Source organism: Leptosomus discolor, chromosome 15 (assembly GCF_034619465.1).
Source record: "Leptosomus discolor isolate bLepDis1 chromosome 15, bLepDis1.hap2, whole genome shotgun sequence".
NCBI lineage: Eukaryota > Metazoa > Chordata > Aves > Leptosomiformes > Leptosomidae > Leptosomus > Leptosomus discolor.
In genome coordinates this window covers 1,896,064-2,036,088 of record NC_141405.1, presented here as the reverse complement: position 1 = coordinate 2,036,088, position 140,025 = coordinate 1,896,064, and the positions used below count along the sequence as shown (strand labels likewise).

The window sequence follows — 140,025 nt, the reverse complement described above, 5'->3', positions numbered from 1 at the left end:
GGCTGCGGGCCGGGCTCTCCCCGGCAGGGCGGCAGCACGTCGAGGGTCGGGCGGGTTCGCCCCCACCCACCCCGGTACCCGGGCGGGTCCGCGGCCCCTCCCTCCGTCCCTCCCTCCCTCCCTCCGCCGGGGCGGTGCGGCGGGGCGCGGCTGGCGGCGGAGCCCGGCCCCGCGGCGGCGGCGAGCGGCTCCCACCCCCCCTACCACCACCACCACCCCCCCCCCCCCCCGCCCCGCCGCGCCCCCGCCGCCGCCGCCTCCGCCCCCCGCCCCGTGACTCGGCTGCCTCCCGCGGGCGGCGGCGGCGGCGGCTGCCGGGCGGTGTCGTGCGGCCCCCCGCGCCCGTGCGGGGACTATGAAGCACCATGGTGTGGTGTGACCGTGGCGTCCAGATGCTGCTGACCACGGTGGGCGCCTTCGCCGCCTTCAGCCTCATGGCCATCGCCATCGGCACCGACTACTGGCTCTACTCCAGCGCCCACATCTGCAACGGCACCAACATCACGACGGACGAGGCGCAGGGGCCGCCGCGGCGGGCGCGGGGCGACCTCACGCACTCGGGGCTCTGGAGGATTTGCTGCCTCGAAGGTACCGGGGGGGGCCGCGCCGGGGTGGGGAGGCGGGGGGGGAAGCAACTTCCCGGAGGGGACCGGCTGCGCGCCCGGGGCCGCCGGGCAGAGCCCAGCCGGAGCCGGAGCCGGAGCCGGAGCCGGAGCCGCGCCGCTGCCTCGGACACGGCCGAGGAGGAGGAGGAGGATGGCGTTACCGTGGCAACCGGCATCTCCGAGATTGCCATGGGAACCGGGCGGCGGGATGCGGAGCTTTGCCCGGGGGAGCCTCTGCCCAGGGGGGCGACCTCGCTCCGCGGCACCCCCACACCCCCGACCACCCCACGGGGGCTTCAGGGCTTTGTGGGGCTCCTGGTGGGTTCGGGGGTTTTGGGTGCTTTGGGGTGTATCTGAGCCCTGCAGGCTTCGGGGCGGGGGACCCCCGGGGCTTTGGCCTCAGGGGCTTTGGGGCTCGGGCAGGACAGCGGAAAGCCAAGTTCCTCCCCGTCTACCCTCAGATAGAGACACCGGGAACCCGGTGGAAGGTGTTGTTGCTACTGTTCAAGCGCTTCAGCGTGGACTCAGGGTTACTTAATACAGCCCGAGGGTCAGACTGAGTATATGAACAAATAAAAATGTGCGTGTTTTAGTGGCTGAGATGGGTAGCAGGACACCCCGTTCCCCGCAGAAGCCAAGCATGTGGCTCCCTCTCTGAAAATGGAGTTGTAGAGAAGGCGCGGCGGGTAACTACCGGGACAAAGAAACACATGGGTGTTTAAAGGATTTGGCGTAGCGGATCGGAAAGCCCAGCTGGGAAACAACATCTGTCAGGCGAGGGCATGGAGCTCCGGCCGTGGGAAACCAGCACATCCCCAGGAAAGGGACACGCGCCGTGCGCTGGCAGTGGGGGCCAGGGCCACGGTGGCTCTGAACCCCCTCACCTGCTGGGTCTGTTCCCTCCGCGCGATCAGCTAACAGAGCCTCGGCGCTGCTGGAGGAAAGGGAGAGCGTAGAGGAAAGCTGTTGACTTTTGCTGAGCTGCTTTGTGGCTCGTGGGGGCGGGGGTACGCTGGAGTCTTTCTTCCCACAGTAATGCACTTGGCATATCGGCTTCGGTGCACCTAATTCTATCAGCACAACTTAGCACACATGAACTTTGCAAACCTGGTTTCCTGGTTTATTCTAACTGACAGACAGCTCAGCCCAGATGAGCCCAGCTATAGTTCGGAGTGTAGGAGCTGTATTTGGAGGGTATTTTTCTCCCCAGACAAAGCTATGGCATGGTAGAAGCACCTCATCCTCATGTCTGTTCTCATCTTCTCCTTTTGCTAACCATTTAAGGCTAGGGTGTAACATAATTTTTCTCTTAAAATATCAGATTTGCTACACAGTAATAGCATACACAGAATAGCTGTAGGAGAAGAAAATATTCTTAGACAATGAAGAGAGAAAGAATTACTGAAATGTGAAGGTTCACGGGTAACAATAATGCTTGGCTTTATGACTCCTAAAGGAAATCTAACTCTCGGTATGGGCTTTTATGACACCTGGAAAAGTGAGGGCTTGCATCTGAGAGCTCCTGAGTTTGCTTGAGAGATGCTGAGCATCCTCCGCTTGAACTGAATCTTGTGATCTTCACCAAGCTTGCTCTAGTGTCTTCAGCTTCCGTTTTCCATGGAAAAGAAGTTTGTTTGCATCTTGAGGGAGTTGCAGCGCTTGCTCTGCTAGACTCGGCCTGTCGTCTCTGGGAGAAATCCCTGAGTTTCCTGAAGCTGGGATTTCTGTATGGTCCTCCAGGAGTCTCATTCACAGAAATGAAGGGCAGCTTAGGCTGAAACTGGTGGAATTTTTGCCTTGATTTCGACTGGGCTTGTGTCAGAACTTTATTATTAAAAAAAAAAAAAAAAAAAAAAAGTCAGTGAAGTCGTGAGAAATGGGCATCAGTGCAAACAGTGCCCAGTAATGCTGGCTGACCACCAGTCTCATGGCGTCACTGGGGCAGCACCTGTGCCTTCCTGAGCACATTCTGTTTGCAAGGGTATTTGCTGAAGAATTACACCCAGCCGTTGTGTACAAGTGAACCTTGAATCCTCATCAATTCAGGGGACCCATCTATCAACAGCAATTGAGCTGCTCTGCTTAAAATTCAAATGCTCATAATCAAATTACAAAGTTACAAATTTTAAAGTTGTCAAATATGTGCTAAGAATGGACAATTTGGGAAAGCTGTCATCTGTTCACAGATATGAGGAACAGAGGCTACATTCTCTCCTACATTTTCAGTATGTTCTGTCTTTGTAAGATAAAATCTATAGATACATTAACATATTCATGTTTTAAACCATATCACGGGACTTTGATTTTGACATGGAAAGGTTGCTTTGTTTCATAAAACAATAAAACGATTTCTAGAAGCTGATTTAAAACAACACCCCCTCGATTGCTTCAGAGCATCACTCCTTCAGAGTAGAGGGTCTTTTAGTAAAATCAGCATCTGAGTTGCAACACTGAGGAGATACACAGCAAGAAAATAATTTCAGTTGTAGATTTTTTTATATGTGATTAAGTGGTCTGGCTTCAAACCTATTTTTAGAACTCTTTTTGTGTTTTGCAGTAATAATTATAAAAACCTACTTAATTTATTTTAATGGTCTTAAGCAGCATTTCACTCTTATCTCAAAAAGACAAATCTCAGATGCAAACGTGCAAAAGCTGAAAATACCTTAAACAGCCTCTGAAATTGCTTTTCGACATGAATAAAGCGTTTTGCGGAGTAAATTTCAGGTCAATTGAAATTTTCCATTGAAATGCTTCTCAACTGTATCCATAAAGTGACCTGTATGCTGAATTTTGAACAATCACCCATTCAGTATCCCCGATTCCAAGATTTCAAACAAAATTGTTGAAACAGAATGGAAAAGAATAACCTTTTAATCAAATTATTAGGTGTTCCTCAATGTTTTCCTGGTTTTCTTCTTTGAGAAAACTAATTAGCATCATAATGATCACTGGAGTGATACAGTTTAGGGAACCAGCATATTATCTTTGTTGGGAGCTGCAGTTGTCTTGGGGATGAAATCATGTTTCAGTACTAGTAGTTGATACTACAATGGAGCTTAGTCACTCAAGAAGCAGCGTTAATGATACATCAGTCAAACTCTTGTCTGTATAATCTCAATTTTGTTCTTTTAGCATGTTTGTCAAAGGTGGAGGTAGGAGGCTCATTGAGTGGATTTTTAAATAATAGCAGTATTTCTGCATGGATTTTCAAAACTTATATCCAAGGTAGTTGCCTTAGGTAGGAAACTGTTTAAAATAGTTCTTGGTATGGATGTGCGTGTAGCAGAAGTGGATGCGATTCGACTGAGCCTCTGCAGCAAAATGGCCCAGGGGCTCCCTGGCAAAGCTGGGTTTTGGTTTTCTGGGGCCACAGCAGCTACGATAACTGCAGTTTTGACAGCTGAAGTTAAACTGTCACTGGAGAAAGAAGTTTCTGACGAAGCCCCTGTGCAGCCATCCACACCTGAAATCTGCACCCCAGCCCGCAGATTAGTAACAAGAGCAAATCGGCCCCATTTCAAGTGGCTGCTGTTATGTCCCATATCCACGCTCGAGCTGTGGCAGTTGTCACAAGCTGTGGGTCCCTGTCAAGATGGTGCAGAGCAGAGTCTTGCAAACACAGCAAATGCTGCGTCTTATGAATAATCATTTCGTGGTCAGGCTAACCTGAGAAAGAGAGATTAAACCACCATAATTTTCCAGCAGTCCCTATTCCTATGGTAAATGTGCAGCACAACTATGTAAGCCTTGCACAGTCTGACTCACAAGGAGGATCTGCTATTAAAATACTTGCCTAGAAAGAAAAAAAAAGATTTTTAAAAACACCACTTCATCCACTGAAACTGCTTATCTTGGTGAACAATCGTGCTGAAGTTAATAGGACAGCTCACAATAGAGAGCTCTGCAGGCTCTGTGACATCAAGATACGAAATCAAGTAATGTACTTGTAATTTAAATTTATTCAAATAGTATTTTATTAAACACTTCAGCATATGAATTTCTTTGAACCCATTGTGTCTACTGCTTTTAGTATTCCCTGTTTGCCATTTACTTTTCAAGTGGTGCAATTGGTTATTTAATTCACGTGGAACCATGTGTCTTTCCTGACTGGGTGGTTGGAACATGTGTAACTGGAAGGAAGGAACGAGTAAATCATTTAGGACTTGAAAACTTGCACAAACACGTATTTGCACAATTATTTGCGAGTCTTCCGGTCTGGATGAATGCGCACAAACATGGGGACTGCGGCACGCGCATGCGCTGCTTCCATGGATACTCTTGAAAACAAAATAAAAATGCTTATACAAATGTTTGAGGCAAGCAAATAAAGGAAGGCTGCCATCCATCAATACTGCAAATTCGTGGCTCATCCAGAAAGAATGGATATTCTTTAGTATTCTCAAAGCAGTGCTATGAAGGCCTAGCACCACCACGATTTATAATAAACTAAAAACAATGCAGACTTTATATTCAAATGCTCTTGCCAAAGTTTTATTTGTCAAAGAGCAAATGTTATTTCACTTTAATGTCAGACATGACCTGCCTTAGAGGTTCTGTCCACAGGCATGTTAAAAGAGGGTTGGTCTTCTCAGTCTTTACAAGCAAGAGAGCTCTCACACTATGAAAGAAGGTAGCTGCAAATGGAGAATACACAAATGGGAGTCTCTGCTATGAAAAACTTTTGCTGTGTATGCCATAGCCTGTTTCTAGGACAATATATATGTGTTTTGAACATGCATTATAGATCCTGAAGAGTGAACTTTCATCTGTGACCTCTTTCAGATCAAATGTAAACACATTTTCTGAGATTCAGCCCATTCTTTCTTTCCATACATTGTGCTCAGGCCATCTCTGTTGCCTTGGTAAGACATCTGTTGAGAAAGTACCTGTGCTACACTCTGTTTTTAAAAGCAATTCTTAGAGCTCCAACATCACCTTTGCAACAGTGTTTGAAGCAGTGCAGTTTTGCCAGCAATTGATGGAGTGATTTTTGACAGCCTTTTTAGGTTAATTTTTTTCAAGAGCATTCAATTTGCTAGAGAGAGTTTCTGAATTTGGAGCAATCTTTAGGGATGCAGAGTTCAATCTCTTCGAAATATTGTCCATCGTATAACATATTTTAAAATACTGGGATATTTTGTACTGGAGGGACTGTCAGCAGAAGATGGGTTAAGGCATTATCTATTGTCTTCTCAAATTAAAAAAAAAAAAAGCATGGATCTCCTAAATGCACCTCTTTGAACATCTGTAACAGAGGGACTCAAATGACTGTCTTGATGGAACAAAACATCCATTCTTCCTGAGACGCTCTGTGAAACAGGGATCTGAAGCTAATTGACTGAATATATGTCGCTTTAATGAATTAATTTGCTTTCTTGAACTCGATCTACTATATAGCCAGTAGGGAGCTATCAGGCTACATGAAGGTTTTGGTTTTTTTCTCCATAGCTCTCAGCATGTCAGATATCCCAACGCAAAACTTAGAACCCAAAGACTTTTCTGTGCATTAGCGATCCTCCCCAAAGGCTGTAAACCAATAAAAGCACATTTGTAATCCAGCTGTAAAGCTTCTTCATCTGTGTAAGATGTAATGGGGATAATACTAATCTTACCTAGGTTTTAGAAATGTTTTGTGAAGAGTCAAGGAAGCGTTGGCTTATACAAATGGGATACCCATGGCTGTGTTGTGCTGTAGTTACTTTTTTATTCTGTATATAGTTATACTGCGTATTGTAGGTGGTTGGCAGATGGCATTTGTGGTAGTATCTGTCAGAGCCATAGCAAGTAATCTGCGGGTTCGTGGAGACCTTTGCAATGCAATGTAATGTAGTCTTTGGGTGTCTTCCAGTAGCCATTACCTTTAACTGACCTTCAACATTCAAGGCCAGGTTGGACGGGGCTTTGAGCAACCTGGTCTAGTGGAAGGTGTCCCTGCCTGTGGCGGGGAGGTTGGAACTGGACGATCTTTAAGGTCCTTCCAACCCAAACCATTCTGTGGTTCTATGATTCTGCCAGGGGCTTTTATTACTCTTTTTAGATACCGGCAGGAGCTTGTAGCCGTTGCACCTGGTCAGGGCTCACCCCGCCTTCTGGAAGCTCTACTAAACCTCACCAGTGTAAACTGGTTAAACAGGCAAATACGACCAAGTATTTTTTTGTTCCTGTGAAATTTCAACACAGTAATTATTTCTCTGGTGGATCCTGTCCCATTTGTTGGGTCACTCTGTGTTACTTCTTCCCAGATTGTGCCGTCTAACTTGTAGATTTGGTCAGAGTCTTGCCAGGTGTGAAACACATGAACCTCCATAAAAAGCTGGGGGAGAAGGTGGGTGTATCTGATATCTCCATTCTCTAGCCTTGTGTATCTTTACAGAAACAGAAAAAAAAATAGGAGGGGAGGCCAGTGCTTTCATCTCATTTTTAATTCTTTTGAGGAGGTAGGAGTACTTAGTACTGAGTGTTATTTATACCTCTCAGCACCCAGGTATTTAGTTGGTGTCTGTGTGATTTGTGTGTCAAAAAGCTGAGCAGTAATTTCTGTATCCCCAAACTGGAAATGGAGAGGGAGGAGGAGGACAGATGGGCTTGTGGGTCTGGGCTTTCGCTGGGTTTCCTGCCTGATTTAGGTCCAGTTACTTTATCTTTCTGCCCCTGACTAGGAGGGGTAACTGTGCTTCCTTCCCACTCACTGTCCCCTCATACTAATAATAAAAGGGAAAAGAAGGTGTGGAGAAACTGAGACACGGCGATAGGGCTGCCCAGCTCAGGGAAGGTGCATGAACACTACTTTAACGGTTTGAAGCATTTTGCTTGCAACTTATGTTTTATACATGCAATATTTTGTGTTTAAGCATGTCTTCCTTGAGGGACAGGATTAAGCCTGATTCTCCACCTACGTAAATTTAACTGCTTTCTAGGAAGGCAGTGGAATTATGCCAATATGAAACCAATAGAAGAGAAGGGATAGTAGATCTGTCCCTTCAATTGGGCCTTTTCCTGCTGGTCCTTCTTTTCTGAGCCAAGACTCACCTCAGAAAATAAATCATACTATTGAACGGAAAACCTGGTCCTGCTTCCAAACATTACTTTGTGCTTATCTTCATTTTAAATTTCTGTTTACTGGTATTTCTTATGTCGCAGACTTATGGTTCAGCATCCAAATTCTTACCAACAGATGGCAAGGCAGGATGCACAGGAGTAGTAAAATAAACAGGATAAATGCACAACTGCCCATATGTCTGAGAGGCTGATACACATTTATGACTTCAGAACAAAAGGATGTTTTCAGTAGACAGCTCCAGTGCTGTGCAGGGCTTCTCACTGTTTTCTGCCTTGCCCTAAAGTCTCTCACTTCTTCAGCATATTTTGCTCAGCTAAATTACAATATATTTTGTCCTCTCCCTTCTTTCAACGGATAGTTGTTTCCTTTCTTTGTCTCCACTCCAAAAGTACATCAGTTCATTTTATCTTCAAAATTTTAGAGTGGAAGGTGGCTCTGTCCTGGGCTTCGACTCTCATTTTTTCTTTCAGAGTGGCTGTTCGGCTGTTTTGAGGGGCACACAGAGGTTCTGGGGACCACAGCAACATTTGAGATTGTGACTTTCTCTATATTGGGATTTATTATAATATTAATGATAAGCAGCCTCTCTAATATCTCAAAATAGCAAGCCTCAGGGCAAGCTGCCTGCAGGATGGATAGTTCAGCCTAGACAGACTTTACAGAATCACAGCTAGATTTCCCTTCAAATCTGGGGGCATTTTTGCCAGTTGTTGCATGCTGTGGGTCAAATGCAGGGAAAGTGTTGAAGCAGTTCCTCATTTAGCCTGGCAGATAGTCCAGCCCCTCTTTCTTCTCCTTCTTGTGGCATCCTGTCGTCTTAACATCTTTGTTCTCGTTGCTTTTTGCCTCTCCATTCTGGAATGTTATAACTTTCCTTCTCCTAAAAAGATACCTTCTAAATTAGCTTTTCAATGTCAGAACAAGAGTCTTTCTTTAAAAAACTGGTAGACACTGACCAAGGTAAAAATTTAGGATTGTAAATTTCTCTTCTTAACTCTCGAGCATCTCTGTACCCGCCTGTCAATGAAAAATGTATAATCATACACTTATCAAAAGGTATGAGGTTTGGGTTCACTTTTCCCTACCTGTTTTACTTTGTTTCCCTCGTATTTATCCAGGCTCCTGCTTACTTTACAAATAGCACTGTAAGATCTTCTTCAATAGAATTGAGTCATTTTTTGTCAAACCTTGTATGTGAAGGAATGCTAGATTATAAATATGCAGTAAGGATACGAAGACACGAACAAGGGAGAGTGCGTTATGGAATTACAGTATTTCCTGTGCAAATTGCCAGGTCCTGATATGAGTTAACCTCTTTTATTGTTCTTTTTCAAGCATTCCGCCTTTTAATTGCTGTTTTGGAATTGTGCCACTTAGTTATGCCCTTTGAATGCTTCTCACTGAGCCAGTCCCATTAGCTTGATAATGCCAAATATTTCAATGATATTCACAAGCAACAAGCGTCCCCTGTTCGAGTGGGAGAGGTACCCAGTTCAGTGAGGAATTACCACCCTTGTTTAGCTGCCAGGGTTTTTTTTCAGATTTAGTTAATAGCCATTTTTAAGTCACTGCCAATTCTGTACCAGAGGTTTCAGATCAGTTTTCTCCCATTTATACGTTTTTAAAAAAGCAATTTTGTCTAGAATGTGGATGACGGAATATTTTCTGCTGTCCAAATATATAGCATTCAATAATGTTAGGATTGTTATTGTGTCTTACTTGCATCCCAGAGGCACAGTTTATCTTTTGTTGCTGCAAGGCATTAAAAAAGAACCTTGACATGTCACAATTATGACTTGAAATAGGATCTTGCCAGAGGTACATTGCCTAAATATAATCAAATCTAAAATGTAACTTATTGCATATACCTATCTTAGAGCTATGCATACCTATGTCATGGCTCTGTGAACATCAATGATGGCTATTAGCAAGACACTGGATAATTCTGTTGTAAGAATTGCCATGCTGTTGGGGTTTTTTTAAAGCTCAGCCCCCAGCTTTCAGCTGCCCACAAGCAAATGAAATAGCAAACTCTTAACGCTGCAAGACCTTGTGACTATTTAGACTGAGTTTTCAAAGGTAGCCAGATACAAAAGTTAGTGTTATTCCTTTGTATATGACTCACTGATGGCAATAGTGGGTTTTAATCATCTTTGTCCAGTGGATCTTCTAAACACAGGTAAACCAGAGCAATGCTCCTTTACATACCTGCATACATTTTAATGCAAAATTGGTAGAGTTTGTTTCTTTATGTGTTAGTTTGTTTTTAGCAAGCTGATGAAACAGCAAGTTGCGTTGTGTTGCATCACATTTTGATCCACATGGACCATGACATATAGGGTCGAAGCCCTCAGACTCACTGGACAGAGCTCTCTAGCTTGAGCCAGTGGAGTAAATAGCCCAAAATAGATTGTTATTGTCCAGATGGGCCTCTGCTGATGTTGGTTAGGTGTTTGTTGGCAACTGTGAACTGCCAAAACTTCAGGAACTGGGTTTCCAGTGTGAGTTGCAGAGGAAGAGCCCCAGACTCCATCTGTTTCCTCCCAAATTTAATGTCCCCTGGTCCCACTCTGCCACCTGACATGCACCCAGCTGACAGTGGTTTATTCTGTACAATTAGAGCTCAGCAACATCGTTATACTATTTCCATTGGGTTTTGTTAGGGGAACTGTTGGAAGATGTCAGGATCAAGCAGAGCTATCCTAGACACAATGAAATGTTAATTAATAAATCAGGGAGCTAAATAACAGTTTGGAAATGGCTTCTTAAAGCTAGAGTTGCTAGCCCTAACCAGTTGGATGCTTATCCTCATCCTCCTGCTGGCAGGCAGCAGAGCGTCAGTTATTTGCATATTTGCATATTTGTATATTGCAGCAATTCTGGGTTCACCAGCGTGCTCTTTGCAGACAGACCAGCCTCTTCCAGACGGACCGGTAGGACACAGACGGCCCCAGTCCAAAAGCCCCTTTACGTTTATGCATGCGCTGAACCCAAGCCAATAGACCTGGCAAGAGGCTGAGTTTCTTGGCTCAGGCTTCACACTGCTTGGATCTGCCCACCCTGCGTTTGGATCAGAGCTGGTCCACATCCCCCCAGCTCAGCCCGCTGTGAAAACACATTTTTGTCTGTCGACAAAAGATGCTCCGAGATGATGAGTAGTCTTTTCAAAGACTCTGGTTTATGAACCCTAACCGTATTTCCAGTGAAGGTTTGTCTTTGAAGCTTACATTGCGTTGGAAGTCAACAGGATTTAATTTTTTAAGTTGCTTAGGTGTTTCCAAAAATATTTATCCAAGACTATGCCACTCTCTGCTAACCACGAGATTAAACATCCTGTGGTTCTTCTCCATAGACTGCAGGTTTGCTTCAGAGGTCGGTAAGCGTTTCTCCTTTGCTCTGCACGTTTTGCTGTACTCTTACTCTTGCCTTGAGCACTGTCAAATACAGATGGTTTTGGAGATGCTTTGGGATCCTTAAAGATGCAAGACTTGAAATAAAACCTGTAGTATTTAGAAGTAATGCTAGGGCTGTATTCACAGTATCACTTCTAATTATAGCCATTCAAACAATTCATTTGCAATGTCCCGCTACAGTAGTGCTTATTAAAATAGAATCCTCTTTATAGTTTGGTAGCAAATTAAGAGGGGAAAAACATAGCTATCCCATTCCATCCAATGTCTTTGAAAGAGGTTTACCCTCCTAACTTGCTTTCTAGGGATATTCCCTGGTTTTTACTTGTACTCCTGGTCTGATTTTTAATGACTCGCTTTGTGTCTCTCGGTAGCCAATTCCCAGTGACCTTTTTCCTCATTTTATTTTAATTTTGTTATATAAATGGCAGCGTTCTAACTGGAGACAGTCTTTGGACACAGCAGAAAAACCCCATAGAGAAGGGAAAACAGGCCAGAAATTTTCCACCTGAATTCTAGGTCTTATCCAGGGCTTTGGCTGCACAAAGAGCCAACACACTCGACTTTGCAGGATCAGGGGGGCACTCACACGCAGAAGCTGGACGAAGGGCAAGTGGTTCAGGATCAGGGCCAGACCTGGGCAGCCAGGACCTCGCCGTCAGCATCTCTGGGCTTCAGCACTGGATGCAGCTACTCCCACAGGTTATCCCTTTTTCTGGCATGACTGCGCTGCTGTGGGAGGGCTGAGCAAGTGGTTGCAGCTGGCCAGAATATGGGTACACAGTTCCTAATACCGATTTTATAGCATTAATGTGCACCTGTTTTGGTGGCCAACTGGCACCATGTTCAGCCTAAAATGTGTGTGTAAGCCCTGTATTGGAAGAGGCATAAGAATTAGCGTGTATCAAACATGTCATTAGACACGTGCCTGGTAGACATAATGTAGGATAATGAATATGATCACAAGAATAAATTAATAACTGAAAATATTTTTTCATACGTATGCACACTTAAAACAGGATAAGAACTAAGTGACACTTGTGTCACCAGTTTATAATTAAAATGCAGTGCTTGAATGAAAATGTAAGCTTCAATTAGCCAGCACGACCCTGCTTCCGGCTTTACTTCCCACTGAAAAGCAACGATAACAAGCTCACATTTATTATCAGAGTTTTTCCTGGAGCTGTGCACTGAAACATGCTCACATCTGAGCCCTTTCACTGAAGACATTTTTTCGCTTCAGCAGTTTGGCATGCCATACAAAGGCTCTCTGATTTTTAGTGATGTTCACCTCCTCTTACATAAAAATGTTTTCTGTGCATATTATTTGGTTTTAGTTAAAGTCCAGGTGCACGGGTTACTGAAGAACCAAAGGGATGGCTCATCACATAGCACAATGGGTAATTATTGCTGAGCTTCACTGTATTGCACAGACAAATCCTTTCTTGGAGCTCAGCATTGTAGCTGTGAGAGAGAGAAAATACCTACGATCTAGCCCAAAGTCCTACGAGGGTAAGAATAGGTCCTCTGATACATGCTTTGCCTATTTAATTTTTAACCATCTCAAGGGACAGACCTTCACAATTTTGTTTAGAGATACTATTTTGCATTTTAATTTCACCAGTGGGAAGTTAATACATATATAAATTATGAGGTCTCATGTGTTCCCGTTTTCATCCCAAGAGTCTTTCTAGTTAGGCTTTTTGTAAAATGGTTAAATAAAAGAAAAAGCAATTCTGGAATTGTGTGTGCTGGGTGGGGACTTGCCTATGCCAACTTGCAGGAAGGTTAGTGCTGTGCTATGTCTTGGCTCCTGCCCATCTATGCCATTTGGGTACCTGGCTCAGCGCTCCATGTGGGGGACAATGCCATCCACTTGAGATCCAGACCCTTGGGGTGCCTTTTGAGAGCTGCTGACAGCAATGGTGCCCTCCCAGACACTGATCTTGCCAAGGCCAACAGGATAGGAACCTTTTAGTCTAGGACTCATTCAATCTGAAGGTGTCTGTCATGCCTTGAGGATGTGCAGTAGGTAGTCGGTTGGGCATTTTTGCGCCCTTCAAATTGGTCCATGTGCAGACAAGGCTACAGGAGTCGGAGTCCAAAATAAGAAGGCTGGGGAATGCCCTTCTCAACCAGTGCTTAGGACAGCTGGTGAAAGGGATGCAAACCCTAACCAGCCTCAACATGTCAACACAGAGCAGTTGAGCCTCAGAAAGTGTACTTAGGGAAAATGTCCTCTCTGACGGAGGTGGGACCAAATGTCCACATGGATATTTTTTGCAATGCCCCCTCCAATATTTTAAGCAATTTCTACGGGCAGAATTCTTGTAATGTAGGAGTGGATGTCAAGCCAGGATATCTCAACTCAGAATAGATATGTGCTCTTAGCTTTGGGTCAGGCACTGATGTGTGGTGTGGTTAGAGCCCCCAGGGACTCTTCAAGTTGTAAAAACTACAAACCTTCTGGTTTTTTTGCTGGTGCTATTCACATGGGACAGAGTGACCTCTCCAGAAAGCCTTTCCAACAGCAGTAGCAATCTTTCTCAATAGCGTTTAATAACTACCCATGGAGAAAATTACACTCTATTTAAAAGGCCAGAAAAATCATCTTCAGTTTAACTCTGCTGACTTTGGTAGAATTACACCAAAAATGAGTTTTGTCTGATATCCTTTCCCATACTAATGTTCAGTAGCTGGGCTGAAAAAGCCTTTTGAAGGCAGATTAAACAAGTGCAAATGGTGAAATATTCTTTTAATTTTCCTTTGCACATGTTGTTTTAGGTGTAGCTTGGAACACTGCCCTTACGAGAGGCATCACTTTAAATATTTATGCAGCATCAATATGTAGCCACCTTCATATGTTTTTAATGATCTATTCCTTTCTAAATTAACCATTAGGTAACCCTGTTCTATGGAGTTCCGTATATTGCACTGCCTTTATGCTACCCTTGGATTTTTATTTATTTATTTTGCTGTGGAACAATGAAGATGTCAAGACAAGGCCCAGAGGCACCGTGGAAATCAAATTCTTGAAGCTCCACTGCTGTTGCCATGGTGGACATGCACTCAATAGCACACTGTGCTGCTCTGCCAGCCAAGGGATTAAAACCCCAGCTCTGCTGCTGGGCCATGTCACTTCACCGCTGTTCCGATGGGGGTTCTTCACTTCCATAATTGTAGTTCCCAGGATCAGGGGGAAAAGATATTGAAGTAAACCCAAGGAAAGAGGGAAAGCGCTGTGAAGGGCCAGGAGGCAATATCTCCTTTCTGAGGTTCTCCCCGGGAACTGCAGCTGTGTCTGGCAAGTTTCTGGATTTTCCAGAGGTTTTTCTCTTTCATCTTCTCATTTTGTGTTAGTTAGTAAGATGCTAGAGTACACCGAGGTGAATAGGGCAAAGCCCAACACTATCAAATGAGTCAAAGACCTTTGCTATTTCCTCAGCCCTGATTCAGGCTGAAAACCTACAGATAAGTAAAAGTGTTGGCACAAGCCATGGGTTTTTATAATGGTGGGATTTATTTTATTATATCGCATTATCATAGCAAAATGATTTCTGCAAAAGCTGCCGGTGACTTGTTTTCATCCTGGTTTCCCTCTCTCCTAAGGGGACTGTAGGAGATGGCTGCACCCAGAGATCAGGGCTACATAACGAAAAAGTTAGCAGAGCCTCAGCATGTTGACAGATGGCACGCATGTCCCAGGTTTGGTAGGATTATTCCCCTAACAAGAAAAAGAGACATCAGAGCTTGTCGTATGCCCTGTTATACTGAAAGCAAGAGTGAAATATTCCTGCACGCTGCTTCGCAAAGAAGAGTTGCACCCTTTAGACTGAAATCCAGCCTCTCCTTCTCTTGCCTGCTGAAGGGACCTTATCCTGTACTTGTTTTGTAAGTAAGAACTTCGGTTAAGTCAGTAGAGATTTTGTCTGAGGACAGTGGGCTCAACGAAATACTGAAATGCAACGTCCCTGAGCTGCAGTGTGTTGGAGAAAGAGATTGAGTCACAAGCAATCCCCGTCCAGCGACGGAGCTCGGTTCCTGCTGTACACATTGCTGAATCAGTCCAAGTAAGGATGTCACCGTCTCTTCTGCTGGCATATAAGGTACTTTGTAAAAAGCACAGGGGTATTTTCTTATCTTCCCTCCTATGAACTGACTGTGGTATGATTTGGCTCCAGTAGTGACTTGGTTTGCTCAGTTTCTAAATGTACTGGTAAAGGGACATTGTTTGCTGCAAACAAAAGCCATCTGGGCTTGGCATTCCCGACATGTGCCTCAGTAAAAGAAGCCAGGCAGCACCGAAATACAATGAACTGCTCTCTTCCACTGCGGGAAAGGCAAGGTATGGCCAGGCTTAAATTATGCAGTTAATTGCAGCTCTTCTTTGGGCTGCACAGCCAATTTTTTCTCAGTGTTTGCTGCAAATATGTTTAAATTCTCTCTGTTTTGGAGGCAAGTAGTCAATGCATCTGAAGTGCATACTTGACATATGCTTCTTTTCACATGCTGTCCTCCATTCGTTTCATGTAGCAGATGCTCAGTTTACCACTTTAAATGTATTCTTATTTACTAGAAATTATCTTAGAAAATAGCTGTTTGGAACTAAACATTCCCAGCCCTTCTTCTGGATGCTGGGAGCTCCTTTTTGCAGCTGTCCTGTGTGGCTGCATGCAGATGTTGACAGGTTAATTTGCATTTGAAGAGCTGGATGCAGTGAGCTAAGCAAGGGTTTTTCTTCCCTGCCTCTGAAGGCAGTCACTTAAACACTCCTTGCCAAATTTAGCCCTGATGCTACTCTTCTTAATTAACTAGAGCAAGGTCCAAGCTGGCCCATTGTTAGCTGCCCATTTATTCCAGGGTTTCATTAAGCCCCCTGACCATGTAAAAGAAAGGCACTTATTCTGAAAATTGATTGTACATCAGTGAAATGCAAGGAGAGTCCAAATTCACAGCAAGGCGGTATGTACGAGCTGGTGTATCTGATTTCCACTATACTGTCCTGTTGCCAGAAACTGCAGGTCCAACCCTTCCAGCTGACGTTTCTGGTTCACCTGGCTGCTGCGTACTACTGGAGTCAGAAACGTTTTGGTAAAAAGGAAATCGTGCTAGCAAGAAAAATGTGCAGCTTGCACGGCTTGATCCCCCTTCCTGGAGATTACCTGTTGTTGTTGTTGTTGGGGGGGCTTTTTCCCCTTAACATGAGATTGCATCAAGACTTCCAGTGCAAAGACCCAAATTTAGACGTCAGTCCCTCCCATTAATAAAGAAAAAGGCAGAAGTCTTGATCCACAACCATGCTGTCAGCCTCTAGAAACTGTTGCTCCTGGTCTTTCATGTGATCCATCCACATTGACTCAAAGCACGATCTAGCAGAGACGAGAAACTTTCATGCTGTAGCAGGGAGAAAAGCTAAAATTCAAAGAGCTGTAGCCGTTTCACGATCAAGGCCCGTACACTTTGCTTCCTCTTAATTTTCTTTTATTTCCTTTAGATGTTACAAAACTGTCAAGGAAAGCTACATCCAGCAGGTATTAGAGCACTGAACTGAACCTGCAGAAACATGGCAAGGCGTAATTAAGGTTGTCTTTTTTTTTCTCACCTTCATTTCACTGCACTTCTGTGCTTCCCTGCCATGTCCCTGCCCTGATCAGCTGTGGGCAGATGCCAGTCTCACTTCTCCCCCATAATCTGGATTTCAGCAATTTCCCAGTTTCCTCATGCTGGTCTAACACACTCAGCTGCAGCTGAGTTTGCTGTGCCTCCCCCTGCTCAAGGCTGCCATGGGGACAAAGTTGCCCATCTTTGGGGAACATTGGCAGTTTTGATGTCTACACGTAGGCATCGTAACGAACACTAATAGCACGTTGGACTCAGTCTGTGTTTTGGAGCACACATGGCAAAATTCTTACTGGTCACAGTCAAGTACAAACTAATTCATCACCCCAACTGCGTGTGGGTGCAGTATGAGAGACCACTGGCACAGTGAGTCTTCTTAAACAAGAGTGTTTCTTCCAGTCCGCCATCTGCATCACTCATGAAACTTTTCTTGTAGGTATCTTCTTTGTTTTTTCTATGCAAGAACTTAAGGGGATGGGAATGGAGAATGTTGCTATTAGACAGGTATGATTCAGGTACCCATGGCGACATGAGATCACTCCACACTGTCACCAGCACAAGAAGATTACCTTATACAAGAATAACTAAGAACAGAATTTTTGACCTTCAAGATTTTCTTATCTGTAAACATTATAACTGTAGAGCAATGCAACCCAACTTGTCAACAAGAAGAAATAAAAGAAAAATAAAACTAATTTAAAACCCCACGGTGGCGGTGGAATAAATTCATACATTTATCATTTCAGAGGTTCCCATTGCTCCTACCTCTTTTCTTGCAAGGTTTGAATTATTAGATTTTTTTTTTTATGTTATGTTTACTCTCCTAAGAATAGAATACAATTTACAGAAGCTCATATGGATGAAAAAGCATTTTCTTTTTGCGCTGTTGCCCACACGCTTAATACGCACCAACCTGTACCTTCCAGCTTTCCAGAACCTCAGTTCACAATGTCAAATAAATTAATTCAATATTCAGAAATTTATTTTGAAATCCTTAAAAGAAGAAGGTTTACTACTTCAACTTTCATTTAAGAAATATCATGTGTCTCAGTGTTTGGTGCAAGACTTTACCTGGTCCAGTTCAAGGGGCAGATCCTTCACAACACTTACATGTGCGGCTGGTACTGCCAGTGCTAGAATTTGAGATATTTGCATGAGAAAAGATTCTTAAAGTGAAGAAATGCAGGATGAGGATCTAAGCTTACCATAACAACTGGAAAGAGCCTAGTAAAATTAAATTCAGTATCTGCTGCTGTACATCTCTCAGCTTTTAAACTTCCCAGGCAGAGGGTGATTTTTAAGCAGAATTTTAACTTGCATGTACATGAATTATTTCTAGTGACTTGCTCAAAAATAGCAATTTGAGCCTGACTCGCAATGTACTTGCACAGGGCTGGAGTGGGACCAGGCAGCCTGCCCATGCCTGGGAACATGAAACCTGAACCACATACCCTGCTGAGGTCCGGCACTGCAGGCTGGGGACACACTCTCGGTGTCCCTTGTCCCTCCCCTGACAAGGGTCAGCAGGGAATGGCCAGAATTTGGGGTCCAGACACCTCATTAAGGCCTGAGCCAGTGAGGTCTGAGAGCAGTTCGTTGCCGATAGAGGCTACCAGTGAAGCGCTGTCCCCTGAGAGCAGGGGAGCATCATGCTGCGTGACTCAGAGGAGCAGCTGAGTCACAGCCTCCCATGGCTTCTCCTGTGATGGGAATGGGTTAGACACCATATTCAAGATTGTGCTTGAAGTCACGATCCAAATCATTGTGTTCAGGCTCCTCGTTTGCTTCACGGGGAGAAAGCGTGTTGCATTTCTCAGAGAAGAAAAAGGATTCTGTGGTGGGGAAAACTAGCTCCTGGATTCCCACCCTTGAGAGCGCTGTCAGAAAAAAATAAAAATCCAACAGAAACACCTTTAAAGCACAAGGGAATGACAGTATCTCTGCTGGAGCCCCTCAGAAGTCAATGAAGGTGCACCTGGCGTATTGAGTATTCACGGGTTAGCGGGACGCATCAGCTAAGATCGCCTGAGGCATGTGGAGCTGCTGCAGAAAAGCATTGATGTCTCATGAGGATATGGCTCGCCTCCTCGAGAGCACATAGGAGCAGGTCTGCAGAGGGGTTTAGGTGTTGCCATGCCTGAAAAGTAGAAACACAGCCTACAAACCCCAGCGCCCTGGGCAATAAATGATGCTGAAGAGCAGAGATGAGGAGCTGGACCCTGATGGTGAGGGGGCTGGCATCAGACCTCAGCTTTGCAAACCCACAGGGCCACTGTTTCAGGCTGTGCTCATCCAGAAGGAGGGCCATCACATTTATGAGTCTTCTGGATGGAGTCACAGCAGAGCAGGCAGGCATTGGTGCTTCCCCCTCGGATGCTGGTGCTTCCCTCACAGCACCGATAGAGTTAAATGACACAGCAGATCCTCGCTTTCCGGGAGGTATTTGCTGGCACATAACCCGGTGAATCCAGTCTATGGAGCGTGAGTGATCTACAGTCACTAGGCAAACTTTCTCAAGAGCTTATTTAGGAGAGAAAGCCCTGCTGCATCCATAGCGCTGTGTGCAGGTGAGCTGCTGGAGCCAGTTGATATTTGGACATCACTGAGTATTTTTAGAGCCATCCTATGGTGCAGGATTTTTAAATTCCATTTCACAGCCCTCGAAGCCTGGCAAACTTTCATTAACATTTGATGCCTTGAAGTCATGCAAGGTCTGGTGGAAAAGGGAGGGGAAGGAGGAAAAAAAAAAATGCACCTTTTTGAAGCATACAGTTTGCAAAGTTGCTATGAAGCTTAGAAAAAGCCTTCAATCCCTCTGCTTTTTTACCAGGTGATTTTTAAAGTACCCAAACCGTTCAGAGAGCATAGCTAGAATCCCAAACTATGGCTTTGTGGGAGAGTCTTGCTCAATTAAAAGGTAACTTAAGTTAACGTGTTAAATACCTGGAGTCTCTCTGGCCCTTGGGGAGATTGAAGCACTTTTTAAACAGAGAGGTCCGCACCTTAGAAGGATTATGCCTCTCCTCTTCTTCCATTATTAGTCAAGTTGGCTAATATATGGCTCTTTGACCCATAAATCCCCAAATTATTTAAAAGTCATCATGCCTCCATCCTGGAGAGAAGAACCTGGGACATGGAACAGCTGAAGGAGTTGCTCCCAATTCCCACTGCACACGCTGCTGTTTCTGCACAAAGGCTTTTCTAGCCAAATTTATACATGGTGAAAACACTGCTTCCCTGGCTACAAGGCAGACTTTCAACTACAAAATAGGTTAACAGAAACTCTTTTCCCCACCCCCCTCCCAAATACACACACATATGTACACACACACACACACACACAGAGTCTCTTTGCATACAACTGCAATTTTTCATAGGCTAAGAGAGTAGGAAGAAGAGACGTATTTTTGTCTCCTTGGCAAAAATAAATTGGCAGCATATCACCAAATTGTAAAGATTGAGTAAGTACCAGAGCATGGCCCCGTTAAGAGAAGCGGGTTTTGGAAAGCTGCCCTTGAGCTGCCTTTGCCCGTCTGCCAGGACCATTGCAGGGATGCTGCCCTGGGGGGTGCTCGGCGTGTTGGTCCCCAAACAGCCTGTACAGGCTTCTGTGGAGGAAAAGCAGTTTGCAATACCTGGAAATGAGGAGCTGTCAGCACTGCATCACTCCAGATGAAGTGTCTGAAGGGGAGAGGAGCTGTAAATCTCCCCTTGTGCATGGCACTGTTCCCAGATGGTCAGAGCTGCATACCTCTCGGGACATCTCACCAAGGTGGTGACAAACTGGTCCTCTCCTGCTTTCAAAACTCGGGAGGAAGTATGGTCCCTGAGATGCTGTTATACAAGGGCAGGGAGAAAGATGAAGGACTGATGAGGGAGGGCTGTGAGGGAGTCAATGGCACAACAGCTGGCACAGGCGAGATCTGTCTTTTGTCCAGTCTTCCCAGCAAAAGGAAACGTTCTTGGTTTTCTCCTCCCAGCTATAAACTTTCCCACAGACTTCCATGCCAACCTAGGACAGCAAAAAGCAGTAAGCATTTCTAGTTACAATGAAAGATATGCCTGATGCTGATAAGGGCTGGGACGCTCAGATACATTATTTAAAACCTATTCTGAGATCCAGATTGGAATGTCCAAAGCTACCACCATCATTATCCTTCCTCAGTGCAGGTAGAGGCATTCCATAGTAAAACGCAATATACTGAATAAACGAAATACTGAAAGTAAACTCAGAAATCTCAACAATAAAATATTTATGCATCTGTGCTTTAGTGCACTGTAATTTTGCATGATATGCTTTGCTTTTCAAGACTGACTAGATTAAGGCACTTCTGATTCATTAAACACATTTTTCCAAATCCTGTTTCTACAAATATTGTTGGGCCACTGTGCTTCGTTGTATTTATTAGCAGGTGTAACAATGCAGTTACATCTTCCATGAACCTGAGAGGAACCCACTTAAATGTGTTGCTCTGAATCTCAGCAGAGAAGAAAACAGTTCTAATGAATAATTAAAGCTTAAAGAGGTCATGCTGCTTTTGCAGTCTCATTTTTATTTGTCACTTCTTAGTTTGCATTAGGAAATAGAAGTTTCAGGTGCAGGAGCCAAATGAAATCTCTTCTGCATGTGTTCATTTAAACAGATCTATTTGGTAGCTGTCTCCATTTTTATGTATTAGGTCATTTGTTAACTGTAGTAATTTAAATCAGTCCTGGGAATTGTAAGTTTCAGGCTCTTAATTTTCATCAGGCAGTGGCTTTGTACATCCCCTCGCCTTCTGTCAGCAGTACGCGCACTGGCTCTTCGGCCGGGCAGGGCTGTGGATGCAGGCAGAGCTGCTCAGGGAGGACCCAGGTCGCCATCTGGTCCCCATCTCCGCAGGCACCACCAATCTGCCAAGCTCCTGCGCTCCTCCTAGGCCCTCTCCTCACCTCCGGCCACCTTCCCGTCTCCTCCTCCTCGGCTCTCTCTCCCTCCTACTTTCTTCCAAGCTCCCTTTCCTCCTCCCTTGTGAACCATCTCCCCTTCCTCCCCCGCTCTGCCCCGAAGCACTCCTTTTCCTCCTCCTTTCTTACGTTGCTCTCTGCCTTCCTCCCCCAGGCCCTTGGTCCCCCAGAGCTGCTCATCCTTGTCCTCCCCGGCTCCATGTGCCCAGTGAGACTAGCCTGCCCCAGCTCCTCCACAAGGCTGGCCACAGCCAGGGACACACCGTCCTGGCTGCCAAGGCACCCTCTTCCACCAAATGCCTGAGACACTCGAGCCTGCCAGCACCTACCCTCCGAAAGGGCATGGCACCTTGTGGGTTGCACAGATCACTGGGAATCGAGAATAACCAAATCAGTAATAACTCTAATTCAAGCTAAAGTCCTTCATATTTCCTTTATATTTTCTTCCAGGGTATATTACAGTTGCAAAATATTTTTGTTCCTTTCATTTTTTCACACTGGAACCTATTCTTTCTAACCAGCAGCTCTGTTGTTTGTTCCCAAGGTTAGACGTTAGCCCTGAGTATCCAACCGGACAACACGCACCGCACTAATCTCTCCTAGTGGAGTGTCTTTTCCACTAATACATCATGCAGCTGATTTCTGAAACCTCTGCCTTGCATTTCCCAAATCCAGCCATCAGCAGGGTTTGGCAGTTACACCCCTTTCTCCTAACCTTTAGATTCCCTGTTGTCATCTGCCTTGTTTCAATCCCGCATCACTGATTGTGCATGATCAATCTCTAGAGGTTTAGCTTCTATGTATAACTCAACAAGCTGGCACTGAAATGAGGAAGACATGCTCCAAAATGAATGCAGATCCAACTCAAGGTCACTGCATTACGAAGACAGACAGATTGCGAGCATTCCCTTCAATTAAGGTGATTTGTGAAGCGAAATTTCCCTATTGCTTCTTCAATATCCAACTATTTTTCTAAATGCCATCATCTTATGATCAATCACCATGGATTGAATACACATGGAACCATTACAAGATTCCAGGAGTGCCCAAATATCCTGCATATTCCTAATCCATTAGCTAATGAGCTCCTATATCACTACTTTCCAGTGTGAGCCTCGCTTTTTTTTCATTAATTTCATCATTTTGTGATGCATGGATGAGCCAAAAGAAGGTTTGTGAAGAAAGAATTCAGTTCTAGATGTCAGATTAGGGATGTTCCCTGCTATTAGAGCAGACAATAATTCATTTTATGCAGAGAGCTTCTGCTACACCAAGACATCTCACAAGGAGTTATCAATAATATGAACCATTTTTCTACTGACTGTATCTGGAGGGTTTTTCCATTATAGAAGAAGACACCACGTGCATCCTGTTCATGTTACCCCAAACATCGCTGAGGATTACCCTCATTCTGAAAAGTTGTGTCTTAAATTTTAGACTACTGTATGACAACTGCAAACCTTTTCTGTTGTGAAATGAGGATGTTTCAGGGACCTGAAAAAAATGGCAGTTTAAGAGGGTCTACAAGTAGAACTTAAGAATGAGAAGGCAATAGCTCAAGGCTGCACATGTATGAAAGTTGAAGTGGCAGAAGATACCAGGACAAAGCATCACATGTTGTACTGAGTGTGGTTCATCTAGTTCAAGAACAGTATTCATTCCCCAGATGTGACCGTGACTACATCTCAAATTATAAACTCAGCAGGGACTTTGAAGAGACACGAATGTCCATTTGCTTAAATTTCCTCCCGCAGGTAGTGACGAGCCACGATACAGGCTTTACAGACATGCTGTGATCGTAAGAGGTGAAACCATCAAGCCCTGGTTGATCACCATGTTAATGAGGGAGAACTGATGACTTACTGCAGTAAGGGAAACCAGATGGATAAAAACCAAACTGTCCCTTAAGGGAAACTTGATTCCAATTGTGCCAACACAGGAAAAAAGCACAGTTTGACAATGTGAAAGTAAACACAATTTGTCATTTTGCAGCATATGAACGCTTCATCAGACAAAATGACTATCCGCTCTCAAAATTGCATCCGGTACAATTTGGCATTTCAGCCCTCTCATAACGATTGATGGACTGGCAGCAATCTGCCTGAATGAGCGGTCTTTGTACCGGTGAATGTATGTCAGGGTCAAGAATATTGGGGAAAAAAAAAGTGGATTTTGGTCTAAATCAAGATATACCTGTATCTTGGCTAGCATACAGGCCACCACAGCTGTTTTCCCACTGCTCTCTGAGGTGTTGGAATGATGATGGCCACTGTGTAGTTACAGCTTTGAATAACAAGTTAGTCTCTGACACGTTGTGCCAAAATCCCTGCTGGTTACTGAAGTACCTCTTTAAATTCTGGCATCTTGGACTAGAAAGTAGGTAAGAGCTGGAAGCTCCTTGGAGAATGGCTTTCAGTTCAAAGCTCTGATGGGTGAAGATGCTCACCTAAGAAGCCAACATCAACTCCTCAAGTGTTAGACCAATTTTAGCTAAGGTAGAAAAGCCAACTAGAGAACTCTAATGGAGGTGTCTATCCAAGCTCCAAATCCATTTTAAAAGGGCGAGGATGATTATATCAGCCAACTTTGCCAAAGTGGCAGCAGAGCGAACTGTGGAAATGAGTGCTGAGACAAACTTCTGGGCTGCTGGGATAAAGGACTGCGGCATGAGATGCAGGACGAGATGAGGTGTGAAGGCAGAACACAGCAAGTGTGGGCCGTGGTGGTAGATAGAAAAGCAGACACAGAAAAGTGAGTTAACAACCCCATGACAACTAGAAATGTTGACAGTCTCTTGGGACTGAGCCAGGCATGGGAAAGCTCGCCATGGCAGGGCTAACTTAGCTCTGACTTGAAAAATATTCCTCAAGCAGTGTCACCAACATTGCCCAAAAAAATTAATGTCATACCCAGGATGAGGAATTGCCCCGGTTTCCCTGTGCGGATGATTTCCGAAATGCAAACTGAACATCAGGGCTGGAAGGACGTCAGTGTTTCTTCCTAGAAAACACAGTCATTCCCTCAATAAGCTCCATTGAAAGGAGCAACAAAAAAGACTAAAATAAGCCACAGAACCCCACAAAAGTTCCCCCATTTTGCCATCCAAGCATCAGCAAAAGAGGAGATGGTTAATCAGGAGCAAATTGCAAATGGTAGTAGGAAGACCGCCAGCAATGCATGGAGGGGCTACTGGGGTTGCCTGAGCAGTGGTGGTGGAATAACGCAGCACAGTATTTTATTTGTTGTTTGGCTAAGGAAAGGCAGCTGGGAAAGGGATAGGAGCATTGCTGAATAACCTCAGTTGTGACTTCTGTGGCCAAAAGGCTGGTTTATGAGAGGAACATTCGAAGAAAATGGAAATTAAATAGCTCAAAACAACACGTAACATACAATCGACTCTTACCAACTTTGCTGCTGTCCTACATTTCCCTGATACTATTGGTATTCACTGTGGTAGCACAAGGACGCTTAGTACTTTTGGCAGCAGTTTTGTAATGACTGAAGAGAATTCAAAGGACAGCAGCCAGACGCTGTGATGTGTTTTATTAGCTCCCAGATGTGCAGGTGAGGTGAATCTTCGGGAAATGAGTTACGCTGCCATGGATTTTCTAACATCACTCAAGGTCTCAAATAAAATCTTATAATGGAACAAAAGGCTGTCATAGAACTTTAAAGTTGTCTTTGGCACAGCATCTTTTCTGCATCTGTTCATTTCTTACGCAGAAATACAAATGCACAACATCTTTGATGATATTTGCCCAGCTGAAAACAGAAGTTCAGCTGCTGAGGCTGTATATACCCACATGAATTATAACCAACTGAGCCTCTGTAGGCATTTCCCTGGATGCCTTCTGCTGTAGGTGATCCAGACTCTGGAGATGCTCTGCCAGACTGTACAAAATAGCATTCAGGTGTTATGCCCTGGATTGCAGCATGCCAGAGTAATATTTCTCAAAGAGTAGAATTGTTCAAGCCAGAACTAGAAGTCATCACCCAACAGCGGACTTCACCACCTAGGCAAGATATGTCTTCTCCTATGTGGCTAATTTCTTTGGGCCATGGTGATCATCCACTGGTATCTGGAGGAGACAGCTAAAGCACCACATCTGAGCCATGGGAAACTCAAGAGTGTTAGAAGAGAAGAGGGTGGGTCATGAGATGAAGGTCAAACTGTCCAAGCGGGAACCTCGGCGGTCGCTATTTATGGCTGTGAAATTGGCACTCAGGTCAGTGGACATGACTCTTCTGCAATGCAGAGCATGAGCTCCACTCCCGTTTGAGACCACTGTAGAAAAAAGCCATGCAAGGAATAGAGCAACACAACCTTCGTTCTGTGGGGATATGGTGAAAGGAAAAGCTGTGAGCTGCCTCTGCTTCCAGCAGAGAGAGGAGCTTTGTAGAGGAGCACGAAGGAGAGGCTGCAGATGGCAAAAGGCAATCAGATCAGACACTGCCACAGTACAGGCAAGTTGGGGAAAGCAGATTGTAATATCCTAGAGTAAACACTTGAGAGTGGTGGTGTAAGACAGTCTCTTCTCTCATAGAAAGTCCATGATAAATACAGGAGGGAGCATTATCTACTATACAAAGGTAAGAGAAGGGGAGTAAGGTTAATGGTGGGACTGAGCATGCCAAACGAGAAGATAAACTGAGACCTGTTCCTAGAGAAAACGTGCTTTTGCCAGACTTAGCAAGCGCTAAGAATAAAGGCCAGGGTGAGAATGGAGCACAATCCCCTGCCAGCACCAGCTCATTTGCAAGTGCGTGGGCAGAAGCAGCTGCGAGCTGCTCCAGCGCACATCTCCTCCAGCGCCACTGCCACCGGGGCAGTCGGAGCCCTCGTGAGCTGTTAAACACACCGGGAAGGTGTTTTGCTTTTAAAAAACATTATAAAGAGGAGCAAGACGGAGCAGGCAGCAAAAGCGACCAGTAGTTATGCAGTGCCATCGAGGGGCCCGATGAAAAGCTCTGAGCAGTGGAGGGTCTGTAGGCAGCGGAGGGGGAGGACTGGAAAAGGGGGAAATTCATGTCACAGCAGAAGATAAGAAAATAAGAGACTTGAGGAGGAGTTTTGCTTTGCCCACCAGACAATTGAAAATAGATCAAAAGAAGAACCCAAAGGGTTTGTTAGAGCTGACAGTTCCTAAGGAAGAAAGTGGGGCAAATTTCATACATTTCAACATTTTAAAATAATTTTCTTTTTGCCCGGGAAGTAGTGGGAGCAAACAAAGGGAGAAGACCAGATTCTGATATCACCGTTACTGGGTGAGACAGATTTGAGTCCACTGCACTGAAATCAGAATCTGGCCCTTAAGTAGGAAGTTCAGCTCCCCACAATGAGAAACAAGTGAATTCTGAGTTATGAGATGAAAGACAGAGAAAGAAGGAAAGGGCTTTTATGAGGAAAAATAAAAGATTATTGTTTCACTGTCTCAACACCTGTAGAGAAACATGGTTAAGATTCAGGACAAACTCCTTTTAAAGACTCAGCTGAGCTGCATTGCTTTCGCTTGACCATGACATGCAGAGACAGCTAGTGCTGATCAGCTGGTTTGTGGTACCGTGCTAGCCCACAGTTGTGGGAACGGACTTCTAATCTTTTCAGGTCCTAAGCATTTTCTGAAAAAAAGACCTACCCTTGCAAAAGTATGGCAATAACCCCAGGTACTAGCAGTGCTCTTCATCAAATTCACCTTCAGGATGAAAGAACAATACAAACTGTCATATGGACAAATATTTCCTGGACTGGCAGGACTCAGGGGGTGTCAGACAGTGTCCGTCTCAAAAACAACCTGTGCTTTGAGGTGTCCAGCTTCACAGGGCTCTCGCAACAGCCAAAGTTTTCTCAAAGGCAGACACGCAATAAATGTGCACTTAACCTCCCAAGGCTTCTTTCTCTGCTGACTCCATCCTCCGTGGTGATGAAGGCGGTGGTGCAGCAGCAATGTGGGGTAGCAAATTCACCTGGGGAGTGTTTTGCACATGACCTGCATCAATACTTCATGATTTCTTTTATAATGACAGCATTAAACATCCTCTGGCAGAGGCTCACAGGATCTCTGCTCATTCAAGTAACTTAAGGACAGGCTTGTGAAACTCTCAGCAAGCAGCAGGCGACAAATTAATCGAACTTGGGACAATTTAACATAGAAAGTGCCAAGTTACAGAAAAATATCTAATGCTGTTCCCTGTGGCCTGAGTGGAGAGCTCAGGACCATAATAGTCCCTATTTGACCATCAGCATCACAAAGCAGGTTTCGAAAGTAAAAGGAGGTTCACCACCCATTCCTCTTTTCAAGGGTTATTTTATAACGAGAGGAATGAAGAGAACAGAAAGTTAACTCAGCAGCTGCATTTGCTGTTGTGTGTCAGTCCAGTGAGACAGGGGAGTTGTACTGGTGGAAAATCAAAGAAATGAACACAGTGCACAGATAGACTCCGTGCTATAAATTTTGCGGAGAGGAACATTTTTTGGCATGTCTGATCTCCTTTGCTCACTATTGCTCAAATCACACAGCAAAGGATTTCAGAACTTGTCAGCAGAGAAATCTTCCTAAGGAAAAAAAAAAATATATATAACTGTTTCTCTTCTCCCCTGGCAGAGTCCAGCCCTAACACACTCTCACTTACTATAAATAGAGATTCTCCACTGTTGTCCAAAGGACGTGCAAAGCCATGCCATTAAGGAAACCCAGTACCACACAGCATGCTCGGATGGACACTGTGTTCAGGCAACTTCTGTTACAACAGCCCCACTCTACGTGTCACACTTTTCTTGCTGTCTGTGATGTTATCTGTCAGTCAGCATTCTCTGTGCTGATATATTCAGAAAACTTGTCATTTAAACATTCAGATATTCAAGTGTTGCAGTAAATCAGGCTAACGGTTGGCTCTGGAACTGAAGCACAACATTTAATCACAGAATCGATGCAACAAGCAGAACCATCAGGCCAAATTTCCCATGGTTCCTTACTAATTGCCTTATTTTTAATATACAGTCAGCTCCTTGCAACTTGCACGCCCTGTATTTGCAAGCACTTGCTGTTGAATGATCTTGAAAAATCATTTCCTTCCACATCTTCAAACCATCCCAGAAGACCCACATTTGCCAGAAAGAAATCAGGTGGTTAGTGGGATTTTAGGCTGAATTTATGGGGTGTATTTACCTGCCTGCAGGTAGTTGCTGTAGCCATGCGACCACTTCTGCAGCTGACATTCATAGCATGCATTCCATCAGTTTAACCACCCCTCAGGAGAAAACCCTGCTTAACTCTATTAATAGTGTGCATGTGCACACACCAAGTATCTGGAGCTGCGCAAGACCTACAAGAATGTGGTGTGTTGGCAGGGGAGACTTTGATCCAAGGAGGTTGCAAATGTCTGGTGTCCCATAAGAAAACAAGAAAGGCTTCTCAACCAAGTCCCAAAACCCGATGTTTTACTGCATCATCTCACCAACAAGGGCAGGCGAGAGGGCTGGAAGATGAAATAGTTAATCGAGCAATAGCTCTGCAGAAGCTGAAGATGGAGGAGGAGGCAGCAGCTCGACCCATCTATCCTCATGTGTCTCCCACTGCTATCAGATATCGCCTCCCGTAAGCTCGTGCTCAGAGCAAGGAGACGAAAATTGCTATTGACAGAAGTACCCCGCAGACAAGGTCCTTTGCTGCAAAGCTGCTAGCGTCTTGCATGGTGGAAACCTATTTTAAATGACAACAGAACACTAATGTTATGGAAAGATCTTGTTGTACATAGTTTACAGGATTAGGGAGGGGAGAAAACAAAAGTACAGCCTGCCTTGACAAATATTGTCAGACATTTAAGTGCTCTATCTTCCAGCGCTGACTTGTGCAAACACTTCCAGGGCATCAGGGAATGTTGTCATTGATAAATAGTAACCAGAGGAAATGGCTGCTTCTAAGACATGGCTGATGGTATGGCCAACACCAATGTGATCATGTAATTCATGGCCACAAACAAAATTAATAAGCATTTGCATCCTACAGCATTAACCATTGCTCTCCGTCATCAAAAAAAAACCACAAAACCCTAGTGAACAATTCTGCGATGGTACAGGCAGGATTATTAAAGGATTATTTAAGAAAGGCCAAGGAGAAGGTAGTATGTCATCAGAATTTGGGACCATTACTTTGATGTACTGTTGAAAACTCTATGTACTTTGAGATCTCAAACCCCAAAACAAAGCTTAATCTTCACCTAGGCACTACAATTCCCTCCCTTATCACATTATCTGAGCACATCATACTCTAATTATAGTTATCTGAACAACACTTAGTGAGATTGGGAAGTACTAACCTTGTCGGAGAAGCCCTTGAACATAGAGTAAAACTGAGTCAGAAACAATTTTTACTTTTTAAATACCAGCTAAGTACACTGCAACCAGTGGCAAAAAATGTTCTTACATCATCAGCAACACTTCAGGAAATGTGTCTTTTCACTATCATTAACCGAGATCCTGAAGTCCTGGCCTAAAATTTAGAACAAAATTATTATTATGAGGAAAAAAATGCATTACAATATTTGTGTTTCTAAAAGCATCATTTAAACATATCAGTAATCATTCAAAGAAAGGAGTAATACTTACAGCATCTCAGTGGGATATTATATCTTACTCTCAAGAGGTATCCAGAAGTGCTTCTCAATATTTTAGTATCTCTTAGGCAGTGATTGCAGTTTATTTATCTATCTCTAGTGAGTACAGAAGTACAAGTTAAATGTTCCATCTTCCTCTCCAAAGTATATAAAGGACTCTATCCTCATATTCAAGCAAATAAAAAAAAAAAAAATCTATCTTCTACGTCACATCCTGGTGTGGAACACAGCCCATATGTGCCTCACTGAGCATGGACCAGTGGCCATGTTTGCCTACACATTTCTTCAAGGCATCCTCTGTGAAGCCTTTGAGAAGAGCTTCAAGGAGTTCAGGCCTTGTGCAGGTGCTGTAGAACAGTTGTTACAGAATTTTATTGAGGTATTTCCTTTTCTGCCATCTCTTCTCTTTCATGGCTTTTATTCTTTTGCGTTGCTTTACATGTTAGGGCATGGAGCCAGGTATTTTATGAAATCTCAGTTTTGTTTTGTTTTTATTTTTTTTGTGGTTTAGAACAAGTCAGACTCTGCTGTCATGCTTTTAAAGCCGACCACTGCTTCAGTAGCTTCCACCCAGCTGGTTTTGAATTTTCCCAAGTTTGAGTTTCAAAGTCCATCATTATGAAAAAAAAGCTATTGTTGCATTTCCTGGCAAGACTTTGTTTCTGATACTTTGTGGATGAAAAGAGCCTTCAATACCCTGTAGATCACCAGAGTTCTTGATAGCAACTTCAAGCCTCACTGAGAGTTTAATAAGCTGCTGCTGAGTTATATGACACCTGTTAAGTTTATGGAAAAAATTTATCCGGTCTGCTGCTGTTATTAGCTATCAAATACCGTAGACACTAGAGAGGACCCTGAACCAATATCTGTGATCTGAACTACAGGAAAAATATTTGGAAGAATATTTTGGGTTCCCAGGCTTTGATACAAGTCCAATTTTCACAGTCATTTGCTATTTCTATAAAAAGTTGTCCAGAATAACGGATCTCAGTATTCCTAAAAACTGGAAACAGAAAGGAACTCTCAAGCTCATCTAGAATTTTCTGTTTGGGGTCAATTATCTTTGGCCCCAAATCTGTTTGGGGGCAATTATCCAACCACAAAAGAGGAAAAGCCCAGGCACTGCTAATCCCAGCCCATCCTGTCCTGATAATGCATTGCAGTCCTGCGGTGGAAGGGATGGCTTCGTGGCCTCCACGTAGGAGAAAGTTTTGCTGCAGGGCCCATTTCACTCAGAACTTTAATAACGTAAGGCCATTTTACAGAGGCCAAAGCCGTCCATCAGTGCTGCAAACATAAGAGGCTCAGGGAACATTTCAGTCCTGCAGACTTCTTGTCTCTTAACTGAGTTTCTGGAAGTGGGACATTTATTGGGGCTGTCACCCATGTCCATGCTCTGTGAATGTGCAAGTTCACAAAGCAGCCTTTGGTGGACAGAGCTCTCTCCTTCAAGCATCTACCTGTTTGCACAGAAGCCGTGGGAGCTGTTACCTGGGATACTTTTGCTTTTGTGTCAGCTCTGGATAAATTCAACCAACTACCTTAAAGGTTATCGGAGAAGTACACACAGACTGAGAGACGACCCCACCTATACACACACAAGCACAGAGTCATTGAAAAGCTGATTTCTATAGGAAATTAGGGTGAGAAGATTATTTAGATATTTTTTTCCTTAATGAATAGGAAATGAGAAAAACCATACTCTGAATATATTTCCTCTAAACTTGCACACCATAATGAAGAGACTGGCACAACATAATGACCATCCAGTCTCAGAGGCCCTGTTATGCTGGGAGTGATTTAGTTTCATTGCGTGAACCGCCATAAAATTAAGCACTGGGATCTTTAAAATCTGAATTTTGGATTGCCTTGCTGGAGAATCATCAGGAGCAACAAACCAGCTGGTGGCAAACAGAGGGATGCAGAGGCAAGCGTGCTTAGCAGGAGCAGTCCCAGCTGAAGTGCTCTGGTCCACCTGGCAGACAGGACAGGTGTGTCAATTCCAGATGTGACGTGAGGCACTTGCTTCTTGTTCACGGCCTTTGAAGTGCTGTGCAGAGAAAGCCTGAGCCGTTACCACAATTAGAGTAGATACATCATTTACTGGAAGAATTAAATGCTCTGTAGTAGCAAACCTGCAGTTGACACTCACAGGGTGCAATTGAAATCCTCTGGATTAGTAATTCTTTTGAGATCTTTGTAATCATTGGTAATAGGTAGTGAAATAAATCTACATTTATATCCTACAGGCTGCAGCTGTGCTTCTGTTAAAGTAGTATTAACTGATGGTTTTTAAATCCTTCTGCCAGCTCGAGCTGTAAGCACCAAAACTCCTGTGCAGAGGATAACTCATCCTGGGTGATGTATGTTCCTGAGCACGAAAGCGCTGGTTAATGAATGATGAGAGCACCAAGGCGGAATCACACCTCGGGGCTTCGCTCCTGCAGTGAGCTCTCTGGGGAGAGGTCCCCGTGCAGCTCGCTGCGTGACAGCGGTCGCAGCTACCCGACCGCCTCTAAGATTGGACGTGGCTATCGGTAACCTTGATAGACAAGGATACAACGTACTAATGTAAAGGTTTACGCAGATGGACAAAGTGCTGACCCTCAAGGTGTTCAGTCGAGCGAGGGGTTCGTCTGGCCAACTCTGGCATTGTTCCTTCAGGTAGCAGGAGTGCACACTCGCACCCTGACTTACTGCACAGGCTCCCAGTTAGCTAAACAAATATGCCGTTAAAAGCTGAGCCAACCTTGAGGGGGACATATGGGTTTAAATTGCAGCGGGAAGAGATTTATGGAGTTGTTTTCCAAGCCTAGAGAGTAATTGAAGAGGCCTCAGACAGTTCAACATTTACCTGCTCTGATAAGGGAAGCCAGCACTTCACTGGGGACGAGGCAGGAGGGGTGATGGGCACTAGATTGGCACTTGGCTTTGCTGTGGAGCCCCATCCATGGAGCAGGGACCCAGAGTGTCAGTCACTCTAGGAACAAAAAGAAGGTTTGCAAACTCGGTATGCTTGTAAGATAAGCACGGCACTGATAAAGTAAAGCACAGAGATTAAAAAAACTCAAGAGAACAATGTTAAGTGGCAGACGGAAGCAAAAAAGCCAAGGAATCCTGGCTCTACCTTCCTTCAGCTAGGCTTCAGCCCAATCCGCCCAAAATTCAAGACCTTTGAGATGGTTTCTTGATGGCATAGAAAAAAACAGTGACCAACTCTACAGGAGAATAATTTACTTATACAGCCTGGCAGGAAAAGGAAATAAAGCAGAGCTGGCAGAAGTGCATTTAACTGGTTCTAGTCCTTATGTGTTTTATTTGTTTTGTTTTCATTTAGGAATCTACAAAGGACATTGCTTCCGAATCAACCACTTCCCTGAAGACAACGACTATGACCATGACAGCTCAGAATACCTTCTCCGTAAGTGAAAAGTGATACCTAATACACAGAATTAGCAGACATGGCCAGAGAGACTTTCCTGGGTTTCTCTTCTGTCAAGTGCAAGCCAAGTCTTACTCATTGCAAGAGCCTGGCCCAAGGTGGGTGGCACAGAGCAGTGGTGACATGTGTCCAGTTCACGCTGCAGCTGACACAACCCTAACCCTGAGGCACCCCCATTCCAAGGGTTTCCTTCAGCCAGGGGAACGCTCACGATTGTGGTGCCCATTCTCTAAACATTATATGGAAAATTTTCAAATGAAAACTAAAGCTATCATTCCCAGATTGGCGAGGATATTTTACAGAGGGAGTATTTCTCTGATTAGTGTATCAAAAGAGGTTTGAGGAGTGGGTTCCAGCCCATTAGGAAGATTTTCCTAATGCTTAAACCCAACCCTTATGCAAGCTTCATCCTTTGCAGCTGCTGAGCCACCTCCCCTGCAGTGAAATTACTGCATTGTAGGAAGGAAGCTGAAATTTCTGCAGCTACCTGCAAAATCTCAGCATGAACGTGGGCTGTGGCTTCCCTGCCTGGACAGCCAGCCCTTGCTGCTCTGTGCCGGTGTGCAGTCTGCCACAGAAGTCATTTCATCCACCAACCTGGTGCTTGAAGTAAGGGCAATTGTTTCATCTCCTCCGGATGACCCTTCGCTCAGCTGATAGGAAGTCTTGGAACCCAAGTGTGAAACTTCATGAATCCTGCAAAGCTTGAGTTAGATTTCCCCTTCCCCAGAGGACGCCTTGCCTAGTTATTCCTTTTGAACAAAAGAGATGACCAGCCAAGCTGAAAGCAATGCCCTTTACCAGAGAAAGAAACTGCAGTTCACAAGGTGTTGGGAAAGCTTCAGGGAGCAATGAATGATGCTGCTGGCTGATACACCCGGCAAGGCAAAACAGTCCTCAATTACATTGCTATTAATTACTTGAAACACCACTTAGAGAACCACTTTGCCCTTCTGCTCACTTCTGGGAAACAAATTCTAGCTGCTAAGACAAGAATAAAGAAAAAAAATCTCCAAAAAAGTATGCTTTACCAGAAAACCCAGGGGTTTTTTCATCTTTACTCTTGTCAATTTAAATCAGTCATAGAACTTGGGTGACATGATTTCAGTGCTTAGGCGAAGGCAGGCTAGCAGAGTGTGAGCACAGCTGCATTTATCTTTCATACAAAGCCTTGGAACTAATGTTAAATTGATGCCAAGTCAGCGTTAGGAAAGAAACATCATTAGTAAAAGGACTGTAAAGGAAAGAGAAATTAAGTAGCATCTTGATAAAAGCGTATTATGCCTTCTTTATTTGGACAAAAGGGAGAACAGGAAAAAATAGTCTACAGCTCCACAGTAAGACATGAGATTGGTGAATTGTTTGTAAATGTGCTTGTGACAGGTGTTCCTAAAAGCTGTTTTCAAAAGTGACTAAGTACAGACCTTAAAAACAAGTTGGTCTGACCCTTTATGTCTTCTACAAAATCAGTCTTCAGCTGCTCCCCCCGCAGAGGAGAGCTCATCCTCACATAGTCTGCACAGATAACAGGGCTCCTCTGCTTTAACTCTTAGAAGAAAAACTGCAGGTCCACTTAAAATGCATATGGTTGATTTAGAGATTACTGAAAGGTTATGTATCTAAATCCAGAAGAGATGAGCTCATAGGTATATGTAATAGGGACCAAATCATTGTCTAAGACAAGAGGATATTTGCATCCTGTTTCAAAGGAGACATGAGACTTCCCGTCCCGTTTTTGCCCTCTGCGCAACACCTTTGCAATCTGCTGTCTCCGTATCATTCACCGTGCTTTTTAGCCATTTCTTGGCACAAGTTTCTCAGAGGGCTGTGTCGGGAGTAACCCGTATTTTTCCTATCTGGCTTAGACAAAGGCATCAATGCTGCGTGCATCTTGTGCTCCTGAAAGAAGCAGCATGAGGGGTCTCAGCCTGCTCCACAGTGACCGGTCGAATACAGGCTTCAGATAAATGTAAACATTATGGTGCTAGCAGAATCGAGCCCTGGTTCAAAAGTCTGTTGAAATCAATGAAAAAAAAATGACTGATTTTTAGGAGACTTTGGTCTGAGGTGTGAGCAGGAGTTTGGGTTTTGCCCTTCAGCGTTCAGGCTGCCCTCTGCAAAACCAAGTGAACGACAGCCACAGTGACAACTAACGTGCAGAGGAGCTCAGACAAGACCCCTCCTATTGAACCTTCCCTGTGACAACTCACACAAGTCTGTGTGTCTAAAAAAAATCCCCTTCACATGTCTGTGCAGAGCCCCAGCAAGTGGCAGAGGCATCACTGCTGTGCACAGCAAACCCATGCAGTCCCCAGGGTGGCTGCCTGCATTGCCCGACTGCACACGTGTGCTCCAGCTTCCCTCCTCTCCTACGTTTCTGCAGGCACACGGAAACCAAGCTGCTCCCATCCAGCGTTGCACGAAGCACATGCACCTCTCCCTTTGCAGAAGAGAGGATTTCAGCCGTGCTCATCCTCACCGCACACGTGAGGATGTCAGGGCTCTGCTGCGGTGCAAAAGTGCCGCCATGAGGAGGGAGTCCGGGGACCCCGTTTCAGGGGCACCTCTACACTTCCATGCACTTCTTCCCTGCTTGCTGTGGCGTCTCTTTTTTTAAAGCCCTTTGCTTGGCTCCTGCCTTTCAGAGGAGAATAAAAGCACGAGCAGAGCGCGGGGGCTCGCAGCCCCGTGGGGAGGAGCAGCACGGCACGTTGCGGCGCTTCACCGAAGGAGGTGTCACAACGCATAGCAGTGCAGAACAGCCGATGCAAACAGACAGGACGGTAAACAAGAAGAAAATAAACAGGGGAGAAAGCAAAAGCCAGATTGCCTTAATGTTTTTTGATGTGCTGTCATTTTATTACCAGTATCAGGAGACATATGTAAATTCTACATGGTACCTATGAGCTTCCTTTTAAATTTCAGAGCTAAAAGTACACGTTGTAGGAAAAAATATACGATAGAGTTTTACAGGAAGAGAACACTGTGTGTTTTGTTTCTCTTCACGTTAATTACCTAATATAGAAAAATTATCTCTGGAGATTACTGGGTTGGATGGGGCTTTGAGCAACCTGGTCTAGTGGACAATGTCCCTGCCCACAGGAGGGGGCTTGGAACTAGATGATCTTTAAGGCCCCTTCGAACCCAAACCATTCTGTGACTCTGTGATTATTGTTACAAGTAGAACAACCCACCCTCTATATTTGGCATGTCTGGCAAGTTCCTTCTGATGATGTCACTGAAGCATTTTAGGAAAGCTCTTTGATTTAATTGAAATCATTGTAAACAGCATGACCATGAAATACAGGGAACAACAACCAGAAGGGGTGGGCCACAGAAGATTTTTAAGCCCATGCTGCCTTGTGCCAGGACTGTAACAGACAGGCAGTGATTTGGGGTGCCTTCATGTCCAGCAGCACAGGGACTGACATTGCATCTTTTTCTAATAAATTACTCTAAAATCTGCCCCAATAGTCAAAGCACTGTTACTTCATACCACACACATGGCGATACACCCAGGACAACAGAACAGGCTCTCAGCACTCAACAGGATTTGATTAGAGACCTTACACCCTTCTTACTTGGATTTGCTAATTATTGCAAGACACTGTCTGAATAGTAATGCATCCGACTGAATTGGGTTTAGATCCGGTTAGAAAATGCACCGTCTGTAAAAGACACGTGCAGCGACGTTGCCAGTTTTGGTAGGAGATGGACTTTTCTCGCTGTTGCAGATCGATACAGGCATAAGCTTCCCAGGCAGGGACTGTCTTTTTTGTTTTATGTTTGCACCATCCTAATGAGGGCTGGGCCCATGGCTGGGGCTCCCGGGGGCTCTGCAGCGCACACAAAAGCGAGGCTGTTATTAAATGCCCGGTCCTGTCCCTCCTGCAGGCAGTGGGAGTTTTGCCACCGGTTACCAGGGGAATCGTTAGGAAGCGATTCACTAAATTGGGAACGCCACGGCCATCAAAAGTGAAATGAGAAAGCATCAGCTGTAACATCTGGCCATTTCTCCTCGGGAAACGGGCACCGCTCGCTGTGCGTGGCAGCCAGGAAGATGGCACCCGGGAGAGACCGCATCGCTAATGGCACCGCATCAGCAGATTGGCCCAGATGGCGGTTTTCTCCTCTCTGTGCACTCAGCCCTAGGGGTGCCCATGTCCTCCCGCTGTGCCGTGGGGTTTCCACCCCTCTGTGACAGCAGCCTCTGACCCCCACTCGCCTTGGGCATCCCCACACCCCAGGACCCGCTCCCGCTGCCGGGACGCCCCTCCGCGCCTTTGCTTTTCCACGGTCCCCAGCTTTTGGGCAATCCTGTTTTCCCCAGCAGTACTGAGCACCTTATATCCCCTTCTTCAGAATAAGCCTCTCTCTATAGCAGCGTAACTCAGTTCCTCTCTTTGCCTTTCAGGAACACCTACCAGGTTTTACCCCTTTGGTTTTTACAATACGTACACCTCTCTTCTTGTACTTGTTTATATTTTCTCAGCCTTTTTGTTCCCTCCCTGCCGCTTCCCCTTCGATTGCTGCTTAGTCTTGTAGTGACCTGACTTTGAAAGCTGGCTTGAAGTGGTGTTTTAGATTTTTTTTTCAGGGATTTTACAGCCCGTGCTGGTGAATGGACTGAAGCATACAGAATTTTAAATGACTCTACTTAGCTGTCAGGAAACTAAACACAAACATCTGAGAGACGCTTGTTAAAATTTCTTCCTTAGAAACCTGGAAGGTTTCAGCGTCCTTAATATTCAACAAAAGAAAGTGGTTATTAGCTGTGCTTGCTGGCAACACGAATGCTGCAGACTTCAATAGCTGTAATTTGCTCACCTTGCGCGTGTACCAAGATCCGTCTGCTCAAGCCATCCCCAAACGTTGTAGGGTTCATAGCCAGCTCATGAATTTTTCACTGCTGCTCCCTGCATGATGCTGGGTCTTACTGTCACTTACCTCGTGCTTTGCCAGAAATGTTCTGTTCGCTGTGGCATCAGATAATGGCGATAACGCTGGACTCTCTAGGAGAAAGCTCAAAAGATTTAAGCTACTTAGTTGAGTGTGGGTGCCACATTGGCCACCTACCCATGGCCTCAGCTCCCAAAAATGTGCCCAGAAATGCAGAATCAGTGATAATTCCAGAAAAAGTCAGTGGTTTTGGACTTTGTAATCTCCACACGTGCACCCGAGGAAGCATCTAAAATTATTACTGTCTGTCTTGGTTTTCTACCTGTCTCCCCTCCAGGCATTGTCCGTGCCTCCAGTGTGTTCCCCATCCTAAGCACAATATTGCTGTTGCTGGGAGGACTCTGTGTTGGAGCAGGAAGGATTTACAACAGCAAAAACAACATTATTCTCAGCGCTGGGATTCTCTTTGTTGCAGCGGGTATGTTCTCCTTAAATTGAGTCCTTAAGAAGTGCTGCCTTTTCAAACTGAAAAGGACTGTGGAAAAGCTTGTTGGCAGTTCTCTCCCTGTACCCCTTTCCTGGATCGAGGATTACATTCAGCAAATTTCTTAAGACAAAAATATGGTTTTGAAGCTCTACAATAAGTATATTCTAGAGAAGCTTTTCATTTTCCTGAGAAAGGAAGCTGAAGTCAGTAATAAACAGATTTTACACCATTTAAAATCTATTAAACATTAGACGCATCAGGCATCTCTTACATCCAGAGCCTTTTTCTTTTCTTTTATATGATGGCAGAAAAAATTCACCTATGATAGGTGAGCCCGTTTTTCACACTAGAAACATCTGAGAGAGTCAGCCACATTGTTAATAGCTTTCCCTGAAGCTCAGATTAAGCATGCTGCATTTAGATGAAAATTCAGCAAGGTGGAAGAGAACTCATCTTGATCAAGGTGAACAACCATAGCCTTGAGCTCAAAATGTATTTTTATTATTAGTCTGAGTGTTAGAATCCCACTAACAATATTAGCAAGCTCCCATGTGTTACTTCTTTCCCAGGATGGCAATGAAGAGATGGGAACAAATCCTGCTGAATATTTTGGGATCCGTGCGAGCATATGTGACGCAGATGTGGATCTATTCTTTGTTTTTCAAGAATAAATGAAATATTGAGATAAATGAAAGAGTAGATAAATGTAGTAAAATACCCTGGTCATAATCTTTGAACTGTTCAGGTCCAGAAAGTAACATGGCTTGACTTTTACCTTCCTAGCCACATAACCACTGATTTATGTTTTTCTCCCTCTAGGACTAAGTAATATCATAGGGATCATTGTCTACATATCAAGCAATGCAGGTGACCCAAGTGACAAGCGAGATGAGGACAAAAAGAACCATTACAACTATGGTTGGTCTTTTTATTTTGGAGCCTTGTCTTTTATTGTGGCCGAAACCATAGGTGTTCTGGCTGTGAACATTTATATTGAGAAGAACAAAGAGCTGAGGTTTAAGACCAAGAGGGAATTCCTTAAGACTTCTTCCAGTTCTCCTTATGCCAGGATGCCAAGTTACAGGTACAGGAGGCGGAGGTCCAGATCCAGTTCTCGATCTACAGAACCTTCTCCATCTAGAGACATTTCTCCAGTTGGCATGAAGATAGCAAGCACCATTCCCATGAACGAAATTTCCATGTACACTCTTTCCAGAGAGCCTTTGAAGGTTACAACGGCTGCCAGCTACAACGCAGACCAAGAAGCCAGTTTTCTGCAGGTTCACAACTTCCTTCAGAAGGAATTTAAGGAAGGACTCCATGTCAACATGGTCAACAGGAGAACAACACCTGTTTGAAGTACCTACCTTCTTTGAGCTTTCTGAAGAAATTTCACAAAAGAATGGATCTGTCATGAAAGAGAAGGAGTGATGTTAAAATACCCTCTGACCTCTTTAATTGTGGCATGTGTTGAGGTAGCAAGTGGAGATCCTCTGGACCAACATAAAGATATTACATGCTCATAGCTTTTTTTGAAGCTATTCGGAGTTAGTTTCTTTCAGTTCTTGGTGTCATGAGATGAAGGCAGTTCATGTTCCTGCACTTTTATAGTGTGTACAGAGACTTGGAGAAACTGCAAAGGACTTGCCACCAGTGTGTTTTAAAGGATTACAGAAAAATTGTTGTACAACTTTTTTTTTTTTCCTGATATTGAGATCCCTTCATATGAACTTGCAAATATAATTTATAACCAAGCCCAAGGATGAATGCGAACTACTCATCGAGTGAGCCACTTTCCTTTGACACAGCATAAGCTTTGCCTCTTTCAAAAAAAAAAAAAAAAAGAAAAAAAAAAAGAAAATATTTTTGAAGGCAACACTTTGTAAAATGGACCTGTGCTACTGAAACCGTAAAGCACCTGCATACTACCATTACAGACTCCCTGATGGCGTGGTAAGGGGGTCTCCCATTTGTGGGTGTAAGGCATCCGTGGGGGCAATGCAGGTGGGGGAGAAGAGGGTGGCTGCATCTTGAAACACCTAGAAAGGGGAGGATTAAAGGAGGTGGGACTTGAGCATATTTGCAAATATAATTTCTTGCCTAACATTTAGAAAACTTGAATTCTCATTTCGACTAGCCCTAGTGCCTGATCCGGCAAGGTGCTGAGTGCTGTCTGTCAGGAGCCCCTATAGACTACTTATAGCGAGAGCGAAAAGCAGAGCTGAGCCGGGGTGGCCCGCGCAGGCGAAGCCGCTGGTTGCCTGCGACTGCGTTCCTGTTTTCCTTACTGCTTCACAAGTGCAACACTAACGCTACTGGAAACTAAGATATCTAAGCAATGTGCGTAAGAAAATGAGAAGATAATACGCTTGGACTAGCAAAACTTCCTGCAGCAATGGGAACTGAGTGTTAACAGAACGGATGACAACTTTGTATTTTTTAAAATAGAACAAAAATAATCACCGTTTATGAGATATTTATTAAAGTCTTTTTATTCTGAATAAGTGCCGCATGGTGCAAGGTATAGTTGCTTATAGATGGAAATGATGGTTTGACATAATTTAATTTATTTTGTAATGATGAATCCACTTACGTGCAGAGAGCCCACAGAAAACTCTATGCATCACCTAAGGGGAGGACTAATTTGTACCATTTGCTTCTGTATGTTTCTAAAAAAAGTCTGAATTTTTTTTTTTTTCTTTAAATTCCTGCTTTCATTTTTTACACTCAGGCTTGGAATCTCAGAGCTCGAGGGCCTGACTCAAAAGTAATTTAATTTAATAGTACTCATGTTGATTTTAGTGACCAACCGACCAAGCCATATGAGAATGAGGTACCCGATTCCCCTTGGATGAATTAGGTGCAGTGAGAGAGGAGCATCTAATTCCTGTACTTTCCTTTGAATATACCTGTCGTCTTTGCCCAGAAAATCTTTGCTACTAGAAGACAAGAGAAATGGTGACTAGAAAAAAATAATGATTTGGAAGGCTTGGCTCACTGATGGTGGGATATCTCAGCCAAACTGTTAAAACCTTTTCAGTCTTAATTTATCCTGCGATGGCCGCAGCGTCAGTGACTTGGTGGTGTTCTGGGTACGAGGCTTTCAGCTAGTGGAACCAAGTCCTCCAGGGAAATCCCGGAGGAGCTGCCTTAACATCCCAAAAAGCAAGTTGAACCCCCTCTCCCCCCAGGTAAACCCCGCTTAAGCCTCTCTCCTTGCGAGAACCAAGACACAATTCTCAATCTTAAGTGAAAGTCTTCCCCTAATCGCTGTTAAGCTCTGCCTCGCCCTCAGCCTGGCAGAGCGACATTGTTATTTTGGCGGAGGTGGGTTGGAGCCTTCATCCCTGCTTATTAAGAGTTTCCATTCAGGTTAAAACTCTGCTGGGATCCTTTTTCAAACCTCTGAACTTTGAGAGCTAAAGCGAATGGAGCAATGGGAACGATTTAAAAGTAGAAAATGTTGTGCTACTTTCTGTATCAACACACTATGGAGAAAGATGTTACACAAGCTTTTTAAAAAAAATTCAGAGGCAGACAAGAAAACTTTTTTACCTACTTTTCGGCTAGGACAACATAAAAGAGTTCTAAAATTATTAAAGTTCTTGATGAAAGGTTTTTTTTACAAGAATCTTTATGCTTTCAAACAATAAATTATTTCCTACTTTTTGAGACTTCGTAATATTAAAATACTTTGATTAGCTATGATAGAAGTAGAAGTTTGCAATGAAAAAAAAAAACCTTCTGTCTCATTAGTGTGTCATACTAAGTGCTAATTAATTTACATCTAATTATAGTCAATGTATTTTTCAAGTGCAATTTCCCAGAACTATTTGTTTCCCACTGTGTTAATAAACTAATAGTTAGAAATAAGTCCTCATCCGTGTTTACTGTAATTAAGAATAAAACCATTCCCTTTAAAACCAGGAGTTAGATATAGGCTGTTTTTCTAAACTCATGTACATTGAACTGGAAGTTGACAGTGTGAGGTTTGCTTCGCGCGTTGGTTTTGTTCTGTTAATCGTCATTCTCCAGCGAATGTGCTTAAAACCAACCATCTGATTCCAGCCAAAGTCCAAGGCTTTTCTACAGCCTGGGTCAGACCCGCAGAGGCACGTGCAGTATTTTTACACCACATCAGCAAAAAAAGTCTCGCCAAGCGTTTCGGGATGTTCCTCTTTGCCAGAGCCTCCTCCCCCAGAGCAGGGCTGGTTTCAGCGGCTCTCCGAGCACGATGCCCTGCTTCGGTCTGAGCCAGAGCATCTGCTCCTTCTCCAGCAGGCACCTTTGAAAAACGGAGCTGGAGCGGAGAAGTCTTCATGGGATGCTCATGGGATACAGGGAACAAAGGCATGGGGAGATAACAGGGACCAGAGATTTCGTCCTGTGGGAGAATGGTGGCTGCGATTTCAAACTCATGGTCTATGTCAAATTGCAGCACAGTAATTTGTTCAACCAAAGCAAAAAAAAATATTGTTTTGTTTGACAGTTGTAGTTAAAATAAAAAAAAAACACCCTCCAAAAATTGGTCTTTTCCTGTGGAAAACTTTGATTCTGACAAAACTGAAAAATTTGCAGCATTCCTGCCCATGAACAGTGTCTTGCTCCATGGCTGGTCTATCTGAACAGATTTCAATTGTACTCAGACTTTGAAACCGCTCAGTGATAGTTAAAAAATAAATTAAAAAATCATCTGTGCTTCCACATCTCTCTGGTTTCCCTGGACAGCATTGAACACAAATTGGCCCCTATTTCTCAACAAGGCCTGCAGATATCATCATCATATCATTAACAATAATCGGTCTTTCGGTATTACCCTGTAACATACTGTAACAGCAGACCTAAAAAAAAAAAAATGCTACTGAATCAGATTCGATTTTCTGAGAAACAAAGTTTCAGGTATATTGTCAGCTCCCTCTTCCTAGTTTCTCATACACAATAGGAGTGAAAGGAGAAATCATGACATATGCCCATACATCTAACGATAAACTATTTTTGTATTTCCTTTTCTTTCTGTATGGATCACATATCCACGAGGGCTAATATATCATGTCCCTTGAGGTTACATTTCTGTCTGCAGTTCTAAACTGTTCTTTCCACTGTGCTTCAGTTCTACTGGTATAATCACAACCATGTATAATGTACTTAATCCTTACTTTTTAAATAAACCATTTTAAATGTATTCATTTTTGTGTGGAGAAAGGTATATAGATTTTTAACTTCCAGATTGTCTGAGCTGCAATTACGGTGTTTGTTTTTTCACATTTCTACCTCCTTTGGTTGCAGCTGGGAATGTTAATAGAAGCCAATACATCAGAGGAGAAAAAAACTATTCTTGTGGTCCCTCAGACCACAAAATCTCCAAGATAAGCTAGCTTCACAATATTTCTAGTCATTTGGGTTGGAAGCTAAGAAAAACCTAGTTTCCAGGTTTAACTTGGCCTATATGAGACACAACCTGGTTTCAGTGCCTGGTTTGAGGCTGGTGTGCTGGCCAGAGGCACTTCAAACCACCATCAAGAAAAATAAGCCAGAGTCTTCTGAAATGCTAGCCCCAAGCCTGTGCTTTGCCTCCACCTTTTGAGGTTTCACATGAATTCGCTTCTGAGCACCCTCCTCTCCCTGATCTTGTCCGTTTTGCCTGAAGAAAGCTTGACCCTGCATGCTGAAGCTCCACGAAAGCCTTGCTCTGCTCGCCACCATAAAATCCCGGCGGTAGGAGCAGCACCGAACATGGGTCGGCAGTTCAGTGGCCTCTCGATGCTCCCAGACATCCCAAAACATCGCTGCATCAGAGACAATATTTCTTCTTCAAATACTTCTTTTAACTTTACCTTCCCAGTTCCTAAGCCTCCAGATTGTCTTCAAAGATGAAGACTGCCTGAGTATCTCTACCTGCCTGCCTCTCCCGTACATATGATCCGTTGGCACGTCTGCAGGGAGGCAGGGGTTTAGTCTCTTCAAACACCTCCGACAGCTGGTAGCGAAGCCATTTAAAGCTCAAGCCCAAAGCTGGTCCCCTTGAACTAAAGTAAATAAAGGCTCTTCCCACGCTGCCGAGCAAGGCTGTGGGTAAATAGTGACCCCAAGAGCTGTGGCTGCCCTTCACAGGGATGTATCAAAAAGCGATGCTCTTTGAGGGGGAAGCAAAGACAAGAGACCTTAAGGCTTCAGAAGGTGGGAAAAAAAAAAAAAAAAAAAGAGTCCAGTGAGGAGGATGTGGCATTTCCTTGGAATGAGAAAACGAACAAATATGGGAGGTGCCGAAAATAAAAGGGGATGCAGAGCGCTCTGCACCTGTCTGCGAAACGGCTCGTCTTACCACCACCTCGCCTTGCTTCACCAGAGCTAAAGGGATCGCTTACCGAAACGGCGGTCGATATTTTGACAGAACGAAGCAGATCAGACACGCGGGCAGCGGCGGGGATGGCCAGCCCTGCCTGCGCTCCATGGGGCTGCAGGGCCGGGGCTGTGAAGAGGCTGGGCTGTGTCCAGCGGCGCGGGATCATATCTCCTTCTTCTTATCCATGGGAGTCTGGAAAAAAAAAAAAAAAAAAAAAAAAAAAAAGACCAACCCACAGGCCAAGAAAGCAATCAAAACACACACACATTTTGTTCCTGCATTCCGTGACAGCAGGATTTTCAGCCCCAGAATTAGGGAGCTCTTGGAGGGTGCCATTGGCAGTACCCCTGGGTATCAGCTATGCAGAGCCAACCATGATCACGGTGGTCTCACTGCACCGGGGCAATGCAGGCTCAGGAGCTCAAATATTTCTGAGGAGCTCCCATTTGAAGAAGGCTGTTTGCTGAAAACACATTTGAGCTGAGAGCAGACCAGGTGCAATCTCCCCCACCCTGGGTTATTCTCACCTGGGAAGGGTCTTCTGCAGAACGTCATTCTGCAAGAAGGGAACCACAGTCTTTGGTCAATCTGGTCGTGGTAAATACTGGGGCTGGTCTGGAAGAAATACAGAAAAGTGCAAGTGCTGGGGAGCAGAGCCAAGGCAACACCTCTGCTAGGGACAAAACAATGCAATAGTTGGTCTTGAGACATCTCCTTTAGCATTTTCTCCAGTAGAGAAACTTAATTGTGTCTCTCACTCACTGCTGCTAAAGTGCAACTAATTACAACCCTCCCCGTTTCCCAACAGGTTCTCATTAATTGTTTATATTTCATGTGATATTGATTTCTAAATGTGAATACTTGCCAGCTGACGCAGGGAGACTGCAGGAGCTGTTCCTAGAGGATTATGTACCGCAGTCTTCTGGATGTGCAGGCAACCTTTGGGGTTTCCTTTGCTCTTTTTCTCCTCAATAAATTAGTTTTGCTTCTGCTTTTGTCAGACGCCCACCCAGCCCACCAGCCTTCCCAGGGAGGGCAACTTCATCTCCACCCTGGGACAGAAATTCCCAGGCTGGGGACAGAGGCTCAGCCCATGGGCAGAGGAGCCTTTTGGCTTTTGCCATGGCAGTTGCAGGGGCCGCAAGCGGTGATCACCAGTGCCTCTCGATGCTCCCAGACATCCCAAAACATCGCTGCATCAGAGACAATATTTCTTCTTCAAATACTTCTTTTAACTTTACCTTCCCAGTTCCTAAGCCTCCAGATTGTCTTCAAAGATGAAGACTGCCTGAGTATCTCTACCTGCCTGCCTCTCCCGTACATATGATCCGTTGGCACGTCTGCAAGGAGGCAGGGGTTTAGTCTCTTCAAACACCTCCGACAGCTGGTAGCGAAGCCATTTAAAGCTCAAGCCCAAAGCTGGTCCCCTTGAACTAAAGTAAATAAAGGCTCTTCCCACACTGCCGAGCAAGGCTGTGGGTAAATAGTGGAGGAGGAGGCAGCAGCGCCCATGCGATGCAGCTACAATCAGCTCTTGTAGCAAACCCTCAGAGCTCATGGGGAGCAATAACCCTACAAAAGAGTTTCTTTCCCAGGGACTGGTGTCTCTAGGTCCCTTTTTTGGGGTTGGGGCTGATGTTTCACCTCAGCTGCAGTAATGTGAGTTTTCAGTCTCCAGGTAAGCCGCTGCCTCTCCTGTTGAAGCTCATCGAAGCTCACTCAGGCTCTCAGCTCCGCTCTGCAGGGGAGGGGAGGATAAATTTTCCTCTCCTGATTTCACTTTAGTTGTTTCCTGGATATTATTCAGAAACTCAAAACAAAACCAGACCCTGAGGAAGTTATCCAGATCGGAGTACCTAAATGAGAACAAAAAGCGTGATTCTTGCCAACACTGCAAGAGACACAAAGACCAACACCAACAAAAAAGTTAATGAGTTCCCACCCCTGCAGGCCTTGTAGGTTGTAATTAGTCTAAAGCATGATCATTAGCACTTGCTTCCTCAGCAACCAGGGCCTTGCTTTGTGCCCACATTTGCAAACACACATTCACTGTCTTACACTCAACTTGCGGAGGATCTATGGAGTTTGTAGCATCAAGGAAGGGAAGGCAGGATACAGCTCCTAAGATCAACTGATGTCTAGTGAAATTTAACAAGGAACTACTTCAAAAGAAAGGGCATTACATTTTTAATGCGTTCCTTTTCTGGTTTAAAGCCTGTTCCCTTTAGGATTTTCCACTTTCATGAGAACTCTTGGTTCTGGTTCAAATGTAAGCCTCTAATATTTCTCCCAGCCCCAACCCAGCATATCACAGTTCTACGCAGGGCTGTGAGCAGCTTCTTACGGATGTGTCTGTAGTCTCTGGTCCCTGCCTTGACCCATGTCCCCAGCACCCGCACCGGTCCCCTTCCCCGCTGGTTTCACACCACATACCTTCGCTCCTTCCCATGACTCCCACCTTGCTGGGAGGACCAGGGCATAAGGTGCCCATATCAGATTCGGACATGTCACCCTGCTCCCCAGGGGTGTCTAAGCCAGCCCAGTCACGTGTCAAGCAGAGTAATGTTAACCCCTTTCAGTCATACTTCAATTACAGTTATTTTGGATCAACATTTTTTAACTTCATCTTTATTTTCTCTCCCTTTCCCACACTCCCCTTTCACCTTAACTCCTTGCTTCAGATTGTCCTCATTAAGTTGAGCTGACACCTCTGCACCTTTATTTTGACATCAAATTGAGATGTTCATAAAACAGGACTGGAGTAGCTTTGACATTATCTTGACATGGTAACATGACATTTGCAGTTTTCCGCTGGCATTTTTTTAACCATTCTTTTGACATTCAGGTACTGTCACCCTCCTCAGTTTGACATCGCAATTGTAATGTCATCTCCATAGTGGCCTCTGCATTGACATTATCATCGAATTACCTTTACGATCAGCTGAAATACAAAAGGGAAGGAGAGAGGTTGGCCCCAGCCCTGGCAGTCTGGGTTCAGGATGACGGAAGTCACTTCCGAAAGAAGGCAGGGGTGTGCCGGGTGGCTGCTGGAGTTACTGTACACATCGAGGCAAGCCTGGATGGTGGGAAAGCAAGCAAGCACTCGAGAGGTTTTGCATAAGAAAAAAATAGGGAAAAAGCACCAAACAAAATAAAAAAAAATAAAAAAAGACACTACTCAGAATACTTCAGGATCTTTAAAAAATAATTATAATCAAAATAAACACTAAAATAAATAAGTTTGGTTATTTTGCCACTTTGTTTATGCCACAGTCCTCGGCCCTGGAGAGACATCCAGCTCCGAACTCCTTACAGAGGCTGCCGTGAGCTGAAGGCGTGGGCGTGCAGCTTGTGGGCCCCAGGGCTATTAAACTATTTAGGATAAGACTGAACTCAGGCCCGACAGTATTATAAACATACATGGTTTTATAACCTCTCTGAAAAGTTAATCGTCCTGTTAATGCCTATTTCTGGGCATGGCGCAAGTCAAGAGATTACAGCCTTTGAACGGCGGCTGTAGCGGCTCTGAGCGAGCGCCCACCCGGTCGGCTCGTGGGAATCCAAAACAAACCCGGCGGGACGGGGTGGAAAGCTGAGCTCTGCCGGGCGCTGCTCTCCCTCCGTGCATTAATAGCCTCCTCGCTGCGCCGGCTGACACAGCCCAGCAGCTGCCTGCGGCCGCCCCGCTCTCCCCGGGCGGCGGCGGGGCTGACATTTGCAAGCGCTCGGATGCGCCAGGATTTTGGGAGCCCTCACGAATCACTCGCCACGCTCCGCCAGGAGCACCGGTCTGGAGCACGATGGACGAGAGCAAACCCCTGAAGGTCCGGCTGACGTTCGCCGTGATCCTGGTTGGTGTCTCGCTCCTGTTTGCGGCCATAGTGACTGACCACTGGGCCGTGCTGAGTCCCCAAGTGGAGGAATATAACGCCACCTGCGAAGCGGCTCATTTCGGGCTATGGCGACTCTGTACAAAGCGGATTTTTGTGCAGGAGCGGGGTCCCAAAGAGAAGAGCTGTGGGCCGATAAGCCTGCCAGGAGGTAGGTGACCACCCACCAATGCTCGGGAGAAAGCTCCAGGCGGTCACGCCAGGCTTTGCTTAGGAGGTTGCAGGACGCAGCAGAAGGAAAACCGGGTCCATGTTCCTGTGGCGCTTAATTTGGCACAGGGCTGCATGGGGTTATTTTTGCGTTGGTCTGCAAACACGCCTCGCTGTCATCCCTCTTGCTGGGAGCGTACTCTGTGCCTTGCCCGTGCTGTGGTGCCTGTACAACGACAGTGGCGAGGAGAAGGGGAGGAGGATCGGACATGGTGGAAATCGCAGAGTGAAACTGGGATGGAGGAAATTTTGCTGACATCAGCCAAGGGTCCCATAGCACCCAGGCACGCTGACAGCAGCGGGCAAGAAAGAGCATTTATGGGTGGACCATACATAGCTGGGTCTTTAGGATTTCCAGATCCATATAGCTATGAAGGAACAGCCTGTTCACGGTGGGCATTAGGTATCTACAAGCTATCGTGGTAACAACCATTCCTCAGGGCAGGGAGGAAGAGGGACCTGCAGTACGTTTTGCCAATTACCAAAAACCAATTCCTTCAAACTCAGTTTATGACTTTCTTAGTGACTTACTGAGCCTCCTCACCTCTTGGCGGAGGCAGCCTGGTCCCACACCCGTCTTCATCACGGGTTCCTCCAGTGCAATCGATAGGGAGGGCGGTGGGGGAGTGGGCACGGCCGCTTTCCGGGAAGACCGTTACATTCCCATAGTAAAAGGAGCTCATTATGTTTTTGCTGATCGCAAAGTCAGCAACATTCGCGCCACATGCACTAATACACTCCCTCCGTGCCTGAGCTACGCTGCTTTTTTAGAAGGCTCATAGGGTACTGGATGCTTTCCAGAACAGAAATAACAGGATTGACTTCATGTTAGACTCGCTGCTTGAAATGAAATATATATGTTAACACATATTTGAAAATTTCCTGTGAAAAATCTTACTGCCTGGGCTTACTGTATATTCCCTGTATTACTGCAATTCTTCATCTCTTTGGCCAAATCACATGTTCTGAAGAGAGGAGCTCAGCCACAGCATTTGGATCTGCCTCTAACCAAATTTGGGAGTGTGTCATCCATACGCTTAATATCTCTCACGAAGGTACTTACGAGCCTAGAAACATATTCCTCACTGTACGCCTTTCCTCACACGCGGAGGAAACCTCCCACAAAAGCAAAAACAATAGAAATTGGTGGATAAACACCAAAATTGCACAACTGTGGGGTAAATATAAAACTCAAATACCCAGCTGTCTGCAAAAAGCAGATTCACAGGCAGGGCAGCATGAAAGCAGCTACTATCTTTGACAGACACCAGCATGTGCTTGCACAGGCATTGAATCACATCCCAGCGCTGCTGTTCTGCCGGGCACAGCGAATAACCGGGTGATGATGGAGGCGCTGAGCCACTCACCCCACCCCAGGGTGGTTTTCCAGTTTTTAAAGATATTTGGGAATTCAGATGACATCCTGTGTCATAATCAGCACCCGAGGTTTCAAAGGGTGAAATTCGCACCTCAATTATAGTATAAATATTTTATTCCCTGTTTTACTCACACCAAGAGCACAGTGAGGGGTGGAGGGGGAGAGCACAGCCCCCGCGGACCCAGGCTGCTAAACGATGCTGCGTCCGCACGGCTCACGTTAGGTTGATTTCACACTTCTGGGAAGAGATGTCGGCAGGGAAACACCAGGGCTGCGAAACCTGCAGCAGTCAAGAAAATGTGAATGAACAAACGTGCAGTAAAAGAGCAGATGTGGGCACTGGTTTTCCTGAAAATCGTGAGACATAAGCAGACATTACTGCCAGGACTGGAAAAGAAACATAAGAATTTATCACTGTATTAATATCCATTTACCAGTCACTCCCTGAGGAGGAAATGGATGGCACGATTAACATTATTTATTAGGTTTGAGCCCAGCACAGTGCAAAATGGGGAGGATGACTTGGCTCGCAGTCCACAAAGCAGGGCTGTGATTTAGGCAGAGCTTTAAAATTTTACAGTGCTCTTCCGAGGATGTTGACAAATTGGAAAGGGTTCAGCATCCTGCTGTAAGAAATAAAAAGATCAGGGAGATGGCTGTTAAACCTGACAAATTCAGATTAATACTGAGACATTTTTAACTGTGGTCTGTGGGCACTGGGGCAGTTTACTACCAGCTGTGAACTGAGTTTGCCTTCGCTGCCAGTAACTCCAGTGTAGGGGCTGTCCTACAAAGCGTGTTCCTGGGCGCAGGGATGGTCTGCAGCCTGTGTGTGCTGCCAGCAGGTTAAATAGGTCCTTGTAAACATGGGCACCTGAGTTCAGGCAACTGGAGAGGACAAGTGCTCGAGCAAATGGGTTATCAGCAGGGCTGTCTCATTGCCTGTGTCCGTACAAGAGACCCATCTGCAAGATTGGTGTGAAATTAAACTATTTGGAGGGACCATTTCCAAAACTCAGTGGATGTCAAAGGCCTTCCCCTGGCTTGTTGGCCAGGTCAGAGCCCAAGGTCGGGCCCCCTCCACCGCTCAGCCCTGACCTTAACGCTTCCTCTACTCACAGCAGCAGGTCCTCCCTCTCCAACATAACACAAATGGAAACCTCACATTAAAATCCAGGTTTTGCTAACCATCCAGCCTGCCACAAAACTGCACATGGTAGTGCGCATTCCACGTTCAAGAGCAAGGTAGGCTCCAGCCCCTTCCCAGCCTGTTACTCTGACGCTCATGGGTGACAGCTGCCACCTGAAACTCTGCATGGCCCAAACATCTCATGGCCTTTCTGCCCTTTCTTCCCCTATGAGGTCTCCATATTGCAGACCCCCAAGGCTCAACCGGAGTTCAACGGGACTGCACTTCTGCTGTGCCCGGCGGCTGCATCCAGCCCCATGGCAGCAAGCGGGAGGACAGGTTGGCTCTGCATGAGGAGAGGAAAGGTGAATTGGCCCATTTGCCCCCGCACAGCAGTCACTCAGGCATGGTGGATCTGAAGGGAAGGGACCAGGAGGGCTGTAAGGGTGGGGGACTGGAAGGGGGAGGACACCGTGTGATCAATCACCTGTTACAACCCTGAAGTTCATGCGAGCCCCAGCAACTACAGAGCCCCTGGACTGTTCTCATCAGCACACTGAGGTGACCTCGTGGCAGAGATAATGCAATTAGGGGTGGAGAGAAGCAAAGATTGCCACACAGTTTTCATCCATTATAAAACCCATTTTAAATCCTATCCATTATGTAAATGTGGTGTGACACAAATGGGTTTTTCTCTTATTAATGATGGCACTGGAGAGGCATTGAAGTGCCTCAGTTCTCTTGAATAACAGGGACCCTTGTTGAAACAGATATTCCCAGCTCAGCAGAGCACCAAAGCATCTTTAAACTGAAAACAATATATCATTTCACCAAAACCAATCTAATTATGTTTTCCCACAATAAATGCCTTTTCCAAAAACACCTCCCCTAGAGCTAAGCCACTTCTGTGATAACCCCATTTATGGTACCTTGGCAGAGCTTTGCTGTAAGCCACAAGACACAGAGATAAGTCCGTCTCTAAAAGGCGGTTTTGTGTGCTCCCCCTCTGATGCCCTTTTGTGGAATGGAGGGTGGAGCGGGTTGGTTTGGTTCACCTGCAATGGACACAAGGTTGTGCTGTGTCCTCCATCACACCATGTCTGGATAGCTTCACCTTGGGCTCTGTACAGTCAGCACACATGGGGACTCCTTTGAGTTCACGCTTTTAGGAGAATTAATTAAAAGCCAAATCAAACAATCCAAAATAAAGTGTCCCAGTTTCACCCCATCTCCCTCCCCTTTAGCACAGAAGCCAAAGGATCCCCAAACTGGGATCACCAGACATGATGCGCAGCCTCAGCCACCACTCAGTCGCTGGCAGAAGCAGACAACCTCCGCTCTGGGGCTCAAAATTTGCAATTTCAGTTGTAGAGGTCTGAGTTCAAATATGTTTCCTCCAGTCATTTGCAAGGATAATAAAGAACAGGTCAGGAGATGCCAGAGCCGAACATTAACTCAGTCTCCAACAAGGAGAAGCTGCAGATGAAATAAAAGTCAGCTTATAAAATTAAGTAGATAAGAGTGTCTCGAAGGAATCTTCCACTAACGGGCCCAAAAACGCAGCTTTACAATTGCCTGTCTCCTGGGAGAAAGAATATAAATCCTCCTTGAATCAGTAACTCCAACATCTGCCATTTACGTGACAGAAAGAATCCCACAAGAACCAACAGGTAACATGCAATACACTGCTCTGTTCCTGCCCCTAGAAATCGGTGCTGCAAATAACCACCGCGATGCACTATGTGCCCCCAGGGAGGAACCCGCAGCACACCCTGCACGGTCCTGCCCCCAGGACCAGGCTCAGGCTTTACCCTGCAACCTCTGCTGGAGCAGCCCGTCCCAGCCTGGATGCTGGAGAGGACCACAAAGCCCTCCGAGACTTTCTCCCAGCATCTCCTGGAAGCTGGTGCTAACGCCGTTACTTAATGGACAAGCGATGCTGGTGCTAACCAAGCGGACCCTTGCCACAGGCAGTGCCTGCATTTTTGTGCAATCTTGGCACAAATTCCCGGTGTGATGGGAGTCCAACCCTGGGCGCAGGAGGGGTGCTGGGGCAGGCGCTGAGCGTGTCCTCTCCAGCCCAGCTCAGCAGAATAGCGCAATCAGAGCTGGCGCCACTCAATGCGTCTCCGTGATTGCACCCTTCCAGCCAAATTCCTGGCGAGCAACTGTTCTCCCAGCTCCACGCCCCTTCAAATCTTCAATTAAATCAGTTATAAATAGAGAGAACACCGTCCGCCCTAACCCTGATGCTGCCAAATCTTCGAGTCAGCAGGTCCTCACCAGACCCTTCCCCATCCCACTGAGGCTGAAAGCCTCCCGTGTATCTGACAGCAATGGCATCGCTTCACTGGCTGACTCTCACCAGGCTGAGCGTGAAACAGTATTGTGGCCATTGAGAGACTCAGCTACCAACTTCCCTCCTCCCAGTATCCCCCTGCCCCACAAGCTGGATCCCTCCTCCCTTCACAGCCACTCTACAAATACCCCACGCACCTGGCAGCGCGCTCACGTTAAGCCCAGATAGAGGAACTTCCTCAAGTTCCTGCTACCTAACTCTGCTATATTATCAAATTAACTTAATAGACTGCTCTGACAGGAGTGAACTCTGGTAAAGCCAGGTTGCATGAGAGTCTCTTTGCCCTTGACTGGTATGGCTTTGATCAGCCTTCCCTTCCCTGGACAGCTGTTTGCAGCTTCAGATGGCTTTTGTCTTTTTTTCCTGACAGGCAAAAAAAAGCCCTTAGTGTCCCTGTTGTAGTAAACCACCACGTGCTTTGCTGCACTGCAGCACCCTCATCTCCGGGACCCCTGTAATGTGGTGATACCCCACCCCACGCAGCAAACTCCTCTGGGCTGCTCCCCCTGCCAGCCGCTGCCACACAGGCGTCTATGAGCTGGAGGAGGGAAGAGTCGGGAGAGAGATGGTGGATGAGGACACTCCATCCTCACTTCCTGGAGTCCACGCTCCCCACGGGGTGGCCTTTGGGGTGGTGCCGCTATGGGGTGGGTTGGCAGTGGTGAAGGGAGGGGAGATGCCAGCTCAGCTGCGGACATGGCAAGTCCCATCACCAGGAAATACAGCTCCACATAGAGGCAGAAATGTGTGATGGCCAACGACAGAATGAGAAAAATTATCTGTAATTCGTATTTTAAAAAGATGAGCAAACCCCTCTCTGAGGGAGCAGCCCACCAAAGGTACCAGAGGGGGCTTCAGCCTTGGCCATGCTGGAGCCGGTGGCCTGGCATGCATGTGCCACTCACCTGCTCCCGAATAAAACAGACCCAACTCCAGTTTCTCAGTATCACCAAGGACAGGGAACCTTAAAAACATTGCTGGTTGGATACACCAATAAAAAACAAATTCAGTTTTACTACACTTTATCTGAGATTTCCAAGCACCAAAAATTAAATTTCCTGTTCTCTTTCAGAACAGAACTGCTCCTACTTCAAGCACTTCACACCAGGACAGAGCTCAGAGATATTTGAAGTAACCACCCAGAAAGGTAAGAATGATCCTGAAAAATATTTTCCTAATGGAGGTGCACACAAGATCAAAGGTAAAGGGGTTCCCAAAATGAGGGTTCAATCCTGGTCCCACTGAAAGCAGTAGAGGAATTTCTATCACATAGCACTAGCTGGGAAAAATGTAAAAAAAATTGCTCTGAACAAGGTCAAATGCCAGCTTCCTGGGAAGAATAATTTTTATACATGATCACACTCATAAGTGTGATTTTATTCAAAGTTGTCCCACAAATACATAACAATGTCAACACACATGGAAACTGCAGAAAGTCTTTTCAGCATAAAAATGACTTTACAACATTGGCACTATCTGCGACACTCGGAGCCTTTGCCATCAAAGGAAGAAGAGAATAATAAAATCTAAATGAATAAATCATACCCCAAGCAGAGTCCTGACCCTGAAAACAAGTACAGAGACTCTGTGAAGACCATTAGGAATTTTATGCTTCATATTGATTTTATATGAAAGTCATGTAAAAACCAGAGCAATCAACACAAGGAAGGAGCAGAAATCCTGCAATGATACACACAGTCAGTGTTTACAGAGCATAGATTTGGAAAACAGTCTTTCACAGACAAATTTCACATTTCTAATAAGTCCCTGATAAAGTCAAACATTTTGAGCACTCGGCTAACGTGCTCCTCTCTCTTTCTCACCCCCTCATTAAGGACAAATTCCATTCTAGGCTGCCACATGACATATTTTGCTGTGGAGTAAATAAGCTGATGATTACATTACACATATTCAACAATCGGCTTTGCTTCCAGTGGAAATGGTAATGGTGGAAAACCCTGCACAAAGGTTTTCTAAAGAAGCCGTTCCCTGTGACAGGAAAGACTGGGAATTTTAAGTGGATAGAAGACCACACATCTGAGCTACCTGGTTTTGCTCATTTATTTACTATCAGATCCAGCCATCTGATTGTAAAAACGCGCTCAATGCCGCCATAGTCACTTCAGGAAAAAAAAAAAAAAAAAAAAAAAATCAGGAAAAACTTATTTTCTTTGAAGCGAAAGAAAAAGCTTAAGCCCCAGCAAAAGACTTTACATTGAAACGAACTCTTTCAGGCAGTTCCAGCACATAGTAAAGAGAAACATTAAGGAAATTATAATGAAACAGTGGTATGAAAAGCAATGAGAACAAAGAGTGATCTGCTGTTCCCTTTCGCAGAAATAGCTACGATTTGATGGGAGCTAATTAGTAACAGGCAAAAAAATTCTTCATGATTTTGCCTGGGAGATATTTTTTTTAATGGCTTGAAAGGCAAATATCATCAGGCACTGTGATGTTCACGCATGGCTACATGTGTTAAATATTAAACTAATCTGAAAACGAATGCAATATGTAAATGAAGGCCTGAATTATTCAATTAGCAATTCTTTCCCTCCATTCAGGCACTGAAGTGTGCTTCAGCTGGGGGAAGCGTCCAGCACACATCTTAGCTGGCTTAGCCAAAACCAGGACGTTTTATGGAGGGTTTAATCCTATGCCCTGAAGAAGCCGGGTTTCCACAGAGCTGGAAAGGGTTGTCTTGAAAGGGAAAGAAAAAAAAAGGTGCTATGCAAACACTTCACCTCTGGCCTCCTGCCCGCTTTGCCTGCTCAGACTTTGAGCCCTGTGGAGCGTACGGCTGTCTTTCTGCCTCGGTACAACACCGTCACCACGCACGGGGGCCTTGTCGGGGCTCTGCAATACAGACATGGAATAAAAACAGTGTAGAGCTGTCTATTTACTCTGGTAGCAGAGCGTGGAGTGATGGAAGAAACGAGAGCGTGGAGCCCAGTAAGGCTTCAACAATAACATCTATGCAGCAGTGCTAAAATGACTCCAGCCCAGAGCTTCCTCAGACCAATACAGGTGCCACCTGCTCTTTCAGTAAGTGTTCAGAAAGGGTTTCCCTCTCCTGCTCTGTTTTTATACCCTTTGCATTCAAAAGACACATGGCCAACACTTGCCCCTGCTTTTACTTGAGGGAAATACCCAATCCACCAGAGCCACCTCTCCACAGCAGCAGGAGAAGGATGTGTTTTCTCCGATTGACCTACTGCAAAGTCACCACAGCTGATGGAAGCATGTTCAAAATTTGCATATGTTTGCATTTTTGGTGTTTGTTTTGCTTTGGCAGAATACAGCATTTCAGCTGCAGCCATTGCCATCTTTAGCATTGGCTTTGCAATCATCGGAACAATCTGCGTCCTCTTATCCTTCAGGAAGAAGAGGGATTATCTGCTGAAGCCAGCATCCATGTTCTACACCTTCGCAGGTAGGAGGCAGCTTGGTGCTCACACACTTGCACTCAGTTCATAAGACAACGTAGAGAAACTTATATAGATCCTGGGAGGATGGAGACACTTCTGAAAATGCCCTGAAAGTGGCATTTTCCTCCTAGGCACAGTCAGACTACAAGTCCCTATGTTGTGCCCCAGCTGAAGAGCCCTGAAAACATCCTGCTCAGCAAGCATTACCCAGCAGCTTGTCTGTATTTTCTCCAACTAGCTTTAAACGGGCCATTTCTAGCATATTCGGTGCTGGCCTCAGTCTAAACCAGGGATATACACTATTCTATCTCGTTTATTAGGACTCACACCAAAGAAACAGCTGATCCAGGCCTAAAACCCACAGCTGTCTCCCAAAAACATGAAGACTGCATTTTTACATGAGCTAGTAATACCTTGGCATGCCACAACGATTGAAAGACAGAGGTGCAAATTGTCACCCCAATAAAAATCTTACTCAACCTTTGGAAAAGCTCCCTGGGGAGGGCAATTAGTCCTCCACCACTTTGAGTTTCCCACCCAAGCCTAAAAGATCACACTCAACAAGTCACCAGCTGACTTGGATTGCCTGGGTTGTAGCAGAGCTCTAGGCAGTTGTGAGCGTTGGTTCCTTCAAACATTGAAGTCAATGACTCACCTGTGAATCTCACTGCGATTGCTGTGTGCAAAAAGACAGATGAGGTGGTTAATTAAGGATGAAAAATTGACAGCTGGTTATTCAACCCACTGCTCCTATCTTCCTTCAGGTCTCTGTATCATCATCTCTGTTGAAGTCATGAGACAATCTGTGAAGAGGATGATCGACAGCAAGCAGACAGTTTGGATGGAGTACAGCTACTCCTGGTCCTTCGCCTGTGCCTGCGCCTCCTTCGTCCTGCTCTTCATCTGCGGCATCATCCTCCTCCTGATCGCGCTACCTCGCTTCCCCCAGAACCCCTGGGAGACCTGCATGGATGCAGAACCGGAGCACTGATGTTCCCAGCACCCATGAAAAAACCCAGAGAGTGTTTTCAAAAGATTTGTATTTTTTAAAAAGTCTGGGTCTCACTATACAACGCGCACTCCATTAACGAAGTCATTACTGAACCAAGGCATGTTCAATTGTAATTATTGCTTTGTTTCCTTTTTTTTTTTTTTTTTTTTTTTGGGGAAAGCAGAAAGCATTCGGCACCAGTGTGGGTGATGGGTGAATGGCACTGCTCTGTGCCAATTTGGGGGTACCCTGTACTGTGGGATATTGGGCTTTTACACCTCACTTGTTCAGAGAGAGACAGTGAGAAATTCTAGCTTCATTCATGCCATGGTCCTCTACCTCCCAAAGAAGGGTTAGCTTACTACTCTGGAATAAGTTGGAGATCCTTATGCTATTCTATTAAACTGTCAAAATTTGGGGGGAAAAAAAAAAACCCAAACAAACAAACCACAACTAAAAAACCTTTGCCTAGCATTGGGATAAAAATTTCTCCAACAAATTTACATCCTGCAGTTCCATTCTTTTGAATTAAACACAAAAACCCCACAACTTAGTTTTTCGTTCTCCTTAAACCTTGATGGCAAAGCCAAGAAGTACTAAACATTAGGGGCAATATTTTCCTTTAATAAAAAGTATAATCTTCCAGTAGCATGATTTTCTGGAAAATGGTTTTGATGGGTGAATCACTCGGCCCATCAAGTGCTGGTAGGTCCAGAACGAGTGCAATTCTGGGTGGTACGGAGCTCTCATTTGTTCCTTGTGAATGGGCTTGTTACGAACAGTGTGCTTTGCTCATTGCATACATATCTAAAACTAGATTTTAGGAAAAATCCTTCAAGGTAGCTGTCAAGAAGGAAAGGACTTGAACTGAAACACCCAGGAGAGTCAGCCCCGAAGACACTACAAAAGTGCATCGCTGGTGTGGCACACGTGAAGAAACGCACCCCCGAGGCACCACTGGCGGGGGACGCTGCAGAGGCTGGCTGGGTTGCAGAGCTCTGCCGCGGCGCCTGCAGCACTGGGGGGGACGGGGGGTGCCCCAGCCCCGTGTGCTCACCCAGCCCCTCTGGCTGGGCCCTTTGCACCATCACGGTCCCCCAGCACCAGGAAGTGGGTGTCTGTCTGGTGGGTTTTTTTTACAGTTCAATTTTCAGAATGTGCTCAGCATTTTCCCTCCAAGTAGGACAAAATGTATGTTTTACACAGTGGTTTTTTCACCCAGTAATTTAAAAAGCAGGAGAAAAGGAGACGGAAGTGTCCTTCACACTGTGCTTAGCTGGCCAAAATTACAAAGAAAAACAGAAATTTCTGGTCAATTTGCAGAGATCTGAAATAGTGACGTGTTCAAACATTTCAAGAAATTGCCCAGTAATTTTGTGCTGGTACGAGGGGCTGCCCATGGCCCTGCCATCAGCCAGACCCCGTCCGGGCACGCTGAGCCCCAGCAGCCCCCAGCCAGGGGCATGTCTCCATTTTCCCATCAGTAGAGTGGCAGCGAGAACAGAAGCCTTTTGTGAAGTTGCATTAATATTTTTCAAGCTCTTTGAAGTTGAAAAGCACTACAAATAACATGTATATTATAAAGTTTTGGGCTAAAGCATTCATTGGTGCTCAGATCTGAGTATGAGCTGGGGAACTCTGCCTGTCTCTCATCATGAGAGACAACTGCAAGTCTTCAAATTGTCACTGAGCCACTGTGAAATGCTAAATGGTTTTGAAATCTTATTTTTGGGTACAGAGCTGACATTCTTAATTTGCATTTTCATTGTTCAGGAAAAGAGAGGCTAGTTTCTAGGAGATCCTAAACAACATAATCCAAGCAGAGCAGCTGGCAGGCGCAAAGGCATTCCCAGCTCAGCCATCATCACCAAAATGACCTCACCTTGGACATGCAAGCGGTGGTGATAAGCAAGATCTGGGGACATGGTCCCTGGGAAGCCCTTTGTCCACACCTTCTGTGAAGCACCATCCCTCTCTTGCAATGCTGCTTCTGGGACAAAGTAATTTCTAGGTGGCTGCTTATCCTGATGGGCCAACTTGTTTCCTAGCCAAGGAGCTGCTTATTCCCCTTCGTGATATTCAAGAGAAAGATGTACGTACTTCAGACAAACAGATCCTGAAAGGTCTCACCCATTTCACGTACGCTCCCAACTCATGTCAGGGCTGAACAGCTTCATCCAAGCCCCAGTGAGGGCAATGGAAAAATTCCCAGTGAGTGCTGGGGTTTGGCCTGGATCCAGAGGTTTTACAGCCTCTCTGGGCTCACTTTACTCACCAGGCAGAGAAAACACACAGCTCACGGCAGTGAGACCCTACACCCGCAGACAGCAACTCAAGCAGCTGAGCTGGATGCCTCCTGAAGCTCTTAAACTTGCTGAGCTTCATTCTCTATTGTTGAGGCTTTTTGACCATTCACTGCTTCGTCTGGTCCCTGCAGGACTGAGAAGCATGCGGATGACTTCACTTTCTTTTCCCAGATATTCAGAAATGCTGATGAGGGACCCATCCATTAAACTGGTCATTGGTATTCACAGTGGGAAAGGCACTGCTCCTACAGCAGGTTTGTTCTGCCACATCTAAATCTCTCTGCCAAGGAGCCAATAATGTGTTTTGAGAGATTTAATAAAAGTAATTGGCCTTCATAAAGGAAAAAGAAGAATATAAGGGGGGGGGGGGGGGGGGAGCTGTAACCAATTTCAATTTCCATTCTCTCAGCTGAGCAGAGAGCAGGGAACAGCCACCAAAACTTCAGGAATGTAGCATGACAATGCGAAAGAAACATCCTCGCTGGCAGGGAGTCATCAGAGCAAAACGGGGATGGGAACCCAGCTGCTACGCAACCAACAGGAGCACACACGGGTTTGGGACACGGCCAGAGAAGCAAGTGGGAAACAGGCACCAGAGAGAGGAAGAGGCAAATTAATTCGCAGAACTAGTAACTACCAGTAGCCACCATGAAATCCTGAGTGTTGGTCCTGCCACCACCAGACCCACGGACACCTTTGGTCATGGGTCCCTTGAGCACGCGTGCATCTGCCAATCCATAAACCAACATCACTGCCCATCCTCTCCTCGGGGCACCCCCTCCAAGGTGCCCCAGGGCATCGCATCGACACGGCATTGTGAGATTTCAGCCGCTGAAGTCTGCCCACCACGCTGCAAAGCCCAAGCGCTACATCGCCGAGTCAGTGCCACAGAAGACGTGAAGTTTTTTGTTTACGTAAGAGTCAGCTTGCTGTTAGGCACAAGGCACGGAGAGAATCTGCTTCCCTTATTTTTAAATGTTGTGTTGTGTGAATTTAATGTGCAGAAAAGGTGCCAGACTAACAACCCTGAGGAACAAAGCTGCCTGTTTAGCAGCAGCTAGCTGAGCGCCCGGAGCAGCATTTATCAGCAAAGCGGTACCGCAGCAGTAACAACCCGGCCCCAGCCAGGCCGGCGACGAAGAGCTCACCCTGAGCTCGCGGGCCAGCCAGGTTTATAGCACACCAGGGAACACGGATGGGTGCACGCAGTGAGGGTTTCACTCAAATCTTGGTACAAAACCCTACTTATCCCTTAGTCCATGCCCGAAGAGGGTCAGCATACGCATGATGCTCGGGTGTTTGACCACCCTGGCATCTAGTTTACAAAGGCACAGCTATACTTACTTACTTACGTCTTTTTGGTTTTTTTTTCACCAGTCCCTTTCCATTCTGTCGCTTCCTTGTGGCCATCACCTTTCTCTCCTTACTTTGACAGTTGTGGGAACGATTTCCAGAAAGTTGCAAAGATCTGAGAATCTTTTCCTCCCCCGCAAGGAGATCCTTGGCCCCGCTCCAGAGAGGCACTTTCCCTCCTGGGCTCGATAGCTCTTGAGGAACACACGCAACACAAGACGTCATCAATGTGAAGAGATGGCTGTTTGCAGCACTACATCCCGCCAGCCCCAGGGAGGGCCTTGGAGCTTAACACTGAACCCTTCAGTTCCATCCAGTGCCTACAGTCAGACATCTGGATGCCAAGAACCTGACCAATGTGCAGAAACTCTTTATAGAATAAACCTCAGTTTAAACTACACTCAAAATTAAGCTTCCACTTTCCACAGTGCGCCTTTAAATGCCATATTACTCTTATAACTTAAAATATTGGAGTATTAGGCTGCTCTGTACCATAAACTACACACGCAACAATAAGACCTGTTTAAAAGGCATCCATTTAAATTATTTCCGTTAGCATGAAGGGGCAAGAAAAAGAGCATCAGCTCTTTGTTTTGATTGAAGTAGAGGATGAGATTGTTCTTACTTCACCATACTTGATTGATGTCCTGGCTCCAGTGAAGCTACTGAACATAAATTCACGCCATACAGACACCACGCAGGCACACTGCAGCTAGACAGACAGAGCGCCGCTTTTCTGCTTTCTACAAAGAAATGCAGAGAAGGCAATAAACTGATTTCTGGCCTACTTTCTTTTTAATAGAACCAGCAGCCCAAGTCTGTTCCGGCAGGGCTGCACCCCAGGGCTCTGGCTGGTTTGTGCCCACTATCACCAGTCTCACTGGGAGCACCATGATGGCTTTACAGCTGGGCTTGGGAAAATATTTGCCCCTCAGGAGGGAGCAAGTCTTACGGAAAATGGACTGACAACATCTTCTAACGAGTCTTGGATAATTCAGATCACAGAGCATTTTCTGTAATTTATCAGAAGCATCTATGAATCCTTAATGAGGTAAAGACTTTTCAGTGTTTCTCAACTAAAGTTAAAGTTGCCAAAAAAACCCACACCGAACTGACATTTCCATCACATTTGCTGTAAATCCTTTTACTTTTCTTGAATGAAAGAAAAAAAAGAATAAGTTTGAGTGATTCAATCCTTGCTCCCTGACACAACTAACAAAAAGATACTGGTGCAAGTACTGCTACACCAACAGAAATAGCCCATATTTCATGTCAAGGAATACGATGTGCAAATTTTTTATAGGCACCATGGATCATCGCCATCTGTCTTGACAAGTTAATTGTCTGCAGTTTTTCTACAAAAACTAGAAACTTAAAAAACTAACAAAACAAGTGTAATTAGTTGAACAATGATATGGGCAGAGCATGAAGCATCATGGGCTTATCGCTCTGGAAATGTGCACGTTCCGATATGCTTGAGTTCACTCTAAAAAGAAAAATTAGAGTGGTCAAACACACTGCTTGGTGCTACTTATAGCAGAGGTATTACATACATAGCAAAAGAATTGCTTACAGAGCATGATCTCTGAAAAAAAAAAAAAAAACCAAAAAAAAAAAAACAGCTGAACTTGACAAATCTGGGAACAAAACACTAATTAATCAAAGTAGGGAATAGTACTGACCGAGCCCGTAAAGTCAACGGCAGCACTCACGCAGCGCTCGGGGTCAGTAACGCCACAGCCCATACAATCAGGTAAAACAGCACAAACTAGTCTAGATGACAAATTCCAGGAGAAAATATGGACGGAAGCGTTTTGGTTCTACCTAGCCAGCTTTTATGCACCACAGCTGTACGCTGGAAACACTGAAGGCCGCCATTTGAACAGCAGCGAAGCATCACAGCGGGTGAGGATTCACACCCGACCGAACGCAGAGGGGAACGTCCCCACGACACGCTCCGCGTTACCAGGAGCTTGACGCTGTGGACAGACCTGAGAACGCAGCCCCAGGTGGATCCACTGCACTTCGGCGTCCCGCAGAGGGAGACGGGCGCCCAAGAGGAGCCCACGGCAGCCCGAGAACCGACGGAGCGAGGCAGGGACGCGCCACGGAAGCTCTGCCCGAGTGTGGCTGCAGCAGAGCTCCTTTCAGACGACCGGAGGCAGGAGCAAGCCGGGCAAGCTGTGGACAAGCCCATTCACATCCCAGCCTGTAACAGAGCTTACCCAGGGCACCAAGGGAAGGTGCTGTACCGCCGGGAGGTGTCAACGCTATCGCAGAATCCTTCTGCAAGCTACCTCTGTGCCCACGGAAGAGAGCGGCGTGTCCTCCAGTTTCTTTTTCCAACTTCGGGAGGCCAAGTCAACGCTCGCAGTTCCCTAAGAATTCAGCCTTCAGATACACACAGGGAAACCTGCCAGCTGCACTCGCCAAGGGGCTTTTTAAACGGTAAAAGCTCTATTCGAAATGTGAAAAAAAGTTTTATTTTTTAGAGTCCAAATGATTTTTTAAAAATCTTTCTCTCAATTCTTTATTAGTTCTTAACACCACACTGACAACCTCCCATGAGACATCCAGATTTTTACCACAAAAACTGGAATTAAGGAAAATAAAACCAGAATTTATTCTTGACATTAAATACAAGATTTCTAAATCCAGATCTGGATGACCTTGTAATTTAAATTTTCCACAGGCGACAACGGGGGTTTATTCCTGGACAAGGAGCATGGGATTTGGCGCTGATTGTACTTTTAAGTAGTAAAAAAGTCAAGGAGGCAAACACTCAATTGGTGTATATGCCCAAGCCTCCGTTCATTTCCTCCGAGTTGAGCCAATTTATACAAACCAAACTCCTAAGTTTGAATTTTCAACTGTAACTGCAACAGCTCTGTATTCACAGTGCAGCCTGTGCCCACCAGAGCCAACTGTAAGGCTTAATTTGATTTTAAGAAGAGTTCAGTTAAAGCCCTAGAAGAGTTCACACTACAGTTCTGAGGGGTTTTAAACAGCTATGACTTCAACAAACATTGGATAATTTGCTCTAAAACAAAAGATCCCACTCAGGGCTATATAAAATTTAACTCTAAGAAGTGTAAGTGATTTGTGCTAAACATTTCCAAAGCTGGTGGTCAGAAGATGTCTACACCACACCATCCTCAGACTCCTGGGTGAGAGCACTTATGAAACTCCATAACCAAACGCAGCAGGGACTTGCATGAAGTTACAGAACTGAACCTGTAAGTCTGAAAGAAAATGCTCCGTTGTCCGTAATGTTTTCAGTGCAGAGAAATGACAGAGTAAAACAGAATAAAATGTGTTGAGATGCGACCATCTCCCCCTTAACTAATTGACAGATAGCAGTAAATTAACAAGTGATGTTTATTAGTTTAATATTCAAATATGGTGAACAGAATCAAAAAGACTGCTCCATATAAATGAGTGATTTTGAAACCCCTGAAATTACAATGCCAACTCGGCGAAGTGAAGTGCATTTGAACCCTACCGCTCCTCTGCCACAGCCTCGCACATCTCACCAAGAACCCTCACAGACCACGACGTTCAGGCACGCAGATTCTCCTTCCCTCAGAGCAGTGCCAGGCGCTCCGGAGGAGAACTGGCACAGCTCCGCGGAAATAAAAAGACTGAGGCCAGCTTACACTGAGCACACGCCTGGCCCTCGCAAATGAATTTCCCATGGACCTATTTCTGCAGCCGTCAGCTCAGCAAAAACCCATTTAACAGTAGTTTTGCTTGATTCAAGGTTGCAGAATTTGGCCTCTCCTCATTTTTCGGGACCTCTTGATTTGATGCCATATGCTGAAGTGCTGAGCATAACTTGGCAGGGGCTTTCCCCTCCCCCAGCATCTTTTGTTTGGTATAGACATTAGGAAATAAATTAACGAGTTATGCGTGCTTTTCTTTACAGCAAAGAGAAGGAAAAAGTTTTTCAGATAAGTTTCTGAATCATAAACCAGCAAAGATTTATAATAAAAAATTTATAGGCAAACCTCTGCAGTGTACTGAGTTTAAAATCAACCCCATTACATAACAACCTTTGCCTTAAAACATGACATCAAATGCAAAAAAAAAAAAAAAAAAAAAACACACCCTGATTGTAACCAGAGCAAAAATCTGATTGAATACAGCAGCAGCCACTGCTCATCAGTGAGGTGTCCGCGGACAGCTGTAAAAATCTGAAATCGCCCCCACACTGCTCTAAAACTTTAATTCTTGTAGGTAATAAGTGGAGGAACACTGCAACTACACCCAGCTCAGTCCCTGTAAAATATTTCCCAGATTTAAAGTAATTTCAAGTGTCAAAGGAGGACTACTCATCTGGAGAAACCACACAAGCACCCCTCGCTGTCTCCCCAGCTGCAAGAGGATGAACAGTGTGCAAGACCAGAAACCTTCAGGGATAAAGTTTACCTTCTGAGTTTTCATTCAAACTTGTTTCTTTAATTTTTAAAATAGCCCATAATTTTTTTTTTTTTTCTTCAGTTTGTACTCCTAAAGGGCCAGGTTTGTGGAGAACTGGTAACCATTCTTATCCCCGAAAGATTTAGATTAATTTGGATACAGCTTTGACAAACATTAAATCTCTTCTTTAATGATGTTCCTCAAACAAAACAGTTAGCAAAATATCTGAATTTCCTTGTATAATGTCACATTTTAATGTAAACATCAAATAATGTACCAAAAGTTTTACCGGGGGAGAAAAAAAATTAAAGCGGCACAATTCTTTATACCACTGGAGAAGGGGGGAGGAAAAAGCCAGATTACAAACATTTACACATGCATAGTGGAAAAAAAAAATTAAACAAACAAACAAAAAAGTATTTTACTAAATTCACGCATTTTTTTTAAAATAGTTATTAAATCTACTAAGCACCAACATACCTAAAAATTTATTTTCAGCTTCATGATTCATTTAAAAAACCTATCAAATTAACTTTTCAAACAAGCTTATATTACTAGCTTGTCCAAAAATAAAATGTAGAGTTTTGTTGGTTTTTGTTGTTTTTTTGGTTTTTTTTTTGTTGTTTTTTTATTTATTTATTTTTTTATTGTTTTTTTTAAAGTATACCAATACTTTTTATCTGAATGTTTCCAAACAATGGCATAGGTGTCTGCAAAGAATGCCTTTACTTTACCCTACAGTGGATGGAAAATACAATACCACATCATACAGAATCTAAAACTATAAAAGTCTGACAATGCAGCATCCCTTCACAAAAAAGCTGATAAAACTGAAAGTATTTAGAAGATGCTGCATCTTTATTTTAAAAAAAAAAAAAATTAAATGAATTTAAGCAGAAATAACATACATTTTTACATTAACTGGCCATTTCTGGTACAGAAACCCAGCATAGTATGCTAATGTTATTGAATAAATGTAAATGCTACTTACAATCTTCTTAAATACAATTTAGACAAACTTTTTTTTTTCCTTTTTTTTTTTCTTTTTTCCTTTTTTTTTTTTTTCTTTTTGAAAGTTGTACAGGTAACCTCTCAGCTGCTAGTTTAATGCAACATATCATTAACATTACACAAATTAAAAAATAACATGTGTGTGTTTTCCTACAGAAAAGCTTCCAAAAAACCGACCCACATCAAAAAATGCAAAATAATGGAATATAATTAAAAAAAAAATTAGTTGCAACTCTAGCAGCAAAGCAATTAAGTGAGGATATATTTACTAATATAAACAAAGGGAGTATTTGCAACTACAGGTGAAGCCCCAACTATCTTAGATCTACTGACACAAATAAAAATTAAATTCTCTCTAAAAAAAATAATCTGATTATTTAAAATAGGAGTAAAAGCCATTGCTACCTGATGAACTACCTAGGCTAAGTTCCTGAAACAAAGACAAAGGGTCGCTATTCTTTTTTGTCTGCTCAGGAGGAGGTTTGGGCTTTGGCGGGGCCCGCAGAGCACTTGCGTAGGACATGACAGGCTTGCTCCCACCAGCGTTCTGCTGGCTGGTGCTGTTCGACTCGACGATCTGCTTGTTGGGCATGAGAGGTGGGAACTGGCCAAGATGCTGTAGCACGCTGTAGTTGAAGGAGTTGGAGAGCTGTATGTTCTCGGCCTTCAGGTGTTCCTCTGGGGGCTTGACCGTCTTCGGTGGAGCTGCGAAAGGAGCAACCAGAGTTTGTCTAAATGAGCAGCTTTGACTTAGGAAATCTACAGTAACCCCAAAACCAGCACTGAGGAGGCCTGAAACTGCCTCTCCTGGTAATCCCCCACCACCACCACCAGTTTTCTGTGTTTAGTCACTCTGGGTCCTAAGAAATTTCTTCTTATTATCTAGCTTCATTTCCAGCTACAGGATCTTGTATTATCCTTGTCAGCGATGCCAAGAAGACTGACATTATTAAACACGTTCTCCATACGTGTGCACCTACAGCATTCCTAACACTGAACCTGCAATGCTGCACAGGCGGATTTAGCAGATGCACCGAAGGTAAGCTGCTTCAGAATGGATATCCTCTAATTTAAACATTTTATCCACTGAGACAGCACAAAGAGTATTTCATTCTTCTTGCTTTATAGCTTAATAAGCTAAAATTAAAATTTACAGAACCATATATAATTCATTCTCAAACAGCAATTTAAACTCCTGAATGACAACCAACTAATTATTGATATTTTAGTCCAAATGCATTCCTGCTAATTGATATGTTCCTGCTCCACATGTAACAACTCCTGTAACTACCAGAAATAATGGTGCTTTAAACCGCAGGAATAAAACTGCTTTCAAGTGAATTTCCCGAATCCTAATGAGGTATCTTGCTCTGGTCTGGAGAATTCTGCTGTTTTACACAGCTAGAGAAACTCTACACTGAAATGCAGGTATATGTTCTACCTAAAACAGCCTAAGAGTTGGGCAACAGACCTATTCTGTAATTATTTCAATCTTTAAATGTATAACGTTATTTTTACAGTGCATATCCAAAAGTGTACCATCAAACAAGTACAAAAGTAGAAAAACAAAAGCATACAGTTATGTTTTTCACTGGAAGGGTCACACACAGGCTTTTGGTTTTGATACAGTACTCAAAAAAAAAAATATCCAACCCACAGAAGAATGAATACAGAAAGAATACAAGTAAAACAGTTTTGCTAGGGTTGCTATGATTGGAAAAAAAAAAACAAAAAAACAAAAAAAACAAACCACAAACCACAACCCCAGAACATGAGCAAAAAAAAAAAAAAAACCCTCCCCAAAATAACCATAGTGCTCAAGAGTAGACAAGTAATGACAAGCAGGGCCAGAGGTGAAAGCTTTGTGTGGTAGCAGTGTCTAACAGAAGAAAAAAATATGAAATAAACATCTTGAATAAGAACTTAAATCATATTCTTTCCATCAACACAAAAAGCAATGCAAATTGAGCTCTCAAATTGCTGTTTTGGAAGTGCTGGTCTATCACCCCACAGAGCAATGCAGAGCAGCGCTCCTTGCACGCCATAAATCCACTGTGATAGAAGCGAATTCTTTGCTGCAGCCGTTTCTGATGTTCGGGAAACAGAAGCCCTTGACTGGGTTGGTGTCAGGATTGCTCTCTCTCGGGCAACGAATACAGGACTTGTGCATAGCATCTCATTCTCATGGGTATTTATTTCATGGATAAAATAATAATAACCAGAAACACTGAAGGTACTGGTCATTAACCCATAGCACTATAACGCACATTTGGGCTTTGAATACGATCATCGTAGCCAGTGAGCTGTAAATGCCGAAAAGCACAGCAGCCATAAAACGGAGATTTGTTTGCATGAACTATTAAATACAGGGCAATGTTGCATATACATTTATTTACAAAACAGAAACTACACTTAACTACAGTAAAAAATATTTTCGTAGCAAATGCAGATACTGGTCAAAACTTGCCCGTTTCATTTAGGATTTATTATTTGACATCAGATGTACAGATATGGTACTTTTTACATACACATATCTCCTCTGAGGATTTTACTCACAAACATGTTCTCAACCTTTACATGAAAGCAAGGAAACGTGGTATCAGCTGATCCCAGCGTAATCTCGCAAGGGTTCCTGAGCTCCTATTAAGATAGCCAGAGTCTAGAGAGCAACTTCAGAGATGGCTGCCACTCTTGACGACACGTAATATCATGCATTCAGCAACTTGATTTTCAGTAGAAATACAAACAGATTGAAGGAGGTGCTCTGAACTTGAAGCCTTGAACTTAGCACAAAATATGCTGCCATAAATATGGTTTTGTAAAATAACATTTTAACAGTTTGGAAATGAAAACTCACATTAAGAACTGAACACTTGAGTACTGTCGCTGATATAAATCAGCTTTTTTTCATTCAGTCTACATGGCACGTTTCTATTTCACAATTACTATACTAGGACATTAGAAGATGTTTTAGGTTTATAAAATTTGACCAAAAGCAATTAGATCTTTTAAGGGCAATAAAACCGGCTAATAAATAATTTTTCACATTATTAAGTGTTTTTAACATTCACATTGGAAGATCGTTCCTATTTTTAATTTTATTCCTTTTTAATTATCATTGGAGATTCTTAAAGCAAAATCATGGAGAAGAAACTGTACTATCCTGGTAATTTTGTTTCTCACAAACATTAAAAATATAGAGAACAGAAGAATAGCTGCACTGCTCCAACCCTCCACTTGCAGCTTTTTTTTAATCACTGAAAAGTTAATTTAGTTTCTCTATGCTAAATCAATTAGCACTGCTACTACCACCAGGGAAGTCAGGTTCCAGTGTGATTCTTCCACAGTGAGAGTTTAAACTTCACCATTACTTTGATGAAGCACCAGAATTTACTAGGAAATACGCTGAGATTACTAATTCAGTTTATGCTGTTTCTCCCCCAGACTGTAGTACCAACAAGAAATAGATTATTTGTTTCCAGAATCACTGATATCTTGCAAATAAATCCCACCAGTTACCTTAGCTCCTTTTAGCAAAAACTCAGTTGCACTTGAAAACACTGTAAGAGAGTACATGGAGTTACTAGAACTTCTGTGAGAAGACTAAGCAGCACTACGGCTTCTTGTAGATGAAGAATACTCCACAGCAGCATTCTTTAGACAACAGCAATGTACCAGAACGTTAACAAGATAGCAAATGAAAATAGGAGTACTCTAAGCAAACATTTAACTAATAAAACAACTAATACTTCAAAAACCTTTGCTTAAATTAGTTTTGGGATTTGAAGAGATTACAGAAAACATTTTGTGAGAAGGAAAAAACAAAAAGAACAACCAACCCTTTCATTTAGGCTTACTCCAGCCTAAATAGTCTACTTAATGGAGCAGAGAGAGAAGCAGAGAAGCAAAGCTCAAGTCTGTACCTACCTAACAACTCCCGGGGTGGAACTGCTCTGTTGGCTCCGTTGCATGGAATGTTTGGGTAGGGGGCAGATGAGGAGGAGTTTACCCACAACTCAGGTGATGAATAGTTGAAAGATGACTGGTTACTGTGGTCCTGAAGCTCTTTACACTGACCAAGACTGTCTTGAGGAGTGCTTAATTCTTCAGAACAAGCCTGGACTGAACTAGAGGAAATTCTTCTTTGGTACAACGGCCTGCCTGGTCCTCTTGGTTCATACTGTGAACAAAATAACAAAATAAAAAAAGGCCTTTTGCTCCTTTTATTCAACTATATGTACCAAATACCATTTCTCCATCCAATTATTATCCCTGCAATGTCTTAAAAAAAAAAGAAAAAAGTCTTTTGCATTTAGGAAAAAAATCTACTACATTTCAAGTTATATGTTGCATATCGCAGTCACTGATAATGTATTTTAATCGCACAAAACAGACACACAATTTTAAAGGAAGTGCGAAGAGCATCAGCTGAGATTCCTTAATTCTTATCAACCTTTACATCTCACACTCCCACATGGAAGATGTATCACACAGTGAGGAGGAAGATACCCAGCATTTACAAAGGAAGCACAGAAATAAACAAGAGCAAAAGAAAATGTTCAATTACAATGTAGAGAGGGAAAAAAAAAGGCTTTTAGTTTCCAAAGGACAAATCAGTGACTTGTATACCAGGATTTGGGGAAGCAAGATACATTTGTATACTGGATTTTATATATGTACACACAAAACAGATGCTTTGGAGAAGTGTGCCCCCTCAGGAGAAAAAAATGCAGAGAATTTTATCTGAAACCACAGAAATTACTTGCTTCCATAAACCCTGCAGATCATGTAGATGAAAATGGCAGGAGCTCCATTAATTAACCTGTTAGCTTCAAGAGTTCAGATTTAAGAAGTCTCTAAGCTTCCTCAAGATTCAAAGCAAGTCTGCTGTGTTACAGTTTATTTTTAAAAATAAACAGTGTTTGCTCCCTTCTGCACTGAACTAACGAGAGCACAAATAACAGAAAAGTCACAGAAGTAAATCTATACTCAGTAAAGTGAAAAAGTAAACATCCTAATGAAATGTCATAAAAAACTCTAGCTAAATAAACACCAAGTAACTTGCTTGCGATGCCCCAATATTGTCGTTATATCATCCACAAAAAATAGACAGGGGGAAAAAAAAAAGGGCGTGAAAGAAAACTGTACGATCTCATTATAGCCACCAGGCTATTAGGATATAGCAAGGGAATAGCACTTAGATATCCTGTCACTCTACTCTCTTGAGGATATTCTTCAACACCAAAAAGACAACATTCAGAAGTTGCTGCCTGAATCACACAGAAAAGGTACGCTTCATTGAGTTTAACAGGCAATTTTGTAAGCAATCAGGAAGTTATCAAAGTGCTGGACACTTGTATGTGCAGGACCAGACAGAACCACCAAAGTATCCCCTTTGATTTGCAGTTCAAATCTGCTTTGACTAAACACATGCAAAAGCTTTCATGTATCAAGTCAATGAACAGTTTTATAAATAGTGATTGAGAAAACAGTTTAGTTAGGATAACAAAAGTCATGACATCTCCCCTGACACCTGCCTGACATCCTATGAGGGATCTCTGTTAAAAATATACCTAAAACTACATTTTGATTTCTTTGTGTATTCAGTCCTACCTGCCAGCTAAACCTGCAGTCTTGGAAACTTTACAGGTCTCTGTCTTGTAAAACTTTCACTGCATTTGGCATTTCTGCCACATATTTTGAAAGGAAGAAGAAATAAGAATTAAACCGAATTTACACTAATTACATAAAGGCTCACTCTATTTGTCTTCAGATAGCGGGAGCTGTCACGAACTCTATAGGAATATTTATTAGTTTATTACTGCTGAAAAGCCATTGTTCCCATGTCCCGCTGTACCGATCGCATTAACTGTTGTCACAAAGTATTAGATTTTATACAAGGTGGTGTGGCTTAATGGACCGATATATAGAATTTCTAAATGTCTATAAAACCAAACCTTACTACAGCTCTAGCTGGGCCTGAGGACGCCATTAACCTCTTTGGATCTGCATAAGACAGAAATTTGTAAAATGCACTGGAATCCAATTTTAGTTATTTTGCTCAAGCACATAGACTAAATATTTTTTATTTTCAGAAGTTGAAAGACAATTAAGTATGTATTATGGGGGATAATGACGAGCAGGGATACCACCACAGCTTCTGTAAAAACCTTGACAGAAACACATCACAGAACAAGCCACTTTGTGTACAAATACTAGATTTGGCAGTCAGTGCAAGATTATCTGCAAATATGAAGTCTGACATTCCTGGAATACAACCTGGCTCCAGCATACTCCATGTCTACATATCATGCGCTCCTTAGCACTCTGGATTCCAACAAGGATTAAAGACTCCTGTTCAAAACGTGACCTGTCCTAGTTGTATGTGCTTGCATAGTCTGCATCTCACAACCCAGCCCCTTAGAGTCCAGAACAAAAAAAGATCGAGAGGGACAGAGCCAGCTCTGGTGTGGCAGGGTTTGTGCTGGACCCAGATTCGTGCAGCACAGCTGGGTATCTCTGCACTGATTTCCAACACACTGAGCCCCCGAAATACACAGGATGACTTTACACAGAATTATCTCAGGCCAGGTGGGATTTATTAAATCAGGTTTTGTACCACGTTGAAACAACTGTACTGCTCTGGTCTCAAGTTCGTATGATAAGTAACTCGACCATATTCACAGTTTAATACTGAGACAACTGGCCGGCCTGTTCAAGCTGACTTTCCAGAGAGTCATTTCATGAGTTTTCACCCAGGGTGTGGGTAATTTGCACTCCAGGTAATGACATGGCGTGCAGATAACAGAGCAATGATTGCAAGAAAACTCCAAGTAACATCCAAAAAGCCAAGTCCTCCCGTTTAGTACAGAATCCTGTTTAGCAAAGAAAATGTTACACCTGTAGTGATGAGAACCACAAACACGCAGAGGGTGAACTGAGAAGATGTAGAGAAAATTTTTACCTCGCAGAAATTCCCAGTGTGAGCTTTTAATACGTGAGGTATTTTGCATCCATGACTACTTCAAAATACAATTTCATACTAAAATGACACGACAATTGCACACACGGACTAAAATGCCTACCTCTTCTAAGCTGTGGAGCGAAGAAGCAGATACTGCTCGAGATGCGAGCGGATGAAATGGCTCCTGACCGACTGCATGCTGATGATTCTGTATTTGTATAAAAGGGTTTTGTTGCGACCTATGGGGCAATGGAGGTATACCATAGTGAAAGCCCTGCCCCATGAGGTGATTCTGCTGTAGGTTAGCGTAAGTCCACGATCCATCAGGCTGCAGGTATTTCAAGGGAGATGGGGTTATATGTTCAGATGGCATGGAGAAAGGGGGATTGTATATTGGGGGTAAATGCTGCTGAAATGCTGGGTTACTGGGTATTTCAATGTCTCTGTTGTTTTCAGTGAAGTTAGGAAAGTGACCGCTGTGGTTAGAGTTGCAGGAAGGAGAAGAGAGTGCTGGTGGGCTTCTGGGCTGAACTTGTCTGTATTGCAACAGTCTTGACTGAGGGGGTGGCATTTCAGCTAAGTCCCGACTTTCACTTTGATCACGGTGTGACAGTTCTCTGAGCAAATCCTGGAATCTGTATTGACAGAATAAATGCATCAAGAAAAAGAAAAAAATGTTTTGCTGAAATCCCACTCTTTTTGAGGTGGAGAAAACTCAAAGCACAAAACACTGAATTTAAATATACTTATCTTTGCGCTTACTGACCCTAACTTCAAAGGATATGACTGTGAGCAGTCAGAAATTAGGCACAAGAGGATTAATTGGATGAAATACCTACCTGAATCATCTCAAAGTTTTAATAACTCTTGAGATTTCCTTTTCAGTCAGAAGAATCAATTTTTTGTTATCTCGTAAGAGACAACTAAGGTAAGGATTTCCTGCTTTATTATACAAAGCAAAAAACTTCACAGAGTTAAAGAAAACTTTAACCCCTTAAAAGGCAAAAACCAGAACAACTGGAGATTCCCCTCACTTGCACAATATACTTCCAAACTTATTCAAAAGGTCAAGAATATTCAATTCAGCACTTCACAGAGTCAGATAAGAGAGCATTTAGATGCTTTACCATGGCTATAACAAACCAGATGGAAAATAAAGCATAGTGGGAGATGACAGTAAACAGAGGCAATTTAAAAATCCAGCCTTTACAATATATATGATTAAAGCTGATGACCACTGGAACCATTTTCCTGTTTATGTTCAACAGCTTCCTTTCTTGCCCCCTAATGCTCCATCTCAAATATAAGCATTTTTGTAATCTGCTTTTAAAAGCAAAGGCTTTTTGCAAAGGAAGAAAAGTTTAGGTTTTATTGGGGAGCACTGTTCAGGGAGGGGTTGGTTTGTTTCTTTTCAAGCACGTAAATCTGAGACTGATAATTCAATTTGAAGAATTTACAACTTAAATAGGCCTTAACTACACTCAGACACCTCTTTTATAAACACAAGGTTGTTACTCTCTATCCATTCCTTGTTCCATAAATACAGCACTAAAAAGCTCCATAAAAGTATTTTTCCACTACAGCTTTACTACCCAATATACTAACAGAATAAAGCATAACACATAATAAAAGCATAGTTGTAAGTCAGCCTGCCAACTATTTTAACCTCCATAATAACAGCAGCAAAAAGCAATACCTTTAAGTGTCTTGCACTTGATCACAGTGTTACAGATAGGTGCCCACTGCTCAAATTTATACAAGCTCTGATGACTCAGTAAACAAATACCTTGAATATGTTGCCTCTGTTTCATCTTCTGTATTACTGGCAAGTTTCCAGTTTGCCCTAACTTGCTGCTGTTGATGCAATCCAATTGGTTGCTGAGGAAGATGTGGTAGATGAGGATGGTGATGGTGTTGATATGGAATAGTGCCTTGACTGAGATAGGCATTATGTTCATTCCATTGCTGTAACCTGGCTTGTTGTTGCTGCCTTATTGTTTCCAAAGCTACATTTCCATGCATACGATCTATAAAAATAGTTTTAAAAAAAAAATTTATCTAATGCCCCTTTTTAAAGATCTTTATGTCAGAAAAAAAAAAAAGAATACTTTTTATACATCATATTCCAGGGCCTATTATATACTAACTGCATTGCAGTGTATAACCTGGTTATTTAAATCATATGGAAAATCATATAAACATGAATTTTCTAATAAAGTGCTGAATATTCAAACATGCCTCAAGCAGCAAATTATGCTCAATGACATTACTTATGGAAACTAACCCAACAATGACCCAATTCAGAGCAATAAGCCTGAAAAGGTAAATACCTCCTTCATTTTCACTTCAATGTAGTTATAATTGCACACTCTGAATTTAAATAAAGAAAAGTCACCTACCTAAAGTGTCCCCTAAGGGCATTCCTGATGGATTCTCCTCAATGAAGTTGTTCAAGTGGGTTGGCAGAACAGGGTTGTGCTGTGCAATGGGCCTCAGAGGATTATTGACTTCTTGTAACATAGGTGGGGGGTGTTGTTCTGAAATCACAGCATCTACAGCAGGAGAATGTGGTCGGTGGGGAATTGGATTATTAAAAAAAGATTGGCTGGGGCCTGCCTGGTAAGCAGGGGAAAGCTGCGAAGGTTGTGGAGGCTGCTGATTCAAGTGATTATGCTGCTGAACTACCTGGCTTTGCTGGGGTGGCATTTGGTTTTGTTGTTCAGGCAAGTGATTTTGCTGTTGACTTAAAAGGTTTTGCTGCTGCTGCAGAGGATATGGCTGCCTTGGTATCTGTGACAGGTGCTGGAAGTGGCGATTGGGAACTGCATACTGTGAGTGGGGAGGGGTGAGATGTAGGTTCAGCTGCCTGGGGTTAAGATTATCTTTGCGATGAAATTTAGCATTAGGATAACCAACACTGGAACGTGACTCTGGGCTTCTATTCTGAGAATTTGCTTCTAAGTCAACCTAGAAAAAGAGAATGAAAAACTTTGAAAATTCACATAAAAACCACCACAAAACACGTGTCAGTAATGAATAAATGCATTAAAAGAGAAAATATTAAAAAAACAAAACAAAAACCACAACCCAAACAAGACAAACACACCTGCTTGGATTCCAGAGGTTTCTTCTCAGGTGTTCGAATTTTACTGATTTCAGGTCCAGCAGTGTTTTCACTTTTACCTAAAAACATTTAAGAAATTAATTAGTTTCAATGGAAAAATGATTATTTGGGGTTGGTTTTTTTTCCAGACACAAGAAAATTTAGACTTTTTAGTATAGCATTACAGCATCACAGACACTTAATATAATTTACTCAAATAACTTTTCCTTTCTCTGCACTTTGCTCATTAATCATCAGTAAGATTTTCTTCCAGCTGAATTGCAAATACGAGCAGCAGCAGTTTCCACTGGACTGCAGAACAAAGTCAGACCAATTATACCATCAACACACATCCCCCCCACACCCCCCCCCCCCAGTTTTTATTACTTCCTCCTCTGAATCTCACAGTATCTTAGTTACTCTATTTGTAATGGCAAATCACAGGTTATCTCCCCAATTCTGTAGATCCCTTGATGTCACTTAAAAGAGAGAAAGAAAAAAATCCTTTCCACAATACCTTATTTAAAGCATAAATTCCCTCAAAACAAAACTCATTTGCAATGGAATTTCAACAACTAACCATTTCGACTTTGTTCATGCTGCTCCTTGTCTTGATGCTGAAGCTGCTGCTGTTGTCCTATGCTAACTGGTGAATGATGTCCCAGGCCGTAAGGTATAGGAGACCCACGCCCATGTGCCTGTAACAGGTTCATATTATATGCCATAGCTGCTTGATGAGTAATGATTCGAGGGTCAACTGCAAACCTACCCTGATACCCTGTCCATGGCACCTACGTAATTAAAAAAAAAACAGAAAAACAACAAAAAAGATGCAAACTGTTAAGGTATATTAAAGGAAGGAAAGTAACGGGCACACTGATAACACATCAGTAACAGGCAGTTTTTCACGCATCAGACAACCTGACACACTAACACACAACTACAGGTGGTGCTGGAAAGGGACAGCAACAAGGGCAGGCCTAGCAGCGAGGGGCAAAGAGCAAAGATTTTGGAGGACTACCCTGGGCAAAAATTTTTTGTATTGAAACCCATTCCTGTTTCAGTGGTTTCAAAATTCAGAGAGTAAAGATTGATGGACAAACTGTATTTTAATAAACTTTATATTAATCTCTTCTCTAAATAAATAGAAGTGGGCGAAGTTCAAGAAAATAAAAAGCCCCTTCTCTTGGTAGTTAAAAGAGGCATTAGGCTATGTCTCGGGGGAAACAGAGGGAGAAGCCTCTAACCTGAGGAATTCTTTATAGTCCTTTTACTAGTGTTGTAATCTTGCAACCAGCATGAGCAGGCATACCATACCTCTGTACTCACAAGACACTTAGCAAAGTTAACAGGACTATTGCTAGAATCAATAAACTATCTGTATGTTAAGAAAGACAGGGCCACTCCAAAGCATCTATGCCACACAACACATGTACTGCAGATCATCTTCCTAAATATCTGAAGTAAAAGCCACCTCCTGAAAGCATGTAAAAAAGTCAGGAATTTTTGCAAAGTTTTAAATTTTATTCCTAAAAAGAATGCAAAGGAAGTCAGCTCTAGATCAACTTAGTTCAATCTCGCCCTGTAAGGAATTTATTAAAAGGAGGAAAATGTATGAATAAGAGGAGAGTGCAGGGAAAGTAACCATCAACACTCAGGCTGACAAAGCATCCTTTACTGATGACAGAAGACAACCTCCTCATGTTTTTACCTTGGATATGGAAACTGCCTTAAACAAAGCAGAGGTCATTTTATCTCACATGAATATAAACACATTTTACTTCAGTCTTGTTTTAAGTGTAACAACTTTCATGCAATACCTTTTTTAAATTAGTATTTGCCCTTGAAATCTGCACTTTGAACTTTAGCTTTAGGCAACTACTGCATCTGTACAATCTCGAATCACCTCCAACAAGCTTCTTTTCAAAAGCAGCTGTCTCATTAGTACCTCAGTCTTCCCAATTAATTATTTAAAAATACATCCTCAGGGAAGGTGAGCTCAAAATACTTATTTTTAATGTATTTCTTTTTGATCGGAAATACATAAAAATATATTAACCTTGGAACAATAAGATAGAACCTTTTAAATTATCTTGGTTTGATATTAATACAGTGTGAGCAAGCATGACAAAGATACAGCTGCTGGCCTTCTCATTGCGTTTAAATTTACCCATCAAATGTACATTTCTAGTAAGCTAGGAAAAGGAAAATTCCTTGACCTAGCAAAGAAAACCAGCTGCCAGCTGATCTATGACATACAACTGAAACTAGAGTTCCTACAGCAAGTTCTCTATACAGCATCCATAACCTAAATTACAACAGAAGACTCATAATTATCAAAAAACAAATTAACTGTATGCCAAGATTTAGTATTATGAATGGAATTAAACACATCTGCATGTGTGGGTTCCTTGTCCTTCCCACAGTCTTCAGGAGTTGGGTACAACACATACATGTTACTCCACATCACTACTTCTGCAGCCTTTGTTCTTTCCTCCCCATTTTCCTCCTGGAATATGTGACTGTGAAGGCTGGAAGTAAAGCAGAGACTGCTTCACTAATTTGTGTAAATTTTGGTGGGCTAGTTTTATTTGTAATGTAAAATTCCATACACAAATGTAGCCCAAAAGACCTGAGTAGGGATCTTCATTGTGTTCTCAAACGCCATTAAGGAAAGGGATTGGAGAGGAAGCTGGTTCACTATGAGGTCTGGGAAGGGGAAAACATCCCATTATGCTTATTTTTCTTATCGCTTCACTTCAGACACCTTGCACTGCAGACATCCGAAGCTGTAAACTGTATGAAGCTGATAAAGAGAAACAAGCTCCATCTGAATCGCCTACGTCTCTCCAACGATTAAGAACTGAACTAGGCAATTAATGCAGATGCAGGTATCGCAAGTCAGATGAGAGATTCCACTGGTGTGCCTAAACCTAGAGCTGAGAAAATATGCCAAATGACATGAACGTGAAATTGCTTTTAGGCTGCCTGGAGTTATTTGTGGAAGCAATATTTTCAAGTCCTCATTTCCTGGTGGTCCTCTGCACAGCCACTCCTAAGGCCAGCTAAGCTCACACATTTGAAGCTCTGAAAAAGCTTGCAAAATTTTCACTAACTGATTTCGCCATTCATTTTTGTACATACAATAACGGGGGGGGCGGGGGGGGCGGGCGCAGGGAACAAAACAGAAAATGAGTTCTTACAGGCAAAGGCACAGACATGACCATATTTCCTCCATAGACAGCAGGTACATATAGAATACTTGTCCCAGTGTGTGGATCTATCCTTTGAACAGGACTTGGAGATTTCCCCAGATTGGGGTGAGGTCCCAGAGGAGGAGGGGGAGGAGTATATGCTCGGATAGGATTTCCGATCAGAACAGAAGGATTGGGCTGAACTGAAAAAAAAAAGAAAGAAAAAAAGAAAAGATATATACATAATATAGATACAAAAAACCCAAAAGATATATACACAAAAAGAATACGAAGACAATTATCTCTTCCATTCTTTTTTCATCCTAATAGCATCTATCTTTATAAAGCACGTGTGCAACTCTAACAGCATAGGTCTGATGCACCAGAAGAAAGCATTAACCAAATCCTGAATCCCATTTCAAAAATTTGAAGAGGCAAAAAATATGAGTTGAGATACAGAGAAACAGGTAGCTGGTAAGTGCATTAATGAAAGAACGTCCTAAACCAATTAAATATGCTGACAGTCAGAGTAGCTGTTAAACACTGTATCAAAAACTAGAATCATCCTCCTTCCTTTAGCAGGGAAGACAAGCTTCAAATTAATGCTTTTTCAAATTAATAACAAAATTATTAAGCTGTTCCATGCTACCTTGTAAAAGTACGATCAGTAATATCTGAATATATGACAGCACAATTTAAGTTCAAAGTACATCACAAAACCATGCATGCAATATAACATCCTAACTCTTTTAGTGGAAATAGACTGGTACTGTATTTTACATTCTTTATTTCAAACACAGCCATTTTTAAGAGGCCAACCACTACACTGTGTTAAGGCTCTGAAGTCAGTGTGCACAACACCTATAAAGGGATAGCCTTGGAAATACCTAATGTCCACTTAGCAGTCTATAACCCGTTTCTCAAATACACACAAGCAGTAAATGGCTTTCAAACAGGGAAGAGACCAGGCACTCAATTTATGTCAAGTTACTATCAACTTCACTGAAGCCAAATCAGCGTGAGCCCAGAGGAATCCCTTCAGTAACAGCAGAGATACTTACCAATCCCATCAGGTGGGAAATGGTCATTCTGGTTATGGTGATGGACCTTGCCCTTCAAAGGGAAAAACAATAATAGTAATGCTTTGCATTCTTATATAAACTAAAGCTTTTTATTTCAAGTGAACATTGTCATTAAATACAAAATAGAGCGTGAAAGAAGTTAGCACAACATTCTATTCTTACACATTCAACTGTCCAGATCCACCACCTGACTGAATTCAGGAAGCTGGAAATTAAATGCCATTAATTCCATTAAGGAGTGGGTCATTACCAGTCCCTCTGGGGATACTCTCTCCCAAGGCCTGTTTTCAGATGCAAGGAGAGTTACAGCAAGCTACTTTGAGTTTCCTTTGTCACCGTCTTATTTCCCGCTGTCTCACTTTTTAGGAACAGCACCCAGTACTAACATAACCCTCAGTACTCCTCTTCTGTGGCTGCTCTTAGTGGAAGCACAATCAATTTTCTTCTCCAGGTTTCTGCTCAAGAACCATGGATACAAAGTGGTTGCCACCAGTTTCACTCAATTGCTCACTCAGCCTCATTAGACATTGTCCCCCTGCCCCATCTCATGGATCTGCTTCTGGCCTTTGCCCAGGAGTTTGGACCGCTCCCCACAAAGAACAATGTAGTAGAGTCAAGAACCAGAGTACTCTAGGGAAACTGCTTTTCCTTGGTGAATTGTACATTAGAAAAGGAGGTTAACAGAACTGAGTTGTCCCTCCTACATGCTCACGACTTTACAGCATCAATTAATCAGTTAATACTCAAACTGGGAGCACATATTCAAATGCCAGCATACTCTTAAGTCTTTTGCAGGACAGGAACATCTTACTTAATCTGGACCTAAGTACATTCACAAATTAAAAATAAATCTAAAACCCCTTTGATGCTGGCAAAACTTTTCTTGCCCAGGAGATAAGTCTAGGCAGTTTTCCAGCAGTCTGAGCAAATTAGTCAGGGCACAAAGACAGGTTGTTTGACAATGTTGCCTCATGCATAAACCAAATTAAAGAACTGGTCTCTGAATTTCCCTCTCATTTTAAAAATGAATTATTGAAAAATAAAAAAATAATTGCTTTTCATTGCAGTACTTAAAAGAAACCTGTTTATTCACTAAGGAGAGCAAGATTCAATCTAAAAATGTAGCAGAGCTACATGCCTTACAAGGCATTTCGGATTCTGTTACGCTGTCAGTAAGCATCTAGCTGTATGTGCAGAAGTCTAACAAATCTCTGTTCTACCTACCATACTCGTATTTTCTAGATGTCATATTTTTAAAACTGAAACAGCAAATAATTGCATAAATTTGTAAGAATAGCTGTTGTGTGGAACAGGAGCTTCAGCACATAACAGTATCGGACCGGTAAATATAAGTCAACCGGGGCCATTTGTAAGCTGGGGAAGGGAGGTGCTGGCTTACTTTTGTCTTTTTCTTTGAATAGTTTTGATGGCTTAATGACTTTATAATAGTCTATTATTAACTTTACATTATTGTTTCTCAAAGATTTCTACATCAAGGTTCATTTCCTTACCCATCTACAAAACACCTAAACCTACACTTTGACAGCAGCTGAGAGCACTGGAGCAGAGATATACGCAGTTTCCTCTAAAAACTTGCTCCACTTTCACAGTATAAAAATCCACACTTCATAAAGGCACTTAGAGGAAACTCAGACCAAGATTTAGGTGACTTCAGGCAGTTAACAGCCTTATCACTCCTCAGATCCCCCTTTAGTCAACAGACAGGAGAACTGAGTATTCTCCAGAGATTTAGCCAGGCCTGTGGCCCTCACTGACTGTATAAAACGCCTAGGATGACGATGCATTCTGATCAAGTGCCTGAATCCAGGCTGAAAAGCTGGAACACAGGCAGTGAGCAGGAGGCAGGCAGAGTTCTAAAATTCAGAGCCTAATTTTCTGTACACTAACTACCCTGCAGGGAGCTCCGAGTTCTGAAAACTTTCTGTTTCCACCTCATCACCTCTAAAGGCTGTGCCTATCCACCTCTGCTGTGCCTTCCACTGCCACCATCCCCAGCCAAGCCACACGAATGCCAGTGGAGGCACATGCCCTCACAGACAGGGCTGCCATGAAGCACAGCAGCCCACAGCTAGCCAGCTCCAGATTAGCTGTTTGCTGCTCGGAGAGACAGCGCTGAAACTTTTTTTCTTCTTTAAAAAATAAACGGCACAGAGATTTTACTGTGCTTACAAAAACCCAAGAGCAATTCTGCTGAATAAGAAGGTGCCGTTTATTACAAAATCACTTTTCACCACATGTGAAAAACAGGCCCTGAACTGCACCGATGTCCGTAAACTCAACACAAAACGCTGTATCAGAGGCTGTTCTCATTTTTTCACTACAAAATATGCCAGCACGAGGGTTTTAATCTTTCATCTTTTCATGTTAAATATTGTACTTAGGAGCACGAACAAGCAAAGCTAACCATCTGCTTTTAAAACTTATCACAGACATTTTCTGCATGTGTTTGAGTATTACCTGCTTGCTTTACTTCTGCTACCGCACACGCTAGCTGTCGATTGCATTCAAAGCGAAGCAATTTTATTATAATTATGGTATAGGTGGTTAAAACACTTCACAACTTAAGCTGAAAATACTGTGCTGCCGGTTTGAAAGTGTCTCCTGATTTCTACAGCACAAGTGCTTAGCTTACTAACAAACTGGAAGAAAAATAAACAGAACAGTCTATTCACAAGACTCTCACTTCCCCAAAACCCTCCTCCCTTTCTTGTTTTTGTACTATACCTGCAATTTCAAATACTTTTCTTTCATTTTAGGAAACAAAAAATATTAATAGTGATGTTCTATTATTAAAGAAAACACATTCAAGGCTGAAGCACTCATGAAAAATGAGAGCGTGGCAATGACTTTTTAAAGACAATAATTTTTTAATTTACGGTTTGCTGTAAGCCTACTGTTTTGACACATGACTAGATGCTTTAGAAATCTGGTGTTTGTTTCAGAAAGTAATGCATCTTGATGAAGAAACCAAATGTTCTCACTTACAAACTCTCTTTTGGGAAGGACTGCCAAAGAGAAGGCTTTCCTTTTTGTACTGTTAAAAGTTAAAAAAACCTGTCACAAAAATTTCATTTAAGTGACACAGCCTGCAACAAAAATGCAAAGCTATGGAAAATACGTACGTTTCTTCCTGCTTGTACAACAGAATTCATCACAAATCTGACAACCTGTATTTTAGGTGCATCCCTAAACACAATCTAATTAAATTATAACTCAAATTATTTTGAAATAAACTACAAAGAAATATTAAAATAGAATTATTTACTAATATATCACCCCCCAAAAAAAGCTCCAAAATTTAGTGTTTATTGTCCTAAGGAAGCTATGTATTTTCATCACTTCTTTACTTGCTTTTATAAAAACGGTTGATAAAATTACTGCTGAGTGGCAATTTCATCTCTCTGCCCTCTTGATGCTAATGAAATCTGGTCTTCTGAAGGACATTATCAGTGAGCCAGTCTAAATGATACACTATTTTACAACACATTTTTTAATTAAATCAAACAATTATCTTACATAAGTCCCTGAATTTTAAACGTGATTTTTAGATCAAATCCAATCACTTTTGGCTATTATTTTGTTGTTCTTTATAATCTTTGCCACTGTCTTCATCTACCTGTTGCTTCTCGGGGTACAGTCAGAGCACAAGCTGCTTGGGATAGGGACTGCCTCTTGTTCAGAGGTTTATCTAAATACTGAGGCCAAGTTCCGCGGCTGAAGTTCATCAGGGTCACTCCAACACAGTCAATGAACATGCCAGAGTGACCCAAAGTACACATTTTAGTAAGGAAACCAGGCTTGGACAACCTCAAGCTGTATTGTGACACAGCATTTAGCAATGTAAGTCTAGAGCTTTCACTTGAAAATGCTGAGGATCCCTCTAGAATTTGCATTCATATCCTATTACACTGATGCCATTTCAAAACAAACAGCTTGCTCCATAAACCTTTTATATCGTTTCTCAAAAGGCATTTCTACATTCACTTCCACTTTCTGACAACATTCATCATAAGTAAAACTTTACCTTTGGTGGTGACTGCTGTTGTTTGGTGGTATTTGCTGAATGTTGATGCCGAAGAGCTCGGGGGATAAATTCAGGAGCCAGTGGGTTCAACACGTAAGTTTTCTTTAACTCCAAAGCTTCCAGCTGAGCTTTGATCTGTTCAAATGTGATACCGTGGAGACTTTCATTCTCATGACATAGGGCAATAAACCTTTCCCAAAATTTCCTATGGAAACAATTTTTAAAAACAATAAACAGGAGTAAGACTTGATGTCTGTTGTTAAAATTAAAACATATTTAATATAACTGTGTGGCATTTTTATTTTTCACGTACGCTCATTTTACACACCAAGCCATCCATCCTGCAACCTGATCCATACATCTGCACCCTACAGCATAATGCAAAGCTCCCCAGTCACGTAAAATGGACATATGGGTCTGTGCATGCATATCACAGCGCAGCACTGGGTGTATATCACATTTAATATTAATGTCATGGACAGGTCTAACTTGGAATTTTTTCCCTAGAAAACCAAACACGGCAAACACAACGCTTAAAATTTTGGAAAGCATGTAATTTACGGAATTTATAAAAGCTCAAAGAGTCACAGAGATTATATAGCTTCTCAGTCCCATAAGATGCCAGAAAGATTCTATGAATTTAGGCAGATCATTCAATTCCAGCGTCACAAATACCAAAGTTGAGATATACCCTCAAAACTACTCGTGAAACACTTCAGAGTCACATGAAGATTAACGTGTCAGGGCCTTTGAGATCCTCTGGTGGAAAACAAATAAAACCATAAATTTTATTGCATGTCAGATATTTCTGTAACATATACAAGAATTTCAAGCCAGAAAGACAACCATCGGATGACACATGGTTTTATCTATGAAAATTCTGTATCCAGTTTTTTGGAGGGTGGAGGGGTTATTTAAACCATGTAATAAAAGAACATTCCCACCAGTCTTCTGCTTTCTTGTGACTTGCCTTTCTGTTGCTTATAAAAAAAGTCTTTACATTTTTTATATCCATAGCAGCATCTATACAAAAAAATTTACACTTATAATGATTTTTTTTTTTTAACCTCAAAGGAACATTTTAGGTGAAGTTACTTAAGCTTAAAAGATATTTAAATAAGGTCCGAAGATGTCACTTTAAAAAGAGACAGACTAAGCTGTTCTCTTTTAAAAAAAAAAAAATCAATAGTAATGAAAGTTATTGAAAAGGAGTATTAAAAAGACAATGATCTTAAAGACATGCTTGACTATAACTCATTCTAGTTCACTCTTCAGTAATAAGGTCTGACCTATAAGCAAGCACTGCTATTTCCCCAAAACCTGTAAAACGAGAGATTGCTGCACGCTAATTTTAACAGCAGCGTCACATTTTGCTGAGTAGCTGGCTTTGTGGAAAAGAATAAATGTCTTTCTTTCAAGGAATACTGTAATGTTACTGATGTATTTCAGAATTCAAAATAGTTTTCCCTAAAACCCTGTCTTCTTTTGTGATTTTAGAGAGGCGAGAAATGGTCTTTTAAAATTCAGGATGCAAGATGGCCCTTTTTCTGCATTTTGCTGTAAGGTAAATCTATCTTGCAAGGTTTTAAGTGAGGATTAAAACCCAAAATGACATGCTTCATTGGGATGCTTTAATGATGGAACTCCCTCTGATTAATCAGTTCAATCATGAAACCTACTGCCAAGTACCACAAACCCACTGAGACCCATCCACTTTTGCTTAAAATGCCCCAAGCAGTCTCTCTACACATGGAACACTTGTACTGGGGTGTAAGAACAGAGAATAAAATACTTCTGTCTCTGTCTTACAGTGTGCTCTGGAGTTTAAAGGGAGTGTCTGCCAAAACAGCCCTGTCTAGTCCGATTGTAACACACAGAAACGTAATGATTACCCTGGGCATACTTCACAAAGCTCTCTACAACTATCGTTACAGAGTCTTGACTCATTTTGACAGGTATTAGAATATTTATAAAATTCAAGTACTCTCTAAACTTTTCGAGGTCTGTTTTTCCTAATGAAATGTCACTTCTTTCAGACTTCTATACTCCTGTTGTACTAAAAAAGAACCATCTTTCTAGCAGCATGCCTGAGCCCCTCCAGCACTATTTTCAAAGAGTGAATGTTCAATTATTCAGTGAAACAAGACAATGGTGTATTAAAGGCAAAGCTTGAGATATATCTTAATAAAGCTCCAGTGCTCCTTGTTTCTTAATCATCTTTCTGTTTTATAATTTTGAACAGCTATACATATATAAGCAGCTGCTGGTCTTCGAAAGGCAAACTCAATCTCTAACTGCCAAGACTGAAATTTATGGATCAAGCTGATAGCCTACACTTTTATTTTAGTAAGTTCTTGCATGCCCTATTTCAGATATTTTGAAGGAGACATACTTGGAGAAACTGCTGAGCCCCCACATTTAAAAACTAGGTCCCCACTGCATATCTAATTTAAAACCTCAACACTCAGGTTTACATGAAAATTCAAGAGATTATCTTCTTCAGTAGGATTTGGAGAGAATAAGACATATGGTCGTTCTCCAACAAAAGCTGTGTTTAGACAGATGGTTAGAGAACCAATAATGCTCCTAGGTGCCTGCTAGACTAACTAGAGATTAACTAACTCTCTGACTTAGGACTGCACATCCTGAACCCCAACGTAGTCAAGAGAAGCAAAATTTATCAACTAAGAGTGATTTCTGAACAAGCATAAGAGAAATCTCAGTCAGCACAGCATGGCAGCCTCTACAGCTAAGTCATGCATCTCTGCAGCACAAGGTGATGAACTAGAGACTGCATCGGCAGTCTGGAACAGACAGACGGTCACTTGTGCACCGAGTGCTCTGGAAGCACAGAGCTCGCTCTCATCCGTTAGTTACACAAACGAGATCATGTCTAAAAAAACCAAGCAGGTAATGGCAAAACTGAAACAAAACCACAATCATTATTTCTCTTTTAGTAAGCTGTTATTAGCAGTTTAGAGCAGATCAGTGTATTACAGATACTCTTGATGTGTCCCTAGCAGATAAATGGCTAAATTCGGGTTATATTTCATACATGCAGTAAACAAAGGTTTGGCTTCCATCCTGGCTTTTCAATTCTAATCTTTGAAAACCAGACCCATTTTCAATACAGTAGAAGAATACTGCTCAGGAAAGTAGAATACAACATAGATACAACAACTGACTAATACATATTTTTAGCTTTATTTTAATAATGTAGTCAGTGCACTGTTTCTTCGAGAAGTAAGCCTCAGGATTTATCTCTGATCATCTCAACATTTCAGCTCTTCCATCAAAAAAGAAACCTTTGAAGAACAAGAACCTGGTATCCTCAACATCAGTGTTTACATCTCTTCCCATTTTTCACATTTCTTCATTTATGTCTATAAAAAGTAAACTCACTCAAATCTTAAAAGTTTTTTCCTAGTGTCATGAAGACATATAAAAACATAAATAACGGTTTTCAAGTCTTCTACCTTCATATGACTGCCACAGTATTTGACTTTAAAATACTCCATTACATAACAATTTTAAACTCCAAATTATACATTACTTTTCTTTATACATAAAATTCTGTCAGGTATACCAAAAAAACCCAACCCACTAGGAAATAAAATCAAGCATCTTCAATTGTTACTGTCAAGTAAAAATCAGAGCAACTATAAATACATTAAAAGACAGTTTATCAATGACCAGCTGGTAGGTATCTCACACTTTTTCTCTGTAGGCTGTTACACATGGTGACACTGTGACTCTGGATAAGACTGACAAAACGAAAACAGAAAATCAACAAAAAGCAGCCAGACTTGTCCACCCATAGAGGATATTAAAATGCTTTGCCTCTCTCCTGTAGTGGTTTTCTTCACTATCATTGGGGAAAAAAAATTTTAAAAAAGTCCCCTCTCTCCCCTGTCAGCAAGACTTGCTACTTAGGGGACAGAGCGGCCCTTGCACAACTGCCTGCTTCAGCTCCAGAGGAGACTTGGTAGATGGCATCACAGGAATTACTGAGCACAGCCCAACACTGCTCAGCCTACTCAGGGCTACCACTGCCTGCTCTGCCTCAGGGGTGAGCTTCAGGAGCACAGATTGGACAAGCTGAAATCATGCCTGCAGATTCAAGCCTCTGTAAGAGTTGGAAACACAACTTTACCATCTTTATGGTATTTCTATGGATATAAATGTGAAGAATTGCAATTACATTATACAGCTGGTTTAAGGGTTTAAATGTATTGTGCCTCATTTGGCACCTAAAAGAACATCCACCATTTTACCAAACCCGTCAGTCAGATAAACATATTTTCCAGTATCCTTAGCCCTGATTAAGTAGGGAATGTATATAAAGTACCTGCATCTTCCAATGGAACATAAAGCAATTGGATCTCCCACCACAGCTACCAAGGATTGTGCTCTTGTAATGGCAGTGTTGAGAAGTTTGTAATTAGACAGAAAACCATAATCCAAGTCTTCTGTTGAATCCTCCAGTAACTGTTCTTTCCTTTTAATTGGTGTTTGCTTATGTTTGCATGTATGCCGTGTTCGTACTGTGCTGAGAAACAAAACTCTAAACTGTTTTCCTAAAATGAAAGAAAAAACAAATGTCTGAGATAATTGTAGCTATTTCTGCTAGTTACACAATCAGAGCACTGCACTTGCCAGCCAGATTTCACACCTAGATATTCTGAAGAACTGATAGCTACCCTTCACATGAAGAACTTTATGCAAAAATAATAAGATTTAAAAATTTTAAAAGATGCACTATAAATAGCATATTCTATTACAAGAATATTTCCTCTTTAAAAAACTTGTTTCTCATCTTGATACTAATCACTCCAGAACCTTCTGAAATGCTAATTATCTTTACAACGTTGCAAAACATCCAATAACAAATCTTGGATTTATTTATTCTACCTTAAAAAAAAAAGTTCTGGACATTCTGGTTTCATATTTAAAAAATTGTCAAATATACTAATATCTACCATGAAAAAACAGAACACACCGCTCACTGTCACTCAGTTACTTTATCATCTTCCTTTGTTTATTACTGACTAAAAGTGCAACCTAGCAACAGGCTACACCTACACAAAATTCTCCCTATCATTGTGATTCCAGGAACAAATACCTAAATTTGTGGACACCTTTTTACAGTCTATTCCACAAATGCAAAAATCAGTAAAACATTTTGAGGATAAAGCCTTGCTACATTTTTATTTGGAACTCTGTTTATCCCCTTAGAATAAAAATCCATTAGTTTTCACATTTTCCACTGTTTTTTAAGTAAGTTTGAACTTAATGTTGAAAAAAAGATAAAGTTCACATCTATGAGTTTATTGCCTTAGTATTCAATGTTGGAATAACATCTAACAGCACACTTGCCAGTTTCATTTTGAAACATCGGCTTTTATGAGCTGTATCACAGCTTTCCTTTTGTTCTGATCGGTTTTAAGATTATTTTAGTAAGTCTTACTTAAATTCACCAGTCACATTTCTCACTTCCTTAGTATATCTTTGAGACATGTAACTATTACTTACCCTGAACATTTAGCACTCTCTCTACACTGACATCAGACAGTCTTTTTTTCCGAAGTTCAGCCCGAATTCTGAACACTTGATCAGCGTAAGGTGTGACGACACCTATACTGCCATCATCCAATTTGCCCCAGGCAACAGGCCATTTTCTTCTCAATTCTTCAACACGCTCTACTACTTCAAACACCTTAAAAGAAAGTCAGAATTCTTAGAAAGTATGCTCCACTGAAGATCATTCGTTGATACAGAAAGAGAATTTGAATTTTAAAGCTCTAAACCATTTACATGACATGGTATTACGTAGCCTTACTGAACAAGAAATAATACTATTGCATTCTACAGTGATATTCTAAAATATCACAAATTAAAACAATGTATTGACTATACAGTATCTATTTTTAATCTTGAAATAAAAGTTTGTCCACAAAAATGGCAACTTTAAGCACAAACTGGGAAACTGTATTAATAACCTTAATTTTCATGCTTACATTCTTACAAAAACGTCAAGTGCAGTAGGACCTTTCTTATCATACTTTCTCTACTTTCCATACGTAAATATACTGTCTAAATAGGGATTCTTTTATTTTTAGACTGCATTTTACATGTCAAATTAGAGTTTAATAACTCCAGAAAGAGAGTATGTATACCAGACCACAACCACTTCCCGCTCCAAAGGGTACCATGAGGAGTTTCAGATTATTCATCAACTGCTGGTTCATCTCTATGAAATACTATTAAGTGTGCTACCTGAGAAGACTCACGAGTAACAAAACCTGAAAACCTCCACCTGGGAAGAGACAGGCTCAAAGTAACCCCCTGCCAAAAAGCACCAGGCATAGCAGCTTCTCTTTCAACACACCGAACAGAGATACTGCACTATAAAAGGTATTTCTGAATAACTTTATGGAAGGTTGGTGGTTCCTTTCTTTTTTTTCCTCCAATGTGTCATTCAAAAAACATCAATATGTCATTCAAATATTTATCCATCTATTTAAAGCACGATAATTGATGAACGCAGTTTTCCTACAGCACCACAAATGACAGCTTAGCCTCTCAATGGAAGCTAGGCAGATAGTCTTTCCTACAAGAACCTCAAGTATTCTTAACCTTTCTATTCTTCCCGTCACATCCAGCTATCTTTGGCTTTGGTGGGAAGGGGGCGTTAAAAATAAATTTAATGCTCTTAGTTTTTATATTACCTGTTCTTCAAATTGGTAAGTGGGAATTCTAAGGACTTTATGGACATTTCAGGAACATGAAAAGTGACATAAATCACAACAGATACGTACAACAGTATAAAGCACAGGAGTTCCTAACTGCTAAAAATCTGTTGTGTCAGCAGCTACGACCTGATTAGATGATACATGTTCTCATTTAAGCATGTCTTTTTAAAAAATTAATCTAAACCGGAACAGTTTCTTGAAAACTCAAGGAAAAAAGCTAATTCTACTGACAAAGGACGTTAGAATAAACTTTGGTATCTATAAAAACCATAGCACAAATATAGTGATCTTTTGCAGGTATTTTAGCAAGCTGCTCTAAAAGGGTATAGCTTCTGGATATGTATTTAGAATTAACACCATAGAAGGAAATTTTAGAATTAAGATCAAAAAAGGGAAAGTGTATTTTCCAGATTAATACTTAATGCAGGCACCAATGAACCATAAGATGCCCCAATGCAAATGTCCATTAAGGGTCAAACAGCAAAAATCTCCCTTATCATCTGAATTTCAGTTTTTCATGTTGGTGTTTAAGCAGCTGTTGTCCTTCATTTCTGCCTGTAGCTATTAATGACTCACAATTTTCAGACGGTTACTTGGCTACTGAAGATATTTTTAGGCTTTTTACAACTTTTTTTAAATGGCAAAGCAGTCCAAGTAGATTAATGAAAGTAGTCAGGTGCCTTCACTTTTTTTTTCAGTGATGTGTCCAGAAGTCATTGGTGCTTCTTGTTTAAGAAGATATTTTAATACATCAAAGAATGCATAACAAGTGCAGCATAATAACAAAAAGGTTAAAAATTGTGCATCAGATGAACTGCACCATGATCAAGAAGGGAAAACACAGACAGCTCTGCAGTGCTTCATAACAAACACTGCTGCTAAACTGCAACCTAACTTCAGTTAAATTCCTTGTAAGTCTAAGAAAACTAGTGATATTTCTTTATTTTTCTTTAAATGTCAAGGACATTTCTTAAGACCTATTTGTGGTGGGAAGAAAAGGAGTTGGGTCAACCCTTCCTTAACTTGAGATGACTGGAAAAAGACAAATAAATTTATGTGAAACAAACATTGAGAATAAGTTCTCACCTAAAAAAAAAAACCAAACCAAACCAAACAAAAAACCAACAACTCATCTGCACATGATGAGTTAGACACTGATCTTAAACATACTAAAGCAAAAATGAAATGTTACTCCAGAGGACTCTTAATCTGAGTGGGAACATTTCTACAACAGTCAAAGAAATCTTACTTCAAATTGCAGTTACCCAGTTGCTAAGATACATCCATCAGGATGTCACAAAAAATTATCAGGGAAGACATCCTGAAGAATAAGCCTGAGAGAACTGCATGCAGCTTACAATTTGCAAAGAAAAAAAAAAGAGAAGATAAATTAGTGAAAATGTTTACTACAATTGCAACATCCACTACTTCATGTTTAGCAAACTCCATGTTCCCCTTTCTCCCTGCAGCAGGCAATTCATGCCTTCCACCTACACTGAGCATAAACCAATAAATCTGGGGGGAGTGGAGCTTTCAGAAAACAATCAAGAATAAAGCCAAGGAAGAGTTACCTCTGCATTATTGTAAAAAGCCGTACTATTTTTTTCCTGCACATCTTCCCCACGTGCTGTGAAGAAAGTCAAAGGGTAGAAATCTTTGTGTGCTGGCTGCTTTCCACTTGCCATCAATTTGCCTTCATAGAAAAGTTCGGATGTGTAACTGTAACAAGGCAAAACAGAATAACATGTGGAGTCTACACATGAGCTCACTGATAAAATATGCAATCATAAAATACTTCATAAGGAAAACAGAACCACTGATTACTGTTCGGCATCTCCAAGTGATTTCTCTCAACTGGTATTTCCATACTACAGATGGAGCAGAAGGCACTAAAAATATGCTTTTCCAACACTTCTTCTACAAAGGCAGTATTTTCTTCTAATCTAAAGCTCAAAGTTAAAAACATTCTCACTAATGTTCCACTCAGAAATTCTGGTGGCCTGAAACTAGGCAAAAGGAACACTTGCTGTCTAGCACTGGTTATACTCCAGGCTGGCTGGACAACGAGCCTGCTTACATCAGTCAAGAGATGTTGAACTCTGAAGATAAGTTTACTAAAGATTCCATGCGTACTGAGCACGATGCAGGCCAAGCGGCAGCTTTCACACAAGCTTTTCCTCTGACTTCTACTCCAGACCAAGCTACGTTGCTAGTCATCAGAAACACAACCAGAACATACTTCCTCTGCTGGCAGCAGCCACTACAGAAGCTGGCTGGCTGAAAAAAGAAATGAGGCCAGAACAACCTTCATGGTAAAAAACAGGAGGGAAGAAGGCAAACTGAATGGAACAAGACAAAAAGCCAGCAAGAAGAGACTGCAGATTACTGTTGGTAGTCCTGTAAGTACTGTATACCATTGCACGCATAATAGAGCTAAACTAACGGACTGGCTTTCATTAATTACTGAATTCTGGTATAATCTAACTCGAATGCTCAGCCTCCAACCTTAATGTTCTTCAGATACAGCTCTGTGGATGCAGTAACATGAATGCAGCTTGCCATGAAGACAACAAAAGCAGGAGACTCTGCAGTCAGTGGGCCCACCGAGTTCTTCCAGGCTTCCAAGTATGGCAGCTTAAGATGTACATAACTGGTCACAGAAAAGCTAGAGAAACTGGTCTGCTACCAAATCACCATCAAACAACTGCAGCCCACCACTGACCAGAACTGGCTTACACTGCACAGTCCTGAAGAATGTGCAACTCTTCTGCGGGTTGAGCTCCAGCTGCCAACGAGCAAATTAGTGTCTTTAATTTATTTATTTATTCTGCAAATTAATTCTTAGTAATGAGTTCTCATTAAACAATAAAATGCCCTTTCTACAAGGACTGTTTTTTCCAATTACTGCTCCAAAGTCAGACTGAACTAATGGCTTGTTCTTTTCTTAATTTCTTTTTGGTCTCTTTACTTGTAGGTATGATTAACGGGCCCACCATGAACCATCTTCCTAGACCTACTTCTGTCTTAAGTGCCAAGGTCCCATTTGTCAGGGGAAATTCCACATTATAAAAAAAGCAGACTGGAGACAATCTCCTAAACAGACCACTGTCAGAGTACTTAGCGGGTTTCACTTCACACAGCAATACTTTCTAGTGGAATCAGGCACCCTGGACTTCCCCTAGACAGCCGGCTAGCCCCAGCGGTATTTCTGCAATCCTTACCTTGGTGTTCCACACAGTGGATCTTTCTAGGAACTCGCTGTCTAAACTCCCAACTGCTGAAGTGAATTTCATGATCTTTCTGAGGCAAATTTCATGGAAGGGATCTCTAACCAAATGCTGAAACGATCCCTTCCTTTTCAGATTCTCTCTCATTTCAAACTTACAATTTCAAGAAATGTGTAAGAAATTTAGCATCACTCAGTCAATAATTATGAACTCCATAAAACGAAGACAGATCAAGCTGTGTAACAAAATATGTTACATTCTCACTTTTGATTCCCCAGAGCACTTAAATACTTCTGCTTTTGCTTTGAACACAGTGATAACCTAATTAGTATGACTGGATACCAACATAATATTCCTCAGTACATATTTGAGCCAGGATTTAAACTTTAGCATTTTTCCCCATGATTGCACTTACTCCTTTCTAGCACAACTCATGGATGAGCTCATTACACTAGAAGCCATTAGTTTATCACAGCATAAAAATGCAAACCCAGTGATTAATGTCTTGAAAGAAGTAATAAAAGAAGACAACAGTAAAGTAACATATCCAAAATTTGACCTATTTTTCCTGTTCACAGTTGTATGTCTGTACTTTCCTTACATTGCATACAGCTTACCATTCCAAGATAATCCACCCCAGTAATTCTAAAATTCTGGAACAGTTCAAAGAACCACAGACCCTATGTAATATACTGCAAAACGGTTAAAAAGGGAAAGTTTGCTCTTCTTTGGCTTAGTGTGCAAGTCTTGCAGCCAATGCATCCCCACCTGAATGAGGGGTCTGTAATACAACTACCTGGCGTCTGTTCTAGGAGACCAAATTTCAACGCAGTAACAAAGATTTACTCTACCAATTAACTTTGAAACCACCAAGAGTTCATTACAGAAATAAGTAATGTTTCTCTCTTCATTCAGCTGTGCTTGGCTCAAGAGTTGTTTTGTTCACTCACACCAGTCAAAGAAACACATGATACAGTGAAAAAGTTCACACCTACTTGATGATAGCTTCATGGGAGCGATAGTTCTCACACAGCAAGATCCTGCATGGGAATTCTGCAGGGTAGTGCTCATAGAGCCGATCAAGCAATGAAACATGAAGGTTTCTTTCCCTGGCAAATTCACTGTAGACAAAAGGACTGAGCTGTAATAGACACACACACACAAAGAAAATGTAACTAAACATGGACTTGGAAACTTCATGCTCCCAACATATGTACTTTGCACCAAAACAAAACCGAAACCTTACTTTTCCTGTACATTCATAGTTGGAAGACATATATCGTGGCTACTCCACAGAAATGCCCATCCCTACTGTGAAAGTGACAAAAGACCAGCATGCTCTTGAAGGAGTAATAAAACATTCAATAACTATGTAAAGAGGAGAGAAGAATCCTTATATATAAACTTTTTCTTTGTTAGAAAGCAGAGCTGTTTGGGAAAAAAACCAACCAAACAAACCACACACACACACAAAAAACCAACCCCAAACCTGTGTTTTGAATGACATTACACCATTACTCTGATAACTGCTTTACAGTTAAGTTGCTACCACAAATAGTACAGATCAGAAAATAAAGAAATTTGTAGCACAATTTCAAAAAGTTAAATAGAAAGTAGTTGGAAAAATTAAAACCCAAGAGGCCTAGTAACTATTGCACTAAACTTCTACTGGGCTTGTTTAACAATAAAACCACCATCTACTATAGTAGGAAAAATAGAACCAAAGACAATGAAAAAAGATTTTTAAAATAAAATTTTAAAATATAGAAATTAAGCCAATCCATTTTTTCACTCTGAATACATATGATTCAGATTCTGAGCTTGACTTTCACTTCAGATTAATATTAGTTTTAGAAATTTAAATACTGGATACCTCAGAGTTGCTTCTGTAAGAACCTGAGCTACAGAACAGCTGTTTATGCACATAGCCTGACACACACAGGCCAAGCCAAGCCTCCAGCCACCCAGCTGGGCTCACACGAACTTGCCTGAATCTGTAAGAATTCCAATCTCCTGAAACACACTTTTGAGATCTGTATTTAAAAAGCATTATCCCAGTCCTTGGGATTACAATCATCATGTCTCAAAATGATCTAGTAGTATTAAACCATAGATGGCAAGACTACTCTGAGTTTATTACTGTACTAAAGCAAACATCGACGCTATTGTGAAATGTCAAGCGAATTAAAGGCAAATCTATAAAAACAAGTAAGTCTAGCCTAAATCAACAAAGCAAGTAAAGTTGGCTTTTCCAAGCATGCTTTCTCATGCCTACAGGCTGCAAAATGACATAATCAGCATTTTAAACTCTTGTAAGCTCTTTGAAACCAGCAATTCTTAGGCACATCGCAGTAACATAAAGGCACTGGTTAGTTTCAGTTTCCTATTCCTTACTTGTTCAAAACCTTCCAAGATTATGATGTTTCTGATAAAAAAAAAAGTTGGCTAAATCATAATACACATTCTCCATATTCTTCAGTTCTTTCACCAGCCATAAAAAAGCAGTAAAAACTGCTACTGTGACTGTACTCATAACCACCCCTGTATCTTATGCAAATAACACCCCTTGAACTTTCCTTGGCTTCCCATCTATTACATGACCAGTAAAATTTATGCAAGTCCCTCTTTAAAATGAAATTTTACTTGCATATAGTTCAGCGGCTGAGCAGACTCAAGTCTGTTCTATCACAGATTTCCTGTGTAACCTTGGACAACTCACCCGCTTTCTGCCTCAATTCCCTTACTGTAAAATAGCACAAAAGCATATTCTCACTTAGCAGAGATCCTGTGAACCTACGTTAGAGGTTATGAGGTATTCACAAACCACAGAAATTTGGAGCAGATAAATATCTGAAATATATAAATACAAATATTATATATATGCACTTTACATTCAAAAATTCTATAGCTCTTACCTGCATATGGTCTCCAGCCAAGACAATTCTTGTGTTTTTATTAGCCAATGCTAGAGGCATAATAGTCTCACACTCCATAGCTTGCGCAGCTTCATCTAACAGAATGTGTGTAAAAAAACCTGTAAAAGAAAGAGATCAGCAAACAAATGAAACTTGAAATACGATAAAATAAACAGTGATAACAACACAAGAAATTGTACTAGAAGTTCTGTATTACTATAGTAACCAAAACTAGAAAAAATTCAGTATGGCTTATACAAATTCATTTCTAGCAAGTACTAGAAACCACACAAACAATTTTCAAACCCATCAAATGACCAACAGTGGTCAACTGATTGCCAGTGACATGAGCAGTAGCCCACAGATCTGCCTCTTTCTTCTGATATAGGTTAAGTTAAACAAGTGTTTTATCTGAGCCCTCCTTACACCAAGGGAAAATGTCTCTTGGCAGATCTCCCTCAGTGGGTTTCTCAAATCTGAAAATCTTTTCATCACTGTGAGGCTTGAAGAGCTCTGGACAATGACAATGGAAAGGACTTCCTCATGTACTTGAGTCCTATTAAGTATTTTATATACTAAATTTCCCAGTAAAATTGTGCACACATGCCTGAGCACTTTGCTGGTTAAGGGCTTTAAGGAGTGTTGGGATGAAAAAAGGAACAGAGTTGAAGTAAAATTTAAATTCAATCTCATGATACTATTGGACCAAAAGCTTTGTTGGGTGGGTGTGAATCTATGCACTGGTTATCATGCACTTGAGAACAACCTGGGCCACAGGAGACTTGTATTTTAGAAAATGTAAATTTAGGATAGGTATAGAGGAAAAGTGGATTAAGGTTTAAAACAAAGTATTAGAGGACTTGGTGTACCATCCAGTTAAGATTATATACATAAAAATGCAGTAACTTTCTTTGGAAAACATGAATTTCATACAGCTCCACACACAGCACTATTGCATGACTGTACACAGCTCACTGCCAAACAAAGAAGTTACTTCCATCTAAAGACCTGAAAATATTTACCATAAATTCCGTATTAGTTTCCTCTATTGCAACAAATGCCTAAACATAGCCATAAAAAGCTAACCGTAACTTCTGTAAAGAAATTCCACGTTCTCCCAAAAGCAGATGGATTTCATTTGGAGATCAAGAAAACAATAAACCCTAAGCAGCCTCTGTCCCCCTGCCAAAAAGTCAGTGTAATATATTTCAGTTCAGAAAGCAACCCTAGAAGTATCACATTAATATAGCTTTGGCTTGTATCTGTGGGAGCTGTTCACAAAGCTAAACAAGTCACAAAACAAGCAGAAAGCTCTCTGCGTGTATTTACGCTTACATGCTCCACTGAGTAATGACCTTAATGAGGAGAATATTCAAAGTCAGAATCTCAAACAGAATTTTCCCTCTTGGATCTCAGAAACACCAGATCACAGACAGTACTGCTTCCTTATTTAATTCTTTTTAAATAAGGAAAAAACAGAATAAGCAAAAGGTTCATTTGAATGGCAGCAGTTTATAGCTTTGTACTAAACATTTATTCATAAAAAAGGAGAAGACCATTTCAAGATGGTAATTGTTTTTTCTCTTTATTTTTTTAACAGTTCAAAAAATTGGGTAAGAAACTGACACTGGTAAGAGGAAAAATAATTCTCAAGCATGGACACTTCTTCTTTAGAAATACTTACCTGGTTCAAGATCCAGTTGACATAGATACTGTGATGTATTTAAAGTAACAACTACTACTCGTTGCTTAAGAATGTCTTCTTTCTGTGGCATCTGAAAGGTGGAATGTGTGCTTGAAATCAAACAGTACTGATGCACAACTGGGTGGACAGTCTTTACCCAGCGATTTCTGAAATATACCCTAGAAAAGAAAAAGGGGGCTTATTTTCTATACAGTTTGAACACAGTGACAGCCTAATATTTCAAAGGCTAATACCCTGTTTTCTAGTAAATAAACATAATCTTCAGAAAGAAAAACATCACAACTATGCAGAATTACATGCTAAAATATCTTGGATTTACCTTCCATTATTTGCTGCAGTGCAGTACTATACACGTGAACAGTTACCAAGGATTAATTCACATACGGCAATCTGTAAATTCTTCATACGTTTAAGTTCTGTGACCCTCACATCAATGCCTATTTCATTTTAAACTATCAGTAAACTCACATTAAGGAAATACTTCCTCAACTGAAATATAAATACAGTTCAGTCTTGGAAGTCACAGAGCTGCAGTGGTCTCCACATTTCACCAACTGCAGACACAGATCTTTACCAAAAAAATCATTTCAAAACACTAATAAAATCCTGTACTTCCTTTTACACATCCTACACGTCTTCTGAGTTCCAAGAACCAAACAGGACATATATTCACCTTTTTATGAGGTAGGGCCATAACTATGATACACTATCTAAAAGAATGAGAAAACAGTGCCAAAAAGGATGGCTAGAATCTAAAACACCAGGACACTGTCAACAAAGCACTGGACTTCAAATATCTTTCTATGACACATAGGATAATTTTAATCACCATATCATAAGAAAAATTCATCAATGGTCTCAAGTGATGAAATGTTACAGCCAGTCTAGCTAAATGGAAGAGGAAAGGGGAAGACACAAAGAGTATGCCCCAGAAAACAGAGTACAAGTAACTCCACAGAGGTATACAGAAATATACCAGAGCACACCAGCTGAGGATCTGCATAAAGACGTCAAAGGGCTTCTCAATGGGGTGTTCCTCAAAAATATACTCTCTATCAGGTAGGAACTGTGAATCTAAAGTGGAAGCTTTAAGCTACAGGAAACTATTGGACAGATATTAATATTTAGAGTTAGAGTTATTTTATTTCCAAAGCAAATTATGATGAAATTATTTAAACTAATTTCAGTTCTAAATATGGGATTTAATGCTATTTGGTTAATCTATTCATTATTTATTTTCTCCTGCACCCATATTACAAAACCCAAATCATTAATAAAGTATTTGGAAATGTGTAATTATGCACCTAAGAGCAAAACGTGATTGCACTGGCTGGGCTTTGGATATCACATGTCTGCCCACGTTTGAAAATTACAGCTCTGTTCCACATAACGTGAAAGAAACAATTATGAGGATTATAATAAATTTGTTTTGTGAAAATACAACGTCCGTTTTGGACAAGAAGCACAAAACGAAACGCAAAGAGGCGCAAAGGCACTGCAGTATCCTGAATGGCTTTTTGATTTGACAACACAACCAACCAAAATTGACACTTTGTGACCGCAGGTAACTCCAGTTAAGACTGGGTTCAGCACAGGAGCAAACACCACACTCCTGAGTCATCCTCAGAACAAGAACCGTCTAAAGTTACCTCAATATATTTTTCTTATCAGCCATCAAACTGATAAGCTTTATCTGATAAACTGTTGTTACATCAATGTAACAACACAAAGTCACGGCCTAACAGCTACCACAAGGTAGCAGGAGCAAGATAACCCCTGCTCTATTTGTCCCAGCCATTCCAGTCAGCTTTCATGAGATTCAGCTTCTCAGTCTTAACCGAGGGTAATACTTACCTACCATCTCACAGGGGTCCTGTGAGGATTAATGAGTTTATTGTGAGTTTATGTTTGTAAAGCACTTTGAGATTCTTGGATGAAAGGTGCCATTGAAATGCAAAATATTATGGTTATTAGACATTATTATACCATGCACTGTCTTTTATTACAAAGATTCAACTATGTGTGACTCATAGATTGGCTGACAGCATTTCAAACTGCATTGCTGCTAACCTATTAATTTCTTTTATTTTGATGTGAGATCAAAAAGGTATCCCAGAGCCTCTATTCACCACTGGCATAAAAACACCTGATAGATGCAACTACTTTGAAAATGTCGTGATATAAGTAAGACACACAAAACAAGAGATTTCTTTCTCAGGTGCAATTTGGGCTAATAAAACCTCATGTAATTGCATTATTCATTTTTTTATTTTCTTAAAGTTAGAGGAACCCATTACAAAAATGGATTTTACCAGCTTAACACAAAGCATAACATTTCACCCTGCAATATACCCCTATCTTCTGAATAAACAAACAACTAACCTTCAAATCTTAATACCTGCATAAGTGAAGTACCTGCATGCCATCAGAGTCAGGCGTTACTAACCAAAACATTCATTAGGACCTGCAACACATTCCACTAGTGTGCAGCTATAGGTACAAAGACGAGCAAAAACTGCAGCTACAAAACCAAAACCCAGCAATAACTCACGCAAGAACATATTTTCTCACATCATGTGCCTCACATCAAGTCTTTAATTCTGGAGTCGTTAAAACCTTGAAGGCTAAGGTTTACCCAAACCACAGGCAGTGAAATTACTAGCAAATACATAGAGAACCACATTGAAATGGAAATCCCAGAAGATTATAGATTAGGGACTCAATCTTCAGCAAACAAAAGCACTGAATATATCCACTGTACTTACGTTAACATGCACAGAATGTGCATTTCACGTGGAAATTCACACTTCCTTTATTTCTAAATGTGGTACGTGGGTAGCTACAACAAAAGCCTTAATTTCTGTGGACATCTAGCCAATGAGCCAAAGAATGGAACATTTCACAATCATTTCCTTGTTCATGTTTCAGGCTGAGAGTGCTCCTAAATCACTTAAAATAACAGTTCAAAAAGTTCATAAAGGGGGAGTCTAGAGTCAGAACCTGTGAGGGAGGCTAAACAGAGTTTCATCTGCACTCCTGTCCTACAAAAGTGACTTCTACTTCTCATGACTCCTTACAACAGAGTGAATGGGGACTAAATTTAATTTCTTCAAAACTTCTTTTCCCTGTTCTGAACTGGAAGACACTAACTCCTCCCAGTTCTTCACAAAAAGGCCAGGATTCTCCCTTCAGGCTGTGCTCCAAGGAACTCGTCTTGGATAAATCCCAGCTCCTCAGTTTTGTGCAGTTATTTCTCACCTGAGATCCCTCAGGCGAAAAGAACACAGAAGCTTAGAGGAAAAACAATCTAGCAGTCTAATTTCATGCTTCTACTAAAAGATCATTAAAACAAACGAACAAACAAACAAAAAAAACCCAAACAAAACAGAAAACCCACCAAAAACCATCTACGTAGTCCCAAGAAGCCCAAAGAAAACTTTAAGATCACCCGATTTCCCTCTTCCATTTCTTTTGATCCACCTCCAAAGAGAGGCTCATTCTCACAAACAAGTATGTTCCTTGAGATGCAGAAACATGTGAAGAACCTGTCTTACAACCTGAAAGTTAACTTTTTTAACCAATCTTCCTTTGAGGATGGCATAAGATAGAAGCTACAGTTTCAAGAAAAAAAAAGTAACTGGCTAGAGAGGCATTTATTTTACAAACTGACACTTGTTAAGACAAATTAATATAATTATCGGTACGAGAACTTTACTCCAGGCAACCCAGAAAAAAGGGGCAACAGTCCCTTAAAACCTGTTGGGGTTTTGGTTTGTTGGGTTTTGGTTGTTTTGTTTGATTGGTTGGTTGGTTTGTTTGTTTTTAATTCAAACTCTGGTTTGCTCCAATTGATTAATTTTTATAGTCTGGGTATCTCCTGAAGCTAGAAGCCACATACCTGGTTTGAGGCTACAAGCAGTACTTACACATGTATGCTAGCATCAAAACATTAAAAAAAAAAAATGAACTAGAGAGGTTTCAGCTGAGACATTTTAAACAGAATCAAATTATTTTCTGGCACTGCTGAACTGATTGTCAGCAATAACATGTTTAGGAATAAATAAAAATATTAAAAATACAGATAAAACCAGTATCAACCTCTTTCCTTTTGCCCTAGTGTTACGTACAAAACCAGCACATGAATACAACTAAATTTAAAATATGCAAGTAAAGTAGTAGTAATAAGCAGTAGATCCCTCAAACACTTAGTATGCCCAGAAACATACAGAGAAACACTGCTGTCTGCTTCCTAGGTCTTCACTGGAGCTTTTAGGAGATGATGATAATCTGAAGCATCTACCTACAGTGCCTACCTCAGCAGCCTTCCTCCTGAAGGCTCTAGCAGTTGATAGAGTCAAGGACATCCACAAAGTAACAGCAGACACAAATTAGGAGCCAATAACCACCTCTTACGGCTCTGACTCACCAGCGAAGGGTGCCTGCTTCTCCACACTTCAAATCAAGTGCCTTAGCACCTAACTGAAGCACTTCATCAAAGGCTCTTTCCTCCTAACCGCAGGTGAGGGTTGGGGTTTTGTCTTTCAGGAACACTTCTGCGTTAATTTAGATAAGTATAACAAAACTGTTTCAGTGTCAAATTCTGGCGGTAAGAGGTTTTGGAGGGTGCCCCTAATACAGTTCAATTATCTAATCAAACCCACGGGCTTTTTTTTCTTTGTCTGGGTACAGATTTGTTTATGGGCATCAGGACTATGAGAATTTGGCCTTCAGGCTTCAGTGGTATTTTATTTAGGTGCAGAACTTAAGACTCAACATAAATTCTCAGTGTTCATTCTGACTTCACATTTTCCAAAGGGCATAGAAGGTTATTTTGTTAGGAAAAAATACGAATTTATAACATGGCATTTAAACAAAAAAACCCGAACTCTAGGCTTCAAACTTTTATGTTGCATCATTGACAGGATAATTTATCTAGTATACATCTTACTAACAGAAATTTACAGAAATATTTACAAAGTTCACAGTACTCAGTCAATGTTAAATAATTAAGCTTTCCTTCTTTAAAACTAACATAAATATTATGGTACTCCCCACTAAGCTGTGGAAACATTTTCAGCAAGGATACTACTCAGCCAACTCATCACCTGTAAAGAAGGAAACACATCAAACTAACAAAGCTGGATGTGCTACATGCAATTAACTGCTTCTACTCCACTTGATGTTCCTTTCAAAATAGTGCAAGAGGCTCAGAGCACCCTGTTTAAACTACTAGTAATAATTTTAATTTGAAAATATACCTTGACAGCAGTCAATGCGAAAGGTAACAGATCCATAATTAATTTTACACTAAGAGGCTCACATAGCTCTGGCTTTCCATTTAGATAAATTGACCCTTTAACTCCTGCCAGATCAGGTCAACACACAGTTAGCTTTCACACAACATAAGCTGCTCAATTATATGTAATATTTTTTATTTGAAAACATACATACTTGTGGATCCATAAATATATATAAACAATTCCAGAGGTGCTTCCATTTTCAAAAACTAACATTATAGAGGTATCATGACTCTTTGAACAGTATCATACAATCTACAGCAGCACTTTCTGAAGGCTTCATAACAAATACTATGACAATTGTACTTAAATTCAAACATTCAGTGACTTTTAAACTACGTGCTGTAATTTTCTTGGCAAATACATATATATATATATTTTTTAACCATAAGAAAAATACCAGTTTCATTTATGTATGTTTTTCATAAGTATTTCTAAGACTGGAATATATAGTTGAATACAGCACATAAAAGAAGGTAACAAAAGCCTGGCAACCATAATAAAACTGTATTTAACTTTAACTCCTTGCCCTGTTAGATCACACTTCAGTTTTCCCAAAAGTGTCAATTACACACATTTTTTCCCACCACAAAATTAAGACCCCATAACGCTTTTCATCACAAAGTGCTTTACAAACCACCTTAAGACAATCTGTGTCAAAATACAACCACATCAAAGGTAACTTTTCAAAAATAAGCTACCGCCTTTTCCTTGGCCAGATCCTCAGGGTCTGTAAAATGTCACATGGCAACCAAAGCCAGTAAACCTAAGAGAATTTACACCTGTTGTAAATCGAGCCCTTTCACATAACTTCATTGGCTTTACTGACATTGCATAAAATACAAGTCCAGGATGGCTTTTAATAGCTAGCAAGTAAACACACAGAGTCATTTTCTTAGTAATATAATAAACTCACACTGGCATTCAGAAAATGATGCCTGTAATTTTAAAATCATATACCGAGATAGCTGTATACAGTACATAGTGATTACTGCGCCAAATATTCCCAGGATTGCGTTTCTGCCCATAAATAAATCCTCCTTAACCGCTTCTACGCAAGTTTATCCTCCTTGCTCTTAAAGCTTCCACCTCTTCTTCATTTTTTTCCTTATCCAATTTTCCCAAAATACCCATTGTAAGTACATTTAACCACATATACAATGACTTCAAACTGACTTATCAGAAGAGGCCAAACTACTTTCACATGATTCTCTAAATATGTAGCTCCTATGACACCAAAATTTTTCTTCGAAAAGGCAGGTGGGCAGCATCACTTTCCAAATTATCATTGTAAGTGTGAATCAAAATTTTCTGGAATTAAAATACAATTAAAGTTCATTTTATTTTATCATAGTAGCTTTTAGAGGAGCATATCAAAAGTTTGCTCATTAGGAAAGACACATTTATTATAGAATAATAAAAGCTTAAAAAAGGATGTCTTTATTTTTATTTAACAAATGACCCAAAATTATGTCGACAATGTTTCACGTTTCTTTTAGTCTATGTTTTTAAAAGCACTGCTGGTAATGCCAATATGCTTTTATGTTTTAAAAGTTCTTTAACCTTATTTATAGACACCTTTTCTTAAGAATAGTATTTTATAGATACATAATAAGCCTTAAAAAATACCTGAGAGGTCTTGCCTGGGGATTGCCTGCTTCTACATATGGATGTAAATAATCCTTTATGTAGAGATCAGCAGCACTATTAGAATGGGTGCAAATGAGAATCCTGCTGGAATAAATGGTGCAAATAAAAAAGCAATGAAGAAACAGAAAACAATTCAAAGCAGTAGAATACAAAAAAAAGGAAACAGTGGCCATCTTCCTGCACATTTGTCTTAATGAAACTAGTCACTAACCTACCATAGCTCACATGATTCAGCCCTTTAACTCAAATCCTTCAGTTATGAGAAGATTTAAAGTTCAAACAGTTTTTCAATAATTATTTTGTGATTATTAATCTAGACTTGATTTTAAGTAAGGAACAGCTTTTATTATCTAGCATACTGCAAAAATTTCCATGTCGAGCACGTCACAGTCATTCTACATATTGTTAATTTTCAGTAGTTTTGTTCTAAATGAAAAAAAACAGGCTAAGAGTATAAAATTACTTTATCATTCAAAACAAAGACAGATGGCTTGGGTTTTGTTTGTTTTTAAGCTGCATGGAAATTCTGTATTTCTACCTTTCACTTGAATTTCAGTAAAAAATTACATCTTCTCTGCTAATCAAGTATCGCTCTATATTTATTTAGTGCCCCTTCTCACCTAGTATCCTGTTGTTGGAGTATGTGCTTGACTGCCTGAGCCAGAGTGAAGGTTTTTCCTGTCCCATAGGGACCGATGATAAGAACAGGAGGCAGTTGTATTGAAAGTGGAGTAGTGATAGCCAGAACAGCCTCTTTCTGCTTAGCATTTAGTCGAGGGTCCAACTGCTCATCCCATTGTCTGTACAAAAGGAGGCAACAGAGTTTAAAAACGGAAGCTATGACAATCCACTGTCAGTCAGAAATGAAAGGAGGTAAGATTTCAAAAGCTTTAAAGAAATTAAAGAGCCTATATTCTACTGCATTGTGTTGTTCCGAGGCACGGTGAAACACAAATCTAGCAAAACAATCACACGCTTTAATCAAAAATTTCATAATATTTGCAATAAATCAGTTGAGTGTTCTTTTCAGAAAGAATCTAACTACTTCTCAATACACATTATCTCACCTCACAATAATTAACCTGCAGAGTACACATTTTAGAAAGAGTATATGCTGCACCATCACCTGATAACAAAAGCAAGTAGAGATACAATGATTTTCCACTATCTATTAGTTATGTTTCTTCCCTGCAGTATTTACATTGTCAACTCTAAAAGTCAACAGTTATACAACCCTAGGGCTTGGTAAAATTTATCTACAATGAAATTAAAGAAAAATAAAAAATTAAAAAATTAAAAAACTAATGCCTACCAATTAACTACAAACTTCTTACCACTTTTTTTTTTTTTTGAGATCATTAATGCACATACCTCTAATGGGAAAACAGTCTAAAGAACAGATTTTTGCTGTAATCAGCTAGTGATACCAGCATTAAGAGGAAGAAACTTTCAGAAAATTCCAATGAGCATAAAAGGTTCAAGATTTATAGATGCAGTTTTTAATATTCCCACTGACAGATTTAAAAGTAGACGTGCACAGTAAAAACCACCTGTCACTGCTGCACATATGGCCATACTTTAGTAACGTGATCTGCTTTGGTACAAGCACTATGCTTCTTACAGACTGGGAAAGTTTCTGTTCAGTAGTAGTTAGCAACAGAGAGTAAAATCAAGAGGGAACTGACTGAATTCCTGACTTCTAAGACAGCTATGAACAACAAGCTGGCAGGAGACTAAGAAATAACTGGGAAGCTATAGGGGATGTAAAACAAAAATAGAAGAAAAACAGAGGGAAAGACAGTTTTGAGTCCATCAGAAGTACTGATTCCCAAGGCAGGGCAAAACAAGCCACCAGATGGAGAAAAAAAAAATGCTTGTTACACTGACTTAAACTGAACTGCAACCATTATATAGATCATTTATGTATATAAAACATATAAAATATTACACAAATAAATCATACCAACTATAACCGATATGTAATTTCTGTAAATACAAATTTCTGACATAAAACACAGAAGATAAAGTTCTAGCTTATTTGACTTACCTTCTTTTTAATCAAAATCACTTACTTCCAAACTATTGTAAATACTATTTATTAAACACTATTTCCTTGCAAGAGTCACTCAAAACTTAACTAAGTCAGTGAACAGATTGTCATTGACCCCCATTAACTCTGTAGTACAACTCTATGCAAAACCTATTCCCTTCTTTCTGCCTGTACTGTCAAAGCTTTGATGCATGCAGTAACCATTCTCACCCAGAAACACTGTCCCCACCCTTTTATCGTCTCTGTTCTTCCTACACTTCCAAAGACAAAGGTTTTCCAGTAATTTTTGTCTTACATTATCTTGCTCTCTCAGGTTTCTAGCCAGAGCACCTTCCTTTTAACCCTTGAGCCATCTTCTGGTTTGTACTGCATCACACTCTTAATTCTCACCTCTAAGACACCACACAACTCCTCGCATGCTGTGCAGGCTATCGGTTCCACATACCTCTCATTTCCCTGGTTTCCAAGTACAGAAACCTCATGCCTCTTTTATCCTTCCCTATGCAGCAAGAATACTGACCATATTCCCTCAGCGACACAGCCTCACATTTCTCTAAGTTTCCTCTTCAAGACAAACTATTTTCACTCCATGAGCCTTAAGTTTCCTTAGAAGTATTTTTATAACCTAGAGGTTTATAATTTCACAAAGGAAACCATAAGACATGTATACAAAGAATCTCAGGACTGCTTGCAAGTGCAATTCTGGTCCTTCCAAGACTCATTCCCACACTCTTCCTAGTCACCCCCCTCAGTGATATGTCCAAATTTGGGCTCATTGCATCAAACTCAAAGAGCACTAATGGATCGCTCCTTGCAAACAGGAGTCTGCACACTTGAGATCCTGCACAAACTCCTCATAACGGGTATTTACATTCCTATAAAGTATCATGCATATTTTCAGTGAAGAACAGCAGAACAGTAAATAACAATAGCAGGTTTGTTTTCTACAGCTACAACACAACTGCAACGCCTATAAAACCACAGCTCAACCGCAGGGAAAACCAATCAACGAATTCTGGTCCTCAGAGGATCACTTTTCCTATTTTATTCAGAACATTTTCACTCCCTTCTCTGAACCATTCTCACCGGTAATGAAGAGCAAGGCATGTTTCTTGTTCTAGGGCAGATTTCAGCCATCTGTTACGAGAAATTCACTACTCCATTACCATACAATATTTGATATTAAAATGTTTGTATTCTTGTACCTGTTGGGACTCCAGGGTATGGTGGGAGTCATGCTGACATCTGGAAACAAAATACTGTTGTCCTTAATCCTGTCCAAGGCATAATGCATTTCACAGAGGGGTAAGCGATTTAACTGAAACTGAAGTTCAACCTGCAGTACAAAATTAATGAATAAATAAAGAGGTGAACCAAAAATGTGTTATTTAGAAAACACTCACTAGACTTCGCTTCGTATGACACATTTTTATCTTCCTGCAAACTACTGACTCTCAGAAGAAAACAGCAAACACCATTCAATCAAAAGATTTGTGATAAAATTAACTTGCTCCTTTTTTTTTGTTTTGAAGCAAAGATAAATACGGCATTTTCTCTCATGTAATTTGGTTGTTTGACTTTTAAGATTAGATTCCATCATACTTTCAGAAAAAAATTAAAAGGAAAATATTCTTAGAATTATTTTTTAATAGAAAAAATACTCCTGGAAAATATCATTGTCCTAAAACATTGTTTTCACAAATATAAGCTTCAATCCCTTATTGTAAGAACAACCTTGAAAAAGTGACAAGCCAGAAATTTTTACAGATCAACAGATGACATAAATCAGATGTGCAACCAGCAGAGATAAATCCCAAACATTATTTATTTCTAGTCTAATATTCTGGAATAATATTACTTGTCATTTACTTTCAGTTACTAGGACTCTCCAAAAGTTAATTTCTAACAATTGGTTCCTTATCGATACATTCATTTTTTTGTTCTCTCAATTACTTGTGTTTTAATGCTAGTAAATAAAAGATAATGCCAACAAAACTCTGGTACAAAGCCAGAAACAACATGCAGAGCACATTAACATCCCTGATTAAATTCAGAACTGAACAATGGATAATGAAATTGGTTTATACATACATATACTAAAAGAGCAAAGTGAAAAATACATTCTAAATTTGAACACAGGATAAAAGCAGCCTCTGGGGAAACAATTCATAAAGACAGTTCACTTAGATTATCATTTACACGTATTTAAGTTTGCAATTATTAATCACTCCAAAACCAAATGAATCTGATCAGAGCATTGCTCCAAAGAACTACATGTTAACAACTATCACAGAAGCCTTTACAAAATTTGACACAGATTTGCAGTAATATATAACAGCATAAAAACACCCAACGCTGCTGAAGAACTTCAAGTGACTGACAGACATTTTTAGACTTTTTTAAAGCATTGCTAACTATTGCTAAATAGTTGTGTAATTACTGTGCTACAACTCTAATGAGCATTTGCAATTAGACAGGAGTAAAGAAGTACCTTTCTGAGACTTGCACTGAACTGTGAGCATGCTTACAAACAGCCAGACAAATTACTGCAACCTGTCTAGCGAAGTACCCCCCATTTACCTGGAAAGCACACCAGAAATATTTCAAATTTCTACAGCCATCTGGACTGACGGCTTTCACAACCACTTTACAGAAGCTGGTTCTGTACTGCCAATTAACAGAGGAGAAAAACAGCAACAGAGTAACGACGGGGTGAAGCTGGTCCATCAGCACCATCACACACACGGGGTGAAGCTGGTCCATCAGCACCATCACGCCGCCGAAGAGACAGGGCAAAGCTGCAGTTCAGCACCCCGTGCCATCCCAGAGAAATGCCACAGAGGTGGCGCAGTCATTCTAAATGGACCACCACGCCCAAAGCAGAAATCTGGTCTCAGATCTATCGATTTTCTCCTCTAGCACTCACTGATTCTCTATTAGCCAGACCGTTATTACTTAATCACACTTTAATCTCATGATAATTATTGCTACTAACAGAAACTTCAACAAACCAAAGCAATACTAGAATATATTTTTGTAAATATCTTTTCTGACAACATATATAAAGATTTTTAGAAGTCCTTGTCAGCTACATTAAGTTTTCCTTATACACTACAAACAAAAACTATTTGTTGGATTAAAGATCCCTGTGGTTATAAAATAACACAGCAAATGTGAGGGGAGAAAAAAAAAAAAGATAAAAGTTAGAAAAGCAGACCTTCTCTAAACATGACAGGCCTCAAAGTCATACAAACTTCCCTCGTGAACCCTCTCCTATGGAGGAGAATTCCTCCTACGGAGGAATAACTTAGCCTTCTAGATTTAACTGCTTGTTGGGCCTGACACTCCTTTATCTGCCCACAAAGTCACTTCCTACCATAGGGGATCCCACTTGTAAAAACCCTCCTGTGCACCAGTAATGTTTACTACTTGAAGATCATCTCCTTCAAAAGTATCTGTAAAACACAGCTCCTAGCATTCTCTTTTTTCTAGTGTATTCAAATATTACCCTGTTCATATTATTACATAGCATGTAAAATCAACACTTTGCTGTAAACGAATAATGTTTGCTTGTATCAGTGCACAATGTGGCCAATAACTTTCAGTTTCTGGCACATACAGACACTAAATATTCATCTTGACTATCACATTTTACAGCATGATGTAGAACCATAACTTTGAAGAAAAGGGCAGTAACAAATCTGTACAACGTTAAGCACAGAGTTCACTAAAGCGATTGTAACTGCCAGGAAAACTTTTTTCAGTAGGACATACGAACATTTAAGAATTATTTTCCTCACTATTCCACCTGTAGTTTATGCCTATCCGCCCCCTCAGTAAATACTCTGGTCTTCAAGAGCAGTGTGGTTTAGCACTTGCCAAGAACAACAGCGCCAGCTCATCCTGCCCAAGGGAGACCTCGAGCTTCCTTCCAAAGCTCTGTCCTCCCCATCCCTGCCCAGTGCTCATTCACCTGCCCAACAATGCCCCACAGATGTTTGGAAAAAGACTCCCACACAAATGGCAATGCTCCCAATCTCACAGTTAGATCTATACAGGAAAAATATCTTTCCTCAGACAGATCCAAGGCTAACAAAAGACCACTCAATATAACAATGATAATCTAAATGCAGAAAAACTGCAATGCTCATCTGAGTGACACGCTAACAGCCCCTTCTGGGAGTCCAAGCAAGGTGTCTAGCATTAAATATCTCTTATTATCTACCTGCATTCACCACTTCCTTTAACAGCTTGTTATTTGTTTTTAATCCAGTTTGGATTGAATCAAATAGTTATATTTGCTGTTACAGAGTACTGAATGAGGCCATCTGTGAAGGAGAGGCATGTAACCTGCTTTAATATATATTCCACAACAAGAAAACAGTGGGAAAGGAAGTTAATCCATTGCCAATTTCACAGAAGAGGATACAGAACAGAGTAACCACTCCAAAAATAAAACAGTCGCATGTTAGTTTGGTCATCAAAAAGAGCAGCAGCCAAGGCGGTTTAAAGCACCAGTTCACTCCATCCCACCTTCATGAATGATACACTTGACAAAAGCAGAATTAAGTTATGCCTGGACAAGAGGCAAACAAGTGATCAGGAAGTTTCCAAGATGAATTATTAGAAGAGGAAAGGAAGAAAGCCACCTAACTTACGCAAAACCTACAGAAATAAAAGCAATTTCGTTAATGTTTACAAATCACATAGGGAACACTAACTCCACTGAAGATAACAGCAAAATTCCCAGCATCTTTAATAAAAACGCTATACATCCACATTATAATATCCTCAGTTCTAACCTGAGGACCCCTTTCCAAATTTTCATTCAAAACTTAATCAGAAAATATTTCCTCACAATTAGAATTCATTAAAATATAGATAACACTTTAAGGATCTGACCACCAGTTCGCTGATATATGTATGAAGCACTAAATGATTTCACAAATAACTTTAGGACCCAATTTTTAATGCAGAATAGCTTTGCTGCCTCAGGCAAAGTTTTGTAAGATTCTCGAAGAAAAATAAGCCAGTTACTGAAGCCCCAGCTCATTTTGCATTCCAGTGGAGTTTCTGATAGAATGAATTAGTAAGTTTAATTATTGTTTTAAGAAAACAAACACAAAGCCAAGAGCCCAGAACAACATAAGTCTTCCCAGACCAATTATCCTTGTTAAATTAAGACATTAAGATTCTTGCATATGTTTCCCCAAAACAAAATGAATGGGAGGAGATAATCGTTTGGTGAAAATGCATTCATTTCCAGCAATGCCAGTGACCTTAATGTGAGGTTATTTCTGTCTGGTAACAAGATCAATCACAAGGTCTACAGCAGAGACACACTGGGGATGGGTAAGGAGTTTAAGTATTTAACTTAAATAGAGCTTTGTCTTCCCTTACATGCATTTACATCTAATGCATTATCTTGTTAGCAACTACACAATATTAAAAAAAAAATTATCCTTGCTCAGTTCATGTTAACTGCAAAGCAAACAAAAGCCTGATCTTACTGCCAACAGAATTTTCTCTAGCAAAAGTGTTACAGCTCCTCATTTTGAGACTGAATTGTCCGCAGAGCGAGAGCCATGGAGGCAAGTATTATCATTCTGAAATACAGGATATATACAACAGAAGTATTCATTCTCCTTCCCCATGCCTCTATCTACCAACCTTCATCATCTTCATCAAGGAAATACTGTCAGTCAAAGACTTTTCCACTGAAGGACAATATTCCTTTTGTTCTGATATGGGCGCAGAAAGCAGCACGAGGCCCATTCATAACCTCAACAGACCTTATTAAAAATTAATCTCACCTCAGGCCTAGGAACAAATAGTGGAGTCCACAATGACACAAACAAAAAGAATGAGAGATACAAAATAAAGAGTCCAAGATGCATTATCGAAGACTGACTTCTAGCTGGCTATGTCAAGAGCAGCAGAGAAATTTTTTTTTTTTTTTTTTTTTTTGAGAAAAAGCACAGGAATTAAGAACACCCTCCTTTGACTTGATTAAGAAAAGAAAAGTCCACACAGCAGAAGTAAGCAATATATTCAGTGGTTTTAGAATGAGGGGGAGAGTGTGTGTAGGTCTGGTGGAAGAAAGCCCATGAACTACCCACAAACACCCACCTGCAGGAAAACAAAAAGACAACAAAGCTTTTCTTTCCAAGTCCATAGAGAGAGGGCTTTGTATTTGAAGCAGAGATGTAAAAACAACGTCCAAGACCATTTACAAATCACACTCTCAAACCCATGCGATATACAAGCAAAAATCTGCAAGCAATGCCTAATCATCTCAGAAGAATTTTGCCAGAAATGAAATTCGTCACAATGTATTTTTACTCTGCAACAATTCTAAAACATTAATTTCTTTTCTAAACAGCACAACACACACACGTACATTTATGTATTAAAAGATTTCACCTATTTGAAATTCTCATCCGTACTCTACATTCTGTGTTTGATGATGAATAATAAAAATCTTTTTCATATCTTCAAGCAATTATTTTGGGTGGAGCCAAAACAGACAAAATGCAAAGAGTTCCCATACCAAAACCACTTTCACTCAGACTTACCTGCATTTCACAATCTGCCCGAAGATTAAGTTCTTCACAGCATTCCCTGGATACCCTCAAGAAGATATAATCCTTTGTTTTCTCCTCAATGGCTGCTTCATAAACCTTCTCTTTGGTTCCTTGGGTCTGCGCTGACTTCTCTTTAGTGACAGGCAATAAATAAACAGCATTGACTTTGGTCATCACCAGCCGTCCAGCCAAAGTGTCTTCCGAAAGCGTTTCAGTGAGCTTAAAGCGGCCAAAAAGTTGTCCGTTTTGGGCATACTTTGCACCTCCAGAAACACCAGTGAGCATGAAGCTTGCTACAATCTGCAACTGCACTTTTATGTTGAACCTAAGTAAGAAAGCATCAAGTCAGTGCAGAAAAGCGCTCCCAGACTCAGAAGTTTCATGCGTTCAGACTGAAGGTTCAGTGCCTCACATTTTGAATGTATAACTGCTAAACATAAACAAGTATAGCCAAACTGACCCTTTGTAATTACAGAGCTGTCAAACGTTCACACATTTGCCTTTTGATTATAGCCTGTAAAACATACATTCAAAAAACACCCAACATCTATGAAGCTTAAAATCAAATACTAGTTTTCCTGAAACCAAAATAAGTTTAGAGTGAATTTGAGTCACCAGGCATGTCCCAAAGCAGTAAAAATTTCTATTTAAATAGTCTGTAAGCTTATGTTAGATATTCAACGTGCAGGCAAAGAGAGTAAGACTCCTATTTATTACATGTATCTCTTCCAGGCTGCACACCAAAGATAGTAATCTACATCTTAAAAGGTAAATGGTATTATACCCATAATTCAGAGGGATTGATTAAAATGCCTCCAAAAAAATCTGAATGGAGGCATTAAAATGAGATAATTTTATTTGAAATGAGGGAATGGCACCACAGGCTCAGCCATATAAACCATCTATCCACTGAATTCCTGTTAGCAGCAAGTTCCTCCTGTAATCAGAGATGTAACAGATTCATTCTTTGTAGTTACCGTTTTCTAGAAGGCACATGCATAACACATTAAAGTGACTTATTAGCACATATTATCAATCTTTCACCAAGACATAGTAATCTCTTCCTAGAGTGTTTGGCTTTTTTTTTTTTTAATACAGATTGCTTCAACCTGGTTTTAAAAAGAACAAAAGAAGAAAAAAGTCTGAATTTGCAACTACAGAAAAAAAGTAAAACCCAAAGGTTTTCACGAATGCTAAAATCTCTCAGGGAAAAAAACCTCATTTTCTTATAGTACTTCTTATACTCACACTGGTTTTATTTGATCTGTTCTTCTAATTTCTATTTTAACCTAATAAACTGGTAATTTATCATTTAAGCCCTGTAGCATCAATAACCATAAGCCTGTAACACTAAAATCCAACGTTTTATCTCGCTTGGTAATTCAACATCTATGAAACCAATCAAATACACTTTTTTTCTGGCAAATCATGAGTCTTGCACAAAAATTGTAAGTTTGCCCCCTTGTGGTAATAGTTGCTTCTTTACATAACATGCGCATCGAGTCAGATCCAAATTTCACAGTCCTCAACTCTCAAAAAGCAAGAGAAGTCTTACTGAACATGGATTTGTTTGGTTCATCAGCAACCACAAACGTAACCGCACAAGCTACAGTTAAAGTAATCACTCAAAAGCATGTACTTCAGGGAACACACTAGAATTAAGAGCTAAAAAAGCCCCCAAAAGAAAACAAAAAACAAGCTTTCTTCTATACAAGTGCTGCACTACTCCAAAGGAGCTATCAGCAAGTTAGCAGCACCTAAAACAGCTCATGCCTCATTCAAGGGACTGTTAAAATACTATATAAAACATTTAACACAGTAAACAAGAGCTTGGCATTATTACTAAGATATAATCACTTGCTATTGTGAATTTATTTTGTTAAAACTTTCCTAAAGCTGAACTCCTATGCTGCTGAATATATATCAGCTCGTTCTCGAATTCAGATTTGTAAAAGTGTGCTGGAAAAAAAGTATTAGTGCCATTCCGAGACAAGGCACAAGTTAGTGTCTCCAGAAATGACTGAACTGAATCTACTGTGCTAAAGCGAATCTAAAGTTTCGAGATTATCAAGCAATTTCCATTGAGTAAGCTGACACCTTCTGGCAAACTGTTAAAACTACAAAATCCTCTAAGGATTAGATTTTTTTTAAAAAAAAAAAAAAAGAAAAAAAAAATCAAAAGTTGCATCTTCCATCTATTCCTCACCCTTGCTTTGCAGGTTTATACATAATAAGGTTTTCACTCGGGCTTATATAAATCAAACAAATAAAAACTTAACGTTTCCTCCTAAGCACCGCAAAATCCCAGCCTAATTGTAGTGTTAATGAAACCAGCTAAAAAAAAAAAAAAAAAAAAAGCCTGTTATTTAAATAACACAGAAATTTAAAAAAAAAAAAAACTTCATAAATCATTAATCCATTCAGTTCCAATGCAAACAATAAATTCCCCAAAGGCAAATAAACCCATTCTGAACAAAGCCCCATATAACAATGTCTTAAAAGTACGTTCAGCACATTTCCTCTTACATTTATACAGCACCGTTCAGACAGTGTGTGCAGTGTAACACCTACCTATTGATAAAAGTACTAGTAATGACAAAACCAAACCTATTTTCCACCAAAGCCAGTATTTTAAGTTTTCACAGCCTTAAGCATAAATCTGCTCTGTAATTCTGATAGACAGTGTACTGCACGGAAGGAGCTCTATGTCACCTCACACACTCGTTAACGCTCATACAAGAAAACACACAGTAAGTTCTAGCCACTCTAATATTCATACGCTGTTTTTCTTTTGAATGTGTAAGAGAGAAAGGAAGTTTTAAAACCATCAACAGATGTACGTAGGGCAAAACTTTCCAAAACCAAACTAGCATCTAGATCAGAACATTGTTTTGCTTTTACTTCTAGAGTATTTTTGCATTTGTAAATGAAGACAGCAGTGGCTCCCTTATTCTAACCTTTATGATTCGATTTTGTGATGTACTCATGTGGTGTAACTTTTATAAATGCCTCTTGAAATATTAGAATAAGCCAAATTTAAAAGTAAAGCTCTCCGAGACCATCCAGCATGAACTCCCTTGTAACTGATTTAAAGACTTTTTAAAGCCACTGCAACCTTCATCCAATACTTTTTTCAGTAGTTCCACTCAGGTGATCCCACATGAAGCCTGAAACGGTGTTTTCCAAGAAAGGGAGAAATCATCAACATTCTTAAAACCCAACAATTCACTCCAACCTGAACTGCAGACACTCACGTTACTCCAGTCTTGCCACAAAAGGCCATGTTGACAACCCTACTACTTTTACGATACACATACATAAACCCGTTAGAGAGCAACAGCTCATCAGCATTTTCACTCATGGCACCACTTCAGAGGTATTACAACCCACTTGCATTTGTATTTCTGGGTCCATTTCTAGGCTCGCAAGCCTGACACTTCACTAGAGAATACAAGTGTGTGATCTCAGCCACAGAGGATCAGAAAAGTGTGCTAGTTTGAGCCTTCTCGCAATGAAGTGGGTCAGCTACAAGATCAAAAGAATATTTCTGTCATCAACACTGTCAAAACAGAGAATTTCAAGAACATTATTAAAAATTACTTTTATTAATCTACTAGAGAGAAAAAAAAGAGCAGTAAATTATCACCGCACCAAATTGTCTAAAGAGGAAGCATTATACACAGGACACACTTATTTTTCATGGCTACAGGCACGCTGATCTGTAATTTCCTATGAGGCATGAGAGTGTAATTCATAATGTGAAAATTCACTCAGCAAAAATACTGTTTACTTTTATATCATATTTCCTAAGGTTTACTTTAAACCCACTTTTGTTTTAAAAAGCCTTAGAAAAGTCAACCTGATTATAAATATGTATGACGGAGAGTATTTCTGTATGCTGAAAACAGTGTTCAAGCACGATTCCTCCGTATGTTAGATTCAAGCTCAAGAGCAGAGTGCAGTGAAAAGATATGAAGAACAGAACGGAAGACATGAAGAAAAACAGTTCAAATATACTGCCCTTCATCTGAGATACAAAAAAGAAATGGAACCATTTTTCTGCTTTAAAAGCATTAGAAAGACAAGTACTCACAGTATTTTCTCCCTAAATTCTAGAGAAGTGATTCAGCTGAACCTCTGTGGCTCCCAGGAGTGGTTTGTCTTAAAATGACATTTCTGATTTGGAACTTAAGTAATTGATAGAACTAAATTTGCTGCCAAATTAGGTTAAAGGGAAGTTAGATCTTTTTGACTGTCCATTCTGAGTAGTGCAACACTTTACAACTCTTTCGTACCACATGATTGCAGGCAACATTTTTAACCACAAATATCAAACTACAGAAAAAAGGCCTGTGACAGTGTCTACATGGGAAGCTCACATCTCCTAACTGTATTTGTTCATGCCGCTAATCCAGTTGGGCAATATGTACATAACAACTAAAGATAGAACAAAAGAAACAATGTGTACTATATGCCTTTTATTAGGAACTTTTATTCAGAAGCTGGGTTTCAGCCTATTTAAATAATAAATATAGTAAAGTCAACTGCCACATCATCATAAGATCCGAGTTTGATCCACCCACAATTTAACCTTTGATACAAAGATTTCATTATTACTTTGCTATAACCTTCAAGGAACAAAAATACGACTCCTATTATTAGTATCTTTTTCTATAGACAGTCAAAAAACTATAAACAAAAATAATTATTATCCAGACATTTACAAAACATTGTACAATAGCTGTTTAGTGCCTCCAACTGTAAGCATAGACTGATACACGGTATTTGTTTTAAATGAGTTATCAGTCAATTACATTTGTTAAGTGCTAGTGACCTTTACCAAAAACTACTATTTCCAGACTCAGATTCAAATTCACTTCAAAGAAACAGGAAGACTTCGTATTTTAAACAAGCATGTAGGTTTAACGAAAAAAGTTGCTGTCCTCACTTTAATAGGACAGCAAGAAATATCTAAGAAATATTTTTATAAAGGTATCACTTACTTGCTAACTTCCTTATACTGTGCTATTTCCTCAATATAAAGGAGGTCATGTAGCCGTGACTGATAGTTGGTCTTGGTCAATGATTTGTCCAGGACAGATTGTGTAAATAGCTGGTCAGCAGACAGAGGGATTTGGTATCTGGTAAGAAGGCTCTTCTCCAATTCAGTAGTTTCATTAGGCTCAAATTCTACAATAGTCTTAGAAGTAGAATCCCAACGCTTAGCTGTGGTTAGTAGCTGTTGCCGTGCATGCATCAGGTATTCAAGATCTGGATGTAGATATATAAAAGGGAAAGGAAGTAAGCTCAAACTCTGTATGTGTTTGGTTTTCATTAAAAAAAAAAAAAAAAAAAAAATCCACAACAACAAAGGCCCAAAAAACACTACTAAAAATAATCCCAGTCAGAAATAATGAACTAAATGTAGGTAAAAGTCTCCTCTGCCTACAACACCTTTAGTAAGTTCATTGCTAATACTAACCATCCCTACTTTTCATGCGTACACAGAGAGCAAGAAGGCTCTCAAACAATACCTGAAAATAAAATATTCTACAGATAGCAGATAGAATTAATACAGACAAAGAAGGAAAGCACTTTTATTTTAATAATTACAAGCAACTTTGGCAATGCTTTCCAAGCCTAACTGCAACATCACCTCATTTCAAAAACATAAAGTAGTGAAGAACCTTAGAACATATATACTGTAAAATTTAAAAGATAATAAAAACAACTTGATAAACTAGCTGGTAAGAAATCATTAAATTTGCAACACTGTGAAAGCCTGTAAAAAAATTCTACAGTACTGTAATACGTGTATTCTGCAGATAATTGCATTATATAACTGAAGTTAGTTTGCGAGGCAAAACTTTGGAAATGTAACCTAATATGATATAAAGTTAGAAAATTAAAAGGAAATTAATTTTTCAGTATACCCTAATTTCAGGTACCACATAGCTTAAATGAGAAACAGAAGATCAAGCACTGTCTACAGCCACCCAAAATATATCCATTAACGGCACGAAACCATTATGACAACAGTGCACCAGTTAACAGAATTGCAGATGAATTGCAGAGCTGAAAATATTTGGCATTTATAGCGAAGCTATGATATCTTAATGTATTATCTCTGAGTAAGATCTGAGATAGGTATCCAGGATATCACACCAACGCTGAAAAATGTGCAAAAAAGACATTTTCAAATTCAAATTAAATACCTAACACCATCTTGACTGTCTTTATTCTAAAGAGAAGGAAAACAGCTTTTTAGCAAAATAAATCTCAGTTCTCCTTGACTATGACTACAGGAACGTGGCTTATCTTACTCGCTAATCTCACGTGTTCAGTAAGAAGCCACATTTAAATACCTACTTCGGGCCCAAACCATATTAGTAGCTACGGTTGTAGGGCAAGAAAAAGTCCATGTTTGTGTGGTATCTGTATTTGAAATCATCTCACCATGAATTAAGCTTTCTCTGGTACTAACCATACCTCAGACCACAAAAGCTCACTAATTACGCTGGGACTGAGCCCTTGTTCACTAGAAAGACAGCCGTTTAATTCCCAGCACTGGAGAGGCTTCCACTGCAAGCCTGACATAAACAGTTACTAGCACAGATTGCACCTGTGGTGACCCTTTCTTAAGGAGCATTTTGTATGTTCTCAGTGCACAGGAAACTTCTCTTCGTTCTCTTTTTCCATGGCAAATAAGGATTTCAAAATGCATAATGGAGGCTCCTCCACTAAAATATTTTAATATTGACCTTTCTTTCCTGCCCAGATATCTAGACAGGGCTCTGAATTACATACAGCTGCAGAGACCTCAGGCACCTTTCGGTTTGAAAAGCACTTCCACGAGATTCCGTTTCATATACACCAAAAGTAAAAGAAACAATGGGATCAGACGAACATCCAACACAGCTGTCCCTTTCACTTGCCTGCTTACACACTTCGATTACCTCAGCAAAAAGCCCAGGATATTGTATTTACCTTTATCTGCAAAGCACCTAGAAGTCTTTTCATTTGAAATAAATATTAGTAACAACCTGCTTGAAGACTTCAGTATCCCTCTGCACGCGGACAAGCAGTATGTGGAAAGGAATTATCAGTATTGTAATGTAATATAGTAATGCTAGAGAGTGCTATCTCAGCTTCATCCACCACCCTCACGTGGACTTGAATTGGCTATTCCTTGCATCACTTTGGTTCATAGTTAGTTTAAGCCAACAAGGACCCACACCACAGAATGGTTTGACAGTAACTCTGACTTTGCAAATAAGTTATGGCTTTGTTCTCTTGATCTTAAACAGGTTTACTATATAAAAGGACACCTGTTCTCCACAAACTCCATGTTTTAGGAAGCCTGTCAGCTGTGATTACCCACATTGCTACACGCAGACCATATAACAGATCCTGAAAAGACCACAGCCATGCTTTTAAGCAGAGTTTCTTGTTCACAATGCAATATTCTCTGCTTCAAGAGACATTACAAACTGTACAGTCTTCCTGCTCTTGGCTGCAAGTACTTGTGTCACCAGGAAGGATCAGTTCATGATCTTTGGTATTTGCTATTTACAGTTTCTTTTTGTTAACGTTGCAAATGTTAACCTGTTAAATTGAAAATAAAGGCCAGGAACAGAAAACTGCTGTTTTCTTAGTTTCATCTTTTTCCTTTTTCTTTTTCTTCCTGCTTACATCCCAGTGCTACAACTCCGTTTCTTTGGTGTTCTTATCTCTCGAATTTTCATTAAAAATTACCATACTCTGTCCCACCCCCTTGCTTACTGCCAAGTGACATAGTGACCTATATTTAGTCTCTTAATCTTTCAACTATAAATCAAAGTGCTTTCTTCTTTTTTGCACCTCTTCAAACATCCTTCCATTTGTTGACACCTGATAACGGAGTTATTTCAGGTTTGAACCGAGGCATAGATCAGTTTCAAAAACAGAATACAATCCTTCCAGTTACATGTAGTTTTCTTTTTTTTTTTTACTTGAACATACAGAAAAATATAGTTACACTTTCTCTCCATTTTCAAAATTCAAGTCAACAGCAATTAATTGAGTTACAAGCCTACACTTTGCCTCTTGCCTTTGACAACCCTAGTCAGCCATTGCAAGTGGAGAGAGAGAAGAGAAAAAAACAACAAACAAAACACAACACCACCCCACAACTTCTCAGATAGTCTGCTTAAACTAATGAATGAAATACCAGGTGTATTCTTATACAGAAACACTTCTCTCCACTGACCTTTTTCTGTGTGTTTAATGTTTTCATCAACACAAGAACAAATATAAAAACATAAACAGACTTTAACTTCCAGTGCTGCCTTCAGACACGTACCACACTAGAAATTCCCAGCCATATGCCAACAGAGTAATAGTCATACTCCAGTTATCTGCCTTATTTAGACCTTCTGAAGCTTTTGTCCACTATTTATATTCACATATATGATGAACATAACATAAAGTAAAGGACATCAGCTGTTAATACAGATGCTGTTCTGCCCAGAAACGTGAAAAGGAAAGAGATGGCATGCAAGATTTCCACTATTCCAAAAAAAAATTTTTAATACGTTACCTTCAGTTGAAGCAGCATCAATCATTACTCGTTGCATGAGGACTGGTTCTAATCCAAAGTCAAACACAACAGTTTGGCGAAAAGTTCCAAAGATTTCTGTGTTAAAAGCTATACTGACTTTGTATATATAATGATCTATTCCGTTCTGGACCATCTTTCCTCCTATCCATTCCTGACAGTTTTCTGGAACTTCTTGTGATACCTGGGTAGTGCTGTCTCCAGCAGATATTGCAACAATACTAAAATGTGGACGATGGGCATCATAAAGCAATGCCACGCGATACAGCATTCTTGCAGGCTATAAAAAAAATGCAAAAGGTTCAAATGAGAGTATTTTGGAAAACGGACATAATTTCAGGAATATCTTCATTTGCAATCAGACAATGAGAACTTATAAGAACTCTCAAGTTCGCAGAGCAGGTACGAGTCCTGCCTGCTTTCCAGAAATCTAGCCAGTCGACATATAATCACCAGAGCTGCTGGGAAAAGAGAGAGAGAGAGAGAGAGAGAGAGAGAGAGAGAGAGAAGGGATGGTGCTAGGAAGTTTCTCTATTTTAAGAAGGATTATGCAATTGAAATCTTAATCACAAAAGGTTATGGGCTGCATTCTAGTTATATTGACTCACTTTCAAAAGATAAGCAGTCCTACCTTACAAGTGAGAGCAAATGTCCACATCTGATGAGACTTTTTGGTGGTGACAGTTACCGATAGCTCAGGATTATGTTCTACTCTCACTCCTTCTACACATTCACTAAGCTAGATTAAAAGAAAAAAAAAGATAACATTAAACTTTTACAGGCAGTATCAAAACAAAAACATCCAGGAAAAGGTAGTCTTTTTTAACAGGAAGTAGAAAGAAGGGTTTCCCAGATTGTGCAGGATTGATGCAAGTCCTGCGTAGGAATTAATGAAAATACATGCTAATTCAGAGACACGAGCAAGCCAAATGTACTAGATCACACTCTGTAAGCAAAGAATATAACCATTTAAGGACAATTAAAGACAGGACTTGATTTTCAAAAAACAACTTAATTGTAAATGTTTAAAGTAGAAAATTACTTAGTTTGGAAAGAAGGATCTGATACAACAAGGTCCAAAGATTGCATTTCCAGAAGACCCCAGATCTCACCAACGTCAATGAGACTACCAGAAACACCAGGAAACTAAAATCAGGCTTTCTACTCATTAACGCATTTTGCAGAAAGTCCACTCTTCCCAGATTTTAATCAACAATAGATGGACCGAAAACTCCTTAGGGTCAGTGGTAAGTAGAGCTGGTCGAATGCTGCAAAAACGTTCTTTGGAATTCCAAACAGCTGCTGAGTTTGATCATATCCACACCCCACTCTTCAGTACTGAAACTTTTTTGAACATTTGGGGGACTGGCTGTTCTTCATACAAGTGCCTGCAGCTGCAGGCAAAGAAAAGGAGCCATGCACAAACAAGAGTACTCTCCACTAAGTTGTGAAAGCTTCGCCATTTATTGTTCCCCAGTTTAAAAAGTTCTGCCATCTAGTCAAGGAACAAGAACAATACCATGAGATTTGGCTGACCCATCCTGCACCGGGAACAGTAAATATGCAAAATGAACAAGCTGCGATTAACCGACAAGCTGTAATTCACAAACTCTACTGAGTTCCTGAAAAGAATGAGTACATTTGTAGAAATCAGCCTAAGTCTCTGGTATTTTTGGAAGAAGATATAGGGCAGGATGGAACAGGGAGCAAATTGGTTGGACAATTTCTTGGTAAGGAGTAATTCGACCAGCTCTGATAGTAAGGGCCAAAAACAGGCTCATCTGTTAGTTTTAAATATGAGCACATAGGGAAGTAGTATATTTTCCTTACCACTTTCTCAGGAGATAACGAATTCATCCATTTCTCAATCAAGGTTTCCATATAACTGCCCGAACATTGTTTGTTTTCCTTCTGCTGTTTTAATCTGATCAAGCGGGAAGCATATCGTTTTTGCCATTCTGTTAGCTCTTCCTGGGAATGTGCTGAAGTACACTGTGCACCGTACCTGCAGATCCCTTGCTCTAAAAATCTACATAAAATAGGAAAAACGATTATGCCTTGAACTTTTCAGACTCCAATTAAAAAAAGAAATTTATCAAAATTTTACTTTTAAAGCCAGAAGGACATTCTTTAACTCTCTCTCACATTACTAAAGGCAGCTTAGTCTGTGTGAACTAATTTGGACATACAGATATGTACGCAGCATTTCATAAGAGAGGCAGCAGCCTTTCTTACTGGAAAATCCAGAAAAAATATAGCAAATTTATTTTAAACTTAGGGAACAGAAGTCTTCTTAAGAAATTTCCAGCTTCAAAGAAGAAAGAACCAAGTGTTTGTACAGCAATTAACACAATGAGATCATGGACCATCCCTGAAATGACTAGGCACTGTATTAATATGAAACACTGTTAATCAAGGGCAAAGGGAAGATAAAGCATCATTTCTTCCAATAGTTACGTTATTAGCTGATAAATACTCATTCAGCATTTTTCCTGGAGCAACAGTGACATCACATGGTCCTTTCTACTAAATACACCTACACAGAAACCGTCTCTCAAGGAAAAGATTTAATCCTTTTTTGTAAAGGGTGTATCAGTCTAAAAGGATCCGGTTTTCCAAAGGTTAAGGTTTGTTAAAGTAGTACATTTCTCATTTAAGGGCATGTGCTGATGCATCAAAATTAATTATATTCCAAACACCTGTATACAACTTAAGCATTCTAACTCTCAGAATTTATTGCAAGTCTGGGCAAATAACTTGGGAACTATTTTTATAATTCAACTTTGTATTAAAATTATAAAACACAAGGCAGCAGCTGCACCTTCATCATTCTTCAAAACTTAAGCACCTAAAAAATAGACGACAAAACAAAGAGTAAAACAGGGGGGTGGGCAAGTTCTAAAGGTACTGAGAAATTATCAGGCATACAAAATAAACATCAGGCCAGGAGGCTGTTTTGTTTGTTTGTTTGTTTTGCACAAGGAGACTATGAAGTGTTAATGTAAGCATCACACTTATTGTAAAGCCAGGCAGTCTGATTTCTGTCAGGATATTAAGTTTATAGAAACTCTGTAAATATATTTGAATTTCGTGTGGATATGTATGTATATACTTATATCAAGAATCTCTTCCTACAGTGCTGAGTTACTGTAAAAAAGAAAGGATGCACCAAGACTAAATTAATAAGCAAGTCAGGACCCCACACCATTGATGACGACAGCAGAAGGGGATCAGTGATGAATAACCCTTCCACAGTAAACGTACTCTGTAATGTAACATGAATTAGAAGGTGAACTTTGAGCTATGTAACAAAAACAAATAACACCTGACTGTGAAATGAAAAACCTGCAGCAAAAGTACCTCAATATCTAGGCCACGTTTGTATCAGTGGGTAAGTCGATACAGCATACATTTTTCTTTAAAAAAATTCAAGTATTTAAAGATTTGCTGCCCGAATTGTAAATAAAATAAGCATGATGTATAGCACGATGTTACTGAAGGCGTTCTCAAGCTATGTTCCTTAATATATTTTACATTATTTTTCTTGGCAGTCGATTTCAGTATTTTTGTTGTAAATTTTCCAATTCACCATTGCATTAGAATGCTAAATTACAATTATGATTTTCATGGCCCAAAGTAAATGGAGTGCAAGCATAAAAAATTGTTGTCCTGTTCTCATTAGCTACATAGCAGATTTAAAATGAAGTGGTTTTCCTTTTCATTATTTAATAGGAAAGCATATCACTTTAAAATTTGTCGTTATTATGCAAGTTTTCCAAGTTCTCATTGTTTGTATTTTTAACAGACACTTTCTTTCTCATTTTTAGTTTCTTATTTAATACCTTCTGCAATTCCATAGCTTCATTATCTAGAATAAATATGCTGTACTCCTACTGCTTTATGGCACACAGGGGAAAAGTAAACCACAGCTTCAAACATTCATATTCAGTACTTGTAACTGCTTCCTCATAAGGAACTAGAAACTTTAGTCCATAGTCAGAATGAATCTGTTCATATGGATTTGCTGAGTAAGGCCCATCTTTCTCACTGTAAGGGTTAACAGCATGCATAAAGCTAATTATAGCTTTTGTGGAAAAAAGTTTCAGAGCAATGGTTGGAAACATGGCATAGATGTTACTCAACAGAAAGTCATCGTGAGCTAAAAACTGTAAATACCTGCTTTTTAAAAACTGCTGAATATGTACCAGGTATGACAAAAGTCAACGACAGCTGCCAAGATTTAGCATCTCTAGAAAATCACGTCAAAAGTAGTAGAAATTCAGCAATTCAGTCACATAATTTAAAAAGCAGGTCAGACTCCTGCTCACGTTTTTAAAATCATTTATTTGTACCAGTTACATATATGGCAGAATCAAGTGCATAACGACTGCTCCTCCCCACGTATATTGATACAGCTTTACGTAAGGAATGACAAAACACCACCAGTGACAGGCAATATTGACAGGATGACTGAAAAAAGACAAGGAGGAGAAACTCCAATACGAGCCACTGGATCACAGCAAGGCAATTCACCTCTGTGTATTTGAGCTTATGCAAAATGGAAATAATGAGATCCAGAGGGAAATTCTACAGACTTTTTTTTTTATCCAAAGACAAAGCCCATCTATCAACACAGCCCATTTACCTGAAGGCAGGCAACCCTATCTGCTCTCAAAGCACACCTCACTGTGCTTCCGTTTGCCAACACTGTTGTCTGGGGGAACCTTCCACATCTCTGAAGTTATCCAAATTAGAGAAGGGAGAGGAAAAAGACAGATGTGACCTGTCACTAGAAAAATGGTCCTCAAACCACTCTCTTATGAAAGTGCAGCTAGCGATTCCGTTTTATAACCTGAAGTGCTTCTGGATAAACTGACCCTTCCAAAAATCTGTGAACGAATCAACTCCTGTTCTAACAAGTACCTTCATTTTCCTGACTTCTTAACCATTCTGTCAACAGCTAAGTAAGCGAGGAAACATTATGATCCCTTGGAGAATGTTGATATAAAGCAATGACTTTACCTTTTACATAGTGTATATTCTTCACTACTTGTGACTCCCCTGGGTGGAGGGCGGAACTGCCAGCCATCCCGGGACCCTGCGGAGCAGTCAAAACTTAGGTTACTTTATAATGGCCAAGTATTTCTGAGTCAGACAGTAACTGTCCAGGAAACCCTATCTCTAAACATCAACCTAAAGTGTATTTGTACGCAAGTAAAGTTATCCACCAAAAAAACAACTTTCAATCCCTAACAAACTCACTTAGAGCAAACGTCCAAAGGTTATGAAGGCAAGTTTCAAACAATTTGCAGACTGCAGCAGGCTCTGATACAGCACTTTGACCAGTAAACAGAAACTTCTGTCTCCAAATTCAGTCAATGATGAGATAATTTCACCTCATCACCATAGTCAAGCCCTTTTTTTGCTTTTTGACTACCATGACATGCTAAGCATTCAGCAGAATCCAAGTCTTCTCACTCCAAAATGAAGTAGCTTTAGAATTGAGTTACATACCTTCTTCTAAATCTTCTACATGATATCCTGATGGTACTTTACCAGCTGCCTGCAATTATACAAAAAACCCCACAGTTAAAGGGACACAAAACAATTTCATCAACAAGAACTGCTTTGGCTTCTTCACTGTCAAAATGCATTTAGAACAACCAATACAAAAATACTAATCAGAAGTCTGAAATCACTCCCAGTCACAAACATGAATAACATATTAACCAAATAACTCGCCTGCAGACACTGATAAAAGGAAATTCTGACAGGAACACTGAATCCATTCATTGTTAGAAGAAAATCTTAGAGATTTTTACAAGACCAAATTCCACCCTATGATAGCTTTAATGCGGACTGCAGTAAAGTTTGTAAAAGGCCAAAAGTCTAAACTGTATTGAGACATCTTTCAGCTTTGAATCTACAAGTCCAAATCAATACTAAAACATAAGGAAAAACAAAAAGGTGGCAATTTAATCAACAGACATGATAGATTAACCTCTAATACAAAAAAAGGTAACAGAGGGCATCTGTATTTGTTAACAAATTTCTTAAGTTACTTTTATCATTTCAGAATCATTTCCAACAGATAAAAACACAATAAATAAACAAATAATACAGATCTGAATGCTCCGAATTCTTTCTACTTGCTACTTCAACAGAGTCAACCACCTATTAGCACCTTTCTCTATTTTCTCATATGTCACGCAAGACTGTGATGAAAGGCTCCTGAATAGGGAGGTGGTAAAGACCAACAGACCAGTAGAAACAATAACGTTTGAACCAGTACGTTCATAGTGAGCCTGGATCTCCTGGGACACATAAAAACAAGCCTTTCAGCTGTTTCAGGTACTGCTCATTATTTTCCCAATAACATGCTCATTATTACCTCTGTTTCAGCAAGAAGTGTTTTCAGTCTTGTCAGATCTTTAGTTACCATCCCGTTCTGGGGAGAGAAAGAACATTAATACATCAAACACATAAACCTTCACACGCATTAAACCACAGCAACTAAGTTCAATTCCCCACGCACCACCGTCAAGGAGAAGGGCAGGAAGGAAAAACGAGTCTGGCTCACACTGCACGATTTTAAGTGACACACTGCATAACACTGAGTATCGATACAGGACAACGCAGGAGAGCAGCACATGGAGAATGATTTGGGGGAAAAAAGTCCTTATAAAGTTTAGCTGCCACTGATGACAAATACTAATAACCACAATACTTATGGATTGCTGTCCTCCAGAACAGCACTCTACATGTGCAGGAGCCATGGAGGCAGTATAGCCCAATGGCCAAGGGCTCAGGAGATCTATGCTCTATTATCAGCTTGGCTACTGGTCTGCTGGGTGACCTCAGGCAAGTCACTTCACCTCTCCAGGCCTCAGATTCCCACCTGCAAAATGGGGACAGCAATACTGACTGTCCTCAGAGCACTTGTAAGCGACTGATGAAAAGCACCACACATGACCTACATGCTATGGTTACTGAAACACTTTGGCTCTAAAGGAATTAATAAACTTTCACTGCTCTTGCAGTGATGGGTTAATTTCTTCTTAAGGATCTACTGTACACAGTACTAATTTCTACAGTTTCATAACTCTTTCGGCCCTGATTTAGACTATGTAATTTTTGGAGTTTTCACTAAAAAGCAGAGATTAGCCACGTAACTAAAATAACTACATATTCAAGTATATCTGCAGTAAAAATCTTTCAGAATTGAATTTATCTGAAATGTATAGCTAAGTGTAACAATTTCACACTCCCGTAAGTCAAAACTTCGATTAAAGGAACCCAGACTTGTGGGTTTTATTTCAATAATCTCTTGCAGAAATTTAATTAAGTGATACTACATTTGTTAAACTTCTCCACATTTTGACTGTGCTACTGAGCAGCAGAAATTACTCTCTGCTGAAAACGTAACACACTCAACTATTCTCACACTTAAGTCTTTTTTCAGAATGATTTTTCACTTCTTCAGCAGAAGGCTGCAAATTAAACCTGTTGAGATTAAACGTATTAAAGCATAAAAATGTTACCAAGAATCATTCTTTTAAGTCACTGGGGAGGAAACTGGATGGATTCCAACTCTTCGATAAATTCATTCCAAAACTTTGCTTCATTTCTTCTCTCAAACAATGCACAGTCAGTAAATCAGCTGCTGATTTTAATATTCCTACTGAAAACAACTGCGTCTAACAACCTAAAGCTTGTAAAAACCTCTCAAACTCTGCTTTGGGATGACACTCCCAAATTATATATGAAGCTACCTTTATTTGTACAACAATAGCCCAAAACAAGGGCACTGTACGTTTCCTGTGATAAGGAGCTTTTGGCTATTTTACTAATTTTTCCTGAAGGCAAGTTTCCTTCAACCTCACCAGGAATTTTTCAATGACATGTTTTTTCATTAGAAAACACCAGCTAAACGAAGAAAAAAAAAATATTTTCTTTATGTAAAAACAATCAATGGCAGGGCGGAAGGGAATTCAGGATATATACCAGACAGACAAAGAGAACTCCCTCTCAAAAACAACCTACTGATTACATTAAGCATCAAGATATAGGAGACATGATCCAATTTCAAGGTTACAGGCTCTCCTACAACAGTTTTTGATGTCACTTACATGTTCCTCATGGTCTGACCAGAACTGCTCTTGTCTGTGCTATCACCATATTTCTGGATTTAGCATCACCAGCAGTTCATGGTGATGAACTGCGTGCTATTTAATCTAGATGACAGAAATAAGAAGGACACTACCCTTTGGAGACCTATGTATGTCCCTAATTTTCCCCATATGAGTAGTCACATCAGAGCGAGAACAGTTACTTACATGTATGGGGTTAAAAACATCTTTACAAATTTTGATAGTTCAAGGGTAAAATAGAAACTTTGAACTCAAACCTTTATCTTCATCTTGAAATGCAAAGCTTTTTCTTTTCCTGAAAAGCTTTTCATGCTGTCTTAAAACTTATCATGGGCCAGTTATTTAAAAGTCCTATCAATAATTCTTGTGCTTTAATTGGTAAACTTCCTGCAGTACATATAAAATGGTGTCAGGTGCAACTTAAAGCAAGCAAAAGTTTGAGATTTACATTATTCTAGTCAATCACATAAACATCCAATTATTTTAAATTCCCCAAGAAATGTATCTTTCTCTTTTTCATACAAATCATTTTTGTTGCAACCTGTCAGTCAAACATGTTCAGAAGTTTGTTATTAAACACATTTTTTAAAAAGGAAATATAAAACTGCTTTTTAAATTGCGTAGATTGCAACAAACCCACTTACCAGTGATTCACCCATCAGTGATTTGGAAAGAACATTAGACACAATTTGCAGCTTCCCTTTAAGATGCATGCAGCAGAGCACTGCACGGAAAGATCCATCTCCCTTGGCCAGCCCCTCTCCCAGCACTGCAACACAAATCAGCAACTATTAGCCTCATCACAGTACACATTTAAATAAACTTATATACAGTTTTCCTTCACCTTTAATGTGAAAATAAAGTCTGAAACTTGGGTTGAATCCATGGCTTCTTGGAAAGACAAGTCTTGGATGTAGAGGAAGTATTACTTGCTCTTGTCTAATATTAACTTGAAACTTGTCTCCCACCATGTAAGTAATGCTGTACATGAGCTTAAAAAAGGTTGTAATGTTTACATGCTAAAATAGACAAACTAAATATGGGAAGGGTAAATTCAAATATCTGACACAGACACAAAGGACCTCCTCTTCACAGAAAGGGTAGGGGAAAAAAAAAAAAAAGCAACCAACAACCTCTCGGTAACACAAACATGCTCAGGAAGATCCATTCATGCTCACAAAAAGCATGCCCTGTCGTTTCCAAATATAGCTAACCTCCTCGTGGTCAATTCCTGCTACTTTAAAAGGGCTTTTATTCACTTACGCTGTAAAGTGCAGGACATAGGAACGATTGTTTGAGTCCAGAAATTTACAGGCTCCATGTAACAGAAAACCTTCCTAATGCTTTCTAGCACTGGATCAGATCGCTAGCCAAACAGACACTTCCATTGACACTTCCAATAGTGAAAGGATTTATTTCACAATATAGACGTGCTTCAGACAAGCAGGAATAACACTTAATCATATATATAATTACCTGTCCAGAAAATGAAATGCCAGAGTGACTAAAAAGCTAGTAAACTAAGCATGTGAGTTGAAAAGAAGGCTGGACAGTTGCTTAAAATTACAGAATTATAATAGATATTACTGTTACTGCAGGCAACATCAACATCTGTGTTTGTACTGCAACTCATGCAGATGCAAACAGCTCCTGTTAGTGCTAACAGGAATTTTACATTCACCACAATTTCAGGATCACATTTTAGAATAATAAATCAAAACTCCTCACTCAATAGACATTCACATCATTAACAGAAATTGCATGAAAGACTACAGAAAAAAATAGTCCCACAAAACATTTACATAAAAGCAACTAGACATCTCTTCAAAATGAAATGGTAACTAAATCCTGTTTATAAAGTGCCTCAAAGATTAGTCTGAATTCACCACTCTGATGATACTGACCACATTTCCAAAAATAGAGCTTACTTCCCAAATCAGAAGCAGCTGCGCCAGAAATAGCTTTAACATGTCTGACAGCTTGCTATTCTAACCTTAAAGATGTCCAATTATGATACCATTAACTGCATAGTATCACTAAGCTAAAACGTACAGTTGCACATAAAAAGCTACATTACCCAGTACCTTTTGGTAAAGATTTGTGAAATAATTTAACAGATTCTAGATTATCATCATTCCTTGTAACAGCACAAGCAGCACACTGTAAAGAACATGTATTTCTCCAGCTATTCCAAAATATACTTATCATTCAGGTTAAAATAAAACACTGTCATAGGTATGCAACATGTCAAGTCTTGTAAAAAGACAGAACAGCAGCTTGAACAAAATTTTGTCTATTAAAAAAACCTGTGAGTATCAAGGAAGGGTGAGAATCAGGCAGTCCGTACTAACATTGTTTCTTCCCAAGGGTGTTTCAAACAAAGCTAAAACCAAGACTCTTCAGGATCGTAAATGCAGATACTCTAAACTGACAGATGCTGGACTGCAATTGATAACAGCACTTCATACGGAACCACAACCAAATAGTTCATTCATAAAAATGCGGTGTGTCTGACAGACAATATTTTTATACACATACATAAATATGGCATTAATAAATTGAAAATGTCCTCAGTTTTAGATCTGAAAAAAATATTTGCAGAACATGCTGGCATACATTAAGGAAATTAACATTAAACTGGACACTATTTCTTTGTACTAATACACATTTGAGATCAGGGCTGCTATTCCACCCACTTCTATGCCCATCCAGCAAGAGAAGAAAAATAGTTAACATGACAGTTCCTTTGAGAACTGACACTATGCCAAGAAAAAGTTCCACAGACGAATGTCACCCATCTACCCCTATGACAAACCCATCAGATTTCATCAATGAGAATACTGCTCATTAAAAAGCATCCGCCCTCCTACCTTCTTTAACCATCATTCATCTTTCCATACGTGTCTCCCTCGCTTTTATTTGTCACCATGAAAGACAACTGTGAGGTTAGTCAGAATATTACACCCTTGGCATATATCAACAGCTAAAAGAAGCATCTTTTTTAAAAATCCAGACTATTTTAAGAATGGCACCGATTAAGCGATGTTCAGCCATTTTAAATTTGTTAAACTTGAATTTTACACCTACAGAAAGCAAGTTTACTTTTCTTAATTATGTTTCGTGGACTGTCACAAGCTTCACAAATTCCCCAGATTACGACTTAAGTATTAGTGAAGACAAAAGCATTTCAAAACAAACAAAAAGAAAAAAAAAACACACAAAACCAGAAAGGAATGATTTAAAGATTACCATTGCTAGCACAGGAATGTCAAAATAGGAGATCACACAGCCTGTGTAACAAAACTGTGGTTTGAGGAAATTTCCTTTTAAATTCAATAGTAGTCAAGGAGCTAAAAATTGAAAGGTGGGATCTACCCACCTTTTCTTTCCAAATCTAACTGACAAACTCTGTTCCAATGCTTACCAAACTCAGCAAAGAGTTCTCAATGTTTTTGAATCACTTGCATTATACATGACTAACAGAACACTAGGAAGGATGGTTAATTCCTTTAAAAATACCCAGGACTGTACAAGGCAGCGAAACATGAAAGGCTCAACCTCAATGTCACATAAGCACATTTGGAATAATTTAGCAAACAGGAATAAATATGAGTACATCATCTTGATTTTCTCTGAATCAAGCACCAAAATGCAAACCAAAACATCCACCATGTCCCTAGGAAGAAAGACGGAACAACCAGCTGTCTTTATCTTCACAGGAATCGTAACACGCTCAATTCACCCCGCATCTGTGCACTGAAGTATCTACTAGCCAAGTAGCAGTGCTGTGCCAAAGACATGCATTTGAGTTCTGGTACTTGAATACAGGTTACAAAATAGTGAGATCTCTCTTATCAAAAAAAAAAAAAAGTATTATAAAGCAGATGCATAATCTTAATGAGGGAAAAAAACACTGTTAGCAAACTAACAAATGTGGGCATCAGTTTTAAAAATTCAGACAACTAACAGCAATTTATAACACTACGTAATAAAAAAAAGAAATAAGCATACCATGCCTACAGTCTTCATCTGCTTGCCCATACTTTTTCTGAAAGGTAAAACATGAAAAGTTTAAAAATAGCATTATGTTAGCATAAACAACTACACGCTTGAAATACAAGTTTCTTAAAACTTTTTAGAATCCATTACCTTGTCTTTGCCTAGGTGGAACACTTAAAGAACTTCAGTCACATGTCAAACATAACATAACTAATTCTTAGAATGCTGACTTTTTCCTCAATTTCTCAGCAAGTGGACATTTTAAGAGGAACAAGAATGGGCAAATGTATGTGTTTTATATGTGTTTGTAGATGGCTCACAACACCTAGGAAAAAATAAAAAACCTTAACTTTCTTTTCTAGACACTGTAATTGTTTTTTAAATTTGCACTGATATGGTGCTTTTGAAATTTGTAAGGTATGTACTTTATTTTACTTTGCCTTATCAGTGGTGATTTTAAAAATTATTTTGTTTAGTAAAACAAGAAGGAAAATCTGATTTTTTTTTTTGGTTTTACTTCTAAGCTTTCAATTATCTAGATAATTCAAGTCTTAATAGAAAGGTTTTGATTAAAAGTATTTTTGCAAAGCCCTCAAGACTTACTGCAGTAATTTCACTATGATGATCATCCAGATAGGTGCCTCACAGGATTTTCAAAGGCATCAAGGTCCGAAATGTGTTAAATACTGCTAAGCATCTATCTGCATATTGGCCTATGTAAATACTTTTAAGAAGCCAAGTCTGTAGTAACACAACTGCCATTAAAAAAAAAAAAAAAAAAACAACCTTAGTTATTTCTGAATCTCTTCCCTTGATAGGCCGCAATTTAAGAAGTTTCCCAATTCTTGTATTCCATGCTGAAGGGACTATTTCAGCTACCTATTTAAAGAATGCTTAAAAATGCTCCCTAATCGATGGGACAACTTGGTCAAACTTTCAGCACTTGGGATCGAACTGTTCATAGCCAATACATGAAAATTTGAGGTGGACAAGGCCCCTGTAAATTTACAGTAACAATTCCAAAACAGAAAGTTAAGAAAAAACATAAATTCATTAAGCAGGTTGTAGGTTTATTCTTAAGCACTGTAATGTCCTTTCCTTTAAGAAACTGTAAGTCTCATGATTTAAAGGAAGGACACAAATTTGACAGCTGTATCACCTATAATTCAGGGTTATGCCTCTTGCTTTGCATTTACAAACCTCCACAAAGACCCCAGTTTTCATATTTCTTTTAAAAATCTGCCAGAGCCTAAAAGTTACATTTTCCATCAGATCAGCTCTAGCCTAGCAATGGAAAACTAGTATATGATCAAGTATTAAAAGACTAATGTTAGGCCTATGCAAACAGAGCTCCATGAGGTATGAACTGGCTACTTGAATCCTGGCATTTCTTAACTTTGTTTTTTGAGTGTTTAGATTTGCAACCTTAATTTCATGCTCTTTAAAGATAAGGTAATTTGGTATGCAATTCAGCATAACTGTACAAACATAATACCCTAAACCCAGATATTTTGCCTTCCTGGAACTTTTAAAAAAAATTTTTTTTTTTTTTTTAGTCTTTTTCTTAATTCTTTTAGAGAACTGTGATTCAGACCCAAAATACTTAGAGGTCCCGGTCCTGAAAAATAAACAGATCAGGGAAAACTACAAGACAGAAGCCTCATATACGCTTTAGCAAGAGGGATTCTGTGGCAAACCAACATGCCAATCACAGGAAAACTGAATTTTATTTAAATCTTGACGGTACAAGATATTTGATTATTCTTTCCAGTTCACTAGATACTATTAAACAGACACACTCACAAGTTGTAAAAAGGAAGCAATTCTATACAGAAGAGTCTCGATTTTGATGCGGTCGATTTCTGCCTGGCATGTCTCCGGGAGGTGAGCTGGGGGGTACTGGCTGAGGGAAAGGAGAGCCTCTGTGCAATGCTTCACTGCCACTTCATAATCCTGCTGCTTAAGAGATTCACATGCTTGTTCACATGACTTCTCTGGTCTTCTGTCTGCCATGACTCAGGGACAGAAATCCTAGAGTGGGGGCAGAGGGGATGATAAAATGTTGGTTAGCTGTATAATGGCAGTGACAACTTGCCAACCAACTTCCATTCCCATCTCCAGGTGGTGCAGCACATCCCCTTCGTTCTATGCCAGTCACATTTCCTATTCCAAGCTCTCTGACTAACTAACCTCTTCCCAGTCTCTTCTCCATCGCTCCCAGCTCGGTTTTGATTCTAATTCAAGAAGGTATTTAAGCCCGTGACCAATTTTAAGAATGTAAGTAGTGGTTTCAAATTTTAAAGTCAGCATGGATTTAAGTACTTCGCTACATTGGGTCTCCACTGGCAACATGATCTTTGCTTTGGAAGCAATACCACTCATCCACCAACTGCTCTTTCTCCGAGCCTGCAGCCATTTACTCCAAGACACCTTGCTCTTCCAAGCACTTCTCACCTACGCTCAGGGGAAGGAGTCACTTTCTCTGGCTGGGTGAAACACAATGTGGATGGACAAGGATGAATGAGAAAGAACTGGAAGGCAACAGGAAACCACTTGGTTTATTTCCATTTATGTCTGAGAAAGCCTAGATACCTCTGCCACACCAACACCTTTATGCAGAACTTCTTAAAAAATTTTAAAGTATTTTTAGGGGTAAAAAATTGACACCGTTGTGATAAAAATCTGTATGCCAAGACAGACGTTATCTGCCCATAAACAGAGACAAATGATTATCCACAATCTAAACCACCAGTAGAAAAGTAAAGCATTTCTATAATCCCTGCCTACATTCTCCCTTCGTTGACATAGTATTT

The 140,025-nt window shown here is 40.9% G+C and overlaps 3 protein-coding genes across 4 annotated transcripts; 2 read left to right on the top strand and 1 right to left on the bottom strand.

Annotated features, from left to right (window-relative positions):
- Window positions 1-365: 365 nt before the first annotated feature.
- CACNG4 (calcium voltage-gated channel auxiliary subunit gamma 4) lies at window positions 366-40,443 on the top strand. The gene is made up of 4 exons (XM_086473717.1): window positions 366-588; window positions 33,595-33,678; window positions 38,936-39,076; window positions 39,905-40,443. The coding sequence occupies exons 1-4, from the start codon at window positions 366-368 to the stop codon at window positions 40,441-40,443; spliced, it is 987 nt and encodes a 328-aa protein (XP_086329843.1).
- An 8,785-nt stretch (window positions 40,444-49,228) lies between these two features.
- Window positions 49,229-58,810, top strand: CACNG1 (calcium voltage-gated channel auxiliary subunit gamma 1). The gene is made up of 4 exons (XM_009952733.2): window positions 49,229-49,469; window positions 55,467-55,541; window positions 57,687-57,824; window positions 58,584-58,810. The coding sequence occupies exons 1-4, from the start codon at window positions 49,229-49,231 to the stop codon at window positions 58,808-58,810; spliced, it is 681 nt and encodes a 226-aa protein (XP_009951035.1).
- Window positions 58,811-67,950: 9,140 nt separating this feature from the next.
- HELZ (helicase with zinc finger) lies at window positions 67,951-139,235 on the bottom strand. 2 transcript variants are annotated; one of them, XM_086473437.1, is made up of 30 exons: window positions 139,016-139,235; window positions 137,225-137,261; window positions 133,858-133,982; window positions 131,455-131,511; window positions 130,578-130,626; window positions 130,086-130,161; window positions 126,894-127,092; window positions 125,695-125,802; window positions 125,046-125,343; window positions 121,471-121,738; window positions 116,459-116,792; window positions 111,089-111,219; window positions 108,454-108,633; window positions 107,813-107,917; window positions 100,866-101,044; window positions 99,182-99,300; window positions 97,262-97,407; window positions 94,611-94,758; window positions 91,820-92,003; window positions 90,636-90,864; window positions 86,288-86,492; window positions 82,222-82,273; window positions 81,170-81,363; window positions 78,547-78,757; window positions 77,970-78,046; window positions 77,263-77,830; window positions 76,650-76,890; window positions 74,985-75,498; window positions 71,827-72,079; window positions 67,951-68,604 (listed from the first exon to the last, which is right to left on the bottom strand). In XM_086473437.1, exons 1-30 carry the CDS (start codon window positions 139,223-139,225, stop codon window positions 68,273-68,275), a joined length of 5,829 nt encoding a protein of 1,942 aa, XP_086329563.1. In that variant the 5' UTR covers window positions 139,226-139,235; the 3' UTR covers window positions 67,951-68,272. The 2 variants fall into 2 exon arrangements, with proteins under 2 accessions (XP_086329563.1, XP_086329564.1); XM_086473438.1 differs by having other exon boundaries at window positions 107,813-107,914.
- Window positions 139,236-140,025: the final 790 nt, after the last annotated feature.

Coding starts and splice junctions, on each gene's coding strand:
- CACNG4 (XM_086473717.1), top strand. CDS start 366: ATGGTGTGGTGTGACCGTGGCGTCCAGATGCTGCTGACCACGGTGGGC. Junction 589..33,594: donor GAGGATTTGCTGCCTCGAAG/GTACCGGGGGGG, acceptor GTTTTCATTTAG/GAATCTACAAAGGACATTGC. Junction 39,077..39,904: donor GATTCTCTTTGTTGCAGCGG/GTATGTTCTCCT, acceptor TTCTCCCTCTAG/GACTAAGTAATATCATAGGG.
- CACNG1 (XM_009952733.2), top strand. CDS start 49,229: ATGGACGAGAGCAAACCCCTGAAGGTCCGGCTGACGTTCGCCGTGATC. Junction 55,542..57,686: donor TGAAGTAACCACCCAGAAAG/GTAAGAATGATC, acceptor TTGCTTTGGCAG/AATACAGCATTTCAGCTGCA. Junction 57,825..58,583: donor CATGTTCTACACCTTCGCAG/GTAGGAGGCAGC, acceptor ATCTTCCTTCAG/GTCTCTGTATCATCATCTCT.
- HELZ (XM_086473437.1), bottom strand. CDS start 139,225: ATGGCAGACAGAAGACCAGAGAAGTCATGTGAACAAGCATGTGAATCT. Junction 116,793..121,470: donor CAGTATAAGGAAGTTAGCAA/GTAAGTGATACC, acceptor TTTCTTACTTAG/GTTCAACATAAAAGTGCAGT. Junction 94,759..97,261: donor TCCCATGAAGCTATCATCAA/GTAGGTGTGAAC, acceptor GCCTTGTTACAG/TTACACATCCGAACTTTTCT.